This window comes from Humulus lupulus, chromosome 3 (genome assembly GCF_963169125.1).
Source record: "Humulus lupulus chromosome 3, drHumLupu1.1, whole genome shotgun sequence".
NCBI lineage: Eukaryota > Viridiplantae > Streptophyta > Magnoliopsida > Rosales > Cannabaceae > Humulus > Humulus lupulus.
Genome location: NC_084795.1, coordinates 172,227,806 through 172,371,984, shown reverse-complemented (window position 1 = coordinate 172,371,984; position 144,179 = coordinate 172,227,806). Strand labels below are relative to the sequence as shown.

At 43.9% G+C, this 144,179-nt stretch overlaps 1 protein-coding gene across 1 annotated transcript; it reads left to right on the top strand.

Annotated features, from left to right (window-relative positions):
- Nucleotides 1-108,982: 108,982 nt before the first annotated feature.
- On the top strand, nucleotides 108,983-111,807 carry LOC133823273 (protein TRIGALACTOSYLDIACYLGLYCEROL 4, chloroplastic). Its single transcript, XM_062255938.1, has 5 exons — nucleotides 108,983-109,408; nucleotides 109,664-109,910; nucleotides 110,062-110,416; nucleotides 110,794-111,134; nucleotides 111,301-111,807. Exons 1-5 carry the CDS (start codon nucleotides 109,149-109,151, stop codon nucleotides 111,496-111,498), a joined length of 1,401 nt encoding a protein of 466 aa, XP_062111922.1. The 5' UTR covers nucleotides 108,983-109,148; the 3' UTR covers nucleotides 111,499-111,807.
- The last annotated feature ends 32,372 nt before the right edge of the window (nucleotides 111,808-144,179 follow it).

The window sequence follows — 144,179 nt, the reverse complement described above, 5'->3', positions numbered from 1 at the left end:
AATGGTGAAGGCTGGGAACAGCAATAAGCATGCTGAATGCAGGCCGAATGACAACAAGCATGCTGAATACAGGTCACCATGGCATGGACATCTAGGGTGTTGTACTCATCCATTCAGTGAAGACTGCGAGCCCAGTGCCTGGTAATGCACCTGGGTCGGCATAGGTCATTATGTGAATAGTCTGTTATCTGCTTAAAATTATGCATTTACTGGGATGAATTGTTATATGCTATGTGCGTGAGTTTTCTTGGTGGGTCTTGTCTCACGGGTGCTTTATGGTGCAGGTAAGGGCAAGGGAAAGGTTGACCAATCATGAGTTTGAGGGCATGGAGTGGCGCGTACATGTTTGGCCTACCTGGCAGCCACGACTGGGGTTGTTTTGAGGGACACATTGTGAACGTTGGATTTTGTTGCTTAGGTCGACAGTACTCTAACTTTTGAGTTGTAAATATATTTTGAAACAATATTTTGGGATCCCAATGTATCACTTTTATAACTTTATTGGATGTCCAAACCTTTTATACTTAGTTTTCATTAAATGAGTCTTTATTTCGATTTAATCACACTTTTCAGTCTAAAGCTTTGATTAGGGAGCTAATGTCACATGGTAACGACTCTAGGGTAGTAGGGCGTTACAGTTGGGGGATCAGGATTTGTGCTCGAGAATTCATAATAAGGTGATGATGAAGAACAAGTATATGTTGTCGAGAATTGACAATTTGTTCGACCATCTGCAGGGAGTAGCTATGTTCTCAAATATAGATCTAAGGTTGGGGTATCACCAGTTGAAGATCAAGGAGAGTGATATAGCCGAGTTGGCTTTCAAGATGCGTTATAGACATTACGAATTCCTAGTAATGTCATTTGCTTTAACTAACGCTCCTGCATCATTTATGGATTTAATGAACATAGTATTCAAATAACACTTAGATTAATTTGCGAAGTGAAGGCCCGGACCAAAACCATGACCACGAATGGCCCGTATCAACCTGGATAAAGGTTGTTACGGTGTATAGCCCAGGTCAATGAGAAGATCCCACCATTTGAGACTCGGATGGTATCCCCGGCTCCATCTATGCATCCTAGTTTGTTACACTAGGATATATCCTGGACTCATCACCTCGAAAGAATACCTACCTTCATAAATAAATTAGAACTCTTTGTCCGTGAAGCGTAAGACAGACACGTCATCCTGCTGACACCATTCCCAAGAAGTTTGGCGGTTGGTCTCCTCAACCAACTTGCAAAAGGGGTGCGCACAAAAGGTACAATATTCTTAGGGATTGACACTACCACTACTCTGACACATCCTGTCCCCTGAATCCCCATGACGCCTCACGCGCGCCAGTCACTGTCAACATACAAAGGACAGCTGAAGTGTCCAACTAAACTTGGGCCAACCCAATGGGATTTAGATTAAACATATTGAAATAACACTTTATACTTGTATCAAGCTCCATTAGAGGGTTAATTGTAATTACATCCCTATTGGGCCCAGATTAGTCCGGCCCAAAATACATGGCCACCTATAAATAGGGCCCTCAGTTCACTGTAGGGGGGAACCCAATTTTATTCATGTATGCAAAAACGTTCCTGAACTTGTTACTCAAACCCTCCATTGTTAAAGCTCAAAGCTTAATACTATCGACTCGTGGACTAAGGCTCATTAATGCCCCAACCACGTAAAAATCCTGGTCTAAATAGTTTATTTCCTTTCTTGCTAGTTCTAAATCTTAATATATTTATAGTTTCTGAAAAAATAGGTAAACATTTTGGTGCTTTTATTGAGAGCTAGAAGAAAGTTTGAACCACTCTTTTGTCATCTACAAATATGGTGAATACTAGAAACACTGTGTTTGATTCCCTCAACAAGAACAATTACAAAATAATGGAGAACCATTACAAGAACCACAACTCCTTCTGGATCGATGGGACCCAACAGTTGAGGACTTACCTTATGAAGAGGAGTACTATGAAGAAGATGGAGAGGGATATGGGGACCACGAAGTTGAGCATCCCATAGAACATGATGTAAATGATGTGGAAGATGAACAAGAGGATCTGAAAGTGGTTCGTTTAAGAAAGCATGTCCTCGATCAAGAAGCAAAGATGGCGGAACAACAAGAGACCACCCGTCAAATGCAAGAGACGATGTTGGCTCTTCAAGCGTTCATTGCTGCTCTGGGCTTCACCGTTGATCCTACAACAATTCCTCCCCGGGAACCCATCCAACTGTCCCACCTTCGAGGAATGGTGCTCCAAACAACACAACCCTAACTTTTCCTCCGTGACGATTCAATTATCTCGGAGCCGACCCTTCAAACCCTGTTCAAGATAAAGAGAAGGCCAAAGTTTCCGACCCTATGGAAAAAACAAACCCGCAAAAGAAGCCTCCTACAGCTCCTCCCGCTCCAATGACTAGGGTGGACCCCAAACGTTTCCCCAGGAAAGAACGGGTGAATCCTGTTCCAGGACGGAATCACCTGAGCAATCCGCAGGGGAAATGCCCACAGGGTAACAGGCCCCAGAATGCTCCGGGGCAGGATACCCAGGGAAGAAGGGTCTACCCCAGCGCATCCATGAACAATGGTCACAAGGGACATAAGGACAGGGAGCTAGAAGCTATAAGTTCAGAGGATGAAACATCCCACGTGGACTTACGAGACGACCTCAACGTCAGAAAGGAGCAGGCCCATAAAGAAAAGGTTTTCCCTCAAGGAGGCGACCTAAGAAATGATATAAATGATAGAAGAAGAGAGAGAGTTCCCATCAATGAAGGAATGGCCAGATAGTTCATGGAACAGCTGGTCGATCTTAAGAAGATAACAGACCACCTTGTCCGGAAACAATAGGGTGGGGGTTCCGATTATGAAGATGAAGAGAAGGAGCCCTGTGCAAAACATATTCTGGATGTGGTATTACCCAAAGGGTTTAAAATACCAGATATACCCGCTTATACGGGGAATACAGATCCCAGAGAATCTTAGGGCTTATATACAGCGCTTCACGAAGAAAGCCTCAAAAATAAAGTCGACGATGGGCAGAGTCTTGTAGCCCTCCAATCCTGGATCAGAGAAGGATCCCCTCTCTGGGATGACATGCAGGGAAAGAAAGCAGACAATTTGGAAGAGTTTATGAGAAGAGGTTAGGGCTTCATCAACTGGGAAGAAGCTCGAATTCAAGCTTTTGGATGGCCTCTGACACCACAGGCGACAACACAAACTTTTCTGTGATATGGAATGCAGTACTCGACCAACTCTTACCTGGCACCACCAGTAATGTTCGGAACCTCAGGAACTCCTGGAGTGAACTTCATGACACCGACTGTCTATGCGCTCGCTTCATCAAGATATGCCCCAACATTTTCAACTTCTTTCTCTGGGTATGGAGTGGAACCAACCAGGTACAGTGCCTCTCCTGGAGTAGTTCAACAGTCCCAGATGGAAACAGTGGAGGCAAGCATAACTCATTCTAGAGGGAAGCATTCCAGTAAGAATCAAAGCCTGACCAAGTCCGCAAAGAAGGGAAAGAGGGGGTATGAGCCCCAGTATATGGAATACACCAACTAGGTGGATACCCAAGAAAATATCTACCTACAACAAGAAATATATTTTATTACCAGAAACCAAATCCAATGTTTAATGGAGGAAAATGTAGTGTCTTGGAATTTTACTTAGCTAGATAGTAGTAGCTTATGTAGTAGTAGTTTAGTTTTCGTGGTTATTGGTTCAAGCAGGGATTTATTTGGAAACTCATAGAGATAGATATGGATTTTGTAAGTTTAGCATATAGTTTAGAAATATTAATTTTATCATAAGGTTTGATTAATATAGCTAGTCCTAGAAATATTATTTATTATAACCTAAGGTATAGATAGAATAATTAAGAATGTGACACTTTTCACATGTATGTTTATTTAGGATTTAAGGATTTTAGATGAATAAATTAGTAAAGGATAAACCTAGGAAGTCTAGAACCTTCCCTTAATTGTTAAGATCTCGTATTACATAGTCAAAGTGGTTTAAACAAACTTCAAGTGTGTTGAAAGTGTGAAAAAATGTGTTTAATATATCAGCGTAAGCCGATATATCGCAGCTATAGGGGCCGAGATATTGCTTATGATTGATACGGAAAACACGTTGACTTCGCACAAACGAAACTATGGAGCCTCAGGAATATGGGGGAGGCGATATATCGCCTATAGGGGGTGATATATCGGCTCCACAAGCATATTTTGAAAGTTCGTGGAATCCGAGCTAGAAACAGTCCTCAACGACTTGGACTTGCTCTTCAACGATTTTGACCGAGTTTTGGGCATCTGTTGAGCAAAAAATTCAATTTTTATTCATTTTAAAAGGATTTAGTTTCACTCCTTGAACTCTATAAATAGGACCCTTCACTCAGCCATTTGCATCATCATTCAAACACTTCTCAGAGCCACCAAGCTGCTAAATTCATTCTAGAGAGAAACACTAGGGTCTTGGGATTAAAAGCTTTCAAATCTAAGCTTTTCTAAACACTTGGGCAGTAAGCTAGAGTGTGATTTTGGTATTGAGGTGTAGATGAAAGTTCTAAGCTGTCTAAGGCACTCTTAATCCTCAAGTTTAGTTCATTATAGTTCATCTTAGTCTTTTCTTTTTCTTCAAATCCTAACTTGTTATAATGGGTTTTGGTTAGGTGTTTGATTTTCTTGAAACTTAAGGTTTTTGGTAAGTTCTTATCTTGATGGTTTAGATCTTCTTTTCTTTAGGAAACTTATGGTTTTACTGTTGGTTTTAGGAGTTTCCAATCCCACACCTGTCTCTAATACCCCAGTTTTTTTGTAAGAAAAATAAGTTAGATTTTATGTGTTGTGTTTATGTTTATATGCTATGTGTATGTATGTATGTGTGTATGTATGTATGTTGTTTTGTGTTTGTAGTCACTTGGGAAATATGGTTGCTTATATAGAAAATAAGCAAATCTTAAGATTTTTATCATTATCGTAGACTATAGTTGTGTTTAAACCTACCTCTAAATAGTATCAAGAGGACCTAGATGGTTTCTATCACATACTACGATAATGAGTTAATGACCATTCATTTGTAGCTTATGTTTTATGATTTATGTTTTTTACGTCTTATGTTTTATGTTATGTTTTGGTAGTTTTTCCTTACTGGGCATTAGGCTCATTCCTTTTTATTTAGATTGTGCAGGTAAATGAACATGACAGGTGAGACAGATTCATGGCGGGTTTGGCATGTGTATTGGGCGAGAACAAAATGAATGGACCGATGGGAACGATCGAGGATGACGTTTATGTTTTTAGTCTTTTTAATTATGTATTTATGATTTTCTGCATTTAGTATTTGAATGATTAAAATAAAGGTTTAAATTTTCTATATGATTTTATGTAATAACAATGGGATCCTGTATTTTGGATTTTCTAATAAAGTTCTATTATTTTATGTATGTTTTCGAAAATAATAGTTATGTCCTAGTAGTTTTAATGGTCCGAGGTCTTTAAGTTAGTTGGGTCATTACAGTTGGTATTAGATCCATGGTTCATATGCATGAAGTTCTCCTTGATACACATGCAAAAGCTCCGAATCTAACTGCCAATGAAAGTGTTTATGTTATGAATATATTTTTATGTTAAGATCTAACATTTTAGTCATTATGTTTTCAATCAAAATGAATGGAGCTTTGACCTATCATGATATCTGAGCCATTAAGGAATTAAAAAGGATTAGAGAGCTAAGGGATACAATAGGAGTGCTAGAAAGAATCACTCAAAGATTGATCATATTTCATAAGGAGATAGTTCCTCTTCAAATGGCTATGCAAATTATGATGAGAGCCATGGAACAATATTTCCTAGTAATTAGGCTTTTTAAGGATTTTCCTTATGTAGCTTCAAAATTGGAAGAATTATGAGAGACTACGGATGATGAAGATAATTTACCAATAGCCATGAGATATTATTTTCTTATACTTAGGTTTACCTATAAGTTTGAGTTTCAATTCACCAATGAACAAAAGCATAATATCCTAATGAATATTCCCCGTGGTAGTTTCGAGGCTTATGATATTGATGATTATAAGGAAATAACTGATGATATGCTAGATGAAGGGTCAGATGTAGAAGATCCTGATTTTTCGAAATTTTACCCTAGATATTATTAGTATAGTTTCTTTATTTTTATTGAATTATTATTGTAATAAGTGAATTTTTTTTCAAATGAATAAAGTTGTTATTTTTTAATGACATGCATGAATTCTATTTTGTATTTATTTTATTTTTGAAATCATAATTAACTTAGAATAAATTCAATAAATAATGTCTGAGTTCGGTGAGGGTGGATACAAATCAATCAACCGGGTTCTGTATTGAGGGTTTAGGGGGCCATAGTAGTGGGAACGATTTTACTGATCCCAGCCCTCCTTGAATATGGTTAACTTTGGAACCGACAAGTTTTGAGCCTGAGAATTAAGTCATATAGGGTGGTTAGAAACAAACTTAGAAAATAATAAAGATGGCCTAATAGTATAAGTATAAAACACACACCCTAATTTATAAAGATGGCTTACATAATTTTTCATAAGAAATCATAACTGATAGGTCCGAGTTATGCTTGCTTAGACTAAGTTTTTCCTAGATAACAATTAGGGTAAGTTCTAACGTGTTTTTTTTACTGTTAGAACTTTGCTGAAGATGTCACTCCAAAGGTCTGCATGCACGAACAACAATGCCCCTAGCACCACCAACGAGACTCACGAGGCCCCTCCAGTCAGAAGAAGGGGAACGCATGCTACCACTACTGCTGCTAATAAAAATGCACCACCACCAGTTGACAACAACATTGAGATTATCCGGTTACGACAATAAGTAGAATAATTGCTGCAACAACAACGACAACAACCTCAGCCACAACCTCAACTGCAGCTTCAGCTTCAGCCGTAACCTTAGCTGCAGCCAGCGGGTCAAGAACCCCAGCAAGGGCAGAATGGAGGATATCCGTATGGGGATGGCCGGTGGCAAACTATGCACGTTATCCAGCTTAGTACATAGCGCCAGTCTAAGAGTGTTTCTGTAAGCAACACGCTTCAAATTTTGAAGGGACAACCGACCCCTTTGAGGCTGAAGAGTGGCTCAGGAATGTAGAGTCGATTCTGGCACTCATGAACCTCGGCAATGTGAATCGCATATCCTACATTTCTTCCCTACTGAAAAAGGATGCCAGAATCTAGTGGGTTTTGGTACAACAGACTCATGATATCACCACCATGACTTGGGCCAGATTTGTGGAGTTGTTTCACAAAAAGTACTACAACTCGACAGTCATCGCTACGAGGGTGGAAGAGTTTGCCAGTATAAAGTAGGGCAATTTGATGGTAGTCGAGTACGCTCGAAAATTTGATCGTCTAGCCAAGTTTGCACCAGAGTTAGTCCCAACTGACTACTTGAGGGTTACCAAGTTCACCATGGGACTTAGACCCAAGATTGAGTTAGGAGTCAAGTTTGCAAACCCTAGAACCACTAATTACGCCGATATTCTGGAAACGACCATAGATGTGGAAAGGCTCCAAGCAAATGTTAGTAAGGAGGAGGCAAGCAAGTTTGAACCCAAGCAACAGAATCAGACTCAGAATGGTCGAAACCATAACAACAACCAGCATAACAATAATAGGTAAAAAAGAAAACATCCTGATAATAAGCAAGCCGACGCTGACAAAAGAGCACAGACTAACAATGGTAATAACGAGTCGGGTTATGTGGAATACCCTCATTGCTCCAAGTGCCAGAAAATACATCCTAGGGAGTGTTGTACAAACACCAAGGGTTGTTATAATTGTGGCTAGGAAGGTCATCGGAAAAGAGATTGTCCACAGCTCAAAACAGAAGAAAAGAAGGACAACAAGATGGTTCCAGCTAGAGTCTTCGCCTTGACCTAGAGAGAAGCCAAAACTTGTAATAAAGTGGTCATAGGTCAGCTTCTTATCCTCAATAATATATGTTCAGTATTGTTTGTTATGGGAGCAACACACTCGTATAACTCGTTTGGAATGATAGAGAAGTTAGATAACCCTTGTGAAAGATTTAGAAATAAGCTTGTTACAGAACTGCCTTCGGGCGAAGTTGTTCTATCATCACGAATAGTATGAGGATTATCGATCATAGTCGAGGGCATAGAGCTAGAAGGAGACCTGATAGAGCTAGAGATCAAGGAATTCGACGTAATACTCGGCATGGACTGGCTAGCAAGACATGGCACAACCATCGATTGTAGATGCAAGCAAGTGATGTTTGATACTCTTGAGGGTCAGAAACTATATTTTATGCGAAAGGTTTAAGGACTACAGACACCACTTATCTTATTTCTCAACGCTTAGAGGATGGTAGAGAAATGATGTCACACATTCTTAGCAAGCGTCACGGATGTGGCACAGGAAACACCATTAAAGGTTGCAGATGTTTGCATTATAAAGGAATTGCCAGAGATATTTCCTGACGATTTACCAGGGTTACCCCCTAGTTGGGAAATTGACTTCACAATCGAACTAATACCAGGAACCGAGCCTATCTCAAAGGCACCATACCAGATGGCACCTACCGAACTCAAGGAGTGGAAAACGAAGTTACAAGAGCTCTTATACTTGGGATTCATCAAATTGAGCCATTCGCCATGGGGAGCGCTAATTCTATTTGTGAAGAAGAAGGATGGAAGCATGCGGATGTGTATCAATTATCGCGAGCTGAACAAGGTGACAATTAAGAACAAGTACATGCTACCCCAGATCAACGACTTATTTTATCAACTCCAAGGAGCAACTGCATTTTCAAAGATTGATCTACGGTCTGATTACCACCAGCTCAAGGTAAGGAAAGAAGATATACCAAAAATAACTTTCAAGACTCGATACAGACATTACGAGTTCTTAGTTATCTCTTTTGGTCTTACCAACGCTCCAGCCACATTTATGGACTTAAATCAACCGGGTCTTCAAGGATTACTTGGAAAAATTCGTCGTGGTATTCATTGACGATATATTGGTATACTCCAAGGACGAAGTCGAGCATGAGGAACATTTAAGACTGACCATGCTGCGACTAAAGGAGCATCAACTTTATGCCAAGTTCAAGAAATGCGAATTTTGCCTAACACAAGTAGCGTTCCTCGGCCACATAGTATCCAAGGATGGAATCGTAGTAAACCTAACTAAGGTAGAAGCTATGAAGGATTGGCCAAGACCTAAGAATGCGTCAGAAGTTAGAAGTTTTCTTGGGCTAGCAGGCTATTATCGGAGATTTATAGAGGCATTTTCTAAGATAGCCACTCTACTTACCAACCTAACCCAGAAACAAAAAAAGTTCAACTGGACGAATAAATGTCAAGAAAACTTCCAGTTGCTCAAAGATAAATTATGCTCAGCACCAATACTTTGCGTACCGACACCCAATGATAAGTTTGTAGTATACTGTGATGTGTCCAAGCAAGGTTTAGGCTGTGTGCTGATGCAAAATGACAAGGTGATAGCCTTCGCCTCAAGGCAGCTGAAGGAATATGAGCAACGCTATCCAACACACTATATGGAGTTGGCGGCAGTGGTCTTCGCACTAAAAATTTGGCGCCACTATCTTTATGTGGAATGATGTGACATTTATACAGATCATAAGAGCTTAAAATATATCTTTTCGCAAAAGGAGCTCAACATGAGGCGACGCTAGTGGTTGGAACTAGTAAAGGACTATGGCTATGAAATCCTATACCACCCAAGAAAGGCGAATGTAGTTACAAATGTGTTAAGCTGAAAGAGTTACATAAATCTGGCAGCATTATCTAAAATTGAAAAGTCACTTCAGCAAGAGCTGATTAATGCCAGGATAGAATTAGTCATGGGTCAACTGGCTAACTTGTCCATCCAGTCAAGTTTACTAGATGATATACAGATAAGGCAAGGACATGATGACACACTATTATCGCATATGGCTGCAGTCAAAGAAGGCAAGAATACAAATTTCTATATATTAGGAAAGGGGTTCTTGAGATATAAGGGTCGGGTATGTGTGCCGAATGACCAGGGAATTAAGATGAAGATATTAGAAGAGGCACACACTATCCCATACTATGTTCACCCAGGGTCTACTAAGATGACTCACGACATCAAGGCACTATATTGGTGGCCTGGAATGAAGAAAGACGTAGCAGAATATGTGTCCAAATGCGTAATATGCCAGCAAGTAAAGGCAGAACATCAATGACCCGCAGGCTTATTGCAACTGCTTAGTATTCCAGAATGGAAGTGGGAAGACATAGCCATGAACTTCGTGACAGGATTACCATGAACAAATAAGCAACATGACTCGACTTGGGTTGTGGTAGATAGACTCATAAAGTCAGTCATTTCATACCTGTCAAGACTACGTACACTGCGAACCAGTACGCAGACATTTAAGTTCGAGAAATTGTACGACTGCATGGAATCCCTAAGACCATTGTAACGATCCAAAATCACTAATATGGCTTAAGGGCCTTGATTAGTGTGCCGAGAGTGCATAATTGGCTTATGTGTGAATTTATTGATTTAATGCATGATTATATGATAAGCATGCTTGTATGATTATATGAATGTAAATGTGGTTAAATGTTATATCTGTGAGAAACACATTATTATGTGGGTAAATCTGCAACGTGCGATTTGAGGCGATCCTAAGGAGCCAGTTAACGGGAAAGTCACAACTGGGCTTAATATTTGACTTGGGGTAATTCAAGGGGTAATTTGGGTATTAGATGATTATTTGGGTTATCGGGTCATGGAAATAAATATATGGAGATATATTCGAGGTTAGGAGGCTTAGGCGGGAGTATTGGGGAGTTTTACCATTTTTCCCTCGGGGACGTTTCCGATACCCCAAGCCCCGGGATTAACTTAATTAATCAAGGTTGATTAAGTAGAATAGAAATCAGTAGAACAAAAGAGACAAACTGACCCATTTTATCTCTCTCTACTTCTCTCTTCTTCTTCTCAAAGAAAACCATTAGAATCTAAGAAACTCAGCTGAGAACTTTATTATTTGGGCTAGAGTTTTGGGGAAATAGCTCAGTTTCAGCCAAGGAATTCAACCATAAACCAAGGTAAGCATTGAATTTCATTTTTGGTTAGTTGATTATAAGGTTTATGGATTGAAATCTAAGGGTTCGTAGGTTCTTAATTTTAAGGTTGAATTAAGGTGGGAAGGCTTGGGAGTTGGCTTGGATTATGCTTAGAGAGGTGATTCTGCTGTGGATGTAAGCTTGAATCCATGAACTAATGGCTGAACTCTGATGTTCCATTGTTGGTTTTTGTGCTCCTAAGTACCTGGGTTTCATAAATCAAAATGGGATTTTAATTAGTTTTAAACTAGGCTTTCTGTTGGATTATGTTGTTAGGATCATGCTAAAAGACTTGTGATTAATGGGTTTTGGAATTAGGGTGCTTTGGGGTAGTTTTGAATAAGGTTAGGATGTTGGAAATGGTGAGTTTTCTGGGCACCAAGGGTTGGGCCGCGTGTAACGCCCTAGATAGCCAGGACCACTACACTCTGTACTTATAAAGGTGCAGGACTTGCTAATTAAGTCATTTAGTCAAAACGTGTCACTAATCCATAAATGTGCTAGGGTTAAAATGGTTTTGGTTTCAAAAGATACATTTCATATATTCAAACAGATTTACATATGGGATCCCAAAAAGGAACAGTGCTTAAAAGTTGGTTTACAAAATTTCCACAATACAGACTACCATCAGCCACTCTAAGGCAAAACATATATCTATAGCTCTTATGTTCCTATTATCCACTCAATCGTGGTGGCTGAGCAGCTGGTCATGTACATTTCGCTCACAGAGCTCTCCAAGTCAGGGCTGATCAAGTTTACCCTTGCCTTTACCTGCACCATGTAGCACCCGTGAGCTAAGGCCCAGCAAGAAAACACAATACACATCTCAACAATCATAACAAAAGTATAATCCTTGAAGCATGATCAAACACTTCACATTCCACATTAATCACATATCATGTAATCAGAATCAAAGATGCAACCAATCATTAATAACAGTCAAATCACATAATAACTAGGGCTGACAACTTAGGCCGCACCCTCTGTTTACCCCACTGACTCCGGCCCGCTTAAACCGAGTTCAGTGCATAATAAGCTGTCCTCGGCTACCAATGGCTGAGCCGCGCCCTGTGTGCAAGTGTAACATTTGGCCCTCTTAGGCCATTGGTTTACTATTTACATGGCATAATACCATCTTTTCAAAGCATACATATTAGGGAACCCTTAGTCCCATTACAAATACACAACTGGGTGCAGTTTTCTTGCCTTTGGCTTCCAAGTGTACTAGCTACGAGCGATGCTCCTTGAGCGCGATCCGATCCCCGAGCCCTAGCTTATTACCTAGTCACAACCAAGATAAAGGATACCATCAACAACCTTAAAAGAGCTTCTAGACAAAGTTCTAGTCTCCGAAACAATGAACTTCATCAAACATGGTAAAAGATTCAATCCCGAGCACCCTAGGTTAAATTCCCAAGCCTAGAATCTCAAAATCCCAAAATCCCTTAAGGGCTGCGGCATTAGCCACCCATGCCGCGGCATGGCCCCAACCAGAGGCTCCCCAATGCACAAAAATAGACACGGGCCACGACCTTAATCAGACCATGCCACGACCCGCCCTCCTTCCTCAGCACACATTAGCTTCGAAGGGCCGCGGCTCACCAAGAACTATGCCGCGGCCCGATCCCTTCGAACCCAGAAAAACCTCCATTATTAACTCTCAAACCTCATGCAAACTCACCCAAAACTACCCTAATTCCACAACTCAATTACCCAAAAACTTCCCACAAGATTCCAGCAACACAACTCAGCGGAAACCTAGACTAGAAACCCATTAAAAACCTATTTCAATCACTGAAACTTTCTAACTCAAGAACACAAAACCCAGCCATGGAAACACTATAACTCAGCCATTAAACCTTAAATTCAAGCTTACCTGAACTGCAGAACCAATCCTCCAAGAGCTTTCTGGCCTAACTTCCAAGGTTCTAGCCTCAATTTAATCTTCAAACCAAAACCCGAAAACCACTTAGAACACACTCAAAAACACAGAATTTCAGCCACAGAAAATGGGATTCAATGCTTACCTCAACCTTGATTAAGTTCCTTTGACAATCCTTGAGCTAATCCTCTAAATCCCAGCTTTAATCTTCAGAATACCAGCCTCAATTCTATGTTCTATGTTTTTTCCTTTGAGAGAGAAAGAGAGGAAGAGGAAAGAGTCGGTCTATTTTTATGTTCTACTGTATTCTGTAGCTCCTTAAGTCTATCCTTAGGCAATTAAGCTGTAATGCCCCAAATTTCCTAATAAGGTCTAGGACCTTGATTAGGAGGCCGGGAGGGCCATAATTGCTTTATTATGCTATTTAATGATAATATGCATGTTTAGGTGTATTAAATATGCATGTGAACCCATTTGTGATTAATTGGGTGATTTTCATATTTTGGCCATTTCGGGCATTTTTGGCGTATATGTGAAATGGGCGTGGTGCTTTGTTATTATCTGGTTATGCCAGGGTTACCCAGCACAAGACGATCCTAGGAGGTAAGCTAGTGGGAAAGCCACAACAGGATTTAAGCTTGACTTGGGGTAAGTCAAGGGGTATTCATAGCATTACCGGGTTATAGGGTAATGGGAATTAACATTTGGTGATAAATTGGGAGTTAGTAAGACCAGGGGGAGATTCTGGAAGTTTTGACTATAATGTCCCCGGGGGTGTTTTCGGGACCCCGAGCATTAGGTTTTATTGGAAGCTACTTAAGCTTGAAGTAACCTTTTAAGGAAATAAAAAGAACGTTCTGTACGTTCTCTCTCCCTAAAGTTCCCTTTTCGTTCCCGATCGAATTTTCGAAGGTATCTTGAGTTCTAGGACTCGGAATCAAGCGAGGATCGAGGCATAGCAATCCTAAGGAGAATTAGAAGCTTATTAGCCGGAGGATTTAGTTGGAAACAACTCAATCGGAGGTAATTCAAGTTTAAGTTTTAAGTTTTTAAAAGTTTTTAAGCTTGAATTGGACTTTGTGAATCGTTGGGTTTTTAGTTTGTTTGAACCTCGGGTTTTGGTGGTTTTGGACCATTGGGGAGTTTGGGAACTTTGATTTGATGATTTGGGAATGTTTAGACATGTTTTGGGGAGGTTTTAAAAGGTTAAAACGAAGGGAAAATGGCTGCCCCGAAGTTGGGCCGCGGCCCTGTTCTTGGGCGCCGCGACCCTTGCTCGATGAAGCAGGTGCCCCAGTTTTGCCTTCCTGGGCGCCGCGGCCCTTGGTGTTGGGCGCCGCGGCTCAGGGTGCCAGGGCCGCGGCTCAGGCAGGCTTTTGAGCCGTTTGGGTGCTTTGACCCCGGGAACATGGTTTTGGGCCTCGGGATCATTCCTACTACCCGGATTGGTTTACACTAGAGGCTTGGATCAAGATCATGCTTGTGGCTCATTTGTTGGTAACCTGTGCTTGGACCAAAGGTAAGAAAATTGCACCCCATATGTGACATGCATGGTTATGATTGATGCATGTTGAATGTTTATATGTAAACATTGATAGCATAACGAATGCTTGGCAATCTTGCCCATTTGCATATGATTATTGTCAAGGCATGCTGGATGATTAAATGTGATGCATGTGATGCACAAGAAACATGTGATTAGGGCATGCCATGAATGATGAATATGAGATTGGTCGGAGCTTGAGTCTCTGAGTTTGTGCATGATCATAAGTATGCTAGCATCTGTTTAGTAAGCATGCTGAATGCCCTATTCTTGGATAATTGGCATTTGATACACATTGATAGCATTGCTTACTTGTGCATGGTACTGACTAATTAGTCAGAATTGGCAAAGGTGTTAGTATCAACTGTGAAGCTGTGACTCATTAGTCAGGTTCGGCAGTGGTACTGGGCACTAGTCACGTTGTACTGACTCATTAGTCAGGATGGTCTTAGCGTGTATCACGCAAGCCATCAAAGATGAGGTCTATTTGACTATCAGCATTGAATGACTCAAAGAGCATTAATGCCAGACCGACCCCGAGGGTCGATGAATGAAATAAGCGCTTGGAGGCTAGTGGCTTACTCAGCAGCCACTCTCCCATTTGAATTAGTGACGTGCTTGTCAGTCACTCAGTAAGGTTTACCAGAACCTATTGAAGGTTAGAGGCTTACCCAACAGCCACCCTTCCATTTGAGTTAGTGACTTGCATAGCAGTCACTCAGTATGGTTACCAGAACCTATTGAAGGCTAGAGGCTTACCCAACAGTCACCCTTCCATTTGAATTAGTGACTCGCTTGTCGGTCACTCAGCGTGGTTTATCAGAACCTCAAGTGTTGCGACACTCATTTGATGAATATCATAAGCGCTTGAAGGCTAGTGGCTAACCTAGCAGCCACTCTTCCATTTGGTTAGTGACTTGTTTGGCAGTCACTCATCTGATTAGGATTGACTTGATAGTCCTCCAATCAGAAGGCCAGGATTTCTTATCCTGGATACCCCAGCATCTGTTTGAACTCATTTGCATGCTGAATAGAGCTATGATAGCTAGGCATGCCAGATATGATTCGATATCATGATATGACTGTTTATGGGCATATGAGTTTTCTTGCTGGGCTTCGGCTCACGGGTGCTTTGTGGTGTAGGTAAAGCCAAAAGAAAGCTGGGCCATCCTTGAGTTGGAGAGCTTAGGTAATGACGTGTACATATGCAGCTGCTCGACCAATACTTGGGCGAGGTTTGAAAGTGGAACTAGGGCTGAACCCTGTTTTGCCGCTTAGAACGGCCTGTTGTAAACACTTTCTTGTAATAAACTCTGAAATTATATTTTTGGGATCCCAATGTATACAGTAAACGTTCTAGTGAAACGTTTTATCTTAACCAAAGTTTTTAACCCCTAAACCGCTAATCATACTTAGTCACACGCTTATGGCCAAACGACTCGATTAGCGAATTTAGCACTGTTTGCAATGTGCACTGTAGCGGTCCCTGGAGTTGGGGCGTTACATAAGCTAATCCCAAAGCTCGGGGTACCGGAAACATCCCCGAGGGCAAAATGGTAAAATTCCCCAACGTTCCCACCTAGACCTCCTAACCTCAAATATATCTCCAATTATTTATTTTCATAACCCGATAATCTAAATAACCACCCTATACTTGAAATACCTCTTGACTTGCCCAAAGTCAAACATTAGGCCCCGTTGTGACTTTCCCGCTATCTAGCTTCCTAGGATCTCCTCAAGTCACCTGCTGCAGATTTACCCACATAATAATGTGGTTCTCACAAGTATAACATTTAACCACATCTATATTCATATAATCATACAATCATGCTTATCATGTAATCATGCATTAAATCAATAAATTCACACATAAACTAATTATGCCCTCTTGGCACACTAATCAAGGCCCTTAAGCCATATTAGTGATTTTGGGTCGTTACATCGCGGCTCTGTTCTAGAGTGTTGTGGCCCTACAAAGCAAAGGACCTAGGGAGGCTCTGCCGAAGGGGAGCGCCACAACGCCACAGGGCAGGGCCGCGGCGCGTGTCTGCCTTCAGGGGGGCTTGGTTTCTGTTTCAGGGGCGTGCCACGGCTAGGTTTCAGGGGCCACAACCCTTAGGTGCATTTTTTATCTTTTGGGGATTTTAAGAGCGGTAAGCTAACCTAGGGTGCTCGGGATCAATTCCACCACCATGTTTGGTGGAACTCGATGTCCCGAAAGTTAGAACTATACCCGGAAACTTTTACTTGAATATTAATGGAATCCATTACCTTGGTTGTGACTAGGTGTTAGGCTAGGGCTCGAGAAGCGGATCGTGCTCGAAGGACATCGCTCGTAGTCAGTGAACGTGGAAATTAAAGGTAAGAAAACTACACCCGGTTGTGTATTTATGGTGGGACTAAGGGTTCCCTAATATGTATGCTTTGAAAGGGTGGTATTATGCCATGTAAACCGTAAGCCAACGGCCTAAGAGTGCCAAGGGTTACACTAGCGCACAGGGCTCAGCTCGGCCACTGGTAGCTGAGGACAGCTTATTATGCACTGAGCTCGGTTTAAGCGGGCCGGAGTGAGTGGGGTAAATAGAGGGTGCGGCCTAAGTTGTCGGCCCTAATTATCATGTGACTTGATTGTTATTAATGTTTAGTTGCATCTGTGATTCTGAATACGTGCTATGTGATTAATGTGGAATGATAAGTGTCTGATCATGTTTAAAGGATTATTCATCTGTTATTGATTGTTTGTGAAGCATATTATGTTTTCTTGCTGGGCCTTGGCTCACATGGTGCAGGTAAAGGCAAGGGCAAACTTGATCAGCCCTGACTTGGAGTGCTCTGTGAGCTGAATGTACATGACCAGCTGCTCAGCAGCCACGGTTGAGGGGAAGACAGGAACGGGGAAACCAGAAATGTCTGTTTTGCCTTAGAATGGCTAATGGTTGTTTAAACTTTGGAAATTTTGTAAACTGACTTTCCAACGCTGTTCCTTTTTGGGATCCCATGTATAAAATGTTTTGTTATATAGAATGTACACTTTTAAGACTAAAACCTTTTAACCCTAGCACATTAGTGGGTTCAGTATCACGTTTAAACTAAATGACTAGATTTGCGAGTCCTGCGTCTTTATAAACACATAGCGTAGCGGTTTTAGCTATCCAGGGCGTTACAACCATAGTATCTGAAAGAGGATTGGTGTTTACATCGAGATTTTGGGGAAGCTTGCAGCAAGCCAAGGGTACCAAGCTGAGTCTCAGTACATCATTTCATCCTTAGACCGACGGACAATCCGAGCATACCATAAAAAGTTTAGAAGATATGTTGTGCGCTTGTGTACTAGACTTCAGAGGAATGTGGAGTAAGTATTTTCCATTTATAGAGTTCTCATACAATAATAGCTATCAGGCAACTATCGGTATGGCACCCTATGAGCTACTTTATGGAAGGAAATGTCGGTCGCTGTTACATTGGGACGAGGTAGGAGAAAGACAACTTCTTGGACCCGAGGCTGTTAGAGAGGCTTAAAATGTAGTGGAACCGATTAGAAATCATATGCTCGCTGCTTAGAGTTGACAAAAGAGTTATGCAGATGCCGAACGACGAGATGTGGAATTCAAAGTCGGAGATCAAGTCTTCTTAAGAATATCTCCTATGAAAGGAGTGAAGTAGTTTGGGAAGAAAGGAAAACTTAGACCCTGGTTTATAGGTCCTTTTGAGATATTGGACAGGGTAGGACCAATAGCATATAGATTAGCCCTACTGCTAGCTCTAGCAGATAGCCACAATGTGTTTCACATCTCGATGTTGCGTAGATATGTGTCAGACCCATCCCACGTTCTCAAGTATGATACGTTAGCACTTCAGAAAGACCTAAGTTATGAGGAACGGCCGATTAGCATCCTAGAGAAGGGGATGAAAGAATTATAGTCTAAGAGTATTCCAATAGTCAAGGTCATATGGAGTAATAGTACAGAACAAGAGGCAATGTGGGAGTTGGAGGAAGAGATCCGAGCATGGTATCCAAAATTATTTGGCAAGTAAATTTTGGGGATGAAATTCTTTTAAGTAGGGGAGAATTGTAGCGTCTCAAAATTTTACCTAGCTAGACAGTAGTAGCTTGTGCTATAGTATTTTACTTTTCGGGGTTATTGGTTCAAGTCAGGATTTAGTTGGAAACTCATAGAGATAGTTATGGATTTTGTAAGTTTAGCCTATAGTTTAGAAATATTAATTTTATCATAAGGTTTGATTAATATAGCTAGTCCTAGAAATATTATTTATTATAACCTAAGGTTTAGATAAAATAATTAAGAATGTGACACTTTTCACATGTATGTTTATTTAGGATTTAAGGATTTAAATGAATAAATTAGTAAAGGATAAACCTAGGAAGTCTAGCACCTTCCCTCAACTGTTAAAATCTCGTATTACATAGTCAAAGTGGTTTAAACAAACTTCAAGTGTGTTGAAAGTGTGAAAAAATGTGTTTAATATATCAGCGTAAGCCGATATATTGCGACTATAGGGGTCGATATATCGCCTATGATTGATACGGAAAACACATTGAATTCGCACAAATGAAACTACGGAGCCTCAGGAATATGGGGGAGGTGATATATCGCCTATAGGGGGTGATATATCAACTCCACAAGCATATTTTGAAAGTTCGTGGAATCCGAGCTAGAAACAGTCCTCAACAACTTGGATTTGCTTTTGAACGATTTTGACCAAGTTCTGGGCATCTGTTGAGCAAACAATTCAATTTTTATTCATTTTAAAAGGATTTAGTCTCTCTCCTTGAACTCTATAAATAGGACCCTTCACTCAGCCATTTGCATCATCATTCAAACACTTCTCAGAGCCTCCAAGCTGCTAAATTCGTTCTAGAGGGAAACACTAAGGTTTTGGGATTAAAAGCTTTCAAATCTAAGCTTTTCTAAACACTTGGGCAGTAAGCTAGAGTGTGATTTTGGTATTGAGGTGTAGATCAAAGTTCTAAGCTGTCTAAGGCACTCTTAATCCTCAAGTTTAGTTCATTATAGTTCCGCTTAGTCTTTTCTTTCTCTTCAAATCCTAACTTGTTATAATGGGTTTTGGTTAGGTGTTTGATTTTCTTGAAACTTAAGGTTTCCGGTAAGTTATTATCTTGATGGTTTAGATCTTCTTTTTATCTTCTTTTCTTTAGGAAACTTATTGTTTTACTGTTAGTTTTAGGAGTTTCCAATCCCGCACTTGTCTCCAATACCCCAGTTTTTTTGTAAGGAAAATAAGTTAGATTTTATCTGTTGTGATTATGTTTATATGCTATGTGTGTGTATGTATGTATGTATGTATGTATGTATGTATGTTTGTATGTATGTAGGTATGTATGTATGTATGTATGTATGTATGTTGTTTTATGTTTGTAGTCGCATGGGAAATATGGTTGCTTAGATAACAAATAAGCAAATCCCGAGATTTTGATCATTATCATAGAATATAGTTGTGTTTAAATGTACCTCTAAATAGTAGCTAGAGGACCTAGATGGCTTCTATCACATACTACAGTAATGATTTAATAGCCATTAATATGTAGTCTTATGTTTTATGATTTATGTTTTTTACGTCTTATGTTTTATGTTATGCTTTAGTAGTTTTTCCTTACTTGGCATTAGGCTCATTCCTTTTTATTTAGATTGTGCAGGTAAATGAGCATGGAAGGCAGGACGGATTCATGGCGGCTTTGTCATGTGTATTGGGCGAGAACTAAATGAATGGATCGATCGGAACGTTCGAGGATGACTTGTATGTTTTGAGTATTTTTAGTTCTGTATTTACAATTTTCCGCATTTAGTATTTGAATGATTAAAATAAAGGTTTAAATTTTCTTTATGATTATATGTAATAACAATGGAATCCCGTATTTTGGATTTTTTTAATAAAGTTCTATTATTTTATGTATGTATTCAAAAATAATAGTTATGTCTTAGTAGTTTTAATGGTCCGAGGTCTTTAAGTTAGTCGGGCCATTACAGAAAAATCCAAGGGACCTGAACAAGAGATGCGCCTATCACAAGGAAATAGGCCACACAACCAAAGAGTGTCATCAGTTGAAGGACAAAATTGAGAACCCCATTAAATTAGGACACCTCCACCATTGGGTGAGGATGCCGGTCGGAATTCCGAGACAGCCTTTGGCTTTTGGACAGTCTTTCATCCCGGGGGCGCATGGACAGATCAGACCTCCTCAGGGAGGATATGTGCCAAGATCGGGAGCACAGGCCCCTCAGGGGGCCCCAGTAGTACAACCTCCTGGAGGCCCGTTAGCTCCTGGACCCGGAGCACCGTATCCATTAGGAACCACACCACCTCCAGTAGATGGCCACATAGCCATTATATCTAGAGGTCCGCATCTGGGAGGACTGTCCTGGAACAATCAAAAGAGGTACCTCAACAAACTTGATCACGATGGTGAGATGTATCCTCTGGTCGAGACCCCGGCCCAGCGCTCGAAGCTGATGAATATACCAATAACCTTCACAGAGGAAGATGCCCGGAATGTTCATTTCCCGCATCACGATCCCTTGGTCATCGATGCGCATATTGCCAACAAGTGAGTATCCCGAGTGTTGGTGGACAATGGAAGTTCCATCAACGTCTTGTTTAAGCTGGCCTTTATAGAAATCGGCTTGACAGAGGCGGATCTGACATCGTGTCTAACACAGATATGAGGATTTAATGGGGATTCATTGCTCCCAATGGACAAGATACAACTCACGGTTACATTAGGAGGTGATACTCAAAGCACTTTCAAGTATTGCACATTTGTAGTAGTAGATTGTCCCACTGCGTACAATGTGATTTTTGTGCGCCCTGCTTTGGTTGATTTCGGTGTCGTCACTTCCATCTGCCACTTATGTTTTAAGTTCCCATGTGACAACGATGGAGTGGGGACACTGCGGGGGGATCAGAACTGTGCCCGAAAATGCTATCATGTGTTTTCCAGACCAATCTTCATGGTTCGTGAAGAACCCTTAGAGATGGGGAATGTTGCTCCCATCCCACAACCATAGCCAACACATGTGGTGGTCTGGGAGGACGATGAATTAGACCCCAGAATAGAGGCGGATAGAACACTGGAACCGATGGAAGAGATAGAGGAGGTGTGCATCAGTGACACCGATCCAACCAGAGTAATCCGGGTAGGGAGGAATTTGAATCCCGAAGTCAGAGCTGCCATAGTCACCCAGGTAAAATAAAATCAAGACGTTTTGGCCTGGTCCCACGCGGACATGACCGGGATTGACTGCAACATCATATGTCATGCCCTGAACATCAATGAGAATGCAACTCTGGTCCAACAAAAGCGAAGGCATTTAGATCTGGTACTGTCAGAAGCCCTAAAACAAAAAAATTGAAAAGTTATCCTCGATTAATTTCATTCAAAAAGCATTGTATCAATTGTGGCTACCAAACTCGGTGTTGGTGCCAAAGCCAAACAGGACATGGAGGACCTGCATTTATTTCACTGACCTCAACAAAGCATGTCCGAAAGATTGTTTCCCACTGCCATGGATCGACCAAATGGTAGACACCACTTCTGGATAAGAGTTGTTAAGCTTCATGGATGCCTATTCCGGATACAATTAATTTTCCATGAATGTTGCAGACCAGGAACACACTAGCTTCCAGACGGACAAAGGTGTATATTGCTACGTTGTTATGCCCTCTGGGCTGAAGAATGCCAGAGCCATATATCAGAAATTGGTTAACAGGATGTTCAAGAATTTACTCGGAAAGAATATGGAAGTATACATAGATGACATGTTGGTTAAGTCCAAGACATCATTCCAGCATGCAGATGACTTGACTGAAGCATTCCCATTATTTGGAAGTATTGGATGAAGCTGAATCCTAAAAAGTGCACTTTTGGAGTGGCATCAGATAAATTTCTTGGCTTTATCGTAAGCTCCAGAGGGATAGAGGCTAACCCAAAAAAGATCAGGGCTTTAATCGACATGTCATCACCATGGAAGCACAAAGATGTTCAAAGTTTGACTGGGATAATAGCTGCTTTAAGCCGTTTCGTGTCAAAGTCCATAGAAAAATGCATCTCGTTCTTCAACATACTTCATGGAAATAAGAAGTTCGAATGGATGGGCGAATGTGAAGAGGCTTTCTGAAAACTAAAGGAACACTTGGCATAAGCACCAATCTTCTCGAAGCAAGTGGATGGGGAACCATTATACCTATACTTGGCCATGTCAGAACATGCCATAAGTGCTGCCTTAGTGTGAAAAGAGGGAAATTTCCAACTCCCGGTCTATTATGTAAGCAAAAGGTTGTTGGGCGCAGAGTCCAGATACCCACTGATAGATAAGTTGACATTTTTCTTGCTGACCGCTTCTAGGAAGTTGAGACCTTACTTTCAGGCTCATGCCATCAAGATACTAACGAACCATCCCCTACCACAAGTATTATAGAAATTGTAACGCCCTGGTTACCCCAGAACAGTTACGGTGAACGGTGGACCGGAAATTTGACTCGCTACCTGAGTCCTTTGGTCAAAAACGTGTTCTAAGTGTAATTAACAGGTTAAGGTATAAAACTAATAAAAAGGAAATGGATATTCTCATTGCAAAATGCTCTGCAGAGCTAATCAAAACATTTACAAGTTGTTCTCAGTACAAAATGGTCATTACTGTTTTAAATTTTACAATCCCGCCGACCTAAGCAGCAAAAATAGGGTAAACCCCCTAGTTCCTCTGAGAACTCCTTGGTCATGGTGGTCAAGCGGCCGCATATGTACACATCACCACCTAAGCTCTCCACTCAAGGCTAGGTGAGCTTTTCTTTTCCTTTACCTGCACCACATAGCACCCATGAGCCAAAGCCCAGCAAGAAAACATAACATTATATGTAAACATTATCAAATGATTATCATTATAATCACACTGAGCATAAAGCTTTCAAACAAATGAGTGAACATCACATGAGGTCCTGATAAACCATATTGAGTGACTGACAAGTAAGTCACTAATTCAAATGGAAGAGTGGCTGCTAGGTAAGCCACTAGCCTTCAACAGGTTCTGGTAAACCATACTGAGTGACTGACAAGCATGTCACTGTTTCAAGTGGGAGAGTGGCTGCTAGGTAAGCCACTAGCCTCAAAGCGCTTATTTCTTTCGTCGACCTTGAGGTCGGTCTGGCATTAATGCTCTTTGAGTCATTCAATGCAGATAGTCGATTAGATCTAATCTTTGTTGGCTTGCGTTAACACGCCAAGGCCGTTCTAAATAATAAGTCAGCGCAACGTGACCAGTGCCCAGTACCACTGCCGAACCTGACTAATAAGTCACAGCTTCATAGTTGATACTAGCACCTTTGCCAAATCTGACTAATGAGACAGTACCATGCACAAGTGAGCAACATATGCTAAGTATTCCACAATCAATTCATGTCCATATTTACTCAACCAACATGCCTCATGTATATCCATGCATGTCACAAATGGGGTGCAGTTTTCTTACCTCTGGTTCGAGCTAGAATGAATAAAAGAACGACCCCCGAGAACGATCAACCCTTTTGGTCCTTTAGCGGTTACCTCAAACCTGGAATTAAACCCTCTCCAATGGCTGAACCAAGTCCACAAACTCAGCCCCTTGATTTCCTAGCTTGAAACCGCACTTTGAGCTCAAAAACTCCAAAGGAGAAATTGTGAAGGATGGTGTAAGGGTTGGAGAAGAAAGACCCTGTTTTGGCTCTGTTTATTCTATATCCTTCTACAGCCAACTAGAGGGTTATATAAATCCATCCTAATGACCTAAATGCCCTTAGGTCACTTAAGGCTTCTAAAACCATTTCAAGGGTAAAATTGGAACTTTCCACTTATCCCGTTAATCATAATTAACGCTTCCCAATTCCCGCTAATCTCAATATTCTCAAACACCAATAATTCACATCCTGTTACCCTTTAATGCCTGGTAACATTCTAATCATTAAAACACCCCGAGACTCACCCCGAGCCCCGAGCTTAAGCCTGTTATGACCAAACCGATATTTAACATACCATGATCGTCTCATGCCGAATGGCTCGAACAAACCCACATTATAATGTGGTCTCAAAATATATCACCAACATGCATCCAAGTAAACAATTTACCCTCAACGGGCCAAATTACCATCATACCCCTGTAATTAAAAATATGGACTCACATGCATGCATTTCACATCATATTATAATATAATCAACATATACATGCATTTTATCAACTAATAACATAAATAAGCAAGTATGGCCCTCCCGGCCTACTATTCACGTCGTTAAACCATATTAGGGAATCCGGGGCATTACAACTATCCCCTCCTTACAGAAATTTCATCCTCAAAATTTACCTGAACAGCTCGGGATACTGACTCTGCATATCTGACTCCAGCTCCCAGGTCGCCTCCTCGACCTTGCTGTTCCTCCACAATACCTTAACCAAAGGTATTGTCTTATTCCTGAGGACTTTATCTTTCTTGTCAAGTATCTAAACTGGCTGCTCCTCAAAGGAGAGATCTGGCTCAAGCTGTAGATCTTCATAACTCAGAATATGGCCCACATCAGATACATACCTCCGAAGAGCTGATACATGGAATAGATTATGCACGGTGGACAACGCCGGAGGCAAGGCCAATCTGTAAGCCACCTGACTAATCCTCTCCAGGATCTCAAATGGACCTACAAATCTAGGACTCAGCTTGCCTTTCTTCCCAAACCTCCTCACCCCTTTCCACGGTGAGACTCTGAGGAAAACATAGTCTCCTACCTGGAACTCCACGTTCCTGCGCTTGGGATCTGCATAGCTCTTCTGTCTACTCTGAGAAGCAAGCATTCTAGCTCTAATCTTCTCAATAGCCTCACTGGTCCTCTGAACTACCTCAGGACCCAAGTATATCCTTTCTCCTGTCCCATCCCAATGAATGGGAGATCTGCACTTCCTACCATACAGCATCTCATAAGGTGCTACTCCAATGGTAGATTGGTAACTGTTGTTGTATGAGAATTCTATCAAAGGCAGATACTTACTCCAAGATCCACCGAAATCCAGCACACATGCTCTCAGCATGTCTTCCAAAATCTGAATTGTCCTCTCAGATTGCCCATCTGTCTGAGGATGATAAGTTGTACTGAACTTCAACTGTGTCCCCATGGCTTTCTGCAAACTCCCCCAGAACTTGGAAGTAAAAGTGGGGTCCCGATCTGACATGATCGACCTAGGTGCACCATGGGGCCACACGATCTCTCTCACATAGAGATCTGCATACTGATCAACTGTATATGTAGTCCTCACTGGCAGAAAGTGAGCTGACTTGGTGTAGCGATCCACTCTCACCCAAATAGAATCATGCTGACCAGTATTCCTGGGTAAGCCCACCACAAAATCCATTGTGATGTCTTCCCACTTCCACTCTGGGATATCTAGAGGCTGCAGTGACCCTGCCGGCCTCTGATGCTCAGCCTTGACCTGTTGACATGTCAAGCACTTAGCCACATACTCTGCTACATCTCTCTTCATCCCCGGCCACCAATACAATGATCTCACATCCTGGTACATCTTCGTGGTGCCTGGATGCAAAGAGTAAGGTGTAGTATGAGATTCATCCAAAATCTCTCGCCTCAATGCAGTGTCTAACGGAACACATATCCGCCCCTTGTATCTCAACAAGCCTACCTCAGACACTGTATAATCCCTAGATGCTCCAACCAGAACATCCTCTCTAATCTTGATTAGCTGTGGATCACTCAACTGACCCTCTTTGATTCTCTCCAACAGTGTAGACTGTAGCGTAATGTTAGCCAATTGGCCCACCAGCAACTCTATACCAGCTCTGGTCATATCATCTGCTAACTCTCTGGCTATCAGCCTCATACCATGAATCTGTCCCGGACCCTTCCGGCTTAAAGCATCAGCTACCACGTTGGCTTTTCCTGGATGATACAGGATCTCACAATCATAATCTTTTACTAACTCCAGCCAACGCCTTTGCCTCGTATTCAAGTCTTTCTGGGTGAAGAAGTACTTCAGGCTCTTGTGGTCTGTATAGATCTCACACTTCTCTCCATAGAGATAATGCCTCCATATTTTTAAAGCAAAAACCACCGCTGCCAACTCCAAGTCATGAGTAGGATACCTCTTCTCGTACTCCTTCAGCTGAGGAGAAGCATAAGCTATAACCTTCTCTGATTGCATCAAAACACAGCCCAAACCTTGATGAGAAGCATCACAGTAAATCACAAACTTCTCCTGATCTGTAGGAAAACTCAGAATTTGAGCTGTAATCTATCTCTGCTTCAGTTCCTGGAAGCTGTTCTCACATTTATCTGACCACAAAAACTTCTGATTCTTTCGTGTCACCTCAGTCAAAGCAATGGAAATCTTCGAGAACCCTTCCACGAACCGCCTGTAATAACTTGCCAATCCAAGGAAACTCCTAACGTCAGAAGCATTCTTTGGCCTTGGCCAATCTCTGACCGCTTCGATCTTTGCTGGATCTACTTTTATCCCCTCCTTACTGACAATATGCCCAAGAAAGGATACTTGAGACAACCAGAATTCACACTTCTTGAACTTTGCAAACAATCTGTGTTCTCTCAGTCTCTGTAGAACCAACCTCAGATGTTGCTCATGCTCTGACTTAGATTGAGAATATACCAGAATATCATCGATGAAGATGATCACAAACTGGTCTAGATAATCCTTGAACACTCTGTGTCATCATATCCATGAAAGCAGCAGGGGCATTATTCAATCCAAATGACATAACTAGAAACTCATAATGCCCATACCTGGTACGAAAGGCAGTCTTCGGTATGTCTCCCTCCTTGACCCTCAACTAATGATAACCAGAACGAAGGTCGATCTTAGAGAATACCCTCTTACCTTGCAGATGATCGAACAGATCATCTATCCTTGGCAAAGGATACTGGTTCTTAATTGTCAACTTATTCAGTTCCCTGTAATCAATACACATTCTCAGAGAACCATCTTTCTTTTTCACAAACAGAACTGGCACACCCCAAGGTGAGAAACTAGGTCTAATAAAACCCAAATCTAACAGCTCTTGCAACTGTACCTTCAATTCTTTCAGCTCAGCTGGGGCCATTCTGTATGGTGCTCTAGACACTGGCTCCGTCCCTGGTGCCAGTTCTATAACGAACTCAATTTCCCTGTGTGCTGGCAAACCTGGCAAATCTTCTGGAAACACATCCAGAAACTCACAAACAAGTCTAGTATCCTCTGGTCTCACTAGCATGACCTGAGTGGTGTCAACCACACTGGCTAAGAATCCAATGCAACCTCTCTGCAGTAGATCCATGGCCCTCAACACAGAAATCATAGGAATGCGGGGTCTATGCCCAGTACCAACAAACACAAAATGATCCTCACCTTCAGGCTCAAAGGTGACCATCTTCCTTCTGCAGTCAATAGTTGCCCCATACTTTGCCAACCAATCCATACCCAGTATCATATCGAAGTCAGTCATAACTAACTCTATCAAGTCCACTGACAACTCTCTGCCCTCCACTGTCACTGGCAATGCTCTAACCCACCTCCTGGATACTACTAACTCTCCAGTGGGTAACAAAGTACCAAACCCCACAGCATAGAAATCACAAGGTCTACACAACCTATCAATAATGCTACTAGCAACAAAGGAATGTGTAGCACCAGAATCAATTAGCACATAATAAGGGGTTCCTGCACTAAGAAGCTGACCTGTAACAACTGAGGGGGAAGCCTTAGCTTCTGCTTGAGTCAACGTGAACACTCGAGCTGGGGCTGAGCTGTCCACCTTTCTGGGTTCCTCTTTCCTTATCTGAGGGCAATCTTTCTTAAGATGACCCACCGCTCCACACAAGTAGCAGGCCTTTGCCCTACACTCTCCCAAATGGCGCCTCTTCCACCTAGGGCATTCAGGACGAGTCTTCCAGGCTTCACTGCCCCCAGGACGACCCATTGTAATACCACGGGGCCTCCTGTCAGGACCGAGAACTGGGAAGGTATCAAGAACCTTCCTCTTCTGGTCACTGGGGCCAACACCCCTACCAGAACCCATAAATGGAGGAACTGTCCTCCTGAAATCCTTTCTGGCTGCACTTTCACACCAGATCTTGGTCTCTGCACTCTCAGCTGTGAGTGCCTTCTCCACCACCTGTGCATAAGTAGTAACTCCTGCCACAGTGGTGATACGAACATCTCGGGCTAATCTAGGTTGTAGCCCCTAGAGGAATCTCTCTCTCCTGGTCCCATCAGTGGGCACCAGTTCCTTGGCAAACTTTGCCAAACGATCAAACTTTAAGGCATACTCTGTAACTGATAAGCTTCCCTAGAGTAGCCTAATAAATTCCTCAGCTTTAGCTGCCCTGATGGCATCATTGTAATACTTTTCATTGAACAAAGTCTGGAACTCCTCCCAACTCAGGGTATTAAAATTCTTGGTCTGGGCAATCACTTCCCACCAAATTCGGGCATCATCCCGAAACATATAGGTAGCACAGGCCACCCTCTCACTACCAGCTACCCTCATAAAGTCAAGGATAGTTGTAATCATGCTCATCCATTGTTCAGCCTTGGCAGGATCAGCACTGCCTTCAAAAACTAGAGGTTGTTGCTTTCTGAACCTTTCATAAAGAGGTTCCCATTTGTTTACCACCTCAGGCAGCTGCCTTGCTGCTGGCACTGACACAGAAGGTGCCTCAGATACATTAACCACTGCAGGCACTTGTTGCTGTCTCAGGAGACAAAGCTCCTCTCCCTATTTCAACACTATAGCCTGCAAATCATTGAACAACTGCTGCAAGTTTGCAGGAGCTGGCTGTGGAATCTGAGATTGGTCATTTTCCTGACCCTGGCTGTTATCATTGTTCTGACCCTGACCACTCTGGCCAGCTGTAGTGTCTGTTTGTTTTGGGTTCATTCTTATCTGTTACCTTGCTGAAACATTAGTCAATATGGCCAGTCAGGTAGTAATAACTAATTGCCGCCTCACGGTCCAAGAACAAGCAGAAAATTATCATATTCCACAGTCATTCAATATTCACAAACAGATACATGTTTATGGCACTCAGCACTCAGCATGTATCACATAATAGTTCATAATATTTCAGGGGCACAAGGTCAACACAGTATCTCATGCATACAGGCAAAGCATTTGCACAACATTTAGGCAGTTATACATATAACTACATAAAGAGTTACCAAACCATGAGTCGAGCTTGAGTTCAGTGATGTGTGTACATGCCTAGCCAGTCTACAGGAACCTTAACCTTGGCATTGCTCTGATACCAAGTTGTAACGCCCTGGTTACCCCAGAATAGTTACGGTGAACGGTGGACCAAAAATTTGACTCGCTACCCGAGTCCTTTGGTCAAAAACGTGTTCTAAGTGTAATTAACAAGTTAAGGTATAAAACTAATAAAAAGGAAATGGATATTCTCATTGCAAACTGCTCTGCAGAGCTAATCAAAACATTTACAAGTTGTTCTCAATACAAAATGGTCATTACTGTTTTAAATTTTAAAATCCTGCCGACCTAAGCGGCAAAAATAGGGTAAACCCCCTAGTTCCTCTGAGAACTCCTTGGCCGTGGTGGTCAAGCGGCCGCATATGTACACATCACCACCTAAGCTCTCCACTCAAGGCTAGGTGAGCCTTTCTTTTCCTTTACCTGCACCACATAGCACCCATGAGCCAAAGCCCAGCAAGAAAACATAACATTATATGTAGACATTATCAAATGATTATCATTATAATCACACTGAGCATAAAGCTTTCAAACAAATGAGTGAACATCACATGAGGTCCTGATAAACCATATTGAGTGACTGACAAGTAAGTCACTAATTCAAATGGAAGAGTGGCTGCTGGGTAAGCCACTAGCCTTCGACAGGTTCTGGTAAACCATACTGAGTGACTGACAAGCATGTCACTGTTTCAAGTGGGAGAGTGGCTGCTAGGTAAGCCACTAGCCTCAAAGCGCTTATTTCTTTCGTCGACCTTGAGGTCGGTCTGGCATTAATGCTCTTTGAGTCATTCAATGCAGATAGTCGATTAGATCTAATCTTTATTGTCTTGCGTTAACACGCCAAGGCCGTTCTGAATAATAAGTCAGCACAACGTGACCAGTGCCCAGTACCACTGCCGAACCTGACTAATAAGTCACAGCTTCACAGTTGATACTAGCACCTTTGCCAAATCTGACTAATGAGACAGTACCATGGACAAGTGAGCAACATATGCTAAGTATTCCACAATCAATTCATGTCCATATTTACTCAACCAACATGCCTCATGTATATCCATGCATGTCACAATTGGGGTGCAGTTTTCTTACCTCTGGTTCGAGCTAGAATGAATAAAAGAACGACCCCCGAGAACGATCAACCCATTTGGTCCTTTAGCGGTTACCTCAAACCTGGAATTAAACCCTCTCCAATGGCTGAACCAAGTCCACAAACTCAGCCCCTTGATTTCCTAGCTTGAAACCGCACTTTGAGCTCAAAAACTCCAAAGGAGAAATGGTGAAGGATGGTGTACGGGTTGGAGAAGAAAGACCTTGTTTTGGCTCTGTTTATTCTATATCCTTCTACAGCCAACTAAAGGGTTATATAAATCCATCCAAATGACCTAAATGCCCTTAGGTCACTTAAGGCTTCTAAAACCATTTCAAGGGTAAAATTTGTACTTTCCACTTATCCCGTTAATCATAATTAACGCTTCCCTATTCCCGCTAATCTCAATATTCTCAAACACCAATAATTCACATCCTGTTACCCTTTAATGCCCGGTAACATTCTAATCATTAAAACACCCCGAGACTCACCCCGAGCCCCGAGCTTAAGCCTGTTATGACCAAACCGATATTTAACATACCATGATCGTCTCATGCCGAATGGCTCGAACAAACCCACATTATAATGTGGTCTCAAAATATATCACCAACATGCATCCAAGTAAACAATTTACCCTCAACGGGCCAAATTACCTTCATACCCCTGTAATTAAAAATATGGACTCACATGCATGCATTTCACATCATATTATAATATAATCAACATATACATGCATTTTATCAACTAATAACATAATTAAGCAAGTATGGCCCTCCCGGCCTACTATTCACGCCGTTAAACCATATTAGGGAATCCGGGGCATTACAGAAACCATAATCATCATGGAGACTTTTGAAATGGGCTATGGATTTGAGCCAATTTGACATCGCCTACGTTCCTAGAATCTCCATCAAGGGACGGGCCCTGGCCGACTTCTTCATGGAATGTACTGGGATCACACAGGACGAAGAGAAAATTGATCCTATAATGCCCGTTTGGAAATTTTTTGTTGACAGAGCTTCAAACGAGAATGGGTCTGGGGTTAGGATTATCCTAGTCTCTCCCTAAGGTCACCAATTATAAAGCGCCCTGCGCTTTCGGTTCGAAGCATCAAACAATGAAGCTGAGTATGAAGCTATGCTAGCCGGACTATGCCTGGCCCGGGATATGGGGATAGATAACATTGAAGTTCATAGTGATTCCTAGTTAGTGGTGAAACAAATATCAGGATAATACAAAACAAGGGGAGAAAAAATGGTCGCCTACGTGGCACGAACATGAGAGTTACTTCAGTTATTCTAAAGGTATATCATCCGCTAGATCCCCATGGAATAAAATGTGTTCGCGGACACTCTGGCAAAGCTGGCCAAGGATGCCAAAGCTGAACTCTCAGGAGTAGTCCCAATCGATCCAAATCCCTATAACTATGAATACCATCGATTACACTATCTCATGGATGGGGCCTATCATCAAGTACCTAACCACTGGGGAATTTCCCACGAACAGAGCTACTGCAAGGAAGCTCCAGTACTAGGCCCCCCAATGTCATGGTGGATGGAAAGCTGTATCGCATGGGGGTTATCTTTGCCTTATCTTAGATGTGTATCTGGGACCGAAATGAGCATGATCATGCATGAGGTACACGAAGGGTTTTGTGGAGATCACACAGCCGGACTCAGCCAATCCAGGAAGATCCTAAGGCAAGGATACTTTTGGCCAACAATGAAGAAGGATTGTGTGGATTACATCTACAAATGTGAACAATGCCAAAGATACGCAAAGGTCCCACGAGCTCCTCCCACAGAGATTACCCTGATGACCAGTCCCTGGCCTTTTACTGTTTGGGGAATTGATTTGGTAGGATCCCTCCCGACTGGGAAGGGCGGGTTAAAATACGCCATCGTAGCCATCGACTATTACACCAAGTGGGTCGAGGGGGAACCAATGAACACTATTACCTCCAAAAAGACCTTAGATTTTTTCATCAACAACATTGTGTGCCGATAGGACCTCCTGCGTAAAATTGTTTCTGACAACGGGAAGAAATTTGATAGCATCCACTTCACCGACTTCTATGAAAGACATGGAATCATTAAGAGCTTCTCCACTGTAACACCCTGCTAATTAGGGTTTATTACCGAGTGTGTTTGAAATAGTGATGGACTCGCTACAACAAGTCATTTAGAATAAAACTTGTGATTAAGCCACTAAGGGTTCATGTATTTAAAATTTTGGTCGAGATGTAACCATTTTAATTAAACAAAACTTTAGTCTTTACATGGGATCTCGAAATACAAGTTTAAAAGTTGGTTACAACCCAAAGATTACAAAATAATCTGACCTAAGCAGCAAACTGGGTCCAACCCTAGCTCCCTTGTGATATCTCGGTCGTGGCAGTCGAGCAGACTTTATATGTACACATCACTGCTATCACTCTCTAACTCATGGCTGGGCAAGCTTCTCCTTACCCTTACCTGCACCACAAAGTACCCATGAGCCAAAAGACTCAGCAAGAAAACATATTCAAACAATTCACAGAATATAACAACATGTTTAACAGTAATAACCGGAACCAAGCATACGCACTGTACAGGTGAGTGACCTTAGAGTCACACAAGTGCGTGTCGCACTCCCATTTATCCATATGGAATCTGAGTCAATCAAGTGCATAAGGCAATCCCAGGGTGACCTAGCCATAACGGCCTACGCTCAATACGCATAATGCCGAACACGGCTTATAAGCCGAGTCTTACATATCCTCGACTTATAAGTCAAGTCTTAGAAACCCTCGACTTATAAGCCGAGCCCTGGAAGCCCTTGACTTGTGAGTCGAGCCCTCTTCTAAACCAAATATACCCTTGACTAGAAGGTCAATCTTTAATCAAATATAACAGATAAATCATCGGCTCATGAACCGAGCTTTTTGGTTATAGCGAACAATCACATAACACATTCATCATACACACAGATACAATGCATTACAGTATACCAAAACAGATATACACAAGCATAATCATAATCATGCTCATTAGCTGGGCTCGAGCCCTAATCAAGTTTACATTTAACAAATAGGCCAAGCCCCAATCATGAATCTCACGTATCAGGTGAATTTTTCTTACCTTTGGTCCAAGTGCAGGTTACTAATGAATGACCCTCGAGCACAGTCCTCTAATCCGAGCTTTAATGTAAACCTAGTCACAACGCACCCATAATACAATCCATCAAGCCTTAATCAAATAATAGCTTTGAAATATAATTCTGGCCACCGGGACCTTGAATTCTACTAAACCAGGTAGTAGAATCCTTCTCAAGCCTTAACGTTTGGGCTCCTGAGCTTTAAACCTTCATTTTCCCCTTTTTCTTATTTTGAGTCGTGGCCTGCCCCCTAGGGTCGCGACCTGCTATAAGTCAAAGGGAAAAGCCCTCTCTGCTGAAGGACACAGGCCACATCGCACTAAACCCTGTGCCGCGGTGCTTGGGAAAATTTGTGAGGCCCAAGACCTTTGCGTTCAAACGGGCCACGATACCTAATGAACAGGGCCGCGACTCGAGCCTTGAAACTCATAAATGCCCTGCATTTTTCTATGTTTTCCCCAGGACTAAACCAACAATTCACACCCAAAGCACTCTCTAAACCCATAAATGAGTCTATATTTCCTATCCATATAGCCTAGGCATCCTAGCAATCCCATAAATAACTTCATATCTTTATCAATTCTCAAAATCAAACCAAAGTGCATTCCCTCATGCAAGCTTAAAGTTACAGCAGAATTCAACAGAAGGAAATCAAATTGAATCCTTACCTCTGTGATATCTTCACCCTTGAGCTAATCCCCAAGTTCAACAAGTCTAACTCTTCAATTCTTTGGCCTAGAGTTTCCCCAAAATTCAACAACTTCCAAGCTTCAAGAAGAGGGAGAGAGAGAACTGTGAGGTAGAGAGAGATAGTAAGAGCTGAGACTTGGTGATCCTTCCTTCTATTTCTTTCTAAGTGCCTCTAGAGTCTCAGTTGCCTAAGACCAAGCATAACCCTTTGCCGAAAAAGTCCAAAATGCCCTCAAGACTATCTTAAATCCTCTAGTGTCATCAAGGGAAATCTTGTCAATTTCCATTTCCCGTCAAATCCTCCAGTGTTCCTATAAATCTCCAACTATCTCCCATTATCCGATAAACCCCGGTAATGTGCTAAAGTACCAAAGTACCCCTAGGCTTGCCCTGAGCCGGGTATTTAACCCTGTTGTGACTTTTCTGCTAACTTGCTCACTAGGACTGCCTCGTACCGAATAATCCAAATATATCCACATAATAATGTGGTCTCAATAGTAAAACATATATATTTACGAAAATACCCTTCTAATAAGAAATGGGCCCACATGCATATTTAATACCCCTAAACATGCAAGCATAATTATATTATAATATAATTCACATAATGACATGCTCATAACACATAACCACACAATTAATAAAATTATCGCCTCCCGGACCCATAATCCAAGCACTAAGCCACATTAGGGAATCTAGGGTGTTACATCCTGTTTACCGAGTTTTTCGGAAACGAATACAAACAAAATAATAAAAAGATAAGAACTGTAGAAGTGCAGAAATATAAATAGACAAATAGGTTTTTTACGTGGTTCAGGCGTTAACGAGCCCTAGTCCACGAGTTGATGTTATTATACTTGTAGAGAATTACAGTAAAATGGCTGGTGTACAAGAACCTCACAAACTCACAGTGTTTCTCTCGAGTTCTCTAGAAGAAGACGAAGCTAGAGAGATTTTGGCAGGGTTCTTGTTATGTAATGTGTTCTTCTCCCCCTCCTATTGCAAAATGAGGAGGTCTTTATAGCTAGAGTTTTGGATTAGGGTTTTACTCTGCCCCCATGAGTCTTAATTACACCAGCCATAAATAGGGGATACAATTACCGTAGTCGCCTGGCTACCAGGCTCTATGTGGGTATATTTACATGAAAGTATGGGGAATGCACAAAGGCAGCTGTCTTTTCCAGGTTGTCAGCGGAACAGTAGGCGAAATGGTACTTTTAGGCGTGCTGGGATGTGTGTGGCCTCGACCTGTCGGGCGTGTCAGGCGGGATCCTGTGTCAGGTGGATATCATTCCAACTATGCCTCCTCCATGACTCGACCGCTTGGTCTTCTTCCGTGCGAGGCACGGAACTGTATCCGCGAAGGTAACCTGAAGAGCTTCTCCTGGAAGGACCTTCCCCGAAGGATATCCCTTCGGGAGTCCGGGAGAATTGATGAGCTTCCGCGTCGCGGTTGCTTGAAAGAGTATGCTGGACACTAAACGGGAGAGGCGAAGCCTTTCTGTCCATCCGCGAGCTCTGGTCACCTTTCGTGAAAGACTTTGATAATTCTGCTTCCCCGAGGCTATCCATCTAAACGCTATCCGGAAATCTGGATAACATTTACCCCCCAAGGTCACGGGGCTTGAGAGGTCCTGGAGCTTGTACAGTCCTCCGGGCGTTCTGGTCTCTAGATTAGGCGAGGGGTCACCTCCTGTGTTCCTGGAAGAGTTCCTTTTTCCCGCCTGAGTGTCAGTAACAAAAAAAAAAGGAAATTTCTTCTGTTTGAACTCAAGTACTCAAGTGTGGCAAGGGCCACGCGTCATGCAGGGAATGGCTCTGTGACCAAGACGTGTGCGTGAGGCGACTGGCTGAGTGTGCGTGCGTCAGGTGTCTGAGTAGTGATTTGACGGTATTTAATGGTGCACTGGGCCCGAGATGGTATAATGATGGGAAATAAATACTTTATTCCCATCCGAGGAGTCTTAAATGGGACCGGCACTTCATCCCCAACCGTTGGATTTGATGCATGCGGTATGGGAAGATCGGGACCGTTCATTTGTGGAATTCGAAACGATTTCGTTCCTGCTATAAAAACGAGGGAACGGACCTTTCTTCCTCTTTACGCTTTCAAATTCTCGAGTCTTTCAGATTCTCAGATTCCCAAATCTTCGAACTCTCAAGCTTCCAAGCTTCCTTTCCTTCGAATTCGCCACTTCTTTTGGTAAGGAATCCAGAAACTTTTCTTTCGATTTGGCAGTAGGTTTGATCGCCGAAGTTCTAAGTTTGAACCGTTGCTTGTCTTTGCAGCCTTTACTTAACGTGTTCGTGCGGTGCAGTGACCCGATTACCCCCTCAATCTTCAACTACTCGAATACCAGTAAGTATTTTTACTTTGCTTTTTCCTTCTAAACCTCAGATTGTTGGTAGTTGTTAGGGTTGAGTTTTCTGCCGGTGTCATCCTTATGCATGCGTGAATAGGGCTTTGATAAGCATGCGACTGATGTGAGTCAATAAGTCATTTCTTTGCATGCTTCGACGATTTGCTTTTTGAAAGTTGTTTCTCGTCTGCTTGTGCTGTTCTGGTTTGATATTTTAGGGCATAAGCGTGAACGCCTTTAGGGTGTCTTCCCCTGGGAAGACACTTCTCTCGGCGAGCTTAGGCTCGAAGTTTGAATCTGGTTCCTTGCTGTCCTCCGGGTGGCATGGTGCCAGCCCCTCGGCAAGCTCGGTGGGAGCCTCTCCAAGCAGTTTTCGGGGAGGGTCTCCCCGACGCCTTTAATACCATTAGGGTATGGCAAGGGTGCTGACTGCTTGGAGTGCTTTCTTCTTTGTTTCTTTTGCTCAGTGACGAACACCTCAAAGGAACAAGTCATCGTCGCGGTAGAGGCTGAATCTACCAAGGAGCAAGGTTCCCATGTTGCCGGCGCGAAGGGGAAAGCAAAAACTATGGTGGCCTCGGCTAGCCCAGCGACTATCAACAGCACCATCTGGGAGATGGACCAGAAGCCGAATCTGCTCAGGAACTACGGCATGCTGGAGCTGTATTCCTCAGAGGCAGGTCTGAAGAACATCCCAGGCCTGATGTGGCACCGCCTGTCGGTGCTGGGTGAGTCTGCCAGTCAGAGTCACGAGGGTTTTGGTGCCTGGAGCTGGGCACACATAGTGTGTGGGGCACACTTGCCCCTAAGAAGTTATTTTGCCAACTTCTGCGTGAAGGCGGGGATTGCCCCCTTCCAGTTGATTCCCCCCAGCTACAAGCTTCTAGCGGGGTGGTACATCTTTTGCAAATCCAGGAACCTGGAGGCCCCTACCCCGGAGGAGGTGCTATACTTCTATGGGCTGAAGTTTCAGCCCATGAGAGGTCATGCAGACAAGGTGGGGTTTTATAGGCTGGAGAGGTATCCGGACGTGATGTGCCCCACATGTCATACCGCGAGGGTTCCAGATCTCCGGGAGTACTGGTTCCTGACGACTGGCTTCCCATTGAAGAGGGTGCCAGCTCTATCTTTGGACTTCAAAGTCCCTGGTAAGTGCTCATTCCCCTCTTTTTTAACTTTGTTTCTTTAAGTTTGGTTTGCCTTCCGGGAGGATCTCTAACACTCGTGTTTGGATTTTGCAGAAGCCGTCCCGCGGACACCTCGCTGTGCGGAGATGATAAGGAGGTCAAACTTCTACGAGGGGCTCTCGGAGGAAGAGCTGAAGGTGGAAGGACTTGTGACCACCGAATCTTTGAGGGAGTATGGGCTACTTGCCTCTTTCCAAAATATTGAGCCAGTGAGTGGCAGGGGGCAAAGTCAGGTGTCAGCTGACGTCCGGGAGCAGATTGCCCAGAAGCTGTCCAAGGTGATCTGCCAGGTGGCCCAGGACGAGAATAATTTATCTCCCAGTTGGGCGGAGAGGTTCCCCGACCCCCAGCCGGAGGAAGAAGAGATCGAGGCTTGCCACGCCGCAGCTTACCCCAATGTAGGGACTCCGGGAGCTGGTACCTCCGGGAGAGGTAAGACTAGTTTTCGATTGATCCACACCCCCAGCCTGTCTGAGGTTTCCCGGACTTCTCAGGTGGGGTTCGATCCCCGCTTCCTTAGGCTAGATCCGCGTAGGATACCCTTTGACAGATATTGCGATAGGGTAGATGAGCTCCTCGGGTGTTTGAGTGACGGTAGTCTGCCAGAAGGTGTCACCATGGTTGACCCTTCTTCCCTCAGCATGTCATTCCCGGACTTCAAGGAGTACGGGAGCTTCCTGGAGCAGGAAGCGGTGTTTTGTTTTGCTCGGGGAAGGCCATCCACGTTTCTCGTGCATGGTCGTCCCTTTCAAACTTTTCCATTTTTTTGTTTCTTGTTCCCTGCTGGGGGACTTGTTTGTGCTTTTATGTTGTTTCTTGTTTTGTTCTCTGCTTATCTTTTTTCACATTGCTTGCTGGTTGGTTAACCTTGCTTCGTACATTTCTTGCAGAACATCCTGAAGCAAAGATGTTGGGGAGAGCTACCTCACTTATCAAGAAGGCCGCCACCAGCCAAGACCCGTCCAAGGGGAAAAGACGAAAGGCCGGAGCTGGTAGGGGAGGTAAAGCTGCCACACCCAAGAAGACAAGTGGCGAGGCGCAAGGGTCTCCGGTGATGGAGAGGTCAATCGTGCCCGTGGTGGAGAAGCCTCCTGTCAAGTGGCCTTTCGAGAACATGGTGGTCTCGAGTAGTAGCAGCGATGGGGAAGGTCTTGTGTTCCCCGCGAAGAGGGCCGGGGTGAGCAAGCGCTCCGGAGGAGAGGTTGAGGGCGACAAGAAGAAACGCCTTAGACACTCTTCTCCCGGAGGTGATGGAGACCTCCGGGCTGCGCGCTGTCCCCACCAGACTACCCCCACCCAGCAGCAAACACAACTCCAACAGCAAAAGCAACAGCAACAACAACAACAACCACAAAGACAATCAACACCGCCACAGCAGCAGCAAAAGCAACAGCAACATCAGCAGCAACAACAAACCGGGGCGGTAGTGTCTTCGCTACCGTCCCTAATACCCCGTCTACTTCCTCCTCCAGTCCAAAGGGAGTCCACCCTTTCGTGGTCTCCTTCTTCTTCTTCTCTTCCACTTTCTCAACAAACAAGCCTTCCTTAGCCTGGCCTGAAGTTCCACTTCCCTCAGAAACCAACCCGTTTCCCCGCTGCCCTCCTGGAGGGTGTAAGATGGGCTGATAATTTTTTGAAGAGGCGGTTGGAGGCCGAGAAGGCTGTTACTCAGGGAAGGGCAGACAACCTGTCTGCCGTGAAGAGAGCTGAGCTGGCCGAGGGGGTGAGATCCCTTCACCCGGCTGGAGCGGTTTTGGATGGCCCAGCCTTGGAGAAGAGGCTGGTGCCTAGGCTCGGACGTGCATTGGCGCCGTTCGGAGCGGAGATGATGGAGGACATGGCCCTGAGCTTGTGCGAGCTCAATTCTGAGAAATGGGCCATCAGTAGCAGTAAGGACCCGCTGTTGCTGACACATGCGTAAAGCAGCAACTTTCTGGGGTAAGCTGTCAGTTGTTGTGTTCTGGGATCAATTGTCTTAGTACATTTGGTTCTGCTTAACTCATTCTGTTGTCTTTCCTCGCAGGCCTCTCTCATCGCGGAACGCTCGTTCCGGGAGGTGGGTGCAGTTCTGGTTCAGCTGGAGGAGAGCCAGGTGGCTCGCCAGGCCTTGGAGGCGGAGAAGCAGAAACTGACTCAACAGGTCGAGAGCATAAAGGGGGAGGCTGTGGAGAAGATTAACCAGGCCCGGCGCACGGCTGAAGAAGAGGCAGACAAGAAATATCTTGCCAAATATCAAGAGTACTGGGCCAGCGCGGAGAATGAGTTCAAGCAGCGGTCGGATGACTTGAAGGCCAAGAACTCCAAGCTCCAGGAAGAGATCTTCTAGGCCAGGGGGGAGAAGGACGCCCTGGATGCCCGCTTGCAATCGAAAAACAATCTCCTCCTTAAGCAGAACGAGGAATACGCCATTCTTCAGAATAAGCTGTACGAGGAGGAGCAAGATCACAAGAGGAGCAAGGATCTCGCGTCTATGCAGGAGTTGGGGCTTGCTGAGAAGGATAAACAGATTGGAGCCTTGCAATTCACTATCAGGGGGCATGTGACCGAGAAGCAATCCTTGCTAGATCAAAATAAGGTGCAGCGCAAGGAGATTGATTCCCTTAAGGGAGAGCGGGATGCATCCAAGGCCGAGCTGGAAAAACTGAGGGCTCAATTGGCTGTCGCGGAGGCAAAGCTGGCGACCTCTGAGGCGGAGCGCTTGAAGGAGAAGGAAGATGCCGAGGTGGTGCTGAATAGAACGATTAATCTATCCCACGTGGTCCTCATGCACCAACTTTGGAAAATAAACCCAGAGGTAGTAGGCTACCTGGGAGAGGACGCCGCCGCCATGAGGGAAAAGATACAGGCGTGGGATCAAAGCCCAGAGGTGTACATCCAGACTTATAACATCGACGAGCCTGCTGGAGTCCCTGATGCAGAAGATCCCGAAGAGGCGGGGACCTCTGAACTTGCCATTGATGACGTTCCATCTTCCAATGAGCTGACTCCGCCAGCCCCAGTTGAAACCGCTGTCTCCGAGACCCCGGTCGTGGAAGCCGCTGCCACCCCCAGTGCTTGAAGGGGTCTTATTCTTTGTGTAATAATAAATTTTTTTTTCTTTATTTTCCTTTGGGGCGAAGCTCCCTGTACTCTTTTTTTTTTAATTGCGGGAACATTACCGATGTCCGGTCCGCAGGGCCTTCATTGTTATAATTGTAGACTTCTTCTTTCCTTTCCTGCTGAGTTCCTTGTTTAATTTTGTGCTTAGGGTAGAGACTTTTATACGATAGAAATTGCTGTAGGGGCGCATGAGGTTTAGGTTCCAACGGCCAGAACCTATGCGTTTCTAACTTGAAGCTCCAACGGCTTATGTCTTTTCCCACGTAGTTTCTAGGTTACGGAGGGTTCTTGGTTCCAACGGCCAGACTCCCTCTTTCATCGTACTCAGCTTTCCTAAGGTAAATAGCCAATCCCAGGACTTATAGTTATACCGTTCGCTGGGATGGCTAAGGTGACCCGTTGCATCTTCCCATCGTGATCTTTACAAAGCTTGCGAGGCCAACACTTAATACGATTCCGCAAGATGGTGCCGGAACGGGAGTTCTTTTGGTGGGCGTTGCTAGACTTAGGGCTAGATCTTTGCGAAGCAAAACTAACTGTCCTTGCGGACCTCACGGTGGCCGACTTCAGGGACTTGGCATGAAGCCTTGCGAGGCAAAGTTCGTTGCGGTCGAGGAAATCGTCACGCCTACCATGTGCGATCCTGGAGCAGGGGCTTTGCGAAGCAAGGCCTGCTGTAATTGGGGGATCGATAATATTTGCTCCCAGAGCTGAAGCTTGCGAAGCGAAGTTTGCAGTGGTCGAGGAGCTCGCCATGCATTTTTTTGTGAGACTCGGAGCTGAAGCCTGCGAAGCAAAGCTTACAGCGGTCGCGGATCTTGCCATCTTTCGCCTTGCGGGACCCGGAGCTGGAGCTTGCGAAGCAAAGCTCTCAGCGGTCGTGGATCTTGCCATGCATTACTTTATGAGACCCGGAGCTGAAGCTTGCGAAGCAAAGCTTTCAGCGGACGCGTAGTATTCTGCGAAGAGACTTGTCAGGAAGTTGGGGGTGTTTCGGCGTGGCTCTCTGAATGTGCCCTAACCTCCAGTCCTGTTCATCGCTGGGCTACACAGGAGATAATTTTCATGATGCATAATGGCAGATATTTTCATGGCAATTTTCACATAACCACATAATGCACACATGACACGTAATGCAAATATGTTCATGGCAACAAATCAACCTAAGCTTAATCAATTTTAAAAATTTCAAACACAATGCTAGCACATAAGTGGTGTTCTCTTTATGTTTTGTTCAAGGGGCGTATGGCTATGCCTTAGCCATGTATACCCCCCGAAGTGAGCGTGGGGTCCGGACGTCTCCGGACCGCGTGGTCACTTGTTAAAACGCAGCTTGGAACAAAGGGATAAAAAATGTAGTAAAAGCGGAGTGAAACTCTCCGTGTTTTATTAAATTAGCCTATTAGGCATGTGTTTTACAGCTGGGAGGACTATCTCCATATTTTACATTTTTGCTACGTCCACCAAGGACTTTCAACTAGATAGTCCGGGGCTTACTGATAGTAACGGCGGAGGTGCTCCGTGTTCCAGGCGCGCGGGACTTTAGATCCATCGAGTCTCTTTAAGTGATACGTCCCATGGCCCACTTTTTCTTGGACTTCATAGGGGCCTTCCCAGTTGGGTCCGAGGACTCCCACTCCCGGATCCTGCGTTGCAGGAAATACTCTCCGTAGGACAAGGTCCCCAACTTCGAATGTACGGCTCTTGACTCTTGAGTTGAAGTGTCGGGCTATCTTGCCTTGGTACATTTTGAGTTGGACCTGTGACTGCTCCCGGAGCTCTTCGATCATGTCCAGGGACTCCTGGAGAAGGGCGTGGTTCCGGGTAGGGTCGTAGGTGTCCTGCCTGTGAGAGGTGATCATAGTTTCTACTGGGATGACGACCTCGCAACCGAAGGTCATGGAGTAAGGTGTGTGCCCTGTCGAAGTTCTCTCTGTTGTGCGATAGGCCCAAAGTACTCGCGGGAGCTCTTCCGGCCAGTGAGCCTTGCATGCTTGGAGTTTTTTCTTCAATGTGGTCTTTAAAATTTTGTTCATTGCCTCCACTTGCCCATTAGCTTGAGGTCTGGCGACTGCGGAAAAGCTTTTGATGATTCCATGCGAAGCACAGAAGTTCGTGAAATGTTCACTATCAAATTGCTTCCCGTTGTCGGACACAATTTTACGTGGAAGCCCGAAACGACACACTATATTCTTGATGACAAAGTCCAGTGCTTTCTTAGACATGACCGTGTTCATAGGTTCAGCTTCAGCCCATTTGGTGAAGTAGTCTACCACGACTATGGCATACTTCACTCCACCCTTTCCAGTTGGAAGGGAACCTACTAGGTCAATGCCCCAAACGGCGAACGGCCAGGGGCTGGTCATTAAGGTAATTTCTGTAGGCGGCGCTCGTGGAACCTTGGCGTACCTCTGGCACTACTCACATTTTCGGACATAATCCACACAATCCTTCTTCATGGTGGGCCAGAAGTATCCTTGACGAAGGATCTTTTTGGAGAGGCTCAGCCCGGAGGTATGGTCGCCACAGAAGCCTCCGTGAATCTCATGGATGATGGTGCTGATTTCGGTTCCGGCAACACACCTAAGGAAGGGTATGGACAACCCCCTGCGGTAAAGCTTTCCATCCATAACCACGTATCGGGGAGCTTCATATTGGAGCTTTCTTGCGTCAGCTTTATCAGTGGGGAGCTCTCCGGTGGTGAGAAATCTGAGGATGGGTCCTATCTAGGAATGGGAATGGTCGATGATGGCATTTACCCTCTGTGTCTCAGTACTAGGTGCTTCTAAGTGCCCGATGGGCACTAGGCCATATTGTTCAATCTCCGGGTCTGTTGCAAGCTTGGCCAGTGTGTCCGCGAGTGAATTCTTGTCCCGGGGGACCTGGCAGATTTGGTAGCCTTTGAAATGCTGCAGGAGGCCGCGGGAGAGAGACACGTAAGCAGCCATTTTTTCGCCTTTCGTCTGGTATTCTCCGGATATTTGGTTTACCACAAGTAGGGAGTCGCTGTATACTTCGATTTTTTGGGCTCCGACTTCTCTGGCCAGTTGTAATCTAGCTAGCATGGCTTCGTGTTCTGCCTCGTTGTTGGATGCTGGGAACGCGAAACGGATGGCGCTCTGGAGCTGATGTCCTTGGGGAGAAATTGGGATAACCCCTGCTCCAGCTCCTTTTTCATTTGAGGCTCCGTCAACATAGACCTTCCATGTGGGAAGTTCCGGGACAGGATCTTCCGGGAGGTCATTCATTCCTGAGCATTCCACAATAAAGTCCGCGAGAGCTTGACCTTTTATGGAAACACGTGGCTGGTAGTGGATGTCAAACTGGCTCAGTTCCATGGCCCATTTAAGTAATCTGCCAGAAGACTCGGGCTTCTGCAGGACTTTCCGGAGAGGGTGGTTGGTGAGTACTCTGATGGTGTGCGCTTGGAAATAGGGCCTTAGCTTCCACGAAGAGATTAGCAAGCAGAGGGAGAGTTTTTCGATCATTGTATATCTGGACTCGGCGTCCAGTAACCTCTTGCTCACGTAATACACAGGGAGTTGGAGACGGCCGTCTTCCCGGACGAGAGCGGCACTTACGGCATGCTTTGTCACAGCTAAGTACAAGAACAACACCTCTCCTTCGACAGGTTTGGACAGAATGGGAGCTCGAGTTAGATGTTCCTTGAGGTGTTGGAAGGCTGCTTCGCATTCGGGGGTCCACTCGAACCTCTTGTTTCCTCGCAATACATTGAAGAAGGGGACACATTTGTCAGTGGCCTTAGACACGAATCGGCTGAGAGCAGCTATCCTTCCGGTAACGCTTTGGACATCCTTATGCTTTCGGGGAGAAGGCATATCTATGAACGCTTTAATTTTCTCAGGGTTGGCCTCCACTCCGCGGGAGCTGACAATGAAACCGAGGAACTTCCCAGACGAGACCCCGAAAGTACATTTCTTCGGATTCAGCTTCATTTCGTACTTTCGGATCATGGCGAAAGCTTCCTCAAGGTCGTCACTGTGGTCCCCGGAGGTCTTGGATTTCACCAACATGTCGTCTACATACACCTCCATGTTCCTCCCCAGCTGATCCTTGAACATCTTGTTTACTAGACGCTGGTATGTCGCCCCAACATTCTTCAAACCGAATGGCATGACCACGTAACAATAGACACCCTTGTCCGTGAGGAAGCTGGTGTGTTCCTGGTCTGCGACATGCATCTTGATCTGGTTGTATCCGGAGTATGCATCCATGAAGGATAAGAGTTCATACCCGGAAGTAGCGTCTACCATCTGATCGATTCGCGGAAGAGGGAAACAGTCTTTTGGGCAGGCTTTGTTCAGGTCCGTGAAGTCAATACACATTCTCCAGGATCCATCGGGTTTCGGGACCAGAACCGGGTTGGCCAACCACACGGGATAGAGTGACTCCTGGAGAACGCCTATGGACATCAGCTTGTCCACTTCAGCTTTGACTGCTTCGGCCCTTACTGGGTCCAACGGCCTCCTCTTTTGGCGAACTAGAGTTGCAGATGGGTCTATGTTGAGTGCGTGGCACGCAACATTAGGATTAATCCCCGTCATATCAGCGTGGCACCATGCCAGGATATCCTGATTATTCTTCACAGTGGCCACGATCTTTTCTCAAATGGCCGATGGAAGGTTTTTCCCCACCTGAATGACTTTGGTGGGATCTTCCGAGTTGAGGATCACCTCTTCGACTTCCTCCATCGGCTCTATCGCCCTCTCGACCCCCACTCTAGGGTCGAGTTCGTCAACGTATGCCCCTTGGGCACCCCCAGTCTCTGGTAAATCCTCTGCCAAAGGTGTGGCAACAATCGCCTCCTGGACCGTGTAGACGGATCGGACGGAGACGTTATAACAGCTTCGTGCACTTCGTTGGTCTCCCCGGAGGGTGCCGATGCGCCGGTTGTCGCATGGAAACTTCAAGCATAAGTGGCGTATCGAGGTTATGGCCCCAACATCGATTAGGACCGGTCGGCCTAGGATGGCATTATACGCCGTGGGACAGTCGACCACCACGAATGTGCAGTGCTTGAAGGCACAAGCGTCGCTGTCTCCTCTGAGGGTGACTGGAAGTTGAATTTTGCCTAAGGGCATGAGTGCATCCCCATTGAACCCCTGAAGCTGGATGGGGCATGGGATCAGATCTATCTTGGTTAATCCGATCACGTGGAAGGCAGCTTTGAAGATGATGTTTACCGAGCTTCCATTATCGACTAGGATCCGTGACACCTTCTTATTGGCGATCTGGGCTTCCACGACGAGGGGATCGTTGTGGGGGAAGTGCACACGTCGGGCGTCATCTTCCGTGAAGGTGATGGGAAGATCCATCATTCGGGGACGCTAAGCAGGTGACTGAACCAAGGCGCACATCTCCCCGGTGTGTTCTAACTCCCTCAAGTACCTTTTCTGGGAGTTGCGGGTGCTTCCGGCAAGGTGCGGTCCTCCAGAAATGGTGGCCACGTGTCCGTCAACGGGTGGCGGAGCAAGGCCAGGCGGATATGGTTTTCCGGGTCCTGGAGTCAACATGGCAATGGGTGCCGGAGAGGTCGGAGCAGGAAGCGCTGGGAACTGAGATCCAGGAGCTTGGGGGTGACCGGCTCCAGGAGCGCTAGCGGTCCCCCTCTGTCCCGGAGAGTACGCAGCTCCGTGAACTACTCCCTGTCCGGGATAGATTATGGGTATCCTCACCCATTGACCGAGGCGTCCCGCTCTTGCCAGGGACTCGATCTCATCCTTCAGCTGAAGGCATTCGTTTGTGGTGTGCCCCACGTCTCCGTGGAACTCACACCTCTTATTGGAGTCTCGCGGACGCCTTCCTCCGTGAGACACTTTTCGGGGGCTTCCGGTAGTTGACCATATTACAGGTCGCCTGATAGACGTTCTCTCGCGAGTCTATCAAACTGGTGTAATCCGTGAACTTGGGCTCATAGTTCTTCCGGGGTTTCTTTGAATGGTCCCCCCGGTTGGAGTTTCTTCCGCCTCGTTTATTCCGCGATTGGCTCAGATTTTGTTCTGGGTCTTCCGCTTGCGGTTGCGACGGGCCGGGAGCGATACTACATCTGGTTGGTACAGATCCGTACCCAGAGAAATGGGTTTGACTCGGCGTCTGAGCAGACGCGGAAGGTCCATACACGCTTGGAGTGAACTGGGCTCCTGGAAGCGTGAGGGCTGGCGCGGGAGCTTGCGAAGCAAAGCTCGGTGCAGTCACGGAGGGCGTCGGAGCTGGGGGAACTCCAAAGGCCTGTTGGTAGGCATCTTCAAGGTTGATGATTCCTTGAGCTTTTGATATGAATTCGGACAGATTTTCTGCTCGCCTCCTTTGCATTTCTCCCCATAGCAGGAAGCCGACGGTAAGCCCCGATTGAAGGGCGATCAGCTTCATGTCATCGCTGACCTTGGTCTTAGCAGCAGCTTCCATCATTCTGTGAATGAAAGCTTTGAGGCTCTCATTGGGTAGCTGCTTGATGTTGGTTAAGGAACCAACCTCCATGTCGTGGTCCCGGGCAGCAATGAACTGCCTCCTGAATGCGGACTGTAGCTCCTTCCAACTGTGGATGGATCCGGGAGCTAATCTTTTCCACCAGTCTTCCGCAGACTTGGTAAGGGTGAGTGAGAAGCACATGCATTTGGCATCCTCACTGACGCGCGCCACTTGCATCATCTTGTTGTATTTAGCTAGATGGGTGCGCGGGTCTGTCCTCCCCTCATATAATTCTATGTGAGGCATTTTGAAGTTCTCCGGGAGGGGCGTTTCCGCGATCCTCTGAATACATGGTTCCGGGTCTTCTTCCTCAGAGTCTGACAGGGCCCCACTTTGCTTCCGGACCAGCTTGGTCAAGGCAGCGATCTGTTCCTCGAGCCTCTTTGTATCGCTCTCCGGGAGGTCACGTCCCCGGAGCTTGTCGTTGAGATGATTTCGCAGGTCATCTCCGCGAGGCCGGGCCTTTTCTCCTTTGGCCTTTTCGTACTTGGCCTCCAACCTTTTCCATAGGTCCACCGTGGACCAGCTATCTTCGGAGTGCGTGTCCGCAGCCCGACCGTCCTGGTTGATGGAATCACTGGGGCGGTTGTTCCTTCCCCTAGGCCTGGGTGCCTTAGCACCGGGCCCTTTAGGCACAGAGTGCCCCCTTGGGGCTGAAGGACGTCTGGGCTTAGAAGCGCCAGAGACCTTCTGCGCGCGGGGGGGGCAGTCGGCCTGGTGATTCACGCCTTTAGGAGGTGCAGGGGCGTTAGTGCGCACAGGCTCCCCAACTTTTTCTTTGCCCTTGTTAGGGGCGGCTTTGGATGGTCCAGCAGCGGCGGGATCTGGCATGGTGGCATCAGCACCACCTAAAATAGAGGCGTCCTCGTCCGAGTCGCCTAGATCTCCGAACTTACTTTGGAGGCGCTCCATCATGCGCTGCATTTTTCTGGAGACGCGCTCCTGCTCAGCGAGCTTGGCCTTAGTGGCCACCCGTTCTTCGGCTACTTGGACCAGTTCTGGATCCTTCTCGTAGTAGTAGCCGTCTTTGTAGTAACCGTCTCGGACATACTCTTCTTCGTTTTCTAAGTATGTCATATCTTCAGTACTGACCCGATCCTGGCGGGATGTCGGGTCTTCACCTTGGTAGTCCGAGTCGTGGGTACTTTCTCCTTCGGTCTGGGCTGCCGAGGGTTCGTTTTGTACCGCATCTTCCATCTTAGTATCGGGGTTGACCCTAGCATTCTTGTCAACAGCGGATTTTCTCGTAGTCACCATCTTTTCAGTACGCAGAAAAAGAGCTGACTAACAACTCCCTACAGCTCTCAATGAAAGCACCAAAATGTTTACCGAGTTTTTCGGAAACGAATACAAACAAAATAATAAAAAGATAAGAACTGTAGAAGTGCAGAAATATAAATAGACAAATAGGTTTTTTACGTAGTTCAGGCGTTAACGAGCCCTAGTCCACGAGTCGATGTTATTATACTTGTAGAGAATTACAGTAAAATGGCTGGTGTACAAGAACCTCACAAACTCACAGTGTTTCTCTCGAGTTCTCTAGAAGAAGACGAAGCTAGAGAGATTTTGGCAGGGTTCTTGCTATGTAATGTGTTCTTCTCCCCCTCCTATTGCAAAATGAGGAGGTCTTTATAGCTAGAGTTTTGGATTAGGGTTTTACTCTGCCCCCATGAGTCTTAATTACACCAGCCATAAATAGGGGATACAATTACCGTAGTCGCCTGGCTACCAGGCTCTATGTGGGTATATTTACATGAAAGTATGGGGAATGCACAAAGGCAGCTGTCTTTTCCAGGCTGTCAGCGGAACAGTAGGCGAAATGGTACTTTTAGGCGTGCTGGGATGTGTGCGGCCTCGACCTGTCGGGCGTGTCAGGCGGGATCCTGTGTCAGGTGGATATCATTCCGACTATGCCTCCTCCATGACTCGACCGCTTGGTCTTCTTCCGTGCGAGGCACGGAACTGTATCCGCGAAGGTAACCTGAAGAGCTTCTCCTGGAAGGACCTTCCCCGAAGGATATCCCTTCAGGAGTCCGGGAGAATTGACGAGCTTCCGCGTCGCGGTTGCTTGAAAGAGTATGCTGGACACTAAACGGGAGAGGCGAAGCCTTTCTGTCCATCCGCGAGCTCTGGTCACCTTTCGTGAAAGACTTTGATAATTCTGCTTCCCCGAGGCTATCCATCTAAACGCTATCCGGAAATCTGGATAACACATCCGCAGTCGTAAGGCCTCAAGCAAACGGGTAGACAGAGGCCAAAAACAAAATTTTAAAAGGGACAGTGAAGAAAAAACTCCAAGCTTGCAAGAGTAAGTGGCTGGAAGAGTTGCCCCGTGTACTATGGGCATACCAGATCACAGAAAGAACTTCAACTGGACATACTCCCTCAACTATTCCACAAAGAAGACATGCCTTCACTCATCATTCTCCTAGATGGCGTCTCCTGCACCTGGCGCACACTGGATAACTTCTCCAGATCTCGTTGCCACCTTGGCGGCCGCTCTGTATACCCTGACCCCTTTTGTCAGGACCAAGAGTAATAGAACTTTCATGGGTCTTTCTTTTCTGGTTACTGGGGCCACTGCCAATACCTGATCCCGCAAATGGGGCACCATCATCTTAGTTTCCTGCCCCACTGTACCCTCGCTCCATATCTCACCTCCTGCATTCTCTATAGCAAGGGCCCTCCCTATTGCCTGAGCGTAGGTAGAAATCTCATGGATTGGAGCGATCCTAACTCTCTGGGCTATCCCAAGGTTCTCTCCTTCAATAAATCGTTCCTTCTGGGCCACATCCGTTGGTACCAAATCAAAAGCGAACTTTGCTAACCCATCAAATTCGCTGACATACTCTGTCACTGTCTTACTGCCTTGAACCAAATTCATAAACTCGTTGGCCTTTGCAATTCGCACTGCGTCACAGTACTACCTCTCATTGAATAATTGTGACATATGATCTGTGAAATATGCATGCAAGTGTACGTGGTCATGTCTAGTAATAAATTCAGGAAGAACGGATATCGTCCATAGAGACTATTGACAAATTACCAATAATTGTTCTTTACTTTCTATTTGGCAAGTAAAATCAAGATGGATAGATCTAACTATAAACAAAATTTCAATAACTAAAAACAGAACAATTAATCAAAGGATAAAAATCAATAATAAAAAGACCTAGAGTATTAACTTCACCAACTTTTCATTCTATTAATTTTATTAATTAGTTCTAAATATCTTTCTTCCTATTCTAATAGCATGTTAACATAAATTGATTCCTATTCTTTTTCAAGATATAAGATCTTAACCTATATGCAGGTTTTCTACATCTCTGTGATAAACTTAAACATATAGCAGACATTAAGCATGAAAACCTGTTGACGCGGTTTTTTGCCAACAGTGAATTATGAAAATAGCTAGGATGGATTAGTGCTTAATGATAAACTGTAATGCCCTACTTCCTTAGAGTCGTTACTAAGTGAGTTTAAAACGTGCATTCAACTTGCAAATTGAGATTTTATGTCAAAAAGTGTAATTAAACCATGAACAAAGTTATAAACTTTGAAAACAATTCCATTTACTGAAAATCATAAAATGTTTGACACTTGGGATCCCAAAATACTGTTTAGAAATATTTACAACATATAAGTACAAACTAAGTCAACTAGACGACAAAATCTAGCTTTTAATACAATCATCTCTCAAAACCACTAGCTGTGACAGCCAGGCAGGCCAAACATGTACGCGCCGCTTCACGCTCTCCGTACCCATGGTTGGTCGACCCTTCCCTTGCCCTTACCTGCACCACAGAGCACCCGTGAGCCGAAGCCCAGCAAGAAAACCCTCACAAGCAAAAAACATATGCATAACAAACACTTAGCATATAAATAGGCCATCAATAGGCAAAAACACATACCGCCATGCCGTCCCAGGCGCTTTACCAGGCCCTGGGTTCGCGGTCCACACCGTGAGGATATCCCAGGTATCCTTTAGGGTCTCTCCCTGGAAACTCGCACTCCACGTGCTCAATGCTGCTCCCAGCCCCTTGCCGTACCCGACCTTGCACTCAACGTTCCCAACGCCGTTCCCGGCCCTTTGTCGTTCCTAGCCCCTGCCGACCTTGGCCTGCGCCGTTCCCGGCTCTTGCCGAACATATACACAAGTGCATTCATATCATAATAAACATATACTGAACACTAACAAAATTCAATCAAAGGGCTACGCCCTGCAATTCAAACATATTTGGCTCAGCTCTGCATACAAGCTCTATGGGAACAGTGGTTTTCTTACCTCCGTCCCGAGCTTTCCGAGCATCGATATCCCGAGCACAGTCCCCTAACTTGAGCCTCGCTGAAACCCCTTACTGAAATTAGTCTCTAAATTTGGTCCTTAAGCCTCAGGCTTATAGCTCCAAAGATTCCCAGCTTCACTACTTAGTCCTTAGCTTGTTTTCACCAAGAATTCTCCTAAGCTCAAATGGAGAGAAAGAAAAGAAGACAACTTCAAGAGAGAGAGAAAGAAAAAAAGTTGATTTCTGAATGTTCTAATCAATTCTAAGTTTTGTTTTATTTAACTGAAGCCTATAGGGTTACCTCAAGGCTCGGGGTACCAAAACGTCCCCGAGGGCAAAATGGTAAATTTCCCCAATATTCCCTCCTAGACATTCTAACATCAAATATATCTCCGAATATTTATTTCCATAACCCGATAACCGCATAATACATCTAATACCCAAAATACCCCTCGACTCACCCTGAGTCTGATTCTAAACCCCGTTGTGACTTTCTGGCTAACCGCTCCCCAAGACTGTCTCGTATCGTGCTGCACAGATAAATCACATACATATCGCACTTATCACATTTATACCCCTAATATCCAAACGGGGCCCACATTCATATTTAATTCAACTAAACATGCATCTCTATCACATCTTCACATAAATTCACACATTAACATATTAAATCATTTATTTCCCTCCAGGCACACCAATCAAGGCCCTAAGCCTTATTAGCAAATTTGGGTCGTTACATAAACCGTAATAAGAAAATGATTGTTAAAAACACTAGAAAAGAAATATTAAGAACACTTGTCTTTTTACATGGTTCAGAGGTTAAATTCCACCTAGTCCACGAGTCTGTATTATTACTGTTTGTCTCTCTAAATTTTGACAGAGTTTTTGCATTACAGAAAAACCTCTCCTTTTTTCTATTCAAGGTCTTAGTATTTATAGAGAAAAATTCCATAGATCGGATGGGCATTGGGGTCATCACGTGAATAAGAGCCCTAGTGTGACCTGTCTCACACTAATTATAATTATTACAATTCATCCTAAGGTATGGTCTAATCATTAGGTAAAACTGATCATGGATCCTCAGGGATAATTCGAACATGTGATGTCTGATCATGCACGATTATATTACGTGGCCGGGATTTCAGAGATTTGTGGACATGTAATGTCTGACCGCGCACGTCTTTATAACGTATCCAGGTTTATAAAGATCCAAGGATGCGACATATCTCTAGCGTACCCCGAGCTGAGTGCAACGTCAGCTCGCGTCTCGGATGCTATGCTTTATAAACATTTTCAGTTCGTGCCTATTGCTTCGTGTTCGCCAGCTCGTGCTATAGATTTGGGGAATCGTGTTGCCTGCATAGAGGAAATATGAACTTGTGGATCATCTATTATAGTTCTTGGCTAACCAGCTGTATCCGAGTTGGCTAAAAGACTCATGCTGAATTTTAGGACGTACATTTGCCCCCCAAGTCCCTGCTCGTGTTCTCTGACGTCATCTTCTGACTTACACGGCAGGGACTTTTAAACTTACGTCGTGATTATCCAAGCTTGCCTATTACTTGAGCACTAGACACGTGGAACGCTACGATTGGCATCTGTTCGGGTTTTGAGTACTGCATTAATGGATCTTGAACTGGTTTGATCGGACGGTCCATGTTGTTTTATGCCTTTTACGTATAAAAAGGGGCAGGTTAATTTCACAGCTTACCACCTTTCATTTGAAAATTTTCCTCATCTTCTTTCTTTTGTGCTTTCATACCTTCTCGATTTCCAGAGAAAAGAAGAGCTTTCAAAAAACCCCTGCGCCCAGAATCTTTCTAAGACCCGGCCGTTCAGCTGCCCAGGAAAGAGTTTTCCAAACTGTACCAAGTACACCTCTTGTATTGATAATCTTACTGTAAGTCATAACCTTCCTTATGGGTTCTTTCTTTATAAATTTATGCACTTTTCTTGCCATATTTTTTCATGCTTCACCATAGACAATATTATGGTGTCTTCTTGGTTTTTGGCACATAGATTTCACCTTTAGGGTTATACAAAAGACTTTGAACTTCTCCTAATATTACGGCACTTATGACATAGGATATTTTCTGGGTAGGATTGGGCAACTTTTAGAAAATACCAATTAGGTGCATAGAAGATGAAAGGTTAGGGTTCAAAAAAAAATTGGGTTGCTTAGGGAACACGCTTTCTTTGGTGGCTTTTCTATAAACCACCCTCCTCCGATCAATAATGGCCGAATTTTCTGACACACATATCCCTATATGTCAGGGATCTGTTGGGAAACCTAGACGTGTAGCGTAGGTAGCGCGTGGAGTCACGTCTCAAGCTGAGATTACCTCAGCTCGAGCATTAAAAACACCAATTGCCTTTATAAAAATGTTAGGTCGCCTAAACTGTTGATTCATCGTTCTTGTTTGCTAGGCTATCTAATGGCACCCTAGAATAGTGTATCTATGAAGAGAGCAACCGACTCATCGTCTCAACAAGCCAACAAGGGAAAAGAGATCGCCTCCGAATCCCCTATCCCTCAGTTTGGCCCCGTGGTGGAGGAGGAGGTCGTGGTCGGAACTGATTCATTCTTTGAGGCAAAGAGAATTGTCTCCAAGATCACGACCCAAGTTGTCCCATAATATTGAGGTCAGGTCAGGCGTCCTCATCGTTCGACCTCCATATGAAAGGGAACGGAGCTGCGCGCCTCTTCAGGATGACTTTGCGGCCTGGAGTGATGAGCACTTAAAGGAAGGGGCCTTCCTTCCCCTTGACCAATATTTCGTTGACTTCCTCAATTATGTGAAGTTGGCGCCGTTTCAGCTCCCCCAAACTCGTATAGATTGATGGCGGGGTTGAAGTATCTTTTCTTGAAGCACGAGTGGGAGGCCCCCAGTTTGGCAGATATTCTTTACTTCTTCTACCTCAAGGCTAGCCTGGAACAACGAGGGCGAGGTGATGGGTTTTATTACCTGACCTGATTCCTATAAAGATCAATTCTTTATGTCGATGGGTTCCGCAACTACGAACACCGATACTTCAATCGTCTTTGTAAGTCTCCTTTCTTTTCTTAGTTCGTGAAATTATTCCCTTTGTATCTGGAGTTATTTCTCGTGTGTATACTAGCTGAGTAGTATTTTCATGCAGCCATTTTTGCGAGGACGGACAAATCTGTGATCCTCGGGGGTCAATATGATACTCTATCGAGGCTTCCGCCTAGCGAGAAGGATTACCGCCAACTCGTGTCCAATGACACGATGTTGGCGTGTAAGTTTATTACTGAAGGCCAGACTTTGGCTTTGAGAAGAACACGGGCTAACTTCTCAATAGTCCGCGAGATCCCACCTATCCCTGAGGGGGGTGCTGAGGCCGATGAATACGAGGAGCAAAAAGAAGACGAGGTACTTCTTGTGCAGAAGAGGCGAGCTCCTAAGGCTGCTCAAGACCCTGATGTAGAGCGAGCTTCATCGGGGGCAGCAGCCGGTCCCTCCGGCCAAGGTAACCCATACCCCTATAGGGACTTAGATAGGGCTGTCGCCGACCTTAGGTTAGTCAGGTTTAATCCAAACCAGCTCGTCCATCGCCACCCCAATGATCCCTACCGTAACATAACCCAGCTTCAGTGTGTGGATCACTTAGTGTTACGGCATGACATGGGCCATCATAAAGGGACCGTAGTTGTAGACAACACCCTATACTTTAGGTCAGTCTTTTTTGAAGAGTATGGAACCAACCTTAGGTCGTGGCCCTCTCTGCTCCAGGGTATCCTTGCCCCTGGACTTAGGCAATATGTAGAGGAGTCCAGCCCCGAGATAGAACCTGAGCCTGAACCTCCCCAAATCCAAGAAGTTGTAGACTTAGGCTCCCTCTCTCCTATAGCGGTTCCAAGGCCGGAGGTCGTAGCAATAGACTCCTCCTCTAACTCGGAGGGTAGGACTTTTTGTTATACTGTATACATGTATACACATTTTATGTAAACTGATAAATTTGTATGTATATTAACGTCCTTCCCACTCTTTTTCAGGCGAGGAGATGGCACAACCAGGGGTTCCTGATATCCGCACGATTTTCTAGGAGGGAAAATCCAGCTCGAGGCCACTCGTAAAGAAGGCCCAATTTACAGCAAAGAAGGTGCCTCTTGCAGTTGGGACGACCTCCAAATCCCCGGCTAAGGGGAAAGGCTCGAGCTCAACAGCTCTAGCCACTGCTGCTCAAGAAAAGAGGGGTCTGCCTCCGCCTCCTCCTCAATTTCTGCCCGCCTCTGCTCGGGATCAGGCATCACAAGCTGATCCCCCAGTGCCTATCGTCCTCGCCGCCACTGTACGTATCCCGGTCAATGCCCAGAGCCTGGAAAAGATCTCGGACACCTTTCGGGGGACTCTCTACGAGACGGCAAACCATACGGTGGAGCATTTTTACAAGGCCAATCCGAAGGATCTGAGGGTGATCGAGGAGAGGAGCCCGGAGAATGTCATGGAGTCCGCGCTGGGGATGAACCTTACAATAAGCCAACTTTCCTTAGCCGAACATACACTCTTGTGATTATATCCCAGCGCGTGTCTAACTTGCTTCCTTATTTTTTTAATTTTTATTTTATTTTTGTAAACATTTTCCATTTGGCCCGGTGCGAGGTTATTTTTCCTCGAGACAATTTATTTATAAATCTAATATCTACTTTTTTTATCTATTTGTCTTTTCCTTGATTGTTTCTTATGTTTATAACCTGCACATCAAAAATCTTAGGAATCGACTTTTAGATTGGGATAGATATTTTGATTTTGGTTATAACCAAAATTAATGTTGATTTATATCCTACCTCTTAACTATCAGGCCTTGGACCCGGTTATATCCGTGATTTTGAATATTCTAAACTTAGTTCTTGTTAGGTTTTATTGTTATCCCGAGCTTCTAAGGAAGCCATCGAATTTTCAATTTTGCTAACTTCTAAGTCGTGGACCTAGTCATATCTAGTATTTTTAAATTGTTTAAAACTCAATTCGTGCTAGGTTTATTGACACCTCTTGTTTTTTGCAAAAAACATTGGTCAATCGATTTTACTAACTTCCGAGTTTTGGACCTGGTTGTATCCATGATAGTTTTGTACCTGGTTATATCCATAATTGTTAATGATTTAGAACTTAGTTCGTGCTAGATTTATTGACACCTCGTGTTTTCTTAAAAGAAAACCTCGGTTAATCAGTTTCGCTAGCTTCCAAGTTTCAATCCTTCTCGGGTTGTATGCCCCCCAAGTAATCAGAAAGTGAACTGTCTTGGTTGCTTTGGACAAACGCTATCACATGAACTAATACATAAATGAAACTGTATGAAAGACAAGAAATACACAATGATTCCTTTATTTCTTAATCAAACGGCTTTTATAACTAAGCCTTACATAGACGGGTGGTATCATCATTGATAATACTTCTTTAGGTGCATAGCATTCCAAGTCCGTGGGACTGTTTCTCCATTAAGTCGAGCTAATTTGAAGGTTCCCTCATGTACGACCTCTACTATTTGATAGGGCCCTTCCCAGCTCAGACCTAAGGCATCGTCTTTGGGGCCCTTGTTGCTAAAAAGACCCTTCGGAGTACCAGGTCGCCCAAACCAAAGATACGCCTCCTGATCTTGGAATTAAAATAACGGGTGATTTTTTGCGGTAATGCGCGAGCTGTAGTTATGAATCCTCTCGTTTTTCATCAATTAGGTCGAGAGACGCACTGAGCAACTCATCATTCCACTCCTGGTTGAAGGTCTGGAGTCTATGCGTGGTTATCTTTGTTTCGATGGGAAGGACGGTCTCACTTCTGAAAGTCAGGGAGAAAGGGATGTGCCCCGTAGAAGTTTGGTGGGAGGTTCGGTACGCCAATAGTACCTGCGGGAGCTGCTCAGGCCAGACTCCCTTGGCCTCGTCTAACATTTTCTTAAGGCTTGTTTTTAGGGTCTTATTCACGGCCTCGACCTGCCCATTGGCTTGTGAGTAGGCAATCGAAGAGAACTTTTAATTATGTCGTGCCTCTCACAGAACTCGGTGAAGAGATCACTAACGAACTGAGTTCCATTATCCGATACAATCTTCTTGGGCAGTCCGAATCGGCACTCAATACTCTTGACTACAAAGTCGAGGACTCTTTTTGAGGTGATTGTTGTCAGGGGTTCGGCTTCTGCCCACTTCGTGAAATAATCAAGGGCTACCACTGCATAGCGAATTCCTCCTTTTCCCATGGGCAGAGCTCCTATTAAATCAATTCCCCATACCGCGACTGGCCATGGGGATGAGATCATTTTTAGCTCGACTGGTGGATCTTAGGCGACTGTGGCGAACCGCTGTCATTTGTCGCACTTTTAGACATAGGAGATGGAATCATTTGATAAAGTGGGCCATTAATATCCATGCCTTAATATTTTTAAGGCCAAGTTATGCCCCCCAGCATGATCCCCACAGAAGCCTTCATGCACCTCTTGTAAAATAGTTTTGCCCTCCTCTGGCAGAACACATCATAGAAGAGGCAAGGAATTTCCACGTCGGTACAACGATCTATCCACGATTACATACCTTGGAGCTTGATAGATTATCCTTCTCGCGTATTTTTCGTTCATCAGGCAACTTCCCTATTGTAAGATACTCTACTATGGGGGTCATCCAGGTCAGCCTAGTGTCGATCATCTTGACCTCCATCGTGCTTCCTGCCATACTTGGGCTCTCCAAGAATTCCACCGTTACTATGCTCAGAGTCTCGGCTTCTTTGGAGGTAGCGAGTCTTCCCAAAGCATCAGCGTTGGCGTTCTGCTCGCGAGGAATCTGCTTGACTAGGCCATATTCAAATTCTGATAGCTCTTTCTTCACTTTGGCTAGGTAAGCTGCCATCTTGGCCCCCCACACTTGGTATTCTCCTGACACTTGGTTTACCACGAGTTGGGAATTTCTATAGCACTGGATGACCCTGGCCTTCAATTCCTTGGCCACTGTAAGCCTAGCCAACAATGCTTCATATTCGGCTTCGTTGTTGGATGCCTCGAACCCGAACCATAACACGGAGTGGAATTGATGCCCTTCCGGAGAGATCAATATGATCCCAACTCCGGACCCGTTCTCATTAGACGAACCATCCACGAATATTCTCCACAACGCCTGTACCGGTTTACTCAAAAGCTCCTCCTGAAATTCGGTGCATTCAACCATGAAATCAGCCAGGGCTTGGCTTTTGATCGTAGTCTGTGGTATGTACAGTATTTTGAACTGGCTGAGTTCGATTACCCATTTTAAGAAATGTCCCGATGCTTCAGGTTTCTGTAATACCTGCCTTAAAGGTTGGTCGGTCATGACGTGGATTGAATGGGATTGGAAGTACGACCTAAGCTTCTTAGAGGCTAGAATAAGGCAGAATGCCATCTTTTCCATTAAGGGATACCACGATTCAGCTTCGAGAAGTCTTTTTCTTATATAATATACCATTTTTTGAACCCAGTCTTCTTCCCGGGCCAGCACGGCACTGGCTGCATTTTCCATAACAGCCAAATAAAGTAAAAGAGGCTCCCCCGCCGCTGGTTTAGACAATACTGGTGGCTCGGCCAAATGTGTTTTTAGATCAAGAAATGCTTGATCGCACTCCTCAGTCCATTCAAACTTCTTATTTCCTCGGAGGTTATAGAATGGCAGGCACTTATCAGTAGATTTAGAAATGAACCGATTAAGGGCTGCCACTCTTCCAGTCAGACTCTGGACATCTTTACGTGACCTGGGCGAAGGCATTTCTAATAACGATCTGATTTTGTCTGGGTTCACCTCTATCCCCCTTGTGTTGACAATGAATCCCAGAAACTTTCCTGATGCCACTCTGAAAGTACACTTCTAGGGATTTAACCTCATGTTATATCTCCTTAAGATCTCAAAACATTCCTTCAGATTGGGAACATGGTTATCGGCAATCTTAGATTTGACCAGTATATCATCAACATACACTTCCATGTTTTTCCTGATCTGATCAGCGAACATTTTGTTGACCAATCGCTAGTAGGTTGCCCCAGCGTTCTTCAGCCCAAAGGACATAACTTTATAATAGTAAACATTCATTAGAGTCATAAAGCTAGTATGCTCCTAGTCCATGGGGTTCATCGCGATCTGGTTATACCCAGAATATGCATCCAAGAAGGACATGAGCTCGTGCCCTACATTGGCATCCACCAACTGATCAATTCTTGGCAATGGGAAGCAATCCTTGGGACAAGCTTTGTTTAGGTCAGAGAAATTGATGCAGATCCGCCACTTTCCATTTGCCTTTGGGACCAGGATAGGATTTGCGACCCGGGTCTAATATTTAGCCTCGCGAATAAACTCGCATTTTAATAGTCGAGCTACTTCTTCTTCCAGGGCCTTAGCTCAGGTTGTACCCAGACGCCTTTGCTTTAAGGATTTTGCAGACACACTTTTATCCAAGTTAAGGGTGTGCATGATCATACTTGGGCTTATCCCTACCATGTCTTCATGAGACCAGGAAAATACATCTAGATTTCCTTGTAAAAAATTTATCATCTCCGCCTTCCTCTCATCATCAAGATTTTTCCCAAGTTTAACGATTCTTGAAGCATCTCTGGGATCGATGTTTACCTCTTTGAGTTCTTCAATAGCTCAGAGCTCAGATCTATCTTCGCCTACCCGCTGATCAATATCATCACTTGGGGTAATACCCCCGCATTGGCTTGCTGAGGTTCTTCCATTCCAGGACCAGCCCTTACTTCCTGGGATTCCTCGCCTTCGTCCTGTATGGCCATCGTTTGCTGCCCGGGTTGTGATTTTCCCTTCATGGAAATGCTATAGCATTCCCTGGAAACAAGCTGATTGCCTCAGACAGTACATATTCTCGTAGATGAGGGGAACGTGATCACAAGGTGGCGGACAGATGTTACGGCTTTGAATGCCATCAACGTAGGTCGACCTAAGATTGCATTGTACGCGGTCGGACAATCGACGACCACAAACTCGAGAAGCTTGGAAACAGTTCGTGGTCCTTCACCCAAGGATATCACTAACTCAATTGTTCCAATAGCTACCGATCCCTCATCAGAAAACCCATACAACATCATGGAGGTTGCATTCAGCTCGGTTACGGACAATCCCATTTTTTCTAGTGTGGACCTGAATAGTAGGTTCACTGAACTTCCATTATCCACTAGTGTCCTCCTAACCCTCTGGTTAGCGAGCTGGACAGTTATGACTAGAGGATCGTTATGCGAGAATTGGACATGGCTAGCATCTTCTACAGTAAAACTGATTTGTTGTTTCTCCAATCGTTGTTGCTTGGATAAACGCTGCTCCGGGACAAACTCAACTCCGTTGTGAGATCTCAACTCATTGATATACCTCTTCTGGGAACCTCTGCTTGTGTCGGCCAGATGAGGGCCTCCGGAGATGATTGTTATCTCTCCCCATGTTATCGGAGGAGGGGTATCCTGATTCACCTGAGATCTGGTCTGATTTGCTGGGGCCTCCGGAGCTGATGGAATGTTTTGTCTAGCGAGCTAACTGAGTGTTATTCGATTCCGGGCATACTAACCCAAAGTTCCGGCCCTGATGAGTGTCTCGATCTCATCCTTCAATTGCCTGCAATCATCAGTGTTGTGACTGGTGTCATTGTGGAATTGACAAAATTTCGAAGGATCTCTCTTCGCCCTTTGATTTTTTAAAGGCTCTGGCTTTTTCCACGGAAGGCGAGCAGAATTAGCTAGGAAAATGCGCTCTATCCATGAGGTCGGCATAAGTCGTATAGATTGACTTAAACTTCTCCATGGGCTTGTTTTTATTTAAACTGCTCTAGCCGCCCTCACCATTTCCCTTCCTCTTGTTATATCCCCCTTGGTTATTCTGGGTAACGGTTTGAGCTGTAACTGTAACATCCATTACTGCTCCAACAGGCTGGGTAGGGACTTGGCTAGTTCATACGACTAAAGCTCATGCATCTTCCAAGTTGATCCACCTTTGAGCCTTGTTCAGGAACTCATGTACGGTGTTGACCCCCTTTCTTTGGAGTTCTTGCCATAGGTCGCCCCCAACAAGAATTCTTGTCCTCATTGCCATGAGCCTAGAACTTTCATCCGCGTCTCTAGCTCGCGCAGCAACATTGGCAAACCTACTTAGATATGCTTTTAGAGGCCCTCCGGGCTGTTTCTTTACATTCGCGAGGGAGTTCGCCTTAATGCGAGCCACCTGAGAAGCCCGAAACTTCCTCTTGAAATCATCGGAGAAACTCTTCCACGAGCTGATAGAATGCTTTTTGTATTACTTGAACCATTTTCTAGCCGGCCCAACCAGAGTCGAGGAGAATACCAGTGTAACAACCCAAAATCGCTAATAACGCTTAAGGGTCTTGATTAATGTGTCAGGAGGCCATTAATGGAATAATTGTGGTTTAAATGAGTAATTATATGTTTAGTAATGTTTATATGATAATTGATGATATTATGTGGTAATGTGATATGTATATATATGTGATAAATGTGAGAACCACATTATTATGTGGTAGGTTTGTAGGGCACGACTCAAGACGATCCTAGGGTCAGATAGCGGGGGAAAAGTCACAACGGGGTTTAAGATGTGACTTTGGACAAGTCAGGGGTATTTTAGGTATCGGGTAGTGAATTGGACTATCGGGTCATGAAAATAAATATATGGAGATATATTTGAGGTTAGGATGTCTAGGCGGGAATATTGGGGGATTTTTCCATTTTGGCCTCGGGGACGGTTCCGGCACCCCGAGCCTCGGGATTAACTTAACGAGTAAGATAGACATAAGGAAGCCTTTAGAAAATATAAACCGACCTTATTTTCTCAGCCTTACCTCTCTATTCTCTCTCAAGGAAAACAAGGGGAAGAAACATAGAAACTTAAAGAGAATTTGCTAGAATTTAGCTGGAGTTTGGAGGATTGAAGGGGGGTGATTTGGAGGCTTAGCTCAGGAGTAAATCAAGAACTAAAATAGGGTTAAAGTAAGCTTTTAATCTTCTTCTCTATGGTTAGAATTCTGGGTTTTGGTTAAGTGTTGAAGCAAACATGGTTTTGATGTCTTGAAGCAGAATTGAGGAGGAAACTTGGGGACTTAGCTTGGCTTTGGCTTGGTGAAGTGGTTCATCAGAAGAGGTAAGTTTCAACTCATGGTTTAGAAGTTTTAAATTGGATTTGAATGGCTAGTTTGAGTGTTTATAGCTCTTGAGTTTCAGAAATTGAAAAGAGAAGATTAGTGTGTGTTAGGATGTGTTTTCTGTGGAATTATGTTGTTTAAGTCATGCTAAAGGAGTTGGGATTAATTGGTTATGAGTTGGGGAGCTTTGGGATGGTATAAGGTGAGGTTTCAAGCTTAGAAATGATGGGTTTTTTGGGCATGAAGGGGAGGGCCGCGGCTCTGTTCTAGAGCGTTGCAGCCCTAGGATGAGAAAGGGCCAAGGAGGCTCGGCCATGGGAGGGCGCCGCGGTGCCCAAGGCAAGGGCCGCAGTGCGTGTCTTGTTCAGGATGGGTTTGGTTTTGTTTTGAGGCTAGGGCCGCGGCTAAGCTTCAAGGGCCGCAGCCCTTGGTTGCACACATGAGTTTTGAGGGTTTTAGGCACGAGGAAACGGTCTAGTATGCTCGGGATTGGTTTCACCACCGTGCTTGATGGAATTTGGATTCCCGAGAGTTAGTTTTGTAACTGGAAACCTATATCTGAGTATTAATGGAACCCTATACTTTGGTTGTGACTAGGTAATAAAGGCTTAGGCTCGGGAACGGATCGTGCTTGAGGGGCGTTGCTCGTAATTCAATAGCTGTACAGACTAAAGGTAAGAAAACTGCACCTGGTTGGATATATGTGACGGGACTAAAGGCTCCCTATTGTAAACGCTTGAAAAGATGGTATTATGCCATGCAAGCCATTTAGTGAACCAACGGCCTAAGGGTGCCAAGGGTTTCACTAGCGCACAGGGCGCGGCTCGGCCACTGGTAACCGAGGACAGCTTATTATGCACTGAGCTCGGTTTAAGCGGGCCGGAGTCAGTGGGTTAGACAGAGGGTGCGGCCTAAGTCGTCGGCTCTGAATATTATGTGATATGAGTGTAATATGTGATAGATTGTATCTTGAATCTGATTGTATGTGCTGAATATCTGTTGTGGATTATCTGATGGGAATACATGCTTAATGAGTTAATTGTCTGTTATCATTGATTGAGTTGTATAAGATGTTTTCTTGCTGGGCCTTGGCTCACCGGTGCTAGGTGGTGCAGGTAAAGGCAAGGGAAAGTTAGATCAGCCTTTATTGGAGAGCTCAGTGAGCAGAATGTACATAGACAGGTGCCCGGCCGCCACGGTTGAGGTTTAGGCAGGGACGCGAGACCTGAAGACTGTCTATTTTGCCTAAATATGGCTAGTGATTACTCATATACTTTTGGGAGTCTGTAAACTTATTTTAACTCTGTTTTCTTATGGGATCCCGTGTTTATAATAGTTTATATATATGAAATAAGTCTTTTGAGACCAAAACCTTTTTAACCCTAGCTCTTACATGTTTAGTGACACGTTTTTAAAATAATGACTTGATTAGCAAGTCTTGCACCTTTATAAGTACGCAGTGTATCGGTCTTGGCTATCCAGGGCGTTACAACCAGGCACCTCAGCTCGGGTCCAATATTGTGGGCCATCATCAGGGTGTTGAACATTCCCAAGTGGTCTAACAGATCTCCATCTCCATTGAATTTTGACAAATGGGGCATCCTGAACCCCAGAGGGTATACTGTTGCTGCGATGCTTGGGGCGAAAAGTTCGAGCTCATCCCCTGAGTCATATTCTTCTTTTTCCTTCTCTGATAGGATTCTTTTAATCAGCTCCTCCATCTGGGCTAACCTTTTGAGGGTTTGGTCCTTGGTTCCCTAGTTGTTATGGGGCTGTTCAATAGCTCCCATTCGGTCGTATGTGTTTGGCGGGTTATTGTCCCTCCAAGTTCGAGCTTAGTTTGGTGGGACATTCCCATTATCACATACTTCGAAAGGACCTCTCTCATGGCAAGTGTCACTAACTCCATTGCGGGCTAGATTTCTCCTTTGTGAGTTTAGGCCATCTTGTAGATCGGCCTGCAGATCGACTCGAGGGCTCTCAGCCAAACTCAGCTGATTTCTCAAATCTGCACCGGTCCTACCACTTCGACGACCCTCAGTCCAATAACTTCCATTAGAGAAACTTAGAGCTTGCGGTTAAGGATGAGGATCGGGGATATTCCCACGTGCCCGTGGGGCATAAGTAGGGGTAGTGGGAGGAGGATTTCTCATGCTATCCCCATAGGTAGGAATGTTTCGCGCAGAACGAGGTGGTGTTGAATGCCTTATGGGCGACGGGGGATACCTGATTGGCGAGGCAATTCTTGTCCCATCAAGGTGAAGCAAATTAGTCTGCGTTCACTCTGCTCCGCCATTTCTAACTCTTTGCGTTTGGTGATCAGACCGTGACGCAGGGGGGTTGACTGGAATATGCCATCTTTGCGAGTTTGCCCTAGACCTTCCACGTGGGTTGCCATGGGTGTTTCCAGGTGCATTTGACAGTGGTACTGAACTTGGGGTCGAGGTCTTAACCGACTGGCTGACTTGCCGAGGGCCCCTGGGAAGGCCATAAAACAGTACTTCTTGGTGATCTTGCGCCATGGGCGCAGAACTCGGGGTCGAGGTTCTAACCGACCGACTTGGTATGGGTCGACTGTCCCGGCAGGACTTATGAGTCCCACCTTGCCTCTTTCCGACATTAAAGTCGGTTGCAAGAGCGGGTAGCCGAGCTAGAATCTCCTCAATTAGCTTGTTTGATTTGGCCAGATGGCTCCTTAGCTGCATGTTTTCCAACTCTACTGTAGTTAGGTAATCCGGGTTTCGATTCAGTGGCATTGATGCTGAACTCCTAGTGTCGCCAGGGCCTATCAATTGTTTTCCTGACCGTTGCTGGATTTCAGGGTTATGTTCATTGAAAACAGTAGTAAGGTGAGCCTCCTGCCCACCATCCTGATCTGTTTCATTACCGTGTCTCGAGCGAGTAACCACCATGGTGAACTTTGATCTGAATCATTTACAATAGCACTAATTTGTAGCTCTCAATGAAAGCACCAAACTGTTGACACGGTTTTTCACCAACAGTGAATTATGAAAATAGCTGGGATGGATTAGTGCTTAATGATAAACCGTAATAAGAAAATGATGCTTAAAAACACTAGAAAAGAAATATTAAGAATACTCATCTTTTTACGTGGTGCGGAGGTTAAATTCCACCTAGTCCACGAGTCTGTCTTATTACTGTTTGTCTCTCTGAATTTTGATAGATTTTTTGCATTACAGAAAAACCTCTCTCCTTTTTTCTATTCAAGGTATTAGTATTTATAGAGAAAAATTCCATAGATCGGATGGGCATTGGGGTCATCACGTGAATAAGATCCCTAGTGTGACCTGTCTCACACTAATTATAATTATTACAATTCATCCTAAGGTATGGTCTAATCATTAGGTAAAACTGATCATGGATCCTCAGGGATAATTTGGACATGCGATGTCTGATCATGCACGATTATATTACGTGTCCGAGATTTCAGGGATTTGCGGACATGTAATGTCTGACCGCGCACGTCTGTATAACGTATCCAGGTTTATAAAGATCCAAGGATGTGGCAGATCTCTAGCGTACCCCGAGATGAGTGCAACGTCAGCTCACGTCTTGGATGCTATGCTTTATAAACATTTTCAGTTCGTGCCTATTGCTTCGTGTTCACCAGCTCGTGCTATAGACCTGGGGAATCGTGTTGCCTACACAAAGGAAATATGGACTTGTGGATCATCTATTACAGTTATTGGCTAGCCAGCTATATCTGAGCTGGCTAAAAGACTCGTGCTGAATTTTAGGACATACAAAACCTAAATGCTACACAAGCCATACAGGTACTTTCGTCCAATATGTAACCTATGTCTATATAACGATAGCATATTCAATTCACATCTTTTGAATTTTGAATCAAAATTATAAATCAAGCCGTTATCCAATGAATTAGCATTTGTGACGTGGCGAATAATCTCTTGACACGTGGCTGACACCTGGAGCGTCTGCTAGAGTATCGACCAGGAGACACACCAGAAGCAGGACAAACCTGTCTTTACCACGACCAGACTGGTCGGTGGTTCCGCTGGCAAAACAACATTTATGGAAAGATCTTATGTATCCCGAATTTATTTCATGCAATCTTCTGAATATCCCATGATTCAGGGGATAATATCTGTAACAATATTGGGCAACCCTCCATGAGCCTATAAAAAGCAAGAGATGGCTCATGGGAAGGGACTTTTTTGGAGCCCGGAAATCATAGAGATTATAGAAATTATCTGTGAAAACTTGTATTGTTTATGAGGAGTGTTGAAACTCATTGAACCCAAGTTCTCTGATCACACTTTCGATCCCATATCAATATCATTCTAAGTGGACGTAGGTCATTACCAGATTCTGGGGCCGAACCACTATAAATTACTGTGTTTTCTTTACTTTTGTCATTACGTTATTATCTATACATATTCGTCTATATCATTCATATTTTGACTCCGTGTCAGTTGGCTAAATCGTGGGTCAACATTCTGGTGCTTTCATTGAGAGGACGATTCATCGTTGTTGATAAAACTAATGGCGAAAGCAGGGAAGAAAGCTGCTCAGACCGCCACTATTGCACCGTCGAATCCGCCACCTCCTCCTCCCCCTGCAAGCATGGCGGAAGATGAGCCACAGCTAGATTTTGAAGAGGAGGAAATGGACGATGCGACTTTGAGGAGCACCTTGGGCACGTTGCAGGAAGAGTTGGCTAGTCTGAGAGCCAATCAAGAGACTTCCGCAGAAGCTATGGCGAGGCAGCAGCAGGAACTTGATCGTCAGCGGGCGGAGTTAAGCGAGAGACAAGCGGAGGTGGATCGCCGCCAGACTGAGGCCATGGCAGCCCTTGAAGCGGCCTTGCTGTTGGCCAGAAATCAGGTCGCGCCTGCCTCGCAGCCTAATCAACCTGAAACTGGGCCACCCCAAGGAGGTCCCAATCCTAGCCCACCAGTCCATCCTTCAAGTCCGCAAAGGCCTGAACAGCCCCAGATGCCCCATGACGACGTCCCACTGGACCCCGAGGCAGATCCACCATCCCACGCTGCTCGAGGTAATCCCCCGCAGCAAAGGTAGAATAGAGCCGAGCGACAGCCTCGTAGTCCTAGACGCCGCGAGAATGATGGGCCACACCAAGCGAACAGGGGTCACCACCCTCCTGGTAACAGGAGAGACTCGGAGTTAGGCTCTGCGGTCCGTGGATCCCAACGGCATGATAATGCGCGGGGACATCGCGACCAGCGCAGGCCACCCTCTAACGCTCGGGGTGTTTCTGCCAGAGACGGGAATAGAGGGAACAACCAGTCTTACCACAGCCAGTCAAAGTTCAAAGATGGCCACGGCTACAACGAGGCTGACTCAGGCAAGGACAATGCTGATGGGAGGAACGGAAATAGAGGCAAGAGCAGGAGCCAAATACCTCAAGATGATCAACCAAATAGACACGATGCTGGGGGGCAACCCAGGCAAAATAATGTCTTCAACCGGCTCGGAGGTAGCGAGCAACGGAGAAGAGAGGAAGATCTAAGAGACATACTCAATGATCGTCGAGAGAAGCATGGTGAGAACATCCCCCCAGCAGCAGAGACCGTAGCTATTCCTACTGCGTTGCAAGCCCAGATAGACGCACTAAATCAGGCTGTGCAACAGCTGGTCGGGGGAAGGACCTCTTACATCGACCACGATAGAAGAAAAGGCACTCCATTTATCCAAAGAATAGCCAACGCAGAGACTCCCAGCAAGTTCAAGATGCCTACGCTCCCGAACTTTGATGGATACGGGGATCCCGTCTCGCATGTGAATAAGTTTGAAATCCAGATGGACATTCAGAAGGTGTCCGAAGATGCTCGGTGCAGGATCTTTCCTGCAACACTTTCTAAAGCCGCTCAGGAATGGTTCTTTAAGTTCCCACCTGCAAGCATAGTTTCCTGGGAAATGTTCGTAAGGGAGTTCTACGGACAGTTCTACGCAGGCCGTGTCCACCCGACCGAAGCAAACCAACTGGTCGAGATCCGCCAGCAGGATGGAGAATCACTGAAGGATTACATCCAGCGCTTTATGCGAGCGGCAGCCGGAGCAAAGACAGTCGGGGACGAAGGAAAAATGATGGCTATAACCGCGGGAGTAAGGCGCCGTTCGCCCCTATGGAAAAGTCTTCGTAAAGATGGGGTTAAGACCACCCAGGAGTTCTTAGACCGAGCTGATCGGTATATCAAGCTCGAAGAAGCCATTGCCGATGATGGAAAACCCCTCAAATAAGGTTAAGAAGGCTGCCGAACCCGCCAAAGCCGCCAATGGCACCAAACCAAATGGCAACGGCAAGGGCAACGGAAACGGCAACGGTAATGGCAAGAATGGTGGGAAACGGCCACACAATGAGCCTTCCACCTCCGACAATAAACGAGCCAAGGGTAATCGTTATGAACCTAGGTTCACTAACTACACTGCCCTCGTTGAGTCTCGAGGAGAGGTTTACCAGGCCACAAGCTCTAGTGTGCCCTACAAGAAACCTGGGCCCATTCGAAAAGACATTTCAAAAAGAGACAATACCAAATTCTGTCGTTACCATAACGACTATGGACATGACACTAATGAATGCAACCAGCTAAAAGATGAAATCGAGTTCCTCATTAGACAAGGACACTTGAGAAGGTACGTACGGGCCTCGGGAACTTCCCAACGAGAAGCTCCAGGTGGCAACAAGCAGACGTCCACACGCCAACGCTCGCCACCGTTACAGCCTGCCCCCGTAGCCGGAACACTTTTAACCATCTGTGGAGGCCCGCACCTTGCAGGGAATAGTGGAAAGGCTAGAGAACGATATGCTCGAACTCTACGCCACGACCAGGACATCGAGATGATGACTGTGGAGGACCGAGCGCCGAAAAAGGCCCGCTCAGAGGAGTGCGGGATAACCTTCTCTGAGGGCGATGCCCAACACGTCCGGTTCCCACATTCCGATCCGCTGGTCGTGGATATCCAAATGGCCAATATGATGGTAAAAAGAATACTGGTCGATACAGGAAGTTCAGTAAACATCCTGTATAAGTCAACGCTGGAACGCATGAAGCTGTCCGTGAAGGACTTGGAGCCCTGCAATCAAACCATATACGGCTTCTCTGGAGAAGGACTCGCTCCAGCCGGAATGATAAAACTCCCAGTGACAACGGGTACAGCGCCTGCCTCAAGGACATTACTCGCCACTTTTGTAGTGGTCGATTGTCCTTCAGCGTATAACGCCGTTATTGGAAGACCCATACTGGTTGAACTGAGGGCCATTATCTCCATGTGGCATCTAGCCATGAAATTCCCAACGGACGCAGGGGTAGGATGCGTTTTGGGAAACCAAAGGGAAGCCAGGGAGTGCTATAACGCCTCGATCACAAAGGCAAAAAATGGAGCATCAAGGAGCGCTACTCCAGAACGATTGCAGATGACGGAAGACAGACAAACCCAATCAGGTGGAAAAGTCACCAAATAGGGTGTTGCCCAAAGTGAGGATATAGATTTGGATCCTCGCTTTGGGGATTTTGAAGAAAATGTTGGGCCCGTCAAGGACCTGGAGGAGGTCCAGCTCGATGAAAAAGACCCGACCCGAATCGTAAGGGTTGGGAAGAATTTAGAACCTACCGCAAAGCAGGCGCTGGTGGAATTCTTGCAAGAGAACCAGGAAGTTTTCGCCTGGTCACATAAAGACATGGTCGGAATAGATCCTGCAGTGATCAGCCATGTCCTGAACATAAACAAAGTCTTTCCACCGGTGCAACAGAAAAGAAGGCTGCTCGATAAAGACAGATCAAGAGCCTTGAAAGAAGAAGTCGAAAGACTTAAAGAGAATGGGTTCATCAGGGTGGCGTTTTATCCATCATGGGTCTCCAATCCGGTGCTGGTCCCCAAGCCTAACGGCAAATGGCGGACCTGTGTGGATTTTACAGACCTCAATAAAGCCTGCCCAAAAGACTGCTTCCCACTCCCGAGGATCGACCAGCTAGTCGATGCAACTGCTGGGCATGAGATCCTTTCGTTCATGGATGCATATTCAGGCTACAATCAGATCAGCATGCACCCCCCTGATGAGGATCATACCAGCTTTCGGACCGATACGGGCTTATATTGTTACAAGGTGATGCCTTTTGGACTAAAAAACGCAGGTGCAACTTACCAACGACTAGTCAACCACATGTTCAAGGAACTGATCGGAGTAAGCATGGAGGTATATGTGGATGACATGCTGGTAAAGTCCAAGAAGGCTGAAGGACATGTGAGGGATTTGCGAAGGTGCTTTGACGTGTTAAACAAGTACCATATGAAGTTGAATCCCCTCAAATGTTCCTTTGGAGTCGGGTCAGGAAAGTTTTTAGGGTTTATAGTGAATTCAAGGGGAATCGAGGCCAACCACGACAAGATAAAAGCCCTGATCGATATGAAGTCGCCAGAAAGGATCAAGGATGTCCAAAGCCTGACCGGAAGGATAGCTGCCCTTAGTAGGTTCATCTCAAAATCAACTGACAAGTGCGTTCCATTCTTCAATCTACTTAGGGGAAATAAGAAGTTTGAATGGACAGAAGACTGCGAGCAAGCATTCCAGACAATAAAGGCTCATATGTCACAACCTCCCATCCTATCAAAACCAATCGAAGGAGAGACTTTGTATATTTATCTGGCGATTACCGAAGTTGCTGCTAGTGCAGTGCTGATACGGGAGGAAGAAGGCGTGCAAAAAGCTGTTTACTACGTCAGCAAAAGGCTTATCGATGCAGAATTAAAATATCCACCGATCGAAAGATTAGCATATTGCCTAATTCTAGCCTCCCGAAAGTTGCGACCGTACTTCCAAGCCCATCCTATCACGGTTCTGACCGACCAGCCCCTTCGGCAAGTTCTCCAAAAACCCGAGGCAGCTGGACGACTGTTAAAAGGGGCGGTCGAATTGGGACAGTTCGACGTAACTTATTCACCGCGAGCAGCAATAAAAGGGCAAGCCTTAGCCGATTTCATTGCGGAGTTCACCGAACTCCCCAGTAACGAGCTGTGCAAACAACCTGAAGCGCCCATGCCTCAAGACAAGACTCCTTCGTGGAAACTATTCACAGATGGATCATCTAATGAATCTCACGCTGGAGCGGGAGTGATATTGATAACGCCCGATGGGCATCGATTTCACTGCGCAATCAGGTTTGACTTCGCAGCATCAAACAATGAAGCGGAATACGAAGCACTCCTCGCTGGACTGAGAATGGCCAGGGATATGAACATAAAAGCGCTCGATATTTTCAGCGACTCTCAGCTGGTCGTAAATCAAGTCCTGGGAGAATATCAAGCGCGAGGGTTAAAAATGATGGCCTACCTTAACAAAACAAAAGATTTGCTAGCACAATTTACGAAATACATCCTCCAGCAAATTCCGCGAGACCAAAATTCGAATGCAGACGCCTTGGCCAAACTTGCAAGTGCTAAAGATGCTGACACCCTGAACATAGTCCCAGTAGAGAGATTAAGTGAACCAAGCATTGATGCGGCCGAAGCCAGCATGGAAATTCGGGAAGAAGATACATGGATGGCGCCTTACCTGGAGTATCTGACAAATGGGACATTGCCAGCAGATAGAAACAAGGCCAGAACTCTGCAAAGACAAGCTGCTAGGTACATACTGCTCGACGGTGTTATGTACCGAAGAGGATACTCAATGCCACTGCTCAGGTGTATCACATCAGAAAAAGCTAAGGAACTCATGAAAGAAGTACATGAAGGCTTTTGCGGAGATCACGCTGGGGGGCAGAGTTTGGCGAAAAAGATTCTCCGACAGGGCTATTTTTGGCCAACGATGAATAAGGATTCAATGGAGTACGTACGAAGGTGTGACAAATGTCAAAGGTTCTCCAAAATCCCACGAGCAGCTCTAAACGAGCTAAAGCAGATGCAGAGCCCGTGGCCTTTCGCAATATGGGGAATAGACTTAATTGGATCCCTGCCAACAGGAAAAGGAGGAGTAAAGTACGCAGTTGTGGCAGTTGATTACTTCACAAAATGGGTCGAAGCTGAACCACTCGCAACCATCACAACCAAGAAATTTCTCGACTTTGTCATCAAGAACATTGTGTGCCGGTATGGTTTGCCCAGAAAAATAGTATCAGACAACGGAACCCAATTTGACAGCGACCTGTTCACCGATTTCTGCGAAAGGCATGGGGTAATTAAGAGCTTTTCTTCAGTCGCACACCCCCAAGCGAATGGGCAAGTCGAAGCTGTAAACAAAACCCTCAAGGACACCCTGAAGAAAAGACTTGAAGAAGCGAAAGGAGCATGGCCAGAACAACTACCTGAAGTCCTCTGGTCGTATAGAACATCTCATCGAACAGCCACAGGACGTACCCCATTTTCCTTAGCTTATGGGTACGAGGCCATGTTACCCGTCGAGATAAATCCCCCCTCACATCGGCGTTTAACGTACGATCAAGAGCAAAACAGCCAGCTAATACTAGAGTCCTTAGACTCAATTGATGAGATACGAGAAAAATCTCAACTCCGAGTTGCTGCTTATCAACAAAAAGTCGCCCGGCACTTTAACTCCAAAGTTAAAGAAAGAAGATTCAACGTCGGAGACTTAGTGTTACGACGAGTTTTCTTGAATACCCGCGACCCCACTGCTGGCGTGCTCCGACCTAACTGGGAAGGACCTTACCAGATTGAAGAAGTCCTTCACCCAGGCACCTACAAACTTGCACGCTTAAACGGAGATCTCGTTCCACGTTACTGGAATGGAGAACACCTGCGCAAGTATTACCAATAAACAACCCTTCTTAAAGGACTGGCTTGTTCAAATTCTTCTATTAATTTTTACAAGTTTTGCAAAGAGGGTTAGCCACGGTGTATGGCTAACTGCTCGTATATGTAAGATTCTGTTTCAGAATCATTCGTAAAGACATGATTAGTCCATTTTTAATACGAAATTATAAGGGACTGTGCTCAGCCAGTCGTTCTTGCCAACCTTTGTGAATTTACATTTACAAATATTTGTTCACTACGTGTGTTGTTTTGCTGTATTACAAGTATCATTTTTCCGCACGAACAGGAATGTTCGAACAGGCCATGGTCAAGGCAAGTGACCAAGGACCTAAAGCTCCTCGATCACTTGGGGGGCATATAAGGCACATCGATAGCAAAGCATACTCTCAAGGTATGTAAACACATGAACAAAATGAGTGAAAGCATGCTTCAAGTACTTAGAGTATTTTTTCAAAATATATGTTTTGATAAATCATGACAAAGTACTATGCTAAGTTCGGTCATACGGACAAACGTTATAATAAGTAAAAATATTATAACACCAAGAGTTAAGCCTTTACACCGCAAGCATTGCTGCTTGAATGTAATTGTTCAAACAAAAAGATTTACTGCCCATGCAGCAAAGCTTAAAAAGAAACTATTGTTTTTACATTGCGACCCGTGGGTCGCATGTTCAAAAAGAGAGAAAGACAGTTAAATAAATTAAGAGGCATGGGGGGCAGGAGGATCCTGGGCAACAACCTGGTCAGTCTCTTCCTCAATGGTTTCTTCGTCCAAACCAACAACGCTTGGGGTTGCAGGAATCGCGGCTCTTGCCTCCTCTTCAGCCAGTTGAGCAGCGCACCGAGCCAACTCCGCAACTCTAACTTCCTCCGAAAGGTAGCTAAAGTCAGCACCCTGATTGTGTTTCCAGAAGTTATAGAAACATTGGAGTGTCGTTCTCTTGTACTTTTCCAGATTCTTGGAGTTGTCAAGCTCCGACTGCTGCACCTTGCCCTCGAGAGTGGCAATAGTCTCGTCCTTAGACTTGACTACCCCTTCCAGATGCTTGATTTCGCGGAGATGAGTTTTTTTGTACGACCGGTACTCTTCCCTCAGCTTAACCGCTGCATCTTTTGCAGCTTCAGCCGCGGACAGTTTCGTCACCGCTGCATCCCTCTCTCGGACCACCGTCTCCAACTCCTTAGCATGTTTATCCTCAGCAGCCGAAAGCTCCTCAGCCGCCTTCACCTGATGTTTCTCGAGAACTTTAGCCTCAATCTGCTCAAAGTAGGCCTGGGCTCGGGTACGAGCAGTAATGGCAGAAAGTAAGGCCTGTAAACGAAAGAAAAAGAAGTCAAGACTTATCACGAGAATTGAAAAAACAAAGACTCGAGGAGCAAAGAAATACTTACGCTGGAGATCTCGTTCAGAGTCCTGTTCAGGATCTGGTCGACTGGTAGCTCTACAGCTTGGATCATGGCGGCCCCAACACGCTCACCTCTGCCAATGCGTTCAATTCGATCCTTAGCGGATCGAATGGTATGGCTCACAAGCCTGGCCTCATGAGCCTCTTCGCGAGAAAGATGCTCCCTAGCAGGCGCAGGTGGAGGGTTGGACCGAGCAGGGGTGTTTTGCTGTTCAGAAGGAGCTGGAGGAGGGGTAGGAGTTCGCCCAGTTGGCGCAGGACTTTGCACGGTTGGTGAGCCCTGAGGAAGGTCTTCTGGTCGACTCTTCTTGGCTGAAGGGCCTCGACTGGTTTCACCAGTTCGTTTCTTTGACCTCCGTTGAAGTTGAGGGACTTCCTCTTCCTCTTCGGCCTGGTACATGTCAAAGATATTGGGAGTCGACATATCTGCATGAAAATAAACATAAGAGGTTAGTAAGGGAAGAAAAAGGTGAAAGTAAGTAATACAACAGAAAGAAGATAATAAAGTGAATACCCGAGCTACAACTACTGGTCGCTATACTATTATTAATCATATACTCATTTTCTGGCATGAAGAAGTTTGGCCCTAGATTTGGAGCATATGTAAAGTTGCCATCCCCGTCAAACATGTGACAGGGGATTGGCAGACCATTTAAAAGCGAAATAACGTTACCATTGTCATCAGAAGACTCTTCCAAGTCAACAACTGGTTCTGGGGCCTTTTCTTTCCCCTTGCCTTGGGGAGCAGAAGGCCTTTCTGCAGAAGGGCTGCCCGTGGGTTCCCTGATCGTAACTCCTGTTGGCCTCCTCCTTGGAGAGGGCACAGGAAGTTGCTGCTCGGGAACCCCCCCGGCAGTGGGTTCGTCCGTTTCGGACCCTCTATTGTCATGGCGAGGAGCCAGAAGGCCAGATGACCTCAAATTCTTTTCTAGCGTCAAGGTCTTGACACATTTGGTTGCGGCGGACATCTTGGCCAGAGTATCAGACCTCGACACCATGTTTGGTGTTGGGGTCGGGCGCAACCAGGGGCCTGAAAAGCAGATCGAGTTTGAGAAATGATGATAGGAAATACTATATGATAAAGTATCGACCAGGGCAAAGACAAATTTGTACCTCCTCTCGCGAAAGCCAAGTTGTCACTGGATATATCCGGAGTAAAGAAGTACTCCTTGTTGTAATGTCCCACGTTTGATATGTGGGTGGTGCCACTCAAAAACGTCCGGCCAGTTTCCTGATGGCAGAAGTGAAAAAAGCCCGTCCCGTTGTGTTGGGGATTGGACTTGAGGTCAAAGAGGTAGTTAACCTCATGAGGTGAAGGTTCTGGCCATTTGTTAAGTTTGTACAGGACGTAGAGTGCAGCCAACATCCTATATCCGTTAGGGGTTATTTGAAAGGGAGCGACGCCGAAATAATTGGCCACCCCCACAAAGAAAGGATGAAGAGGGAGATAAGCCCCCGCTTCAATGTGATACCGAGACCAGGCGCTGTTTGCTCCTCCTGGACGGTTAGCCCTCTGCTCCGCAGTAGGACGTGTAATGGTTACCCCCGTTAGGGGGTATTTTCTGAAGCAGTTCGCGACCATCCGAAGGGTCATCGAAATGGCTGGAGGAGTGTACCACTCGACATCAGGCGGATTGCGATGACGAGGACGAGCCCTAGTTTGGATATTGGGGTCAGGTACAAGATTCTCTCGACCACTGGTCGAGGGAGCCCCCGCCTGCGAATCAGGCTGGACAGAAGAAGAAGGGTTACTTTCAGATTCGGGCCTTTTCTTGCCAGAGGATTTTGAACGGGCCATTGAAGGAGAAGGGTGCGGTCTAGAAGAGGCTCGTGAGAAAGGTATTTGATGGATGTGATCGACTGGTTGTTCTTCTCCTTCAAGCAGTTGGGCGAGGAGATCGTCGTCAATGGGTCTCTCACCTCCCCACAAATCTGGCATCAAAATCTGCAAACAGAAGAATGGGGAGGCGAGGTCAGAGGAATCTAGGAGATTCTTAAAGTAACGCTGGTCGAGTATAAAAGCTAAGCCTTTATATAACAGCATTCTAACTAAGTCTCTCTGCGCAAACAGTTTAAAAAACGGACCAAAAGGGTGAAAGTGAAAAGTTTTCCTGAAAAGCTTTTTCGACTCCCCTCACAACGGGAAGAAATTATTTCCAACTGGTTTAAAAAATCGAAATGCTACTTCGATCCTACGTCCTAAAAAGCACTAATCCTGGGTTTTAAACCTACTCAAAAGCCTACTTTGCCTACAAAAAACATCTTATCTGCGGGCGTTCAAAAAAATCAGAAACCAAGAGATTCAAACAGTACACCGTTTAAAAACATGCACCACGAAAGGTTAGAAGCATGGAGTTTCAGAGTAACTTACCAAGGAAAGTGATCGTGAAGATGGAAGTGAGAGTTTCGGGAGTCAATGAGCCCACCGTCTGATCCTACAGCGCAAAGGAAGGTTCGCCGAAGAGAGTAAAGCTCTGGTTTTTAGGGTTTTTCGACAAAGAGATGACGTGCGTAAAAAGGAAAGAAGTGCCTCAAGTAACCTTATATAAGTTTGTCTTTGGTGTTCAAAAGGCGTGATCATTAGTTTTCCATTTTCAAAGTATGGGGAAGCGTAATGGCCGTCATAATTGTTTCTGGGAAACTGAAAAGCCTTGATTAGACAGGAGTGGTTTGCTTTTTTCAAGAACGCACGAAGGGCTCTGACACATCAGGAGGGGTTACCGAAGGGTCGTTCGTTCAAAGTTTATTTACTGTTCGTGGTAAATAAACTTTGGGGGGCAAATGTTATCCAATGAATTAGCATTTGTGACGTGGCGAATAATCTCTTGACACGTGGCTGACACCTGGAGCGTCTGCTAGAGTATCGACCAGGAGACACACCAGAAGCAGGACAGACCTGTCTTTACCACGACCAGACTGGTCGGTGGTTCCGCTGGCAAAACAACATTTATGGAAAGATCTTATGTATCCCGAATTTATTTCATGCAATCTTCTTAATATCCCATGATTCAGGGGATAATATCTGTAACAATATTGGGCAACCCTCCATGAGCCTATAAAAAGCAAGAGATGGCTCATGGGAAGGGACTTTTTTGGAGCCCGGAAATCATAGAGATTATAGAAATTATCTGTGAAAACTTGTATTGTTTATGAGGAGTGTTGAAACTCATTGAACCCAAGTTCTCTGATCACACTTTCGATCCCATATCAATATCATTCTAAGTGGACGTAGGTCATTACCAGATTCTGGGGCCGAACCACTATAAATTACTGTGTTTTCTTTACTTTTGTCATTACGTTATTATCTATACATATTCGTCTATATCATTCATATTTTGACTCCGTGTCAGTTGGCTAAATCGTGGGTCAACACAAGCAAATGTTGATCAGATATTTACTAGAATTAAGCAAATATTATATAGATTATATTAAACAAGAAGAATCAATAGAATATCATAATAACATTAAATAGAAATCCAAGCGACTACATTAACCCCTAGATAGCGGTGTTTAGTTCATATCAGAGATGACTAAAGCATCAAAATAATTATTCAGAAACATAAAATTCAAAGACTTGAAGAAGAAATAAAAAATATAAAAGTACAGAAAAAACTTGTCTCAAAATCAAATTTAATCTCTAAATTCGTAATTAAAATCTGACTTAACCCTAATTAAACCCTAAAGTCTGATATTTATACTAAAAAAACACCATTTCCTTTTTTTTCATAGGCGGGTCGCGACTTGGCCTTTCTTAGGTCGCGGCCCGTGTTGTTTTAAAGGCACTTCAAATTCTGGTTCAGTCTTTAGGTGTCGCGACTCTCTAAACCCAGGTTGCGGCCCGCATGTTGATGCACCACCTGGGTTCGCGTCTGACTTCTACTAGTGTCGCGACTTATAAGAGCAAGTCGCGGCTCTAATTCCCTTCAGCAACCTTCAGCCTCTAACTTGACTAGAGTCGCGGCCCTTAACACCATGCCACGACTCTAATGCCATTATTTTCAAATTTTAGCCTTTCAACATCCTTCCTTCATCAAAAACTTATTATAACTCATCCTTACCACCATTTTGAGTCAAGCAACCACTAAAAGCTCATTTTTTCACCATTTCCTCTTCTTTCACATTTATCTCATGATTCAACACACCGACCTACAACAAAGAGAAAAACAAGTGTAATCTTGCACAAAACAAACATAAATACTCAAGATTACCAAAAAACACATTCTAAAACGACACTAAAATGGAGTTATCTAACTCCCCCAAACTTACTCTTTACTTTCCCTTGAGTAAAGAACACAACAATAAACCTAGACTCTAACAACAAAGACAACACCAGACAACACACATAACATGAATTATACCAACAAAACTTATGCCTCAAAATCATGAATGCTAATCATATAATTCTCAAAAAACTACTCAATAGTTTATGCAATCCAGAATTTCGATCAAAACACTCCATCAACACACTCTAGTCTACTAACATTTTGGATTAGCAAGTCATGATCATTAAATAAACATATTTGAAATCAATTATGCTAGCCAAATTTTTTCCAATCAATCCATTCAAACCAAATAAATTCATAAGCTCACTTACTTGCTATTTTCCACTAATATAAATCATGATATGCATAAGAATCAATAGGGCTTGTATAAACTTGTAATGATGGCTTAGGTACAGGTAGATGAGAAAGTAATTTTTAAGCTCACTCTATTATAAGCACATGACCAAAAATCACCGACTTTACTCCCATAGTAAATATAATCCCACAATCCCCTTTCTTGATTTTATTTAGAGAGATATAAAAATTTCTTTTTTTTCCTTCATTTTTTTTCTCTTGCAAATGATACCTACACTCCCCCCAACTTGATTCTTTTATATATTCATATTGGGAGTGTAGATTTTATTGAACTCTTTTTTGTTTTTGTTTTTTTTTTTCAATATATACTCTCTCTAATCTTTTGCACTTTTTCATTTTCTAACCCCACTATATTCACAAATAAACCCCATTACACATCAATCCCCATAACTTTTTTTCAATCACGTGCTCATAGTATATTAGGGACGGATATATAACAAGGTTTCAAGTATTAGGCTTAAATAGTGGCTTAGAACAAAAAGATACAATGTTATCAAAAGGGTTAAACAAAGGATCAATTAATTTCAGGTCGACAAGAAAGGCTCAAACAATCCAAATGATAGCCTAAATCATATTCCTAAACATACATGATATATTATTTCGCCTCAAAAAACAAGTAAGCAAGTTCTAGAATTGTAGAAAATAATTTCCACTTTCCATTCATCAATCCACCAACTGATTCCAGCAAGCATAATCAATATCAAAATATCAATTTAAACCTCTTGACAAGATATTCATCAAATGTTGCCTAAACTAAAATGAACTAACGAAGTGTTCAATCAAGCACACAGATTTTTTTTTCAGATTTCATTTTCTTTAGATTATACTCATAACATTCACTTTGTTCTCATTGGCACTTGTTATGAACCATCATTCATGTTGGTACTAGACATACACTAAAACAAAACTCTACAACAAACAACTAACAAAAACTAGACACACAAACACACAACAAAACAACACAAACAACACAAACAGAAAAATAAGCTCCCTCCCCCAAACTTAAGCTAAACATGGTTCCCAATGTTAAAAAAAAACTAAAGAGAAAGAAACTTACCTAACACCTCAGACTGCTTAAAATGATACAGATTTAGATGGTGAATCGAAAATGGGGAAATAAATTTTTTTGGGTTAGCCCATAATTCATTATGCTGAAGCCCAAAGTATCGCTGCAACTCAAATCAATCTCATATTTAATAGAAATTAAAATCAAATAAAAATAAATAAATAAAATACTATAATTAAAGTGTTCATAATCCAAAACTTAAATAAAACTAATAAAAAATGCAAATAAAAGATTGGAATGCCTCCAAAAGCGCTGTCGTTAACGTCATTTAGTCGGACGCTTGTTTTCTTTCATATTCAACTTGTATCAAGTCCTCCCCTCACATCCTTGAAAGCCATAGTGTCATGCGTTGGCCCTCTTTTCTTGTTATTATAGATTGGTGGAACTTTACCCCGCTCATGTAACATTCAAATCATCTCACTAAAGAACCTTTTTAACCGATGATGCAATTTTCGCATTCCAGTTTTAACCATGGATCTTTTCTTAGAGACTTACAACTTGTTCTCTTCTTGTTTTACCACTTCAACTCTACAACAAGTTGGAATTTTCGTTGCTACAAAAACATTAAATATTACCTCCTCTTTTTGCACTCGCAGCTTTAACTCACCCTTTTGTACATCGATCAAAGCCCTACCAGTAGCCAAGAATGGCCTTCCAAGTATTATTGGAATATTTTCATCTTCCTCCATATGTAGAATAATAAAGTCCGTAGAAAAGATGAATTTGTCCACTTTCACCAAAACATCCTCAACCACTCCACAAGGATATTTTACTGATCGACCTGCTGTCTACAAAGACACGGTAGTAGGTCGAGCTTCTCCCAAATTCAACTTTCTAAAGATTGATAGAGGCATTAGATTCACACTGGCCCCTAAATCACAAAAAGCCTTTGTCTCTACTGAGCCCCCTATAGAGCATGGTATATTGAAACTACCAGGATCTTTAAGCTTGGGATGTAGTTTCTTTTGAATTATCGCACTACACTCCTCAATAAGGGCCACTGTCTTATAATCCCCCAACTTCCTGTTATTTGACAAAATTTCTTTCATAAACTTCACATAACCTGGCATTTGTTCAAGTGCCTCAGCAAACGAGATATTAATGTGTAGCTTTCAAAAGATATCCAAAGATTTAGAAAAATTCTTATAAGCTTATTCTTTTGAAGCCTCTGAGGATATGAAATCTTTATATGGTGATCTATGCCTATTTCTGGCTGCTTTTATAAGTTCTCAGTAACATTTGACCCACTCCCTTCTCCTTATCAACTACTTTTGGCTCTTTTAACCCTTGCCACTCCTCAAGGATATTGCGTTGCACTATTCTTTTGGGTTTACCTCAGTAGTGCTTGGTAAGTTCCCTTGAGCACAGTTTGTCATCAAAGTAGCCAATTGCGCCATTTGAGTCTCCAAACTCTTGATAGATACAATAGTTTCTATCATGAACCATTGTCCAGTACATCAGGCTGTACTTCATGTTGTTTCATGTGTTGGCTGATGTGGTTGTGGCTGTGGAGGTGGAAATTGTTGCTGACTTTGCGGGAAAGGTTGTTGTACAGATTGATTATTTGTCCAAGTCACCTGATAGCTCTTGTTGTACGAAAACACAATCAAAGGGAGATACTTACTTCAAGATCCCCCAAAATCCAGTACACAGGCTCGTAACATATCCTCCAGTATCTGAATCGTCCTCTCGGAATGTCCATCCTTCTAAGGATGATAAGCGGTACTAAACCGCAACTGTGTGCCCATAGCCTTCTGCAGGCTCTCCCAAAACTTAGAGGTGAAGGTGGGGTCCCTGTCGGATACTATCGATCTCGGAGCCCCATGAAGTCGAACAATTTCCTTCACATACAACTCAGGATACTGCTCCACTCTATAAGTCGTCCTAACAGGAAAAAAGTGGGCGAACTTGGTATACCTATCCACAACCACCCACAATGAATCATGTTGTCCCACGATCTTCGGCAAACCAACCATGAAGTCCATGGTGATATCCTCCCATTTCCACTCTGGAATCCCTAGAGGCTGCAATAACCCTGCCAGCCTCTGATGTTCAGCCTTTACTTGCTGACAAGTTAAGCACTTGGCCACATAGTCCACCACGTCCCTCTTCATTCTCGACCACCAATACAAGGTTCTCAAATCTTGGTACATCTTCGTCGTACCTGGATGTAAAGAATAGGGAGTGGTATGAGATTCATCCAAGATCTCTCGCTGGATATCAGAATCCATCGAAATGCAGATCCAATCCTTGTACTTCAGTAGTCCCATCTCCAAAATAGAGAAGTCTCTAGCCGCTCCGACTAAGACACTCTCTTTGTGTCCTCTCAACTGGGGATCCTCCCCTTGCGCTTCCTTAATCCTCTCAAGGAGTGTAGACTGAAGAGTGATGTTGGATAACCGACCAACCACCAACTCTATACCTGCTCTAGTCATCTCCTCAGCTAACTTACCAAATATTTGCCTCGAACTGAACAATTGTCCTGGGCCTTTCTGACTCAATGCATAACCCACTACATTAGCCTTCCCAGGATGGTATAGGATATCACAATCATAATCTTTTACCAGTTCCAGCCACCATCTCTGACGCATATTCAGATTGCTCTGAGTAAAGAAGTACTTCAAACTCTTATGGTCGGTGTATATTTCGCACTTCTCACCATATAGATAATGTCTCCATACCTTAAGTGAAAATACCACCGCCACCAATTCCAGATCATGTGTACGATATCTTTGCTCATATTCCTTCAGCTGTCTCGATGCGTAGGCCATCACCTTCCCGACTTGCATCAGAACACATCCCAAACCCTGTCTAGAAGCATCACAATAAACCACAAACTTCTCATTATCTGATTGTAGACTCAACACTGGAGCGGTGATCAGTCGCCACTTCAATTCCTTGAAATTTTTCTCGCACATGTCTATCCATACATACTTATTCCTCTTACGTCTCAAATCGGTCAATGGTGTGGCTATCCTGGAGAATCCCTCAACGAATTGCCGATAGTACCCTGCCAATCCCAGAAAGCTCCTAACCTCTGGTACACTGCTCCACCTAGGCCAATCTCTCACTGCCTCAATCTTGCTTGGGTCAACTAGAATCCCCTCTTTACTGACAATATGACCCAGAAATGTGACTTGCGGTAGCCAAAACTCACACTTGCTGAACTTAGCATATAACCTATGTTCCCTTAACCGTTGTAATACCAAGCGCAGATGTTGCTCATGCTCTGTCTCTGACTAAGAGTACACCAGTATGTCATCAATAAACACAATCACAAACTTGTCCAAATAGTCCTTGAAGACCCTATTCATCAAATCCATAAAGGCTGCTGGGGCGTTGGTTAATCCGAAGGACATAAGTAGGAATTCATAGTGTCCATACCTTGTGTGGAAAGTGGTCTTTGGCATGTCCTCCTCTTTAATCCTTAACTAGTGGTAACCTGACTGAAGGTCAATCTTAGAGAACATTGTCTTCACCTGTAGCAGATCAAACAAGTCGTCAATCCTAGGTAGTGGGTACTTGTTCTTAATAGTCAACTTGTTCAACTTCCTGTAGTCAATACACATTCTTAAAGATCCATCCTTCTTCTTGACGAACAACGTTGGAGCACCCCATGGCGAGAAACTCGGTTTGATGAACCCCAAATCCAGTAACTCCTGTAACTGAATCTTCAATTCCTTCAACTTTGCTGGAGCCATTCTATAAGGTGTCCTAGATACTGGCTCCGCCCCTGGTGCCAACTCTATATCAAACTCGATCTCCCGCCATGGCGGCAACCCTGGCAAGTTTGCGGGAAACAAATTTGGAAACTCACATACCAATCTGGTTTCACTTGGTCCAACCGACACAACTCTAGAGGTATCCACAATGTTTGCTAGGAATCCTATGCAACCTTCCCACATCAGGTCTCTAGCCTTCAGTGCCGAGATCATAGGTGCTCGCGGTCCACTAATTGTCCCCACAAATACAAAGGGTACCTCCCCTTCTAGTTCAAAGGTCACCATCCTGCACTTGTAGTCAATCGTTGCCCCGTACTTTGATAACCAATCCATCCCTAGAATCATATCGAAGTTGTCCATTGCTAACTCAATCAGATCAACAGACAACTCTCTACTGTCTATCTCTACTGGCAATGCTCTAACCCTTCTCCTTGAGACTACCAGTTCCCCAGTTGGCAACAAAGTTTGAAATCCCCTTGCATACAAATCACTAGGTCTACACAGCTGATCTATCACTCTTGTAGAAACAAATGAGTGAGTAGCCCCCAAATCAATCAATGCACTAAAAGAAGAACCAGCACTAGAAATCTAACCTATCATGACCAAGGGGCTAGCCTCAACCTCAGTCTAGGTCAAGGTGAATACTCTGGTAGGAGCGAGGTTGTCGCTCTGCTTTGACTCACCCTTCCTGGCTTGTGGGTAGTGCTTCCTCAGATGACTAATACTCCCACAAGTAAAGCAAGCCCTAATCCTACACTCTCCCCGATGTCGTCGTCTGCATCGAGGACACACTGGGGAACTCCTCCAGTTGTCTCCCCTGCCCTGACAACCACTGAAAAAACCATGTGTCCTCCTATCAGAACTAGGAGGAACAAAGGAATATGGGGCACTTTTCTTCTGCTCACTGGGGCCACTACCCCGACTATACCCAGTAAAAGGAGGCACCGTCCTCCGAGCATCGCGCCTAGCAGCGCCCTCTCTCCATATCTAATCCTCACCCCCCTCAGCTGTAAGGGCCTTGTCCACTACCTATTCATAAGTGATTGTCCCTGGATCCAAATTTATCTTAACATTGCGGGCTATCATAACATTCAATCCCCGCACAAACCGATCCCTGCGTGCCATGTCAGTCGGCACCAGATCCGGCGTGAACTTTGCCAACTGGTCAAACTTCAAAGCATACTCAGTAACTGTCATCCTGTTTTGAGTCAAGTTGATAAACTTATCAACCTTCATAGCTCAGACTGTGACATTGTAATACTTCTTGTTGAAATTCTTTTTGAACTCTTCCCAGGTAATAGCTGCAACATTTATTCTCTGAGTTACCACATCCCACCAGATGTGGGCATCTTCTCTGAACATGTAGCTGGCACAAGCTACCCTCTCATTCCTTTCCACCCTCATAAAATCCAGGATGGAAGAAATCATGTTCATCCACTGTTCTACCCGCAGTGGATCTGGTCCACCCTCGAAGGTGGGAGGATGCTGCTTCCTGAACCTCTCATACAAAGGTTCCCACTTATTCTCCATAATAGGCTGCACTGGCACTTACGCCACAGCCTGCAAAACCTATAACCCAATGCCCTGAGGAGGGGCCTGTTGCCTCAACTGTCAAAGTTCTTCTTCTGTTCGGTGAAGTCTAGCTTCCATCTTGGCAAATAACTTGTAACGACCTCAAATTTGCTAATGAGGCTTAAGGGCCTTGATTAGTGTGCCAGGAGGGCATTACTGGATTAAATGTGATTTAAATGAGTAGTTATATGAATAATAATGTTTGTATGATAATTGATGATAATATGATATATATATATGTGATAAATGTGAGAACCACATTATTATGTGGGACGGTTTGCAGAGCACGACTCGAGGCGATCCTCGGGCTAGTTAGCGGGGAAAAGTCACAACAGGGCTTAATAGTTAACTTTGGATAAGTCAGGGGTATTTTACATATCGGGTAGTCATTTATACTATCAGGTTATGAAAATAAATATATGGAGATATATTTGAGGATAGGAAGTCTAGGCGAGAATATTGGGGGATTTTACCATTTTTCCCTCGGGGATGTTTCCGGCACCCCGAGTCTCGGGATTGATTTAATGAGATAAGATTAGAGTGAGGCTTTAGAAAACAGCGGATAGAAAATTAAACCGACTCTTTCTCAGCCCTTCTCTCTACTCTCTCTCAAGGAAACACAAGGAAAGAAAGGAACACAAAAATCTTAAGGGAATCAAGCTGGAATTTCTGAGAATTGAGGTGGGGATTTTGAGGCTTAGCTCAAGAGTTAATCAAGGACTAAATCAGGGCTAAGGTAAGCATTTAATTTCATTTTATGTGGTTAGAAATTCTGGGTTTTGGTTGGGTTTTGAGGTAAATATGGTTTTGATGTTTAAAGACAGAATTAAGGAGGAAAGCTTGGGAATTTGCTTGGTTTTGGCTTGGTGAAGTGGTTCAGCAGAAGAGGTAAGTTTCAATTCATGGTTTAGAAGTCTTAAATTGGATTTGAATGGCTGGTTTGAGTTTTTATAGCTCTTGAGTTTCAGAAATTGAAAAGAGAAGATTAGTGTGTGTTAGGCTGAGTTTTCTGTGGAATTATGTTGTTTAAGTCATGCCAAAGGTGTTGGGATTAATTGGTTATGAGTTGGGGAACTTTGGGATGGTGTAAGGTGAGGTTTGGATGTTAGAAATGGTGGGTTTTTTGGGCACAAAGGGAAGGGCCGCGGCTCTGTTCTAGAGTGCTACGGCCCTAGGTTGAAGAAAAGCCAAGGAGGCTCGGCCAAGGGTGGGTGCCGCGGCGCCCAAAGCAAGGGCCGCGGCGCATGTCTTTGCCCAAGGTGGTCCTTGGTTCTATTTTGAGGCTAGGTCCACGGCTAAGCTTCAAGGACCGCAGCCCTTAGTTAAGTACTTGAACTTTTAGGGATTTTAGGCATGGGAATGTGGTCTAGTATGCTCGAGATTGGTTTCACCACCGTGCTTGGTGGAATTTGGATTCCCGAGAGTTAGTTTTGTAACCGGAAACTTATATTTGGATATTAATGGAACCTTATACTTTGGTTGTGACTAAGTGATAAAAGCTTAGGCTCGGGAACAGATCGTGCTTGAGGAGTGTCGCTCGTAATCAATAATCGTAAAGACTAAAGGTAAGAAAACTGCACCTGGTTGAATATATGTGACGGGACTAAGGGTTCCCTATTGTAAACGCTTGAAATGATGGTATTATGCCATGCAAGCTATTTAGTGAACCAACAACCTAAGGGTGCCAAGGGTTACACTAGCACACAGGGCGCGGCTCGGCCACTGGTAGCCGAGGACAGCTTATTATGCACTGAGCTCGGTTTAAGCGGGCCGAAGTCAGTGGGACAAACGGAGGGTGCGGCCTAAGTCGTCGGCCCTGAATATTATATGATATGAGTGATATAAGTGATTTATTGCGTCTTGAATTTGAATATATTTGTTGAATGTCTATTGTGGATTATTTGATGAAAGTTCATGCTTGATGAATTAACTGTCTGATATCATTGATTGTGCGGTATACAATGGTTTCTTGCTGGGCCTTGGCTCACGGGTGTTACGTGGTGCAGGTAAAGGCAAGGGTAAACTTGATCTGCCTTGATTGGAGATCTCTGCGAGCGAAATGTACATAGCCAGCTGCTCAGCCGCCACGGTTGAGGTTTAGACAGGGATGCGAGACCCAGAGATTGTCCATTTTGCCTTAGTATGGCTAACCTTTGCGTATGTATTTTTGAGAGTCTGTAAATTAACTTTTAACTCTATTTCTTTTGGGATCCTATGTATGTAGCAGTTTAATCATATAAAATGAGTCTTTTGAGACCAAAACCTTTTTAACCCTATCTCTTACATGTTTAATGACACGTTTTTTAAATAATGACTTGATTAGCAAGTCTTGCACCTTTATAAGTACACAGTGTATCGGTCTTGGCTATCTAGGGCGTTACATAACTGTTTCCAATTCTGTGGGGCAGGTGGAGGGTCCTGACCCTGATTGATCCTCGAGGCATCTCAACTATATGCCTGCAATCAACAACCCCGCTCATCAGTCATGATAACATCCAAAACCACCTCCTAATACATAATAACAACCCATAAACAACAGTCCACAATACAAAAATAACATACAACACTCAGGGGGCCTTGCCCTAACATCATGCATATGTTAATACATTCATCATGCTCTATATAAAATAATCAGGCAAATAGGGCACTTAAACACTTCATTAAGCATATAATTCAATCATTACCGACCAACCCTGAGTCGAGCTTGTCATTGGCAGCGAGCGTATATGTTCAGTCAATCTCTAGGAACCATAAACCTTGGCTCGCTCTGATACCAAGTTGTAATGCCCTACTTCCTTAGAGCCATTACTAAGTGAGTTTAAAACATGCTAATCACTCGCTAATCGAGGTTTTAGGTTAAAAGTGTAGCTAAGTTAAGATAAAACTCGTTCTAGTCATTAAATATAAGACATTTGAATACTCATTGAAAATGTCAGAAAGTTTTACAGTTGGGATCCCAAAACACTGTTTAGAAAATATTTACAATTCAAAATACAACCAAGGTCAACTAGGCGACAAAATTCAAGTTAATACGTCACATTTACCAAAAATATACCTCTAGCCGTGGCAACCAAGTAGCCCGAACATGTACCCATCGCTTCACGCTCTCCGTACTCATGGTTGGTCGACCTTTCCTTTGCCCTTACCTGCACCATAGAGCACCCGTGAGCTGAAGCCCAACAAGAAAACTCAACACAAAATAGATAACATATGCATATCTATTAACATCACATAACATTCAAGTTAACAAGCTAAACACATAGCGGCCATGCCGTCCCAGGTGCTTTACGAGGCCCTGGGTTCGCGGTCTTTACCGAGAGGATGACTTCAACATCCTAGAAGGGTCTTGCCCTAACGGATTGCACTCCGTGTGTTGAATGCCTTCCCGGCCCCTTGCCGTACTTGTCCTTGCACTCCACGTGATTAACGCTGTTCCCGGCCCTTTGCCATACTCGGCTTCCTGCTGTTCTCGGCCTTCGCCGTTCACTCTCAAATATGCAACATATAGCATAATATCAACATAGACAGTAGGGCTCTGCCCTGAAATTCAATCAATAAGGTCGTGTCATGCAATACAAGCCATAGGGTCATGCCCTGCTCTATGGGTACAACAATTTTCTTACCTGTGTCCCAAGCTATCGGAGCACCGCAATCCCGAGAACAGTCCTCTAACTCGAGCCTCGCTGATAACCTAGTCACAACATGATTACAACAATCTTTCATCAAGTTCTAACCCAATAAATAGCTTCGAGACATAAATGCCTTTGGGACCTTTGTTTCTATCAAACTGGGTAGTAGAAACCTTCCCGAGCCTTAACGTTCAAGTTCCCAAGCTAAAAACCTTCAATTTGCCAAAATTCCGCATTTTGGTCGCGGCGTGCCCCAAGTCAGAGGCAAAGTGCCTCTCATCTGACAGACTCAGGCCATGCCGCCCAAACTTGCGCCGCGGCACCTGGGCAGTTCCCAGAAGTCCCTCTGGCCTAAAAACTCAAGCGGGCCGTGACGCTGATGAACAGGGCCGCAACTCAACCCCGAAACCCAGAAGTTCCATGCAACTTTTACAAGCAAACTTCCCTGAAAACCATTCTAAACGCACCCCAACACCAAAATTGAGTCCCATAATTAATCTAATACAATTTAAGCAACTCTAGAATCCCATAAACTAACTAACTCATCCCAATTCACACCAACCTCAATCTTAGCCTCAAACGGTCAACTAAATTCAATTTAAGCATCCTCAAAGACTTGAAAAAAACCTTACCTCAGTGACGATTTTGAGTTTAATTTAGCTCTCCATTACCCTAGGTTTATCCTCCCCAAGTCCCATGCTTAGTTCTAAATTTCTCCTTCAAAACTCCAAAATCCACCAAGTCCCCTAAAGGGAGAAAGAGAGCCAAGAGACATATATATATAGAGAGAGTTTATGTGTTTTTTTTTCTTCTTTCTGATTCCTTCTACATAACTCAGGAATCACAACTGCCTATATGATCAAAATCCCCTCCTAAACAAAAGGTCCAAAATACCCCTTGAACTTATTTAAATCCTTAAGTGCCACCAAGGGCAATTTAGTCATTTGCCTTATCCCGTTAAGTCCTCGATTATTCCTATAAATCTCCGTTTAATCCTGACATGTCTAAAACATCACCAAAATACTACCCGTTACTCAATAAATCCCAAACACATATTATATCCCCAAAATACCCCCAGGCTCCTCCCGTGCCAGGCATTCGACCCCGTTATGACTTTCTAGCTAAACCACTCCCTAGGACTGTCTCGGATCGTGCATCACAAATATATCACCACTTACTCATGGTATCAATCACAATATACAAAAATATTGCATTTATGCCGTCAACGAGCTAAAATTACAAATATGCCCCTAATTGCCTAATAGGGCCCACATGCATATTTAATTCACATAAACATGCATTTCTAATCACATAATCATCAAATTCATATATTAACATATTAAATCAATTATTGCCCTCCAGGCACGCTAATCAAGGCCTTAAGCCTTATTAGCAAATTTGGGGCGCTACAATAAATACTCAAGATTACCACAAAAGCACATTCTAAAACGACACTAAAATGGAGTTATTAGTACCTCTCATTGAACAATTTTCTGAATTCCTCCCAACCCATCATAACAATATTCCGAGTCTAGGATACTACTTTCCACCATGTTCGGGCATCCTCCCGCAGCATGTACATGGCACAAGCTACTCTATCATTGCCTACCACTCCCATATAGTCAAGGATGGAGCTAATCATGCCCATCCACTGTTCAGCTCGGAACGAATCCATGCCTCCCTCGAAAACTGGAGGATAATGCTCCTGGAATCTTTCATACAATAATTGCCATCTGTTTCCACCCTCAGGTTGAATCGAAACTGGTGCCATTGTTGTCGAAACATACGGAGCAGCGTTCCCTGATGGAACTCGCTGTCTCAACCACCTAATATCTTCCTCTTGCTTTTGCAATCTTGTTTTCATGTTAGCAAACATTTGCTGCCAATCCAAGGGGCAGATGGAGGGTTCTGGCCTTGGCTGTCATCCGCAACCCCGATATTAACAATGCCTTGTACAGTTGGCTGCCTTGGCTACATAGCTTCTGAATCTGTCTACAGTCAATGACTTAATCTATCAGGCATGATGATCATATCCGAAACGACTCCCCGAGTAGGGCCAAACAACACAATAGCCACATACAATAAGCATACCAAGTTACAAGTCTACAATGTTCATGCTATCTATATTAATAAGCAAATAAGGCAATTAAAATAAGCAATTAGACAAATATTTCACTTAATACCAACCAACCCTGAGTCGAGCTTGTCTTTGGCAACGAGTGTACATGTTCAGTCAATCTCCAGGAACCATAAACATTGGCACGCTTTGATACCAATTTGTAACGCCCTACTACCCTAACGCCCTACAATTCAAATGTGCAATTAACTCGCTAATCGAGGTTTTAGCTCCAAAAGTGAGATTAAGTTAAAATAAATATTCATTTAATAAAACTTCTTTAAAAAGGTTTAAACATTTATTAAAATTATAGAAAAGTTACATGGGATCCCAAAATATTGTTTAAGACATATTTACAACTCAAAAGTCTTTATACAGTCAACCTAGGTGACAAAATCAATCATTTACACAGTGTTCCTCAAACCTACCCTAGCCGTGGTGGCCAGGTAGGCCAAACATGTACGCACCGCTCCATTCCCTCCAACTCATGGTTGATTGGCATTTTCTTTGCCCTTACCTGCACCAGAGAGCACTCGTGAGCCGAGGGCCAGCAAGAAAACTTCACAGCATAGCATATAATAATATATTTCAACAAATGCTTAACTAATCAGACACAACAGACAATCTACAAGTTTCTATCAGAATTCACAACAGCGGCCTACGCCGATCAGGGTGCTTTACCAGGTACCAAGTTCATGGTCTTAACCGAGTGGGTTAGTACGACACTCTTAGGTGGTCTCGCCCTGGCGGCCTGCATTCAACATGCTTAATGTCGATCCTGGCCTTTGTCGTCCCCGACCTTTGCCACTTTTGGCCTTCGCCATTCCCGGCCTTTGCCGATCCCAACCTTTGATGCTCTCGACCTTTGTCGTTCCGTCACAAACACATGTATGACATAATAGTTAAAAACAATTACACATAACATTAAGCACAATATAGCTATACGGGCACAGATAGTTTTCTTACCTTGAGTCCCGAACTGACAGCACCTGGCGATCTCAAGCATGAACCCTAATCCTGAGCCTTAGTGGTAAAACCTAGTCATAACGTAATAACGAATAACTATCAAAACCTAAATCAATTAGAGGCTTCAAAATAATATAGTGCCCTCCGGGACCTCGAATTCTACTAAACCAGGTAGTAGAACCCTTCTTGAGCCTTTAGATTTGAGTTCCCGAGCTTAAAACCCTTAATTGGCCAATATTCTCTATTTGAGTCGCGACCCTCCTCAGAGGCGCCGTGGCCCTCTACAAGTCAGAGAGAAACCTAGGCATTTTCCTGGACACGCGCCGCAGAGCGCCCTCCCCAGCACCACGACGCTAGGCGGTTCAGCAAACCCCTTAGGCCTTCTGAGTTAATGCGGGTCGCGATGCTCAAGAACAGCGCCGCAGCGTGACCCCGCGAACTCAGAAATCCCAGAACTTTTCCTGCGTTTTCCCCAAACCAAAACAACCAGAATTCACCCTCAAATATAAACTAAATCCATAATTGAACCTCTATGCCTCAATACTACACCTAAGGCAACACAATCACACCAATAACTAAGCCAAAACTCCATCACAGCTTAAAATTAAATCCTTGAGTTCAAAACTCAAAACAGTCTAAAAACCATATCAGAACTTAATCAAAACAAGGTTCGAAACTTACCTCAGCTGTGGAATACGCCCTCCTAGCTGCATCTAATCCCGTCCCTAGGTTAGATTCCTCAATTCACAGCTTCAACTTCCAAGTCTTCTTCCTCAAAAATCCAAAGGTTTCACATTACTTCAAGAGTGAGAGAGATAAACGTGCGGGAGGGTGAATGGGTGGGCTGAGAGTACTTGAACCTGTTTCCCTCAGTTTCCAAGGTCTTCTAACTTAGCCAAGTCTATTCCTTTGACAAAAGACCAAAATGCCCCTTAAGCATAACCTTATCCTTTAGTGGCCCAAAGGTCAAAGCCGTCATTTTCCACATTTCTCGCTAATCCTCAAGTAGCCCTATAAATTCTCAATAAATCTCGACATACCCAAATAATCACTAAATAATTACCTGTTACCCAATTAACCTCGAGTACATACTACATTCCCAAAATACCTCTAGGCTCACCCGAGCCGGGTATTGACCCTGTTGTGACTATTCCGCTAATTCTTTCACTAGGATCACCTCAGACCATACAATCTCAAATATATCTCCATAACACTGGGGTCTCACTCATAACACATACACAATTACATTTATTCTCTCAACGAGCCAAAATTGCAAACATGTCCTTAATAATCAAAACGAGCCCACATGCATATTTAATTCACCTAAACATGCATATATATATATATATGTATTCACATTACCACATAAACTATTTATGCCACATGATCACACATTTATTAAATTAATTCCACATATAAAACCGATTATGCCCTCTTAGCACAGTAACCAAGGAACTCAACCTTAATAACAAATTTGGGAAGTTACACACTAATTTTGGGGTTTTGATAACATAAATTTATGTTACTTTTTATGCTTAGTTTTTATTTTTATTTTTTTAGTTCTTTTTATGTGTGGTTTTGGTATTTTTAGGTTGCTCTATGTTAAATGGATATTTGAGAAATATTTCAAAATTTATTTGAAATATTATCTTTGATCAAGAGGAAAAAAATAAAAGACATTATTTGAATTAATTAGAGAAGTTTAAGAAAAATTCAAACTTAATTTGTTAGAAATAATCTTAGATATATTGAATCTGAGATGGTTTAGGTATTTTGATCGTATCTTCATACTCATATATTCAATTTATATGTTCTTACACGCTTTGGAAAACTTATTCAAATTCAAATGAAGATTTTTGGAGCATGATCAAGTGACAAGTGGCAACATCTAGAAAATTCTTTTCACAAATTTATCACTATAAAAAGAATGCTTTAGATTATTTTAGGGGATATTTTCTATTCTTTTTAGTGAGTTCCAATATATTTTTTACGGTGTCCTTTATAATTATGAACTAAATTATCATTCTAGGGTTATGATGTAGTCAAAAAAGAATATTTAATGTTATTTATTTTGGTTTTATATTTTATTCTTCATATCTATGTTTGAATTCTCTAATTTTGTGTTAAATGCTTGTGAGTGCCTGATTACTATTTATATGATTTATGATTTTGATTCGAGATCTAAAAAATGAGAATTAAATATGATATAGTTAGGGAATCATAGATTCATATAGGATGATAGTGCACTATGAAGTTTCTATTCTTAATAACTCTTAATAGGTTGAAATTGTCACAGAGATGTATGTAATTTACTTATAAGGTTCTGTTGACCCACGATTTAGCCAACTGACACGGAGTCAAAATATGAATGATATAGACGAATATATATAGATAACAACGTAATGACAAAAGTAAAGAAAACACAGTAATTTATAGTGGTTCGGCCCCAGGATCTGGTAATGACCTACGTCCACTTAGAATGATATTGATATGGGATCAAAAGTGTGATCAGAGAACTTGGGTTCAATGAGTTTCAACACTCCTCATAAACAATACAAGTTTACTCAGATAATTTCTATAATCTCTATGATTTCCGGGCTCCAAAAGTCCCTTCCCATGAGCCATCTCCTGCTATTTATAGGCTCATGGAGGGTTGCCCAATATTGTTACAGAGATATTATCCCCTGAATCATGGGATATTCAGAAGATTGCATGAGATAAGTTCGGGATTCATAAGATCTTCTATAAATGTTGCTTTGCCAGCGGAACCATCGATCAGTCTAGTCGTGGTAAAGACAGGTCTGTCATGTTTCTGGTGTGTCTCCTGGTCGATACTCTAGCAGACGCTCTAGGTGTCAGCCACGTGTCAAGAGATTACTCGCCACGTCACAAATGCTAATTTATTGGATAACATTTGCCCCCCAAAGTTTATTTACCACGAACAGTAAATAAACTTTGAACGAACGACCCTTCGGTAACCCCTCCTGACGTGTCAGAGCCCTTCGTGCGTTCTTGAAAAAAGCAAACCACTCCTGTCTAATCAAGGCTTTTCAGTTTCCCAGAAACAATTATGACGGCCATTACGCTTCCCCATACTTTGAAAATGGAAAACTAATGATCACGCCTTTTGAACACCAAAGACAAACTTATATAAGGTTACTTGAGGCACTTCTTTCCTTTTTACGCACGTCATCTCTTTGTCGAAAAACCCTAAAAACCAAAGCTTTACTCTCTCCGGCGAACCTTCCTTTGCGCTGTAGGATCAGACGGTGGGCTCATTGACTCCCGAAACTCTCACTTCCATCTTCACGACCACTTTCCTTGGTAAGTTACTCTGAAACTCCATGCTTCTAACCTTTCGTGGTGCATGCTTTTAGACAGTGTACTGTTTGAATCTCTTGGTTTCTGATTTTTTGAACGCCTGTAGATAAGATGTTTTTGTAGGCAAAGTAGGCTTATGAGTAGGTTTAAAACCCAGAATCAGTGCTTTTTAGGACGTAGGATCGAATTAGCATTTCGATTTTTTAAGCCAGCTAGAAATAATTTTTTCCCGCCGTAAGGGGAGTCGAAAAAGCTTTTCAGGAAAACTTTTCACTTTCACCCTTTTGGTCCGTTTTTTAAACTGTTTGCACAGAGAGACTTAGTTAGAATGCTGTTATATAAAGGCTTAGCTTTTATACTCGACCAGCGCTACTTTAAGAATCTCCTAGATTCCTCTGACCTCGCCTCCCCATTCTTCTGTTTGCAGATTTTAATGCCAGATTTGTGGGGAGGTGAGAGACCCATCGACGACGACCTCCTCGCCCAACTGCTCGAGGGAGAAGAACAACCAGCCGATCGCATCCACCAGATACCTTTCTCACGAGCCTCTTCCAGACCGCACCCTTCTCCTTCAATGGCCCGTTCAAAATCCTCTGGCAAGAAAAGGCCCGAATCTGAAAGTAACCCTTCTTCTTCTGCCCAGCCTGATTCGCAGGCGGGGGCTCCCTCGACCAGTGGCCGAGAGAATCTTGTTCCTGACCCCAATATCCAAACTAGGGCTCGTCCTCGTCATCGCAATCCGCCTGATGTCGAGTGGTACACTCCTCCAGTCAGTTCGATGACCCCTCGGATGGTCGCCAACTGCTTCAGAAAATACCCCCTAACGGGGGTAACCATTACACGTCCTACTGCGGAGCAGAGGGCTAATCGTCCAGGAGGAGCAAATAGCGCCTGGTCCCGGTATCACATTGAAGCGAGGGCTTATCTCCCTCTTCATCCTTTCTTTGTGGGGGTGGCCAATTATTTCGGCGTCGCTCCCTTTCAAATAACCCCTAACGGATATAGGATGTTGGCTGCACTCTATGTCCTGTACAAACTTAACAAATGGCCAGAACCTTCACCTCATGAGGTTAACTACCTCTTTGACCTCAAGTCCAATCCTCAACACAACGGGACGGGCTTTTTTCACTTCTGCCATCAGGAAACTGGCCGGACGTTTTTGAGTGGCACTACCCATATATCAAACGTGGGACATTACAACAACGAGTACTTCTTTACTCTGGTATATCCAGTAACAACTTGGCCTTCGCGAGAGGAGGTAAAAATTTGTCTTTGCCTTGGTCGATACTTTATCATAGAGTATTTCCTTTCGTCATTTCTCAAACTTGATCTACTTTTCAGGCCCCTGGTTGCGCCCGACCCCAACACCAGACATGGTGTCGAGGTCTGATACTCTAGCCAAGATGTCTGCCGCAACCAAATGTGCCAAGACCTTGACACTAGAAAAGAATTTGAGGTCGCCTGGCCTTCTAGCTCCTCGCCATGACAATAGAGGGTCCGAAACGGACGAACCCACTGCCGGGGGGGTTCCCGAGCAGCAACTTCCTGTGCCCTCTCCAAGGAGGAGGCCAACAGGACTTACGATCAGGGAACCCACGGGCAGCCCTTCTGCAGAAAGGCCTTCTGCTCCCCAAGGCAAGGGGAAAGAAAAGGCCACAGAACCAGTTGTTGACTTGGAAGAGTCTTCTGATGACAATGCTAACGTTATTTCTCTTTTAAATGGTCTGCCAATCCCCTGTCACATGTTTGACGGGGATGGTAACTTTACATATGCTCCAAATCTAGGGCCAAACTTCTTCATGCCAGAAAATGAGTATATGATTAATAGAGTCAATAGTATAGCGACCAGTAGTTGTAGCTCGGGTATTCACTTTATTATCTTCTTTCTGTTGTATTACTTACTTTCACTTTTTTCTTCCCTTACTAACCTCTTGTGTTTATTTTCATACAGATATGTCGACTCCCAATATCTTTGACATGTACCAGGCCGAAGAGGAAGAGGAAGTCCCTCAACTTCAACGGAGGTCAAAGAAACGAACTGGTGAAACCAGTCAAGGCCCTTCAGCCAAGAAGAGTCGACCAGAAGACCTTCCTCAGGGCACACCAACCGGGCAAAGTCCTGCGCCAACTGGACGAACTCCTACCCCTCCTCCAGCTCCTTCTGAACAGCAAAACACCCCTGCTCGGTCCAACCCTCCACCTGCGCCTGCTAGGGAGCATCTTTCTCGCGAAGAGGCTCGTGAGCCATACCATCCGATCCGCTAAGGATCGAATTGAACGCATAGGCAAAGGTGAGCGTGTTGGGGCCGCTATGATCCAAACTGAAGAGCTACCAGTCGATAAGATCCTGAACAGGGCTCTGAACGAAATCTCCAGCGTAAGTATTTCTTTATTCCTCGAGTCTTTGTTTTTTCAGCCCTCGTGATAAGTCTTGACTTCTTTTTCTTTCGTTTATAGGCCTTACTTTCTGCCATTACTGCTCGTACCCGAGCCCAGGCCTACTTTGAGCAGGTTGAGGCTAAAGTTCTCGAGAAACATCAGGTGAAGGCAGCTGAGGAGCTTTCGGCTGCTGAGGCCAAACATGCTAAGGAGTTGGAGACGGTGGTCCGAGAGAGGGATGCAGCGGTGACCAAACTGTCCGCGGCTGAAGTTGCAAAAGATGCAGCGGTTAAGCTGAGGGAAGAGTACCGGTCGTACAACAAATCTCATCTCCGCGAAATCAAGCATCTGGAGGGGGTGGCCAAGTCTAAGGACGAGACTATTGCCACTCTCGAGGGCAAGGTGCAGCAGTCGGAGCTTGACAACTCCAAGAATCTGGAAAAGTACAAAAGGACGACACTCCGATGTTTCTATAACTTCTGGAAACACAATCAGGGTGCTGACTTTAGCTACCTTTCAGAGGAAGTCAGAGTTGCGTAGTTGGCTCGGTGCGCTGCTCAACTGGCTGAAGAGGAGGCAAGAGCTGCGACTCCTGCAACCCCAAGCGTCGTTGGTTTGGATGAAGAAACCATCGAGGAAGAGACTGACCAGGTTGTTTCCCAGGATCCTCCTGCCCCCCATGCTTCTTAATTTATTTAACTTTCTTTCTTTCTTTTTGAACATGCGACCCACGGGTCGCAATGTAAAAACAATAGTTTCTTTTTAAACTTTGCTGCACGGGCAGTAAATCTTTTTGTTTGAACAATTACATTCAAGCAGCAATGCTTGCGGTGTAAAAGCTTAAATCTTGGTGCTATAATATTTTTACTTATTATAACGTTTGTCCGTATGACCGAACTTAGCATAGTACTTTGGCATGATTTACCAAAACATATATTTTGAAAAAATACTCTAAGTACTTGAAGCATGCTTTCACTCATTTTGTTCATGTGTTTACATACCTTGAGAGTATGCTTTGCTATCGATGTGCCTTATATGCCCCCCAAGTGATCGAGGAGCTTTAGGTCCTTGGTCACTTTCCTTGACCATGGCCTGTCCGAACATTCCTGTTCGTGCGGAAAAATGATACTTGTAATACAGCAAAACAACACACGTAATGAACAAATACTTGTAAATGTAAATTCACAAAGGTTGGCAAGAACGACTGGCTGAGCACAGTCCCTTATAATTTCGTATTAAAAATAGACTAATCATGTCTTTACGAATGATTCTGAAACAGAATCTTACATATACGAGCAGTTAGCCATACACCGTGGCTAACCCTCTTTGCAAAACTTGTAAAAATTAATAGAAAAATTTGAACAAGCCAGTCCTTTAAGAAGGGCTGTTTATTGATAATACTTGCGAAGGTGTTCTCCATTCCAGTAACGTGGAACGAGATCTCCGTTTAAGCGTGCAAGTTTGTAGGTGCCTGGGTGAAGGACTTCTTCAATCTGGTAAGGTCCTTCCCAGTTAGGTCCGAGCACGCCAGCAGTGGGGTCGCGGGTATTCAAGAAAACTCGTCGTAACACCAAGTCTCCGACGTTGAATCTTCTTTCTTTAACTTTGGAGTTAAAGTACCGCGCGACTCTTTGCTGATAAGCAGCAACTCGGAGTTGAGATTTTTCTCGTATCTCATCAATTGAGTCTAAGGACTCCAGCATTAGCTGGCTGTTTTGCTCTTGATCGTACGTCAAACGCTGATGTGAGGGGGGATTTATCTCGACGGGTAACATGGCCTCATACCCATAAGCTAAGGAAAATGGGGTACGTCCTGTGGCTGTTCGATGAGATGTTCTATACGACCATGAGGACTTCAGGTAGTTCTTCTGGCCATGCTCCTTTCGCTTCTTCAAGTCTTTTCTTCAGGGTGTCCTTGAGGGTTTTGTTTACAGCTTCGACTTGCCCATTCGCTTGGGGGTGTGCGACTGAAGAAAAGCTCTTAATTACCCCATGCCTTTCGCAGAAATCGGTGAACAGGTCGCTGTCAAATTGGGTTCCGTTGTCTGATACTATTTTTCTGGGCAAACCATACCGGCACACAATGTTCTTGATGACAAAGTCGAGAACTTTCTTGGTTGTGATGGTTGCGAGTGGTTCAGCTTCGACCCATTTTGTAAAGTAATCGACTGCCACAACTGCGTACTTTACTCCTCCTTTTCCTGTTGGCAGTGATCCAATTAAATCTATTCCCCATATTGCAAAAGGCCACAGGCTCTGCATCTGCTTTAGCTCGTTTGGAGCTGCTCGTGGGATTTTGGAGAACCTCTGACATTTATCACACCTTCGTACGTACTCCATTGAATCCTCGTTCATCGTTGGCCAAAAATAGCCCTGTCGGAGAATTTTTTTCGCCAAACTCTGCCCCCCAGCGTGATCTCCGCAAAAGCCTTCATGCACCTCTTTCATGAGTTCCTTAGCTTTTTCTGATGTAATGCACCTGAGCAGTGGCATTGAATATCCTCTTTGGTACATAACACCGTCGAGCAGTATGTACCTAGCAGCTTGTCTTTGCAGAGTTCTGGCCTTGTTTCTATCTGCTGGCAATGTCCCATTTGTCAGATATTCCAGGTAAGGCGCCATCCATGTATCTTCTATTCGAATTTCCATGCTGACTTCGGTCGCATCAATGCTTGGTTCACTTAATCTCTCTACTGGGACTATGTTCAAGGTGTCAGCATCTTTAGCACTTGCAAGTTTGGCCAAGGCGTCTGCATTCGAATTTTGGTCTCGCGGAATCTGCTGGAGGGTGTATTTTGTAAACTGTGCTAGCAAATCTTTTGTTTTGTTAAGGTAGGCCATCATTTTTAACCCTCGCGCTTGATATTCTCCCAGGACTTGATTCACGACCAGCTGAGAGTCGTTGTAAATATCGAGCGCTTTTATGTTCATATCCCTGGCCATTCTCAGTCCAGCAAGGAGTGCTTCGTATTCCGCTTCATTGTTTGACGCTGCGAAGTCAAACCAGATTGCGCAGTGAAATCGATGCCCATCGGGCGTTATCAATATCACTCCCGCTCCAGCGTGAGATTCATTAGATGATCCATCTGTGAATAGTTTCCACGAAGGAGTCTTGTCTTGAGGCATGGGCGCTTCAAGCTGTTTGCACAGCTCGTTACTGGGGAGTTCGGTGAACTCCGCAATAAAATCGGCTAAGGCTTGCCCTTTTATTGTTGCTCGCGGTGAATAAGTTACATCGAACTGTCCCAATTCGACCGCCCATTTTAACAGTCGTCCAGCCGCCTCGGGTTTTTGGAGGACTTGCCGAAGGGGCTGGTCAGTCAGAACCGTGATAGGATGGGCTTGGAAGTACGGTCGCAACTTTCGGGAGGCTAGAATTAGGCAATATGCTAATCTTTTGATCGGTGGATATTTCAATTCTGCACCGATAAGCCTTTTGCTGACGTAGTAAACAGCTTTCTGCACGCGTTCTTCCTCCCGTATCAGTACTGCGCTAGCAGCAACTTCGGTAATCGCCAGATAAATATACAAAGTCTCTCCTTCGATTGGTTTTGATAGGATGGGAGGTTGCGACATATGAGCCTTTATTTTCTGGAATGCTTGCTCGCAGTCTTCCGTCCATTCAAACTTCTTATTTCCCCTAAGTAGATTGAAGAATGGAACGCACTTGTCAGTTGATTTTGAGATGAATCTACTAAGGGCAGCTATCCTTCCGGTCAGGCTTTGGACATCCTTGATCTTTTCTGGCGACTTCATATCGATCAGAGCTTTTATCTTGTCGGGGTTGGCCTCGATTCCCCTTGAATTCACTATAAACCCCAAAAACTTTCCTGACCCGACTCCAAAGGAACATTTGAGGGGATTCAACTTCATATGGTATTTGTTTAACACATCAAAGCACCTTCGCAAATCCCTCACATGTCCTTTAGCCTTCTTGGATTTCACCAGCATGTCATCCACATATACCTCCATGCTTACTCCGATCAGCTCCTTGAACATGTGGTTGACCAGTCGTTGGTAAGTCGCACCTGCGTTTTTTAGTCCAAAAGGCATTACCTTGTAACAATATAAGCCCGTATCGGTCCGAAAGCTGGTATGATCCTCATCAGGGGGATGCATGCTGATCTGATTGTAGCCTGAATACGCATCCATGAACGAAAGGATCTCATGCCCAGCAGTTACATCGACTAACTGGTCGATCCTCGGGAGTGGGAAGCAGTCTTTTGGGCAGGCTTTATTGAGGTCTGTAAAATCCACACAGGTCTGCCATTTGTCGTTAGGCTTGGGGACCAGCACCGGATTGGAGACCCACGATGGATAAAACGCCACCCTGATGAACCCATTTTCTTTAAGTCTTTCGACTTCTTCTTTCAAGGCTCTTGATCTGTCTTTATCGAGCAGCCTTCTTTTTTGTTGCACCGGTGGAAAGACTTTGTTTATGTTCAGGACATGGCTGATCACTGCAGGATCTATTCCGACCATGTCTTTATGCGACCAGGCGAAAACTTCCTGGTTCTCTTGCAAGAATTCCACCAGCGCCTGCTTTGCGGTAGGTTCTAAATTCTTCCCAACCCTTACGATTCGGGTCGGGTCTTTTTCATCGAGCTGGACCTCTTCCAGGTCCTCGACGGGTCCAACATTTTCTTCAAAATCCCCAAAGCGAGGATCCAAATCTATATCCTCACCTTGGGCAACACCCTATTTGGTGACTTTTCCACCTGATTGGGTTTGTCTGTCTTCCGTCATCTGTAATCGTTCTGGGGTAGCGCTCCCCGATGCTCCACTTTTTGCCTTTGTGATCGAGGCGTTATAGCACTCCCTGGCTTCCCTTTGGTTTCCCAAAACGCATCCTACCCCTGCGTCCGTTGGGAACTTCATGGCTAGATGCCACATGGAGATGATGGCCCTCAGCTCAACCAGTATGGGTCTTCCAATAACGGCGTTATACGCTGAAGGACAGTCGACCACTACAAAAGTGGCGAGTAATGTCCTTGAGGTAGGCGCTGTACCCGTTGTCACTGGGAGTTTGATCATTCCGGCTGGTGCGAGTCCTTCTCCCGAGAAGCCGTATATGGTTTGATTGCAGGGCTCCAAGTCCTTCACGGACAGCTTCATGCGTTCCAGCATTGATTTATACAGGATGTTCACTGAACTTCCTGTATCGACCAGTACTCTTTTTACCATCATATTAGCCATTTGGATAACTACGACCAGCGGATCGGTATGTGGGAACCGGACGTGTTGGGCATCGCCCTCAGAGAAGGTTATCCCGCACTCCTCTGAGCGGGCCTTTTTCGGCGCTCGGTCCTCCACAGTCATCATCTCGATATCCTGGTCGTGGCGTAGAGTTCGAGCATATCGTTCTCTAGCCTTTCCGCTATTTCCTGCGAGGTGCGGGCCTCCACAGAAGGTTAAAAGTGTTCCGGCTACGGGGGCAGGCTGTAATGGTGGCGAGCGTTGGCGTGTGGACGTCTGCTCGTTGCCACCTGGAGCTTCTCGTTGGGAAGTTCCCGAGGCCCGTACGTACCTTCTCAAGTGTCCTTGTCTAATGAGGAACTCAATTTCGTCTTTTAGCTGGTTGCATTCATTAGTGTCATGTCCGTAGTCGTTATGGTAACGACAGAATTTGGTAGTGTCTCTTTTTGAAATGTCTTTTCGAATGGGCCCAGGTTTCTTGTAGGGCACACTAGAGCTTGTGGCCTGGTAAACCTCTCCTCGAGACTCAACGAGGGCAGTGTAGTTAGTGAACCTAGGTTCATAACGATTACCCTTGGCTCGTTTATTGTCGGAGGTGGAAGGCTCATTGTGTGGCCGTTTCCCACCATTCTTGCCATTATCGTTGCCGTTTCCGTTGCCCTTGCCGTTGCCATTTGGTTTGGTGCCATTGGCGGCTTTGGCGGTTTCGGCAGCCTTCTTACCCTTGTTCGAGGGTTTTCCATCATCGGCAATGGCTTCTTCGAGCTTGATATACCGATCAGCTCGGTCTAAGAACTCCTGGGTGGTTCTAACCCCATCCTTACGAAGACTTTTCCATAGGGGCGAACGGCGCCTCACTCCCACGGTTATAGCCATCATTTTTCCTTCGTCTCCGACTGTCTTTGCTCCGGCTGCCGCTCGCATAAAGCGCTGGATGTAATCCTTTAGTGATTCCCCATCTTGCTGGCGGATCTCAACCAGTTGGTTTGCTTCGGTCGGGTGGACACGACCTGCGTAGAACTGTCCATAGAACTCCCTTACGAACATTTCCCAGGAAACTATGCTTGCAGGTGGGAACTTAAAGAACCATTCCTGTGCGGCTTCAGAAAGTGTTGCAGGAAAGATCCTGCACCGAGCGTCTTCGGACACTTTCTGAATGTCCATCTGGATTTCAAACTTATTCACATGCGAGACGGGATCCCCGTATCCATCAAAGTTTGGGAGCGTAGGCATCTTGAACTTGCCGGGAGTCTCTGCGTTGGCTATTCTTTGGATAAATGGAGTGCCTTTTCTTCTATCGTGGTCGATGTAAGAGGTCCTTCCTCCGACCAGCTGTTGCACAACCTGATTTAGTGCGTCTATCTGGGCTTGCAACGCAGTAGGAATAGCTACGGTCTCTGTTGCTGGGGGGATGTTCTCACCATGCTTCTCTCGACGATCATTGAGTATGTCTCTTAGATCTTCCTCTCTTCTCCGTTGCTCGCTACCTCCGAGCCGATTGAAGACATTATTTTGCCTGGGTTTCCCCCCAGCATCTTGTCTATTTGGATGATCATCTTGAGGTATTTGGCTCCTGCTCTTACCTCTATTTCCGTTCCTCCCATCAGCATTGTCCTTGCCTGAGTCAGCCTCGTTGTAGCCGTGGCCATCTTTGAACTTTGACTGGCTGTGGTAAGACTGGTTGTTCCCTCTATTCCCGTCTCTGGCAGAAACACCCCGAGCGTTAGAGGGTGGCCTGCGCTGGTCGCGATGTCCCCGTGCATTATCATGCCGTTGGGATCCACGGACCGCAGAGCCTAACTCCGAGTCTCTCCTGTTACCAGGAGGGTAGTGACCCTTGTTCGCTTGGTGTGGCCCATCATTCTCGCGGCATCTAGGACTACGAGGCTGTCGCTCGGCCCTATTCTGCCTTTGCTGCGGGGGATTACCTCGAGCAGCGTGGGATGGAGGATCTGCCTCGGGGTCCAGTGGAACGTCGTCATGGGGCATCTGGGGCTGTTCAGGCCTTTGCGGACTTGAAGGATGGACCGGTGGGCTAGGATTGGGACCTCCCTGGGGTGGCCCATTTTCAGGTTGAATAGGCTGCGAGGCAGGCGCGGCCTGATTTCTGGCCAACAGCAAGGCCGCTTCAAGGCTGCCATGGCCTCGGTCTGGCGGCGATCCACCTCCGCTTGTCTCTCGCTTAACTCCGCCCGCTGACGATCAAGTTCGTGCTGCTGCCTTGCCATAGCTTCTGCGACAGTCTCTTGATTGGCTCTCAGACTAGCCAACTCTTCCTGCAACGTGCCCAAGGTACTCCTCAAAGTCGCATCGTCCATTTCCTCCTCTTCAAAATCTAGTTGCGGCTCATCTTCCGCCATGCTTGCAGGGGGAGGAGGAGGTGGCGGATTCGACGGTGCAGCGGCGGCGGTCTGAGCAGCTTTCTTCCCTGCTTTCGCCATTAGTTTTATCAACAACGATGAATCGTCCTCTCAGTGAAAGCACCAGAATGTTGACCCACGATTTAGCCAACTGACACGGAGTCAAAATATGAATGATATAGACGAATATATATAGATAACAACGTAATGACAAATGTAAAGAAAACACAGTAATTTATAGTGGTTCGGCCCCAGGATCTGGTAATGACCTACGTCCACTTAGAATGATATTGATATGGGATCAAAAGTGTGATCAGAGAACTTGGGTTCAATGAGTTTCAACACTCCTCATAAACAATACAAGTTTACTCAGATAATTGCTATAATCTCTATGATTTCCGGGCTCCAAAAGTCCCTTCCCATGAGCCATCTCCTGCTATTTATAGGCTCATGGAGGGTTGCCCAATATTGTTACAGATATTATCCCCTGAATCATGGGATATTCAGAAGATTGCATGAGATAAGTTCGGGATTCATAAGATCTTCTATAAATGTTGCTTTGCCAGCGGAACCATCGATCAGTCTAGTCGTGGTAAAGACAGGTCTGTCATGTTTCTGGTGTGTCTCCTGGTCGATACTCTAGCAGACGCTCTAGGTGTCAGCCACGTGTCAAGAGATTACTCGCCACGTCACAAATGCTAATTTATTGGATAACAGGTTCACTTTCGATCTCTTGAGAAAGAAAAGAAAATATATTAGAAAACTAGTATCACCATAGAAAAAAGAAGTATTAAAACTAGAATAGATATATTAAAGAGAATTGTAAAGATGAGATCAGAAACTCTATGTTTAAATCATACAAGTTTTTCCTTAATTGTTTTTGTTTCAACATTAAGATCGAAAGATGGAGTGTTTAAATGTTACTTGGTCTCCTCGTATTGAAGGGCAATTAAAACTCAACGTGGATGCATCGCTTTCAAAGACATTAGGTGGTTCAAGCATTAGTGTTGTTGTTAAGAATTAAAGAGGCGAAGTTATTGGTGGTTTTTACTCTCCAGTTGATATTGGAAGCTAAGGCTATTCATTTGGCTCTTCTTTGGGCTTTTATTATTCATTTTCTATTATCTACTATTGAATTTGTTTGTAAAATTTTTGTTGATAAAATCATCAAGTGAATCAAAGATTTATCTTTGAATAATGATACTGATAATATTTGCAGGTTGCTTTCTACCTTCCCTAGTCTTGTTAAGCATGTTGTTTGGGAGTCAATTCTTTAGGACTTGGAAGTGACTTAGTGTGGAACAGTGATATCACACTTTCTTTAAAAGGAATTTACTCATTTGGTACCTTATATTTTTGCAAGGTATCATTTTAGTACCTTCTGTTTTCAATAATACTCATATGATACCCTGTATTTTAAAATTATATATATTTGATACCCTAGACTCAGATTTGATAGATAAAATTTTGTCAATATGATTAAACTGTCATCAGTTATATATAATTAAGTAATTAAATTTAAATTTGGAACTTATATAATTGACAGCAGTTTGATTAAATTGGTAAAATTTTATTAATTAAATTTGAGTTTAGGGTACCAAATATGTACGATTTTAAAATACAAGGTACTATATGAGCATTATTAAAAATAGAAGATACCAAAATGATACTTTGCAAAAATACAGTATACCAAATGATTACTTACCATTCTTTAAATGTATAAACTTCCTCTTATTGTCTTTTTAATGGAAGTTTACATCAAAAAAAAAAATCACATCATTATAATAGAATATTGAGTCATACTTTTTGACTCACCAATTGTACATTTGAAGCTTTATAAACCTACTTATAATCTTATTCTATCTTTAATAAGAGAATTGCTAAGTGATACTAGTGGTATCTAACATCACTAGAAAATGACATACCGTCTCACATAATTTAATTTAATAGTTATTATAAGATATCGCTAACTGCTTAGAGGGTGACACTTTTTGTGGTGTCTAGTACCTTAAGATGCCAAATAATAACACTTTATAAAATATTGCAATTTGTATTATTTGTTTTAGGGTTTATACTTTTTTGGATCCTGTATTTTGTCTCATTACCTGTTTGAACCTTGTATTTTGACAAATTCATTTTTAGACTATATATTTTGTAAAATGGTTTAAATAGACCCCTAAACCCAATTTTAATGAAGAAAAAAATTGAATATAAGAACACAGTTGTCAGACAAAATGATTTTATTTTTATTTTAAATTGTTAGTTTAGTGAATTATTTGTAATTTTTGCTCAAAATCGAGTTTATGGTTCTATTTGAATCATTTTACAATTCAGAGTCCAAAAAATCAAAATATAACGTCAAGTAATTGGATAAAAGAGTGAGTCAAAAAATGTATAACTTTTATTTTATATATTCAATAATATTATTTAATTGATAATTAATTAATTGGTGACATTGTTAATATTTTTTAATAACAAATTATTTTTCAGTGTAATATTTACCTTGATTTGAAATTTAGGTTCGAGAATGGAGATGCCATAGAAGAAAACAAGGTTGTAAAATAGAAAATACAGATGACAGACGGACCTTTCAAGATCAAAAGCGACATGTCGTTTATGTAAAACAACTCATCTTACAGACACACCTGACCGGCTCAGTTCAGAGTTTGTCTAGTTCAAACTTCATACACAAGAAGTGGGATTGTGGGAATTAAGAAAGGAGGATGAGGAGACTGAGATGGGTAATGGACGGAACTGGGTTTTGGGAGCTGGACGCCTCGACCCCGACGACCATCGACGGGCTGGCTCGGCCTATTCCCGGAGACACACTTCCGTTGGGCTTGTCCAGAGGAGCGAGGCTATCCCGGCCCAAACAGATTGAATTTTTTCAACGATTCATGGCCGCCCCTGTTGTTCCTTCTTACTCCGGCGTCGACGGCTTCGCTGTTCAACGCGTTCTCACTATCCCTTTTACTGACAACTGGTAACCATTTCAATTTTCAGTCTTCGGCCCAACTGCTTTCATTTTCAAGTAGATAATTACTCTTATGTGTACATATATTGGTGTAGAATACCATGCATTTTTGGAGTTCAACTTTAACGCAGATGTTATTTTTCTATTCTATTTTGATATATAACAACAACCCAGAATTCGAGTGTACGGAAAACAACGTTTTAAGTTTGTACAATGTTAGTTACAGTGATAGGCTGATACCAGAATTGGGCTTTATATATGCAGCTTTACCACATTGCTGGGTCAGTTCAATTTGCAAAAATTCGTTTCATCCATGAGGGGTAGTGGAGATACACCTAAATCAGCATCGTCGTGGCTACAAAGCATTGGAAGACACTTAAAGGATAAGTCATTATATGCTTTTGGTTTGTGCTCGGAGCTATTGTTAACACCTGATGATACATTTCTACTTAGCGTTGATAAATATGTTGAAAAAGACTTGTCTCGAAAGAAAGCAGTTTTTAATCACAAGGTAAAATCTCTTTCAGCTTTAGCACTTACTAAGATTGCAGTTGGTTATAGCTTAAAGGCTAATTGCAGGTTACGATTACTTCTTTAATGCTTTATGTGAAGAATGAATCATTTAGTCATAGGCTGATAGATTAGTTATACTGTGCTTGCAGTTTCCTTATCATGATTTAACTGTGGAGGCAGTTTGGCCAGGACTTTTTGTTGACAAGGATAGGAACTATTGGGATGTGCCATTTTTAGTAGCAGTTGATTTGGCGTCTATTGCTTCCGACTCTGGCATAAGTTATCACCTTTCTGCGCTCCGCAATTCGGGCTCACCAGAGCAGTTTGATGGCAATGGGAGTAATCAAGCACCCACAATTCTGCGTCCAGGTTTGTCTGTGAAAGGTGCTTTTGCCTATAAGAAGGAGATAGAGCTTTGGAGAAGTATCGCACCAAAGTTGGAGATGGTTCAGCCATATGATATTTTTCTATCGAATCCTCATGTTTCAGCTTCAGGAATCCTTGGTAAGACATTGTCAACATCTTTTGCAAAGTTCATTGATCTTCTTGACTTAAGCTAAGAAGAGTACAAGCTAATAGTGTCTTCATCTTTTTCTTGAATTAAATCAAGCAGTCCTCTCAGTCATCCGAAAGCTATATCTCATTTGTGGTTACATGATGCTTTGTCATAGCATGTAGTTACCAAGTTTTATTGCTAGATGTAGAGTCTCAAGGTGATTTGAGGATGAAATTCTGTTTCGAATGTTTAAACTTGAGTTTACTTAATGTATCCTATTGGTTTACTTTGATATTCTTAAGATAGTTTTATAATTGAACCTGAACTGTTTTGTGCAACTTTTATAAAATGGTATTTATAAATTGGATTTTTTCTATGCATATAGGTGCTGCTGTTACAGCCTGTTTAGGTGAGAATTCGACAAGGCCAAGAAGAGTAGAAGAAAGCTTTCAGGGTTTTAGAGGCTATAGTTTCCGGTATGGTGCTGTAAAATCAGCCTTTCAAGCAGACATGTTTGGATCTCTATTATTTACAGCTCAACATGGGAGCTTCCAGAAGCTTTTTTTTGATCTTACCAGATTTCATGCTCGACTGGATTTCCCTTCTGGTTCAAAATTTATTTCAGGTGCCACACAGCTAGCACAAGATTTTGTGAATTCTCAGCAGCCAACTTCCAACGCTCTTCAAGCTGTCTGCCCCAATTCATTCCTCTCTCTTCAGCAGCAGGTATGTGATTCTTTATGACAGCTATTCTAGTTTTTTTTCTTCACTTGTTTGACTAATTTTCAGAAAGGCAATTTAAATGGCATTATTTTGAGGCATATGTTGGCATTCAGTGTTTCACAACCTTTTTCTGTCTTTTAATTTTTTTTTAAACATTGTTTGTTTGCAGATTGCTGGGCCTTTCAGTTTGAGGGTTGATTCAGGAATTTCTGTTGATTTGAGGAACCAAAATTGGAACATAAGTCTGGAAGAGCCCATCTTTGCCATAGAATATGCATTACAGGTCCTTGGTTCTGCCAAGGCCATTGCTTGGTATTCCCCAAAGCAACAAGAATTCATGATTGAGCTTCGTTTCTTTGAGACATAAATCATTTCCCCCAATTGTGATAGTTTATGCTACAAGCACGAGTAATTAGAGAATTTTTTCAACTCATTTGACATAGTTCCGTAAAGAGTATTAGTATTGCCAGTTTGCAGCAGAGATTGATTTAAGAAAAAAATCAAGAGCCGCAGGAAATTTAATTGAGTCACATTCTTCAAATGGGGGAAATAGATTCGCAGAAATGCAAGTAAAGTTTTATCAAATAGTTGAGGATGAAATGCACTTTAGTAGCTTGAAGTGTCAGTACAATATATTTGTAAAAAATGACATGTTGATGCTCCGATTGTAGTATTATACTAGTTGCCCCTTTTGTTTTGAATGATTTTCAAACGTCAAAGAGAGAGTGAATAGTAGTACATTCAAGAAATTACTGACCAAAACAAGAAAATGGGTGCAAAACATCCGAGAAGGAAGAACATCTACCAGTCATTGAAAGGTAGCCATAAGTAAAATAGAAGAGAAACGGTAACTCTAACGATCCTCTGTATGCAGAAAAAGAATACGTACACATTTTTTACGTGTGTTCAAGTACAACTAACAGCCAAGTTTCTAGACAATTACATCACCTTTTCCAACATTAATTAGATAACTATAGACTCCCATATCCCTCGTGTTAAGTGTAATATTTTTTTTATTCATATTATCATTATTTTTTTCCAAATTGTTTCAATGTGGGACTATTTTTAATATAACCAAACGTATGATTATGTGAACATAATAAATGATTCTAGACACAACATGATTAAACACGATATATTTGAGAGAATCCCACAATATTGACGATATATTTAAGAGAATCCCAGAATATCGAATGAAGAAATTTGTGTATATAGTTGAACTCCACAAGGTTGGATCGAAAAATGTACGAATATACACATCATCTTAATTAATTTGAAAGAAATAAAAAAAAAATCCAACATGACATAAATCGGTTTAAAAGTCCCAAATAAAGATCATATATAAAAAAATGTGAAAGCATAATTTAGTTGCGATATCCCTAAAAATTCAGCATTGATGTCGTGACACTCTTACAAGACACTTGGCAAAGGAAAACCTCATGCGACATTGATGTTGATCAGATATCGGAACCGGATAATAGCAAATATGCTTCAGATGCGATACAACAAGAATACAACTAGTTGACACCAAGTTGATCGTTTTATAGCTGGTCGAGTACAAATACAAAGATGCTGAACTCGAGCAACTCAATCCAAAAATATCAGTTTAAGTGTGAATTTTAATATATGTTTTGTGATAAAAGGATTTTAATGGCCCAAGACCCATTTTGTAAGGTTAGTAAGTATATAAATACAAGACTTACTGCATCATTTAGGCTCATGCACACTTTTTTTTATACAAAAACTCTGTCAATTTATATTCTTCTCTCAAACTTAAAAAGCTCATTTGATTCTTGTTCTTCTGATCTTGAGTTTAGGAATCCATTCAATAAAAGTATCAAGTAGTTGTATGTCTTTACCAATTCTTGGGGTCGAACTACAATAAAACAGTTATGTTCTTATTTTTATTCATTGAGTTCTCTAATTATTTATCATTTTATCAATTTATTGTGGTTGGCCAAATATGTGGTCAACATTTTGGTGCTTTCATTTAGAGTCGAACTCAAAGACACTGGTCTTATTTTCGTATATCTCAATCTCCAATGGCTAGGGGGAAAGAATACCAACCAAGCTACTAATTAACCTATATACTCTACCACCGAGCCCAATTGACCCTAATACCGAATCAAGAGTAGATTTGGGAGAAGGCCCTAACCAAGAGGTTGAGCAAATTCTTGAAGCTATGGGCCTCATGCAAGATGAAGTGACTAACATTAAGGTCACTCAAGCAGCAGTAGTTGAGGCCTTAGCCAAGCAACAAGCCGAGATGGATAGTCAAAGGATAATTCTAGAAGAACAATAGAATGAGGATGAGCGCAGGTGTAGAAAAGCTATTGTGGCCCTTCAAGCAGCTCTCCATTTGGCTCAAGGACAAATGACGCTATCAGTGCCTCTAGTCCAATAGAATGTGTTGGGGAAGAGTGAAATTACAATACAAATATAATAAGAATCTACACACAATTTCGCTTAACTGAGTCTAATAAAACATTAGAGTGGAGAAATGCAAACCCTAGTTGTAGAACAAACTCTTTGATCTTCTTGAAAACTTCAAACCCTAGATGGAACACCACTTCAATCCTTTTGATGAAGAAGAATCAAAACCAAGGCTTATACATTCTATTGGTTACAATTGGATTAGTGTGCCGAGAGGGCACGATTGGATTATGTGTAAATTAAGTAGTTTAATGCATGATTCTGTGATAAGCATGCTTGTATGGTTATATGAATGTATATGTGAAAGACATATCTACGAGTATTAGTATGCATGTAGGCCCCGTTTAGCTTAAAGGGGTATATTTGTGTTATCCAATGAATTAGCATTTGTGACGTGGCGAATAATCTCTTGACACGTGGCTGACACCTGGAGCGTCTGCTAGAGTATCGACCAGGAGACACACCAGAAGCAGGACAGACCTGTCTTTACCACGACCAGACTGGTCGGTGGTTCCGTTGGCAAAACAACATTTATGGAAAGATCTTATGTATCCCGAATTTATTTCATGCAATCTTCTGAATATCCCATGATTCAGGGGATAATATCTGTAACAATATTGGGCAACCCTCCATGAGCCTATAAAAAGCAAGAGATGGCTCATGGGAAGGGACTTTTTGAGCCCGGAAATCATAGAGATTATAGAAATTATCTGTGAAAACTTGTATTGTTGATGAGGAGTGTTGAAACTCATTGAACCCAAGTTCTCTGATCACATTTTCGATCCCATATCAATATCATTCTAAGTGGACGTAGGTCATTACCAGATTCTGGGGCCGAACCACTATAAATTACTGTGTTTTCTTTACTTTTGTCATTATGTTATTATCTATACATATTCGTCTATATCATTCATATTTTGACTCCGTGTCAGTTGGCTAAATCGTGGGTCAACATTCTGGTGCTTTCATTGAGAGGACGACTCATCGTTGTTGATAAAACTAATGGCGAAAGCAGGGAAGAAAGCTGCTCAGACCGCTACCGCTGCACCGTCGAATCCGCCACCTCCTCCTGCAAGCATGGCGGAAGATGAGCCACAGCTAGATTTTGAAGAGGAGGAAATGGACGATGCGACTTTGAGGAGCACCTTGGGCACGTTGCAGGAAGAGTTGGCTAGTCTGAGAGCCAATCAAGAGACTGCCGCAGAAGCTATGGCGAGGCAGCAGCAGGAACTTGATCGTCAGCGGGCGGAGTTAAGCGAGAGACAAGCGGAGGTGGATCGCCGCCAGACTGAGGCCATGGCAACCCTTGAAGCGGCCTTGCTGTTGGCCAGAAATCAGGCCGCGCCTGCCTCGCAGCCTAATCAACCTGAAACTGGGCCACCCCAAGGAGGTCCCAATCCTAGCCCACCAGTCCATCCTTCAAGTCCGCAAAGGCCTGAACAGCCCCAGATGCCCCATGACGACGTCCCACTGGACCCCGAGGCAGATCCACCATCCCACGCTGCTCGAGGTAATCCCCCGCAGCAAAGGCAGAATAGAGCCGAGCGACAGCCTCGTAGTCCTAGACGCCGCGAGAATGATGGGCCACACCAAGTGAACAGGGGTCACCACCCTCCTGGTAATAGGAGAGACTCGGAGTTAGGCTCTGCGGTCCGTGGATCCCAACGGCATGATAATGCGCGGGGACATCGCGACCAGCGCAGGCCACCCTCTAACGCTCGGGGTGTTTCTGCCAGAGACGGGAATAGAGGGAACAACCAGTCTTACCACAGCCAGTCAAAGTTCAAAGATGGCCACGGCTACAACGAGGCTGACTTAGGCAAGGACAATGCTGATGGGAGGAACGGAAATAGAGGCAAGAGCAGGAGCCAAATACCTCAAGATGATCAACCAAATAGACACGATGCTGGGGGGCAACCCAGGCAAAATAATGTCTTCAACCGGCTCGGAGGTAGCGAGCAACGGAGAAGAGAGGAAGATCTAAGAGACATACTCAATGATCGTCGAAAGAAGCATGGTGAGAACATCCCCCCAGCAGCAGAGACCGTAGCTATTCCTACTGCGTTGCAAGCCCAGATAGACGCACTAAATCAGGCTATGCAACAGCTGGTCGGGGGAAGGACCTCTTACATCGACCACGATAGAAGAAAAGGCACTCCATTTATCCAAAGAATAGCCAACGCAGAGACTCCCAGCAAGTTCAAGATGCCTACGCTCCCGAACTTTGATGGATACGGGGATCCCGTCTCGCATGTGAATAAGTTTGAAATCCAGATGGACATTCAGAAGGTGTCCGAAGATGCTCGGTGCAGGATCTTTCCTGCAACACTTTCTGAAGCCGCTCAGGAATGGTTCTTTAAGTTCCCACCTGCAAGCATAGTTTCCTGGGAAATGTTCGTAAGGGAGTTCTACGGACAGTTCTACGCAGGCCGTGTCCACCCGACCGAAGCAAACCAACTGGTCGAGATCCGCCAGCAGGATGGAGAATCACTGAAGGATTACATCCAGCGCTTTATGCGAGCGGCAGCCGGAGCAAAGACAGTCGGGGACGAAGGAAAAATGATGGCTATAACCGCGGGAGTAAGGCGCCGTTCGCCCCTATGGAAAAGTCTTCGTAAGGATGGGGTTAAGACCACCCAGGAGTTCTTAGACCGAGCTGATCGGTATATCAAGCTCAAAGAAGCCATTGCCGATGATGGAAAACCCTCAAATAAGGTTAAGAAGGCTGCCGAACCCGCCAAAGCCGCCAATGGCACCAAACCAAATGGCAACGGCAAGGGCAACGGAAACGGCAACGGTAATGGCAAGAATGGTGGGAAACGGCCACACAATGAGCCTTCCACCTCCGACAATAAACGAGCCAAGGGTAATCGTTATGAACGTAGGTTCACTAACTACACTGCCCTCGTTGAGTCTCGAGGAGAGGTTTACCAGGCCACAAGCTCTAGTGTGCCCTACAAGAAACCTGGGCCCATTCGAAAAGACATTTCAAAAAGAGACAATACCAAATTCTGTCTTTACCATAACGACTATGGACATGACACTAATGAATGCAACCAGCTAAAAGATGAAATCGAGTTCCTCATTAGACAAGGACACTTGAGAAGGTACGTACGGGCCTCGGGAACTTCCCAACGAGAAGCTCCAGCTGGCAACGAGCAGACGTCCACACGCCAACGCTCGCCACCGTTACAACCTGCCCCCGTAGCCGGAACACTTTTAACCATCTGTGGAGGCCCGCACCTTGCAGGGAATAGCGGAAAGGCTAGAGAACGATATGCTCGAACTCTACGCCACGACCAGGACATCGAGATGATGACTGTGGAGGACCGAGCGCCGAAAAAGGCCCGCTCAGAGGAGTGCGGAATAACCTTCTCTGAGGGCGATGCCCAACACGTCCGGTTCCCACATTCCGATCCGCTGGTCGTGGATATCCAAATGGCCAATATGATGGTAAAAAGAATACTGGTCGATACAGGAAGTTCAGTAAACATCTTGTATAAGTCAACGCTGGAACGCATGAAGCTGTCCGTGAAGGACTTGGAGCCCTGCAATCAAACCATATACGGCTTCTCTGGAGAAGGACTCGCTCCAGCCGGAATGATAAAACTCCCAGTGACAACGGGTACAGCGCCTGCCTCAAGGACATTACTCGCCACTTTTGTAGTGGTCGATTGTCCTTCAGCGTATAACGCCGTTATTGGAAGACCCATACTGGTTGAACTGAGGGCCATTATCTCCATGTGGAATCTAGCCATGAAATTCCCAACGGACGCAGGGGTAGGATGCGTTTTGGGAAACCAAAGGGAAGCCAGGGAGTGCTATAACGCCTCGATCACAAAGGAAAAAAGTGGAGCATCGAGGAGCGCTACTCCAGAACGATTGCAGATGACGGAAGACAGACAAACCCAATCAGGTGGAAAAGTCACCAAATAGGGTGTTGCCCAAAGTGAGGATATAGATTTGGATCCTCGCTTTGGGGATTTTGAAGAAAATGTTGGGCCCGTCGAGGACCTGGAGGAGGTCCAGCTCGATGAAAAAGACCCGACCCGAATCGTAAGGGTTGGGAAGAATTTAGAACCTACCGCAAAGCAGGAGCTGGTGGAATTCTTGCAAGAGAACCAGGAATTTTTCGCCTGGTCACATAAAGACATGGTTGGAATAGATCCTGCAGTGATCAGCCATGTCCTAAACATAAACAAAATCTTTCCACCGGTGCAACAGAAAAGAAGGCTGCTCGATAAAGACAGATCAAGAGCCTTGAAAGAAGAAGTCGAAAGACTTAAAGAAAATGGGTTCATCAGGGTGGCGTTTTATCCATCATGGGTCTCCAATCCGGTGCTGGTCCCCAAGCCTAACGGAAAATGGCGGACCTGTGTGGATTTTACAGACCTCAATAAAGCCTGCCCAAAAGACTGCTTCCCGCTCCCGAGGATCGACCAGCTAGTCGATGCAACTGCTGGGCATGAGATCCTTTCGTTCATGGATGCATATTCAGGCTACAATCAGATCAGCATGCACCCCCCTAATGAGGATCATACCAGCTTTCGGACCGATACGGGCTTATATTGTTACAAGGTGATGCCTTTTGGACTAAAAAACGCAGGTGCAACTTACCAACGACTAGTCAACCACATGTTCAAGGAACTGATCGGAGTAAGCATGGAGGTATATGTGGATGACATGCTGGTAAAGTCCAAGAAGGCTGAAGGACATGTGAGGGATTTGCGAAGGTGCTTTGACGTGTTAAACAAGTACCATATGAAGTTGAATCCCCTCAAATGTTCCTTTGGAGTCGGGTCAGGAAATTTTTTAGGGTTTATAGTGAATTCAAGGGGAATCGAGGCCAACCCCGACAAGATAAAAGCCCTGATCGATATGAAGTCGCCTGAAAAGATCAAGGATGTCCAAAGCCTGACCGGAAGGATAGCTGCCCTTAGTAGGTTCATCTCAAAATCAACTGACAAGTGCGTTCCATTCTTCAATTTACTTAGGGGAAATAAGGAGTTTGAATGGACAAAAGACTGCGAGCAACCATTCCAGACAATAAAGGCTCATATGTCACAACCTCCCATCCTATCAAAACCAATCGAAGGAGAGACTTTGTATATTTATCTGGCGATTACCGAAGTTGCTGCTAGTGCAGTACTGATACGGGAGGAAGAAGGCGTGCAGAAAGCTGTTTACTACGTCAACAAAAGGCTTATCGGTGCAGAATTAAAATATCCACCGATCGAAAGATTAGCATATTGCCTAATTCTAGCCTCCCGAAAGTTGCGACCGTACTTCCAAGCCCATCCTATCATGGTTCTGACCGACCAGCCCCTTCGGCAGGTCCTCCAAAAACCTGAAGCGGCTGGACGACTGTTAAAATGGGCGGTCGAATTGGGACAGTTCGACGTAACTTATTCACCGCGAGCAGCAATAAAAGGGCAAGCCTTAGCCAATTTTATTGCGGAGTTCACCGAACTCCCCAGTAACGAGCTGTGCAAACAGCCTGAAGCGCCCATGCCTCAAGACAAGACTCCTTCGTGGGAACTATTCACAGATGGATCATCTAATGAATCTCACGCTGGAGCGGGAGTGATATTGATAACGCCCGATGGGCATCGATTTCACTGCGCAATCAGGTTTGACTTCGCAACATCAAACAATGAAGCGAAATACGAAGCACTCCTCGCTGGACTGAGAATGGCCAGGGATATGAACATAAAAGCGCTCGATATTTTCAGCGACTCTAAGCTGGTCGTAAATCAAGTCCTGGGAGAATATCAAGCGCGAGGGTTAAAAATGATGGCCTACCTTAACAAAACAAAAGATTTGCTAGCACAATTTACAAAATACACCCTCCAGCAAATTCCGCGAGACCAAAATTCGAATGCAGACGCCTTGCCCAAACTTGCAAGTGCTAAAGATGCTGACACCCTGAACATAGTCCCAGTAGAGAGATTAAGTGAACCAAGCATTGATGCGGCCGAAGCCAGCATGGAAATTCGGGTAGAAGATACATGGATGGCGCCTTACCTGGAGTATCTGACAAATGGGACATTGCCAGCAGATAGAAACAAGGCCAGAACTCTGCAAAGACAAGCTGCTAGGTACATACTGCTCGACGGTGTTATGTACCGAAGAGGATACTCAATGCCACTGCTCAGGTGTATCACATCAGAGGAACTCATGAAAGAAGTACATGAAGGCTTCTGCAGAGATCACGCTGGGGGGCAGAGTTTGGCGAAAAAGATTCTCCGACAGGGCTATTTTTGGCCAACGATGAACGAGGATTCAATGGAGTACGTACGAAGGTGTGACAAATGTCAGAGGTTCTCCAAAATCCCACGAGCAGCTCCAAACGAGCTAAAGCAGATGCAGAGCCCGTGGCCTTTCGCAATATGGGGAATAGACTTAATTGGATCCCTGCCAACAGGAAAAGGAGGAGTAAAGTACGCAGTTGTGGCAGTTGATTACTTCACAAAATGGGTCGAAGCTGAACCACTCGCAACCATCACAACCAAGAAAGTTCTCGACTTTGTCATCAAGAACATTGTGTGCCGGTATGGTTTGCCCAGAAAAATAGTATCAGACAACGGAACCCAATTTGACAGCGACCTGTTCACCGATTTCTGCGAAAGGCATGGGGTAATTAAGAGCTTTTCTTCAGTCGCACACCCCCAAGCGAATGGGCAAGTCGAAGCTGTAAACAAAACCCTCAAGGACACCCTGAAGAAAAGACTTGAAGAAGCGAAAGGAGCATGGCCAGAACAACTACCTGAAGTCCTCTGGTCGTATAGAACATCTCATCGAACAGCCACAGGACGTACCCCATTTTCCTTAGCTTATGGGTACGAGGCCATGTTACCCGTCGAGATAAATCCCCCCTCACATCGGCGTTTAACGTACGATCAAGAGCAAAACAGCCAACTAATGCTGGAGTCCTTAGACTCAATTGATGAGATACGAGAAAAATCTCAACTCCGAGTTGCTGCTTATCAACAAAAAGTCTCCCGGTACTTTAACTCCAAAGTTAAAGAAAGAAGATTCAACGTCGGAGACTTAGTGTTACGACGAGTTTTCTTGAATACCCGCGATCCCACTGCTGGCGTGCTCGGACCTAACTGGGAAGGACCTTACCAGATTGAAGAAGTCCTTCACCCAGGCACCTACAAACTTGCACGCTTAAACGGAGATCTCATTCCACGTTACTGGAATGGAGAACACCTGCGCAAGTATTACCAATAAACAGCCCTTCTTAAAGGACTGGCTTGTTCAAATTCTTCTATTAATTTTTACAAGTTTTGCAAAGAGGGTTAGCCACGGTGTATGGCTAACTGCTCGTATATGTAAGATTCTGTTTCAGAATCACTCGTAAAGACATGATTAGTCCATTTTTAATACGAAATTATAAGGGACTGTGCTCAGCCAGTCGTTCTTGCCAACCTTTGTGAATTTACCTTTACAAATATTTGTTCACTACGTGTGTTGTTTTGCTGTATTACAAGTATCATTTTTCCGCACGAACAGGAATGTTCGAACAGGCCATGGTCAAGGCAAGTGACCAAGGACCTAAAGCTCCTCGATCACTTGGGGGGCATATAAGGCACATCGATAGCAAAGCATACTCTCAAGGTATGTAAACACATGAACAAAATGAGTGAAAGCATGCTTCAAGTACTTAGAGTATTAATTCAAAATATATGTTTTGATAAATCATGACAAAGTACTATGCTAAGTTCGGTCATACGGACAAACGTTATAATAAGTAAAAATATTATAACACCAAGAGTTAAGCCTTTACACCGCAAGCATTGCTGCTTGAATATATTGTTCAAACAAAAAGATTTACTGCCCATACAGCAAAGATTAAAAAGAAACTATTGTTTTTACATTGCGACCCGTGGGTCGCATGTTCAAAAAGAAAGAAAGACAGTTAAATAAATTAAGAGGCATGGGGGGCAGGAGGATCCTGGGCAACAACCTGGTCAGTCTCTTCCTCAATGGTTTCTTCGTCCAAACCAACGACGCTTGGGGTTGCAGGAATCGCGGCTCTTGCCTCCTCTTCAGCCAGTTGAGCAGCGCACCGAGCCAACTCCGCAACTCTGACTTCCTCCGAAAGGTAGCTAAAGTCAGCACCCTGATTATGTTTCCAGAAGTTATAGAAACATCGGAGTGTCGTCCTCTTGTACTTTTCCAGATTCTTGGAGTTGTCAAGCTCCGACTGCTGCACCTTGCCCTCGAGAGTGGCAATAGTCTCGTCCTTAGACTTGACTACCCCCTCCAGATGCTTGATTTCGCGGAGATGAGTTTTGTTGTACGACCGGTACTCTTCCCTCAGCTTAATCGCTGCATCTTTTGCAGCTTCAGCCGCGGACAGTTTGGTCACCGCTGCATCCCTCTCTCGGACCACCGTCTCCAACTCCTTAGCATGTTTAGCCTCAGCAGCCGAAAGCTCCTCAGCCGCCTTCACCTGATGTTTCTCGAGAACTTTAGCCTCAATCTGCTCAAAGTAGGCCTGGGCTCGGGTACGAGCAGTAATGGCAGAAAGTAAGGCCTGTAAACGAAAGAAAAAGAAGTCAAGACTTATCACGAGAATTGAAAAAACAAAGACTCGAGGAGCAAAGAAATACTTACGCTGGAGATCTCGTTCAGAGTCCTGTTCAGGATCTGGTCGACTGGTAGCTCTACAGCTTGGATCATGGCGGCCCCAACACGCTCACCTCTGCCAATGCGTTCAATTCGATCCTTAGCGGATCGAATGGTATGGCTCACAAGCCTGGCCTCATGAGCCTCTTCGCGAGAAAGATGCTCCCTAGCAGGCGCAGGTGGAGGGTTGGACCGAGCAGGGGTGTTTTGCTGTTCAGAAGGAGCTGGAGGAGGGGTAGGAGTTCGCCCAGTTGGCGCAGGACTTTGCACGGTTGGTGAGCCCTGAGGAAGGTCTTCTGGTGGACTCTTCTTGGCTGAAGGGCCTCGACTGGTTTCACCAGTTCGTTTCTTTGACCTCCGTTGAAGTTGAGGGACTTCCTCTTCCTCTTCGGCCTGGTACATGTCAAAGATATTGGGAGTCGACATATCTGCATGAAAATAAACATAAGAGGTTAGTAAGGGAAGAAAAAGGTGAAAGTAAGTAATACAACAGAAAGAAGATAATAAAGTGAATACCCGAGCTACAACTACTGGTCGCTATACTATTATTAATCATATACTCATTTTCTGGCATGAAGAAGTTTGGCCCTAGATTTGGAGCATATGTAAAGTTTCCATCCCCGTCAAACATGTGACAGGGGATTGGCAGACCATTTAAAAGCGAAATAACGTTACCATTGTCATCAGAAGACTCTTCCAAGTCAACAACTGGTTCTGGGGCCTTTTCTTTCCCCTTGCCTTGGGGAGCAGAAGGCCTTTCTGCAGAAGGGCTGCCCGTGGGTTCCCTGATCGTAACTCCTGTTGGCCTCCTCCTTGGAGAGGGCACAGGAAGTTGCTGCTCGGGAACCCCCCCGGCAGTGGGTTCGTCTGTTTCGGACCCTCTATTGTCATGGCGAGGAGCCAGAAGGCCAGATGACCTCAAATTCTTTTCTAGCGTCAAGGTCTTGACACATTTGGTTGCGGCGGACATCTTGGCCAGAGTATCAGACCTCGACACCATGTCTGGTGTTGGGGTCGGGCGCAACCAGGGGCCTAAAAAGCAGATCGAGTTTGAGAAATGACGATAGGAAATACTATATGATAAAGTATCGACCAGGGCAAAGACAAATTTGTACCTCCTCTCGCGAAAGCCAAGATGTCACTGGATATATCCGGAGTAAAGAAGTACTCCTTGTTGTAATGTCCCACGTTTGATATGTGGGTGGTGCCACTCAAAAACGTCCGGCCAGTTTCCTGATGGCAGAAGTGAAAAAAGCCCGTCCCGTTGTGTTGGGGATTGGACTTGAGGTCAAAGAGGTAGTTAACCTCATGAGGTGAAGGTTCTGGCCAATTGTTAAGTTTGTACAGGACGTAGAGTGCAGCCAACATCCTATATCCGTTAGGGGTTATTTGAAAGGGAGCGACGCCGAAATAATTGGCCACCCCCACAAAGAAAGGATGAAGAGGGAGATAAGCCCCCGCTTCAATGTGATACCGAGACCAGGCGCTGTTTGCTCCTCCTGGACGGTTAGCCCTCTGCTCCGCAGTAGGACGTGTAATGGTTACCCCCGTTAGGGGGTATTTTCTGAAGCAGTTCGCGACCATCCGAAGGGTCATCGAACTGGCTGGAGGAGTGTACCACTCGACATCAGGCGGATTGCGATGACGAGGAAGAGCCCTAGTTTGGATATTGGGGTCAGGTACAAGATTCTCTCGACCACTGGTCGAGGGAGCCCCCGCCTGCGAATCAGGCTGGGCAGAAGAAGAAGGGTTACTTTCAGATTCGGGCCTTTTCTTGCCAGAGGATTTTGAACGGGCCATTGAAGGAGAAGGGTGCGGTCTAGAAGAGGCTCGTGAGAAAGGTATCTGATGGATGCGATCGGCTGGTTGTTCTTCTCCTTCGAGCAGTTGGGCGAGGAGATCGTCGTCAATGGGTCTCTCACCTCCCCACAAATCTGGCATCAAAATCTGCAAACAGAAGAATGGGGAGGCGAGGTCAGAGGAATCTAGGAGATTCTTAAAGTAGCGCTGGTCGAGTATAAAAGCTAAGCCTTTATATAACAGCATTCTAACTAAGTCTCTCTGCGCAAACAGTTTAAAAAACGGACCAAAAGGGTGAAAGTGAAAAGTTTTCCTGAAAAGCTTTTTCGACTCCCCTCACAACGGGAAGAAATTATTTCGAACTGGTTTAAAAAATCGAAATGCTACTTCGATCCTACGTCCTAAAAAGCACTAGTCCTGGGTTTTAAACCTACTCAAAAGCCTACTTTGCCTACAAAAAACATCTTATCTACAGGCGTTCAAAAAATCAGAAACCAAGAGATTCAAACAGTACACTGTTTAAAAGCATGCACCACGAAAGGTTAGAAGCATGGAGTTTCAGAGTAACTTACCAAGGAAAGTGGTCGTGAAGATGGAAGTGAGAGTTTTGGGAGTCAATGAGCCCACCGTCTGATCCTACAGCGCAAAGGAAGGTTCGCCGGAGAGAGTAAAGCTTTGGTTTTTAGGGTTTTTCGACAAAGAGATGACGTGCGTAAAAAGGAAAGAAGTGCCTCAAGTAACCTTATATAAGTTTGTCTTTGGTGTTCAAAAGGCGTGATCATTAGTTTTCCATTTTCAAAGTATGGGGAAGCGTAATGGCCGTCATAATTGTTTCTGGGAAATTGAAAAGCCTTGATTAGACAGGAGTGGTTTGCTTTTTTCAAGAACGCACGAAGGGCTCTGACACGTCAGGAGGGGTTACCGAAGGGTCGTTCGTTCAAAGTTTATTTACTGTTCGTGGTAAACAAACTTTGGGGGGCAAATGTTATCCAATGAATTAGCATTTGTGACGTGGCGAATAATCTCTTGACACGTGGCTGACACCTGGAGCGTCTGCTAGAGTATCGACCAGGAGACACACCAGAAGCAGGACAGACCTGTCTTTACCACGACCAGACTGGTCGGTGGTTCCGCTGGCAAAACAACATTTATGGAAAGATCTTATGTATCCCGAATTTATTTCATGCAATCTTCTGAATATCCCATGATTCAGGGGATAATATCTGTAACAATATTGGGCAACCCTCCATGAGCCTATAAAAAGCAAGAGATGGCTCATGGGAAGGGACTTTTTGAGCCCGGAAATCATAGAGATTATAGAAATTATCTGTGAAAACTTGTATTGTTGATGAGGAGTGTTGAAACTCATTGAACCCAAGTTCTCTGATCACACTTTCGATCCCATATCAATATCATTCTAAGTGGACGTAGGTCATTACCAGATTCTGGGGCCGAACCACTATAAATTACTATGTTTTCTTTACTTTTGCCATTACGTTATTATCTATACATATTCGTCTATATCATTCATATTTTGACTCCGTGTCAGTTGGCTAAATCGTGGGTCAACAATTTGTAATTTTAGCCCGTTGAGGGCGTAAAAGTGATTATATGTTGTAATTGTGAGGACCACATTATTATGTGGGTAAATCTGCAACATGCGACTTGAGGTGATCCTAGGGAGCTAGTTAGCGGGAAAGTCACAACGGGACCTAATACTTGACTTGGGGCATTAGATGGTTATTTGGGTTATGGAAATAAATAATTGGAGATATATTTGAGGTTAGGAAGCTTAGGTGGGAATACTGGAGAATTTTACCATTTTGCCCTCGGGGATGTTTTTGGTACCCTGAGCCTCGGGATTGACTTAATTGCTTAAGGATAGACTAAGTAAAATCTAGAAAATGGTAGAATGAAAGCCAAACCGACCTTCCTTCTCTTCTCTTTCTCTCTCAAAGGAAACCACAAGGAACCAAGAAGAACTTGGCTCGAACTCAGAGAATTGGAGCTGTGATTTAGGAGATTAGCTCAAGGATTAGCTAAGGATTCAATCAAGAGTTAATGTAAGCTATGAGTTTTATGCATGGTGGTTAAATTCTGTGATTATGGCTGAGTTCTAAAGTGTTTATGAGTTTTGGCATTAAAGGTTGAATTAAGGCAGAAAGCTTGGGAGTTAGCTTAGTGAGTGTTGGGAGGATTGATTCTTCAGTGAAGGTAAGCTCCAATTTATGATATAGTGTTTGAATTCTGGGTTTTTCTGATTGGTTTTGGTGTTCTTGAGTGTGTGGGTTTCAGAAATTAAAGTGGTGTTTTGATGAGATTTTAGATTAGGTTTCTGCTGGCTTATGCTTCTGAAATCATGCAAGAATGTTTGTGATAATTGGAGTATATTATTGGGATGGTTATGGGTGGTTTTGAGTGAGGTTTGAGTGTTAAAAATGGTAGTTTTTCTGGGTTCGAAGGGGTCGGGTTGCAGCATAGTTCTTGGTGTGCCACAACCCTCTGAAGCTGATGGGTGTTGGAGATGGAGGGCAGGTCGCGGCATGGGGTATGTAGGGCCGCGACTCGTGTCAGTTTTTGGGCGAGGCTGAGCCTCTGGTTGGGGCCATGCCATGACATAAGGAGCTTGAGCCATGACCCTTAAGGACATTTGTGGCCTTTTGGAGTTTTTAAGCGCATGAACATAACCTAGGGTGCTTAGGATCGATTCTACTACCATGTTTGGTGGAATGCGATGTCTCAGAGGTTAGAACCTTATCCGGAAACCTTTTTACAATTATTAATGGTATCCCTTATCTTGGTTGTGACTAGGTATAAGCTAGGGGCTCGGGAAACGGATCGTGCTCAAGAGGCATCTCACGTAACCAGTACATTAGGAAATTAAAGGTAAGAAAACTGCACCCGATTGTGAATTTATAATGGGACTAAGGGTTCCCTGTTTTGTATGCTTTATGAAGGATGGTATTATGCCATGTGAATAACAAGAAAACGACCTAAGAGTGCCAGAGTTTACATTGGCGCACAGGGTGTGGCTCAGCCACTGGTAGCTGAGGACAACTTATTAATCACTAAGCTCGGTTTAAGCAGACCGGAGTCAGTGGGGTAAACGGAGGGTGCGACCTAAGGGCGTCGACCCTGGTTATCATGTGTTTTGATTATTATTATTGATTAATGAAATTTTCATGCTAAATAGCTAGATGTTGGTTTGTGGATTCTTTGGTTATGTTTATGAACAATATGATTAATGTGGACAATTAAGTGTACGAACATACTTAAAGAGTTATCTAATTGTTATCATTGTTTGTGATAAGATGTCATGTTTTTTTGCTGGGCCTTGGCTCACGGGTTCTACGTGGTGCAGGTAAAGGCAAGGGTAAGCTTGATCAGCCCTGAGTCGGAGAGCTCTGAAGGAAGAATGCACATGATCAGCTGCTCGACCACCACAGTTGAGGAGGAGACAGGAACAGGAGGGCCATAAATATCTGTTTTGCCCTTAGAGTGGCTAGTGGTTGTTTGTACTCTGGAAATTTTGTAAACTGACTTTCAAACACTGTTTCTTTTGGGATCCCTTGTACAAAATGTTTAATTATATAAAATGTATCATTTGTGACCAAAACCTTTTAACCCTAGTTCATTAATGGTTCAAGTGATACGTTTTTAACTAAATGACTTGATTAGCAAGTCCTGCACCTTTATAAATACACAGTGTAGCGGTCTTGGCTATCCAGGGCATTACATGCCCACTCATAAAATTCCTACTCATATCCGGAACATACAACACATTGGTCAATTAGACCTTCTTTCCAGATGTGAAGTAAAGATGAACATTCCTCTTGGCTAACACATTGGATCTATGCTCATAACCCATTTGGATCTCATGGCCATCTCTTGACCTTTCAAATTTTTTGAAGACCTCTCTATCACAAGTTACATGAATGGTGGCACAATTGTCATACCACATTCCTTGCACTTTCCCTTTGACAGAATTAGCCTCACTCAAGGTAGCAATCAAATCATCTTCGGTTGTGTTGACATTGGATCCATGGTTATGAGACTTTTGATACTTGCAATCCCTAGCCATGTGAGCACTCTTGCCACAAACAAAACAAGGGCCTCTCACACCCTTGAATTTCCCTTCATTCTTCTTAGGGGCTAGGTAAGTATCCTTGTTTGATTGGAGATTCTTGTGTGCCTTCCATTTGTATTGAGAGGGTTTCTCTATGGCGTTAGCCTTGGATGTCCCAACATTGGACTCTTCCATACACTTGTCTCTAGAACGAGACCCCTCTTCAATCCTTAGGTGCTTTAAGATCTCTTCCAAAGATATCTCTTCATTCTTATGGAGAATCTACTTTCTATAGTCTCTCCAAGATGGAGGTAACTTGGCTATAATCCCTCCCACAATGAAGGGTTTCAACAATGTTATCTTAATAGTTGATAACTTATACACAATTACTTGAAGCTCATGTACTTGGGGGAGTAAGGGTTTACCATCAAAGAATTTAAATTCCATGTATTGAGTTATGAGAAATTTCTGGGTACCTTCTTCTTCGGTTTTGTACTTCTTCTCAAGAGCTTCCCAAATCTCCTTTGCCGATGTAGTGTTTGTCATAGAGATGATCTGATAAAGCATTGAATATGTGACCTTTACATATGAGTTCATTTTCTTCCATTTTCATCCTTTCCTTGATCACTTCTTGAGTATCATCACCCTTTTGAGCCTCCAAAGTCTTTAAATCTTTGCCAAGGATGTAATGCACCTTCAAAGTTGTATGCAGAAACTTGATCTTATCTTGCCAACGAACAAAATTTGAGCCATCAAATCTATCTAGTCTCACTAGTTCTTGAGACATAAACTTGAGGGATGAGAATGAGGAGATTTCTTCCATAGCTTTGGTTAGTAGATAAACCTTAGAGATAGACAAACTTTGATACAAAACTTAGGTTTAGAGATAGAGTGCTAAACTCGCTAATCGATTCATTTGGCCAAAATCGTGTAACTAAGTATGATTAGCGGTTTAGGGATTAAAATTTTTGGTTAAGATGTAATGTTTCATTAGAAAGTTTACTGTATACATTGAGATCCCAAAAATATAATTTAAAGGTATATTATAAGAAAATATCTAACACCAGCCGATCTAAGCGGCAAAACGGGGTTTAACCCTAGTTTCTCTTTCAACCCTCGCCCGTGGCAGTCGAGCAGCCGCATATGTACACATCATCACCTAAGCTCTCAAACTCAAGGATGGTCCAACTTTCTTTTGCCTTTACCTGCACCACATAGCACCCGTGAGCCGAAGCCCAGCAAGAAAACTCAATATGCTTATGAACAGTAATAACATGTCATCAAATCATAAGGCACACACCTAGGCAAATACAACCTTATTCAAGCAGGCAAATGAATTCACGTAATGATGAATATACAACATCAACCGATGATCATTGTAACGCCCTACTTCCTTAGAGCCGTTACCAAGTGAGTTTTAAGACAAAACAGTGCGCAAAGAACTCGCTAACCGAGGTTTTCAAAACGAAAGTGTGACTAATCAAAAGTTTAAGGCTGTAATCTTTGAAAATGCGTTGTTTCATTAAAACTTCTAGTATTAAACATTTGGGATCCAAATATAAGGTTTGAAAACTATTTACATCTTAAAATCAGTTTACAGTTGATTAGTTATAAAAATCATAGATTATTACAGCCATTTCTCAAATAAACCCCCAACCAAAGCAGTCGGGCTGGCCGAACATGTACGCGTCGCTTCACGCTCTCCATACTCATGGTTGGTTGACTCAATCTATGCCTTTACCTGCAACACAGAGCACCCGTGAGCTGAAGCCCAGCAAGAAAACTCATGCAGTACTTAACATATGCAAATTTTACAGTTAATCATATCAGATAGTCCACAGATAAACCGGTCAACCATTAGACTAAGCAAACACGGCCATGCCTCCCCAGAAGCCTTACCAAAGCCTGGGGTCTCGGTCCTCACCGTAAGGATATCACATGTATCCACTGGGTCCTACCCTGACTATAAGCATCCCATGTGCTAAGTGTTACTTCCGGCCCCACTGCCGTTCTCGGCCTTTCGCCGTTCTCAGCTCCATTGCCGTTCTCGGCTCCGTTGCCGTTTCATTCCACTATAATCACATACAGCATAGCTCAAACAATCATTCAAAAAAATATCAATTCATTTAAGTCTGCACCCTAACACGTAATGCAATATAGGGTCGTGCCCCGCAATCACACTATGGGCCCATGCCCTAACCCACGGGTGCTATAGTTTTCTTACCTGTCAATTCGATAGCTTTCAACCCTTGACTCCTTGAGCACGATCCCACTCGAGCCTTAGCGCACACCTAGGCACAAACATAGGTCAAAGTCAACACCGAACCCCAAGTCCGAATACCTAGCCTCGGGGCCACTCCTGAGCCCTCGGGAAGTCCTAGATCCCCAAAACAAAGTGGCGGAATCGAGCCCCGAACCCTAGGTCAAAATCCCTCTCAAATAGCCCAAAAACCCCTTCTGTGAACAGTGCAGCGCTACAGCGCCCTAAAGAGGGCGCTGTAGCGCTACAAGCAGAACCACACCCCCCCAGAACAGGGGCTAGCGCTACAGCGCCCACTGACTAGCGCTGTAGCGCTAGTTGCAGCCAGACCAAACCCAAAAATCGCATCGGCGATTTTCCTTCAACCAATTCAACCCCAAACTTGTCCAAACCTTTACCAAACTCAAAATCAAGCTTATAAACACTCTCCACTCATCCCAAGCATCCCAAATCCTCAAAAACCAAGCACATTCAACCCAAATCTCAAAATTCACCATGATCAACCCTAACTCAGAAATTCAGTCAAACAACAAAGTTAAAGGCTTAGAATTCATACCGTTGATGCAATTTCGACCTTGATTCATTTCCTAGACCTTCATAGCTTGCTCTTCCTCAAAGCTTGCCCAGAAATTCCCTAAAATTCCCATCATCTCAGCTCAAAACACAGCTCAAACCAGCCAAACCCTTAAAACTGAAATCTCTAAAATCTTACCTCAAAAGTTGATGTGTTCTTGCTAATCCTTGCCAAATCTTCAAGCATAACCTTAAGATCCTTGATGCTCAGCCTATCCTAGCTCTCCACTGAGCTTTGCCCCAAGAAAAATGGAGAGGAATGGTGCAAGAATGCACAAACCGCCCCTTTGGAAAGCCCTCTGTTTTTCTCTCTTTTCTTTTCTTCCTTTTTCTTTCTTTTCTTTCTTTCTCTCCACAGCCAACACACTTTCTCTATAAATCCCACTAAGCATATAAAGCCTCATAAATCAATCTTTAAAAGCCAATTGACTAAAATGCCCTCCCTATTAATTCCAAACCCTTTTTGTCCAAGTAGGGCCATTTTAGTCATTTTACCCAATTCCCGCTAATCCTCAAGTGTCTCTAATATTTTCCCACTCGCTTTCCAACACCTGATAAATCACCAATTAAGTATTCCTCGATATCAAAATAAACCCCAATATACTCACTAGCTTCCTATTTATACCCCCAGGCTCGCCCCGAGCCGGGTATAAATCTCTGCCTCGACTTTCCGCTAGTCCGCTCACTGGGATCGTCTCGAGTCACAAATCACAGATACATCCACATCACAGTGTGGTCTCAACAATCATCACATATCAATACAGTTATGCCCAACATGGCCAAAATTACAATTATGCCCTTCTAACACAATCCGGGCCTACATGCATACTAATGTACATAGTCATGCATCTCAAATAATCAAATAGTCATATAACACGCTTTAAATCATAATCATGCATTTAACTCATAAAATCACACAAAAATCCCATCATGCCCTCCTGGCACGCTAATCAAGGCCCTTAAGCCTTATTAGCGAATTTGGGTCGTTACAATTATAATAATCATCCAGGGCTTTTAGCCCCAAATAGAAGAGTGACAGTTGAAATAGTCACTAAGGTGGGCTCCGTTCCCATTAGCCATGTGACGATAGGGTCACCGAGGCTTTGTAGATAAGTGATCATTTCACCAGCTTAAACAAGATAGGTGTTCGATGAACTAGTCACCAATATAACCTACTGCATGACCATAGAGTCACAACCATGGGATTCCGCTCCCTAGCCATGTGACAAACAGTCACCTAGGCCTTTGGCCCTGACTCTGAGTAACTAGGCCTAGACTAGTCAAGCGCTTATAATTTTCATCAACCTTAGGGTCAGTCTAGCATTAATGCTCCTAGAGTCATTCAACGCTGATATCGATTAGATTTAATCTTTTATCGGCCCTGCGTTCATGACACTTATGCCGTTTCTGACTCTTAGGTCAGTAATATGCGACCAGTGCCAACCCTGACTAGTCAGTGCCATACACAAGTAAGCAATGCTACCAAACATATATCACATGTCAAATATCCGAATATAAGGCATTCAACATGCTTACTTAACAATTGCTTTAGGACCATCCATAAACACAGAGGCTCAAGCTCTGAACATTCTCATATTCAATATTCATAGCGTGCTCTAATCACATGTTTCTCGTGCAACACATGCATCACATTTAATCACTTGACATGCCTCAACAATAACCATCCATGTAACATTTAGACATCCAACATGCATCAAGAATAACCATGCATGTCATATACATAGGGTGCAATTTTCTTACCTTTGGTCCAAGCACAGGTTACCAATAAACGAGCCTCAAGCACGATCCCGATTCCAAGCCTCTAGTGATAACCTAGTCACAACCATGAACGGTGATACAATGAGTTCAAGTTATAAAACCAATCCCGAAACCAAGACCTAGCCTCCGAGACATCCAATCCCACTAAACTGGGTAGTAGGAATGATCCCGAGGCCCAAGGTTTGAGTTCCCAAGCTTAAAACATCATTTCGGCCATAAAAACCCTCAAGCGCCGTGGCCCCAACACCCTGAGCCGTGGCCCCCAGCCAAAACAAGAACACCAGGGGCAAGCACCGCAACTGTAATGCCCTACTCCCTTAGAGCCGTTACTAAGTGAGTTTAAAACGTGCTTTCAACTCACTAATCAAGGTTTTAAGGCAAACGTGTAATCAAACCATAAACAGAGTCATAAACTTTGAAAATAATTCCATTTACTGAAAATCATAAAATGTTTAACATTTGGGATCCCCAAATACTGTTTATCAATATTTACAACTCAAAACATACTTAAAGTTGACTGTACGACAAAATAGGGTTCTTTACAAGCAACTTCCAAAAATACCCCTGGCTGTGGTAGCTAGGCAGACCAGACATGTACGCGTCGCTTCATGCTCTCCATACTCATGGTTGGTTGACTTTCTCCTTGCCTTTACCTGCACCATAGAGCACCCGTGAGCCGTAGCCCAGCAAGAAAACTCCACATAAATAGATAACATACACGTATGAACCATTTAGCATATACCCAATTTGCCAACAAGCTAAACACATACGGCCATGCCGTCCTAGGCGCTTTACCAGGCCTTGAGTTGCAGTCTACACCGTAAGGATATCCCAGGTATCCTTTAGGGTCTTACCCTGGCAACTCGCACTCCGCGTGCTAAATGCTACTCTCGGCCCCTTGCCGTTCTTGGCCTTCGCCGTTTCTGGCCTTCGCCGTTCCCGGCCTTCGCCGTTCCCGGCCCTTGCTGATCATTCACATATATGCATACACAACATAATTAAAACATAACTTAAGCATATACTAACATAATCAATGGGCTACACCCAACACATAATCATAAGGGTTGTGCCATGCAACACAGCTATCGGCCTCGCCCTGCTCTATGGGTACAACAGCTTTCTTACCTGTGTCCCAAGCTTCTTGAGCACTGAACCCTCGAGCACAGTCCTCAAATCTGAGACTCACCGAGAACCTAGTCACAACACATAAATAACACTTCCATTATTAACCAATTCAAAAGCATCTCCCGGAACCAATCCCGAGCCCTCGGGACCTCTCGGATTCTCACACAAAGTGGTGGAAGCGTCCCCTGAGCCCCCTGGGCAAAAGCCTAAAAACTAAAATTTTCCCCTGCACAGAAATGGCCTAGCGCCGCGGCACTAGCCCTTAAGGGCTGCGGCGCCCAGCATGGCTCCCTTCCCCTAATGCAGCCTAGCGCTGCGGCGCAGAAGAACAGGGCCACGGCGCCCCTTCGCAAACCCAGAAATCTGGGTTTTTCCCCAACATTTTCCCGAGCCAAAACACTCCCAAATCAACACCAATGCATACCTAAGTCCCAAATTCAATCCAGAACCCCATATAAACCATCTAACAACTCAGAAACATCAACAACAAGCCTAGATGCATGAAACCGTAAACCAGAAACTTAAACCATAAACCAGAAACTTAAACCATAGCAGCTCATACATAACAGAAACTTAAACCATAGCAGCTCATACATAACAGAGATGCATGAAACCGTTACCTCAAGTAGAAATTCGCCCCTGAGCCTCCTCCAAATCAAACTCCAAGCTAATCCCTCTTATTCCCAAACTGAATCTAGCCACAAACCAACTTTCAGCTTCCATTATCAATCTCTCAAAATCAAGCTTAGAAACTCAAAGAAAACAGAGATGAACTCCTTACCTCTGACCTTAGCACACCTTTGAGCTAACTTTCCTAGCCACAACAACCAAATTCCTCAATTCACTAGCCCAAAATCCTCAAAACTCAGCAAGTTCTCAATCAACAAGGAAAGGAAGAAGAAAATCGCATGGGAGAGAGAGAGAGAGCTGAGAAGTTCTGTTTTTTTTTTCTTTCCTTTGCTTTTCTAAACTGTTCTAAAATTTCCTCAATACCTATCTCAACATAACCAGCTACCAAAAGACTCAATTACCCCTTAAGTTACCCCAAGTCCTCATATGCCACCAAGGGCGGTTTAGTCTTTTAACACATCCCGCTAAATCCTCAAATGTGCCTTAAAATCCCCATTTTAATCCCGACATGTCTAAACTATTGCTATTGCTAACCGCTACTCAATAATTCCCGATCACTTAATAATTTTCCCAAAATACCCCTAGGCTCCTCTCGAGCCGGGTATTTGACCCCGTTGTGACTTTCTAGCTAAACAGCTCCCTATGACCATCTCAGAACGTGCATCACAAATACATCACCATTATATCACATTTATGCCCTCAACGGACTAAAATTACAAATATGCCCCTGACAACCAAATGGGGCCCACATGCATATTTAATCACCTAAACATGCATTCTAACCACATATTCATTAAATTCACATATATTATCACAGTACAACAATTATTGCCCTCCAGGCACACTAATCAAGGCCCCAAGCCTTATTAGCAAATTTGGGTCGCTACACTATACCCAGTGTCGCGTCCCCCAGAGCTCACACAACCTGCCACCTACTTCATCGAGCTTGGGCCACGACGTCCAAGAACAGGGCCTCAGCCCAACCTCGGGCCAGCCATTTTCCCCCGATTTTAACCTTTTAAAACCCATCCAAACATCTCCAAACTCAAAAATCAAAGTTCCCAAACATCCCCATCATCCAAAACCAACAAAAACCAAGTCTCAAATCAATCAAACACTAATACAAAATCCAATTCAAGCTTAAAAACTTTAAAAGCTTAGAACTTAAAACTTGAATTGCCTCCGATTGAGTTGTTTCCAACTAAATCCTTCGGCTAATAAGCTTCTAATCTTCCCTAGGATCGCTATGCCTCGATCCTCACTTGAATCTGAGTCCTAGAACTCAAGTTTCCTTCGAAAATGCGACCGGGAGACGAAAATGGAACTTAGAGGGAGAGAGAACTTCCTGAACGTTCTTTTTTATGTCTTAAAAGGTTACTTCAAGCTTAAGTAGCCTCAAACAAATCCTAACGCTCGGGGTCCTGAAAACGTCCCTGGGGGCAAAATAGTCAAAATCTCCAGAATTTCCCCCTGATCTTACTAATTCCCAATTTAGCATCAATTATTTATTCCCATTACCCAATAACCCGGTTATGCTCTAAATACCCCTTGACTCACTCCGAGTCAAGAATAAATCCCATTGTGACTTTCCCACTAGCTTACCTCCTAGGATCGTCTCGTGCTGAGTAACCCTGGCATAACCAAATAATAATAAAGCACCACACACATATCACATATATGCCCGAAATGGCCAAAATATGAAGATCACCCAATTACTCAAAAATGGGTTCACATGCATATTTAATACACATAAACATGCATATTATCATTTAATAACACAATAAACTAATTATGGCCCTCCCGGCCTCCTAATCAAGGTCCTAAACCTTATTAGGAAATTTGGGGCATTACAGATAGACACATAAAAGTCAATTATTAATGGCTACAACAAAACTCGTATTTTCTCTTCAACTTAAGTGAAAAAATGTTTAGTGTTTTACACAACATTGTGTAAACAACATAACCATTATATTTAACTAATCTCAACATTCCCCCACTTAATTAAAAATAATAATTTCTTCTTAACTTAAACAATATTGGTGCATAAATTAAAGTGCCTTTCGACTTGAACTTTACCTTAGTGGAAGTATCACAAAGTCTTATCGAAATCATTGGTTATTGGGAGAGAGTGAGATTACACCACCACAAAAATAGTTATCTATACACAATTATGCTTGACAAATTCCAATAAAGGATTTTGATAGAATGATGTTGTTGACCCACAAATTGGTCAACAACACTGAGTCAAATAAACGATATTAAATACGAATTGAACTTGCTAATAATAAACTGTTGGGAATTTCTTATACAAGATCTTATTTATTTTCATGTAATTCACATATTAAGCAAATTAATATAAGAAAACCTAGAACATATTTCTATAATTTAATTAAACAGAGATAATGATAATAACACTTACATTATATGCAGCGAAGTGAACAATTCTCAACACATGAGATAGATACACTTAGAGAAGAAAGAAGAGAATATAGAGGCTTAGAAAAGGACTTGAGCTGTGAAGAAACCATAAAGCATCAAAACTAGATGTTCTGTTCACTTGTTTTCAACTTTCACTTAGCATTCCTTTTATAGGCTCAATTAGGTCACTTATTTAATTAAAAAATAAATAAAATAATAGGTAAATACAGCCCTTAGGTCGAAATTCTCATGGGCTATAGGCCCATGAAATTTCCCATTTAATTATAAGTCCGCTGGACTTAAATGCAAGGCCTGTATTATTTTCTATTAATTAATTAATTAAAAAATTATTTAAATCTTTTATCAAATTAATTATTTATAATTTGAACCTTGATTTAAACTTATTTATTAATTTAGAGACCAATCTGTCTTAATTAATAAATTTTCCCTAAAATCTCTTTTCTTCTCTAAATTGCATAACTCTATGAAATTATCCAAAATTGACCTGGTCAACTTTGATAATTCTAATTGATAATTAAATCAATTAAATGAGATTATCTAGATGATTTTATCCAAGGTACTGTGGAGACCATGTGCCTATGAAATCAATCTCCAATAAGTTATCATAAATTTACTAACTTATTAATTCCTCGTGACTCCACTAAAGACTCAGAATTGCACTCTTGAATTCATAGAACACTCTATAAGCACTATAGATACGTTATTAGCTATCTATTGATACAACCATAGTTATCACTCAATCATCTTTAGACGATCTATAATGAGATGAGACTAAAATACTGTTTTACCCCTCATTGTATTTTATCCTTAAAACACTTAGTTTCTTGTAAATGATATTTCAGTAAACTAATATTAATTATTGAAATGAGTTCTCTAACATTTAGCACCTCAAACCAAACTAAAAGGAAACTCATCGTTTTACTTCTTCATTAGAAGCTATAGATGTTCATATCTATGATTAACACTCCTACTCAATTATACTACCGAGTTCCCAAGATATAAGTATGGGCTAGTCCGCAGGGTAAGGAGGTAACGAACAAGTCAAAGAACTCAAATAATACAATTAGTTAGAATGCTAACCACTCAGAATTGAGATTGAATTGACCTATGGTCAACTATGTGATATGATTAGAATAGATAATAACGGTATGTTTACTTATCTTATCTACTATCAATATCGATCTAGTCCGATGTAACGAATACATTCGAACTTATCTACTTTGCTAATGTTCTGGAAAGAACATAACACTATAATGTGTAAGTAGATCATATCATAGATTGGCAAGTCAGTGTGAATCCTGTGCACTGACTAATCTTAGGACTAACTTATTTTTGAACATATAATCATATTTATATTCCACTAATGATAACATCACTATAAATATGATTAGCTATATGCTCGAAATTTAATAGAAATTTATATTAAAGAAATAATCATAAAAATAAAACATGTGAGCAAAGCGATTGACCAAGTCAAAAATGATTTATATTCTTTTATTGATAATAAAATGAGATTACAAATAAATTGGGTTTTAATTAGGCATAAACCCTAACAAACTCCCACTTGCATTAATTTAAATTAATGCCTTAATTCTACTAATCCCATTTCTTTGATATGCTTATCAAATGTAGCTTATGGCAGTGTCTTTTGTAAACAGATCTGCAAGATTGTCTTCAGTTGCAATCTTGATAATCTTTATGTCTCCTCTGGCCACATATTCTCGAATTATGTGATACTTCCTTTCCATATGATTACTCCTCTTATGACTTCGAGGCTCTTTCAAGTTGGCTATCGCTCCTGTGTTGTCACAAAACAACACGAGCGGTTTATCCATATTTGGAATAACACCAAGGTCTGAATATAACTTCTTTAGCCAGACTATTTCCTTAGTTGCTTTAGATGCAGCTATGCACTCATCCTCCATGGTGGAATATGAGATCGCAGACTGCTTTACACTTCTCCATATCACAACACCGCCCCCAAGAGTAAACACCATTGCAGAAGTAGACTTCCTGTCATCGACATCAATCTAAAAATCAGAATCGGTTTAGCATACAGGATTCATAACACCACCCTTGTAGACTAACATACAATCCCTAGTTTGCTTTAAATACTTCAGGATATGCTTAACTGATATCGAATGTTTCGGTTTGACTGACACCTACTCACTACTCCCACTTCATAGCACTATGTACGCCCTAAATATCCACGGGCTATTAGCGAGCTAAGAAATGGCATAATTATATCAACCACGTGGATGTCACGTACCCGGAGCTGCTATTACCAGGTCCTACCTCTTTAGCTCGAGGTATCTAAAGGCTTAATGAGATTACTAAGAGTCGGGTCAGGAGTATGGACACCACGAGATGAGAGTACATCAAGCTCGGGGTGCGAGCTTGAGTTGGCACCTCTGACCCCTTATCAGACATCACGTGTTTGATCCATCCCTGAATTCTCGGACACGCAGCATAAATGTGCGTGTTCAGGCAGCCACGACTGGGTTCGGCCGTGCGGCCCATTATCCCCTTTACCTATTGATTAGATCACACTTCAGTCTCAGGTTTTAGGAATTAATCATGAATGTCACAGAAGTGACATGATGGGTAAGAAAGTCACGGGATTGTTGGAAAAAGCTTATACATGATCTTTATTTATTTTCATGTATATCTAATATTAAACAAATTAATACAAGATAGCCTAAAACATGTTTCTAAAATTGAGTTCAAAGAGAAACACATAATATAATACTTACAGTATACGCAGCGGAATTAAGAGTCCTTCCTTCAGTTTCTCTAACTCTTGTATCCTTTCTGTCGCAGAGTATTATCAAGAAATTGAACCGATCTTCTATTTTCTTCACAATCTTCCAATGTATCCTTAGAACCACCTAGACTAGTGTGGGAAATTCTCAACACATGAGATACATATAGAGAGAATAAGAGAAAATAACAAAGAGGTTTAGAAAAGGACTTGTGTTTAGAGAGAATCTAAAACTATCAGAAAATCTGACTTGTGACTTATCAAACTTCTTTTTGACTTCTCTCTAAGCACTCCTTTTATAGACTCAATTAGGCCATTTAATTTAATTAAAAAATCAATAAAATAATAGTCATTTTGAAGCCCTAGGTCGAAATTATCATGGGCTATAGGCCCATGAAATTTCCCATTTGATTATAAGCCCATTAGACTTAAAATCAAGGACTGTATTATTTTCTATTGATTTAATTAATTAAATAATTATTTAAATCCTTTATCAAATTAATTATTTATAATTTGAACCTTGATTTAAATTTATTTATTAATTTATGTTTATCGAGTTTTTCGGAAACGAATACGAACGGAATAATAAAAAGATAAGAACTATAGAAGTGCAGAAATGTAAATAAACAAACAGTGTTTTTACGTGGTTCAGGCGTTAACGAGCCCTAGTCCACGAGTCGATGTTATTATACTTGTAGAGAATAACAGTCAAACAGCTGGTGTACAAGAAACTCACAACCTCATAGTGTTTCTCTCGGGTTCTCTTGGAGAAGATGAAGCTAGAGAGATTTTAGTAGAGTTCTTGCTATGTGATTTTTTGGCCGTCCTCACTATCGTAAAATGAGGGGGTCTTTATAGCTAGGGTTTTGGATTAGGGTTTTTCTCTACTCACATGAGTCTTAATTACACCAGCCATAAATAGGGGATACAATTACCGTAGTCGCCTGGCTACCAGGCTCTATGTGGGTATATTTACGTGAAAGTATGGGGAATGCACAAAGGCAGCCGTCTTTTCCAAGTTGTCAGCGGAACAGTAGGCGAAATAGTACTTTTAGGCGTGCTGGGATGTGTGCGGCCTTGACCTGTCGGGCGTGTCAGGCGGGATTCTGTGTCAGGCGGATATCATTCCAACTATGCCTCCCCCATGACTTGACCGCTTGGTCTTGTTCCGTGCGAGGCACGGAACTGTTTCCGCGAAGGCAACCTGAAGAGCTTCTCCTGGAAGGAGCTTCCCCGAAGGATATCCCTTCGGGAGTCCGGGAGAGTTGACGAGCTTCCGTGTCGCGTTTTCTTGAAAGAGTAAGCAGGACACTAAACGGGAGAGGCGAAGCCTTTCTGTCCATCCGCGAGCTCTGGTCACCTACCGTGAAAGACTTTGATAATTCTGCTTCCCCAAGGATATCCATCTAAACGCTATCCGGAAATCTGGATAACATTTACCCCCCAAGGTCACGGAGCTTTGAGAGATCCGGGAGCTTGTACAGTCCTCCGGGTATTCTGGTTTCTAGATTAGGCGAAGGGTCACCTCCTGTGTTCCTGGAAGGGTTCCTTTTTCCCGCCTGAGTGTTAGTATGAAAAAGAAAGGAAATTTCTTCTGTTTGAACTCAAGTACTCAAGTGTGGCAAGGGCCACGCGTCATGCCGGGAATGGCTCTGTGACCAAGACGTGTGCGTGAGGCGACTGGCTGAGTATGCGTGCGTCAGGCATCTGAGTAATGATTTGACAGTTTTTAATGGTACACCGGGCCCGAGGTGGTATAATGATGGGAAATAAATACTTTATTCCCATCTGAGGAGTCATAAATAGGATCGGCGTTTCATCTCCAGCCGTCGGATCTGATGCATGCGGTATGGGAAGATCAGGACCGTCCATTTGTAGGATTCGAAAGGACTTCACTCCTGCTATAAAAACCAGGAAACAGACCTTTCTTCCTCTTTACGCTCTCAAATTCTCTATCTTTCAGATTTTCAGATTCCCAAACCTTCGAACTCTCAGGCTTCCAAGCTTCCATTCCTTCGAACTTGCCACTTCTTTTGGTAAGGAATCTAGAAACTTTTCTTTTGATTTGGCAGTGGGTTTGTTCGCCGAAGTTCAGGGTTTGAATCGCCATTTGTCTTTGCAGCTTTTACTTCTCGCGATCGTGCTGTGCAGTGATCCGGTTACTCCTTCAACCTTCAACTACCCGAATACCAGTAAGTATTTCTACTTTGCTCTTTCCTCCCAAACCTTAGGTTGTTGGTAGTTGTTAGAGTTGAGTTTTCTGCCAGTATCGCCTATGTGCATGCGTGAATAGGGCTTTGATAGGCATGCGATTGATGTGAGTCGATAAGTAATTTCTTTGCATGCTTTGACGATTTGCGTTTGGAAAGTCGTTCCTTGTCTTGCTTGTGCAGTTTTGGTTTGCTGTTTTAGGGCATAAGCGTGAGCGCCTTTAGGGTGTCTTCCTCTGGGAAAACACTTCTCTTGGCGGGCTTAGGCTCGGAGTTTGAGTTTGGCTCCTTGCTGTCCTTCGGGTGGCATGGTGTCAACCCCTCGGCGAGCTCGGTGGGAGCCTCTCCAAGCAGTTTTTGGGGAGGGTCTCCTCGACACCTTTGATACCGTTACGGTATGACATGGGTGCTGACTGCTTAGAGTGTTTTCTCCTTTGTTTCTCTTGTTCAGTGACGAACACCTCAAAGGAACAAATTCTTGCCGCGGTAGAGGCTGAATCTGCCCAGGAGCAAGGTTCCCCTGTCGCTGGCGCAATGGGGAAAGGAAAGACTAAAGTGGTCGCGGCTAGCCTCCCGACTATCAACAATTCAATCTGGGAGATGGACCAGAAGCCGAACCTGCTCAGGAACTATGGCATGCTGGAGCTGTACTCCTCAGAAGCAGGCCTGAAGAACATCCCAGGCCTGATGTGGCACCGTTTGTCGGTGCTGGGTGAGTCTGCTAGCCAGAGTCATGAGGGCTTTGGTGCTTGGAGCTGGGCACACATAGTGTGTGGGGCGCACTTGCCCCTAAGAAGTTACTTTGCCAATTTCTGTGTGAAGGTGGGGATTGCCCCCTTCCAGTTGATTCCCCGCAGCTACAAGCTCCTAGCGGGGTGGTACATCTTTTGCAAGTCCCGGGACCTGGAGGCCCCTACCCCGGAGGAGGTGTTATACTTCTATGGGCTGAAGTCTCAACCCATGAGAGGTCATCCAGACAAGGTGGGGTTTTACAGGCTGGAGAGGTACCCGGACGTGATGTGTCCTACCTGCCATACCGCGAGGGTTCCAGACCTCCGAGAGTACTAGTTCCTGACGACCGGCTTCCCATTGAAGAGGGTGCCAGCCCTATCTTTGGACTTCAAAGTCCCTGGTAAGTGCTCCTTCCTCTCCTTTTTAACTTTGTTTCTTTACGTTTGATTTGCCTTTCGGGAGGATCTCTAATGCTCGTATTTGGATTTTGCAGAAGACGTCCCGCGGACACCTCGCTGTGTGGAGATGATAAGGAGGTCAAAATTCTACGAAGGGCTCTCGGAGGAAGAGCTGAAAGTGGAAGGACTTGTGACCTCCGAATATTTGAGGGAGTATGGGCTACTCGCCTCTTTCCAAAACATTGAGCCAGTGAGTGGCAGGGGGCAAAGTCAGGTGTCAGCTGACATCCGGGAGCAGATTGCCTTGGAGCTGTCCAAGGTGATCTGTCAAGTGGCCCGGGACGAGAATACTTTATCCCCTAGTTGGGCGGAGAGGTTCCCCGACCCCCAGCCAGAGGAAGAGGAGATCGAGGCTCGCCACGCCGCAGCTTACCCCAACGAAGGGACTCCGGGGGCTGGTATCTCCGGGAGAGGTAAGACTAGTTTTCGATTAATCCAGACCCCCAGCCTATCTGAGGTTTCCCGGACCTCTCAGGTGGGGTTCGATCCCCGCTTCCTTAGGCTAGATCCGCGCAGGATACCCTTTGACAGATATTGCGATAGGGTAGATGAGCTCCTCAGATGTTTGGATGACAGTAGTCTGCAAGAAGGTGTCACCATGGTTGACCCTTCTTCCCTCAGCATGTCATTCCCGGACTTCAAGGAGTACGGGAGCTTCCTGGAGCAGGAAACGGTGTCTTGTTTCGCTCGGGGAAGGCCATCCACGTTTCTCGTGCATGGTCGTCCCTCTCAAACGTCTCTCTTTTTTGTTCCTTGTTCCCTGCTGGCGGACTTGCTTGTGCTTTTATGTTGTTGATTGTCTTGTCTTCTGCTTATCTTCTTTCACATTGCTTGCTGGTTCGTTAACCTTGCTTCGTACGTTTCTTGCAGAATATCCCGAAGCCAAGATGTTGGGGAGAGTTACCTTACTCATCAAGAAAGCCGCCACCAGCCAAGATCCGTCCAAGGGGAAAGGACGAAAAGCCGGAGCCGGTAGGGGAGGTAAAGCTGCCACATCCAAGAAGATAGGTGGCGAGGCGCAAGTGTCTCCGGCGGTGGAGAGATCTCCTGCCAAGGGGCCTTCCGAGACCATGGCGACCTCGAGTAGTAGCAGCGACGGGGAAGGGCTTGTGTTCCCCGTGAAGACGACTGGGGTGAGCAAGCGT

Excerpts from the sequence above, each read along its gene's own strand:
- LOC133823273 (XM_062255938.1), top strand. The coding sequence starts at position 109,149 with ATGAGGAGACTGAGATGGGTAATGGACGGAACTGGGTTTTGGGAGCTG. Across the intron at positions 109,911-110,061 it reads AAGCAGTTTTTAATCACAAG|TTTCCTTATCATGATTTAAC; the intron begins GTAAAATCTCTT and ends CTGTGCTTGCAG. Across the intron at positions 110,417-110,793 it reads TTCAGCTTCAGGAATCCTTG|GTGCTGCTGTTACAGCCTGT; the intron begins GTAAGACATTGT and ends CTATGCATATAG.